The 113,532-nt window shown below is 50.4% G+C and overlaps 9 protein-coding genes across 28 annotated transcripts in view; 6 read left to right on the forward strand and 3 right to left on the reverse strand.

The window, feature by feature from the left end:
- Nucleotides 1-1,681, forward strand: part of INHBC (inhibin subunit beta C) — an 8,059-nt gene extending 6,378 nt beyond the window's left edge. Inside the window, exon 2 of the mRNA XM_039256189.1 lies at nt 933-1,681. Within this exon, the coding sequence (XP_039112120.1) occupies nt 933-1,681 (749 nt within the window). The remainder of the gene's footprint in view (nt 1-932) is intronic.
- Nucleotides 1,682-6,199: 4,518 nt separating this feature from the next.
- INHBE (inhibin subunit beta E) lies at nt 6,200-7,512 on the forward strand. Its single transcript, XM_039256188.1, has 2 exons — nt 6,200-6,497; nt 6,758-7,512. The coding sequence occupies exons 1-2, from the start codon at nt 6,200-6,202 to the stop codon at nt 7,510-7,512; spliced, it is 1,053 nt and encodes a 350-aa protein (XP_039112119.1).
- Nucleotides 7,513-13,783: 6,271 nt separating this feature from the next.
- On the forward strand, nt 13,784-21,342 carry GLI1 (GLI family zinc finger 1). Its single transcript, XM_039256186.1, has 11 exons — nt 13,784-13,880; nt 14,109-14,201; nt 14,442-14,637; nt 14,912-15,056; nt 15,405-15,494; nt 15,581-15,718; nt 16,040-16,189; nt 17,281-17,445; nt 17,926-18,156; nt 18,740-19,007; nt 19,407-21,342. Exons 1-11 carry the CDS (start codon nt 13,784-13,786, stop codon nt 21,149-21,151), a joined length of 3,318 nt encoding a protein of 1,105 aa, XP_039112117.1. The 3' UTR covers nt 21,152-21,342.
- Nucleotides 21,343-21,502: 160 nt separating this feature from the next.
- Nucleotides 21,503-29,135, reverse strand: ARHGAP9 (Rho GTPase activating protein 9). 6 transcript variants are annotated; one of them, XM_039256180.1, is made up of 18 exons: nt 29,031-29,132; nt 28,385-28,718; nt 27,863-28,086; nt 26,708-26,932; nt 26,411-26,524; nt 26,112-26,216; nt 25,789-25,850; nt 25,562-25,652; nt 25,282-25,377; nt 25,026-25,124; nt 24,632-24,773; nt 24,445-24,552; nt 24,001-24,099; nt 23,746-23,823; nt 23,546-23,599; nt 23,159-23,293; nt 22,367-22,472; nt 21,503-21,798 (listed from the first exon to the last, which is right to left on the reverse strand). In XM_039256180.1, exons 2-18 carry the CDS (start codon nt 28,698-28,700, stop codon nt 21,627-21,629), a joined length of 2,226 nt encoding a protein of 741 aa, XP_039112111.1. In that variant the 5' UTR covers nt 28,701-28,718; nt 29,031-29,132; the 3' UTR covers nt 21,503-21,626. The 6 variants fall into 6 exon arrangements, with proteins under 6 accessions (XP_039112111.1, XP_039112113.1, XP_039112112.1 ...); XM_039256182.1 differs by having other exon boundaries at nt 25,282-25,394; nt 25,618-25,652; nt 29,031-29,131; XM_039256181.1 differs by lacking the exon at nt 29,031-29,132 and having other exon boundaries at nt 28,385-28,851.
- Nucleotides 29,136-33,532: 4,397 nt separating this feature from the next.
- On the forward strand, nt 33,533-48,433 carry MARS1 (methionyl-tRNA synthetase 1). 2 transcript variants are annotated; one of them, XM_039256169.1, is made up of 22 exons: nt 33,533-33,677; nt 34,487-34,577; nt 34,739-34,817; nt 34,896-35,030; nt 35,374-35,449; nt 35,701-35,873; nt 36,044-36,150; nt 37,983-38,099; nt 38,236-38,439; nt 39,213-39,414; nt 41,391-41,465; nt 44,170-44,340; nt 44,511-44,606; nt 44,745-44,862; nt 45,229-45,442; nt 46,477-46,608; nt 46,717-46,821; nt 46,900-47,086; nt 47,694-47,765; nt 47,909-47,932; nt 48,021-48,113; nt 48,213-48,433. In XM_039256169.1, the coding sequence occupies exons 1-22, from the start codon at nt 33,569-33,571 to the stop codon at nt 48,357-48,359; spliced, it is 2,727 nt and encodes a 908-aa protein (XP_039112100.1). In that variant the 5' UTR covers nt 33,533-33,568; the 3' UTR covers nt 48,360-48,433. The 2 variants fall into 2 exon arrangements, with proteins under 2 accessions (XP_039112100.1, XP_039112101.1); XM_039256170.1 differs by lacking the exon at nt 47,909-47,932 and having other exon boundaries at nt 33,534-33,677.
- On the reverse strand, nt 48,374-52,348 carry DDIT3 (DNA damage inducible transcript 3). The gene is made up of 4 exons (XM_039256171.1): nt 52,236-52,348; nt 49,928-49,975; nt 49,055-49,212; nt 48,374-48,962 (listed from the first exon to the last, which is right to left on the reverse strand). The coding sequence occupies exons 3-4, from the start codon at nt 49,190-49,192 to the stop codon at nt 48,594-48,596; spliced, it is 507 nt and encodes a 168-aa protein (XP_039112102.1). The 5' UTR covers nt 49,193-49,212; nt 49,928-49,975; nt 52,236-52,348; the 3' UTR covers nt 48,374-48,593.
- Nucleotides 52,349-52,421: 73 nt separating this feature from the next.
- MBD6 (methyl-CpG binding domain protein 6) lies at nt 52,422-61,711 on the forward strand. 10 transcript variants are annotated; one of them, XR_005532465.1, is made up of 15 exons: nt 54,240-54,568; nt 55,617-55,680; nt 55,855-55,991; nt 56,290-56,392; nt 56,523-56,685; nt 56,915-57,967; nt 58,142-58,803; nt 59,091-59,244; nt 59,429-59,598; nt 59,739-60,152; nt 60,244-60,311; nt 60,520-60,589; nt 60,742-60,911; nt 61,176-61,239; nt 61,497-61,711. XR_005532465.1 is itself a non-coding variant. In XM_039256164.1 (13 exons), the coding sequence occupies exons 3-13, from the start codon at nt 55,879-55,881 to the stop codon at nt 60,814-60,816; spliced, it is 3,045 nt and encodes a 1,014-aa protein (XP_039112095.1). In that variant the 5' UTR covers nt 52,422-52,561; nt 55,617-55,680; nt 55,855-55,878; the 3' UTR covers nt 60,817-61,711. The 10 variants fall into 10 exon arrangements, 6 of the variants coding, with proteins under 6 accessions (XP_039112095.1, XP_039112098.1, XP_039112094.1 ...); XR_005532464.1 differs by having other exon boundaries at nt 60,742-61,239; XR_005532463.1 differs by having other exon boundaries at nt 61,176-61,711.
- A 154-nt stretch (nt 61,712-61,865) lies between these two features.
- DCTN2 (dynactin subunit 2) lies at nt 61,866-75,861 on the reverse strand. 2 transcript variants are annotated; one of them, XM_039256148.1, is made up of 15 exons: nt 75,669-75,861; nt 74,663-74,731; nt 68,814-68,819; nt 66,350-66,446; nt 66,111-66,172; nt 65,689-65,787; nt 65,052-65,212; nt 64,709-64,859; nt 64,389-64,454; nt 64,141-64,179; nt 63,882-63,959; nt 63,722-63,793; nt 63,388-63,490; nt 63,186-63,277; nt 61,866-62,327 (listed from the first exon to the last, which is right to left on the reverse strand). In XM_039256148.1, the coding sequence occupies exons 1-15, from the start codon at nt 75,702-75,704 to the stop codon at nt 62,241-62,243; spliced, it is 1,218 nt and encodes a 405-aa protein (XP_039112079.1). In that variant the 5' UTR covers nt 75,705-75,861; the 3' UTR covers nt 61,866-62,240. The 2 variants fall into 2 exon arrangements, with proteins under 2 accessions (XP_039112079.1, XP_039112080.1); XM_039256149.1 differs by lacking the exon at nt 68,814-68,819 and having other exon boundaries at nt 75,669-75,860.
- A 2,817-nt stretch (nt 75,862-78,678) lies between these two features.
- On the forward strand, nt 78,679-109,411 carry KIF5A (kinesin family member 5A). 4 transcript variants are annotated; one of them, XM_039256158.1, is made up of 31 exons: nt 78,679-79,028; nt 92,634-92,721; nt 92,816-92,889; nt 93,300-93,404; nt 93,637-93,685; nt 94,093-94,148; nt 94,378-94,465; nt 94,746-94,870; nt 95,590-95,694; nt 95,875-96,023; nt 96,126-96,274; nt 96,594-96,769; nt 98,427-98,495; nt 98,852-99,058; nt 99,346-99,492; nt 100,293-100,481; nt 100,847-100,964; nt 101,199-101,240; nt 101,341-101,405; nt 101,516-101,625; nt 102,010-102,111; nt 102,838-102,898; nt 103,132-103,203; nt 103,289-103,393; nt 103,936-103,956; nt 106,191-106,407; nt 106,648-106,801; nt 107,092-107,174; nt 107,585-107,612; nt 108,067-108,181; nt 109,239-109,411. In XM_039256158.1, exons 1-30 carry the CDS (start codon nt 78,900-78,902, stop codon nt 108,143-108,145), a joined length of 3,162 nt encoding a protein of 1,053 aa, XP_039112089.1. In that variant the 5' UTR covers nt 78,679-78,899; the 3' UTR covers nt 108,146-108,181; nt 109,239-109,411. The 4 variants fall into 4 exon arrangements, with proteins under 4 accessions (XP_039112089.1, XP_039112090.1, XP_039112086.1 ...); XM_039256155.1 differs by lacking the exon at nt 103,936-103,956 and having other exon boundaries at nt 78,821-79,028; XM_039256156.1 differs by lacking the exon at nt 101,199-101,240 and having other exon boundaries at nt 78,821-79,028.
- The last annotated feature ends 4,121 nt before the right edge of the window (nt 109,412-113,532 follow it).

The raw sequence follows: 113,532 nt of genomic DNA on the forward strand, positions 1-113,532 counted from the left end.
AGGGAATAGGAACCCAATTAAGGTGTTTCAGTAGGTCAGGCAAGGGATGAAGAGAGAAAATTGGACAAGAGTAACAGTGATAGGAAGAAATACCTAGAATCATTGTAGTGAGGGACTGGGTATGGGAGTGAGAGGGTGCTCATATGGTTTCTAGAGGTTGTAAGGAGGGGAGTGGTGCCACCAAATCTAAGAACAGAAAGAGGGGTATATAGGAAGGAAAAGAATGAGGTCCATTTGGGAAAAACATTATTTTAATGTGCTGCCAGGACATTCGTGTGGCAAAATTAAGCAGTTAGAAGTTTAAATCTGAAGCTTGTTGATTCCCCATTTTTTTTTGAGAGAGAGAGACAGAGACAGAGAAAGAGACAGAGAGAGAATGAGCAGGGGAGGGGCATAGAAAGAGGGGGGCAGAGGATCCAAAGCAGGCTCCACACTGACAGCAGAGAGCCTGATGCAGGGCTGAAACCCATGAACCATTAGATCATGACCTGAGCGAAAGTTGGACACTCAACTGACTAAAGCATCCAGGCACCCTGTTGATTCCCAGTTTCATATGTCCAGTCCAGAGGTGCGAAATAGTCTAGACTATACTTCCAGATATGAGAATCACCAGCATAAAAGTGGTGTTGGCTTACCATGAATGTGGGTAAGAACTCCTTTCAGTGTAGAGTAAAAGTAAATGAAGGTCAAAGACAAACTATGGAGAACTCTTGCATTGAACAGATGGTCAGAGAAAGAAAAGCCAGCAAAGAAAATCAAATCAAGGAAGAATCATAAGAGTTGTGTCATAGAAGCCAAGAGAGAAAAAATGTTCAAGAAAGAAGGGGTGGTCAACAATGCCAAGTGCTGCAGGGAGTTCGAGTATGCTGACAGTAAAGAGGTAGAATTGACACTCAGAAGACCACAGTGACTGGGGGTTCTTGTGTCCACAGGCCTTTCCAACATCAACCAGACTCGTCTTGATTTCCACTTCTCCTCTGATAGAACTGCTAGTGGCATGCAGATCCAGCAGGCCAGCCTCATGTTCTTTGTACAGCTCCCTCCCAATACCACCACCTTGCCTTTGAGGCTGAAGATCCTTGTGCTAGGCTCACATGACACCAACCTCACCTGGGCCACTCAGCAGCTGCTGGAGGTGGATGCCAGTGGCTGGCACCAGCTCTTCCTGGGGCCTGAAGCTCAGGCTGCCTTCAGCCAGGGGCACTTGACCCTGGAGCTAGTACTTGAAGGCCAAGGAGCCCAGAGCTCAATCATACTGGGTGGGGCTGCCCATAGGCCTTTTGTGGCAGCCAAGGTGAAAGTTGGGGGCAAACACCAGCTTCACCGGCGAGGCATCGACTGCCAGGGTGGGTCAAGGATGTGCTGCCGACGAGAGTTCTTTGTGGACTTCCGTGAGATTGGCTGGCACGACTGGATCATCCAGCCTGAGGGCTATGCAATGAACTTCTGCACAGGGCAGTGCCCACTACATGTGGCAGGCATGCCTGGCATTGCTGCCTCCTTCCACACTGCAGTGCTCAATCTTCTCAAGGCCAATACAGCTGCAGGCACTGCTGGAGGGGGCTCATGCTGTGTGCCCACGGCCCGGCGCCCCCTGTCTCTGCTCTACTATGACAGGGACAGCAACATTGTCAAGACTGACATACCTGACATGGTGGTAGAGGCCTGTGGGTGCAGTTAGTCCATGTGTCGTATGGACAGCCCAAGGTGGGGTAGGCAAACATGCCCTCACAGAAGTACCCTTCCTTATTAGGAAGGGATGACCCCATTACTGTCTCTGTCCAGAACGAGGGCTCCCTCTTCCTGAGCAACCTATGGAAATTATGCCAACTGTGACTTGAGGAGATCTTCATCCAAAGAGTCACTGTACCATCATCATGACCACCAGTCCCTCTCTTCAGGCTTAGTCTATCCAGGAAGCCCCACAGGCTCAACTGTCACCCCAAAGACTCTGATCCACCTGCAACCATGGGCAGTGCCATCTAGTTCCTAGGCAAAGATACCCGTAGCCCATCCCATAATCCACTATACTTTCCCACTCTTCCCACTTGATGGCTGTTACTCCAGGATGAGTTGACCCAGCCTCTTCCCCGATTTTCTGGATTACAAGAGAGCCCCTTCCTTGGATTCACTGGAGATTAAATCACTGTTTTCCAAAGTGAGGTTTACTCTTTGTATCTTGAGTATTTGCCTTGGTGGGCTGTTAACGCTCTCTTGCCACGTCCTTACCCATTCTTTGCCCTGTTCTATGACCTTAGGGGCTGACTCATCTGAGTTCCTTTGGCCTCAGGCTTCCTGCTGAATTTGACTAAGGGGAGACACAGGCAGGAGATCAGAGGATAGAAGGAGACAGAGGTCAGGGTATTTCTTATTCCTGTTCCCTCTTTCCGGTTGCCATGAAAATATATGACTGTGGCTGTGGCCTGTCCCTACAACTCCTATCTGGCTCTCCACTGGCTCCAGCTCTGCCTAGGTTCTGATATCACTGCTTCTGCACTAGGGGGTTGTAACAGCTTTCCACTCTTGCTAGTCCTTAAGAGCTTCAACATCCCTCCTTGACTCTATAAGTAAGTTCTTTATTAAGTCTCCTTAGGAATGCAAACACAGACAACTGAATGGTCCTTTTGTCTCCTGCTGGGACCCTGGCTGACACCAAGGATGACACAGAGTTTACCTGTCTTGTCCACCTCTACTCTGTCTCACACAGGCTCCTCAGGGCTGAGCTGTTGTGTCTATCCCATACTTCATGCCTCTTCCTTCCCTAGGCTTCCTCCTCTTTTTTCTTAGGCCCCCTCCTCCCCCGTCCCAGAACCATCTTTGCTGGCCTCAGTGCTAATAAAGACTTAGGTTTTACCTGCTCTTCTCCTCCCTCTAGCCTCACTCCACCAGATGAGACAGATCACTGCTCAGCCAGCAACCGGGCTGACAACCTGTGAGCAGTTGTGTGGTGGGAGGCAAAGGCACAGCCCAGAGCTGCCGGCCTTCCCTCACTGACCCCAAGGGCTCTGTCCAGGAGACGTGCCTAGAAGCTGGAACTGGCCGAGGGCCACTTGCATGAGACAGGGAGAAGAAAAGGAAGGCACTGAATGAGGAGAGAGAAGTGTTTGCTCTGAGATGGGATCTTCTCTAGACCTTTGCCCTTCTTTCCCCATCATCCCCTCCCTTTGGTTGGACAGCCCTAAACCATGGGGTCGATATTGTCTGCAGCCCAAGGCCGAGTTTGCGCAAAACCCATGTGTCCTTTGGGTAATGTGATGTCTGTGTTTGCTCAGCTTATAACCCCTCCTCCCAGGGTCTGAGGTCCCTGCAATAGGAGCCTTGAAGAGACAGTCTGAAAGGGACCTCCTTGGGGACTGCAAATCTGAGCTTTGGGGCTTCCTGAGCAACCCACGGAAGCTATGCCACCTTTGCCTTGAGGAGATCTCATCTAAGGAGAACATCTAAGGAAGTCTTCTGTGCCTCTTCCTCCCCCTACCACAGCATCTCCCCTCCCGACAAGCCACTGCGATCTAACCTCTCTCCCTCCATCTACAGCTTCAGTCTCCAGGGCCAAGACTGAGGTGACGTGAAATAAGGCACTCACATGGGGGGCAAAATTGTAAGGGGGTGCCAAGAAATTCATCAGTTAAGATAAGTAATATCTTAATGCAATATTTTTAAAACATCAAAGCGAATGCTAAAAAATCCATGATGAACAAAATAACAACTTTTAAAATAAACATGGAATCAGTATTACTCTCTTTCTTTTTTGCTCTGCCTTTTGTAAAAGGAGGAAAGGGTGGGTCTGTCTTCTTCCAAACCTTTTCTTCCAGAGCCTCTTGGCCCCTAACTCTAGACTGAGTTGGGGTTTTTCTCACTGGGGCAAGATAATCACTCTGGCTTCTCCTTTCTTACCCACCCCCAAGCCTGTCCCTCCCCCTCCCCAGCACCCAACCAGGTTGGTGGTAGGGCGGGCCTGCGAGGCAGATGGCTGGGGTATTTATAACCTGGGAGCACTTCTTGGGGAAAGTGACTAAGATGCTAAGAGCATATTTATAGCTGGGTTCTGACGTAAGTGTCAGTGGGGAGGTAGGGCCAGGCCAGGCACAGCAGCAAGACAGTAGGAAGAGCTGAAAATTGGGGGCACCTGGTAGAGAGGGTCAGGGCAAAGTAGGGTCAGCTATTCCTGCAGCCACTCTGTACTGCGTCCCTTGACTCTGTCTCCTGGCACCCACAGGTAAGCCCTCTGAGACACCAACCGTGGGCAGAATCTTCTTTGCACCTCCATGTTCCAGACCTTGGGGTAGAGGACTGTCACTCATCAGCCTCAACCAACAGAGAGGTTGCTGGGAGCTGGGGAGAGAACTGGACAGAGGGGTTTGAATATATTTTGACCCGGGGAGACATGTAGGGAGGAGAGGAGGGTCTAAGAGTCTCATCTCATTGTCCCTTCATCCCCCTCCCCACCACATAATGCCCTGAGTTTCTAGGAAGAGCCTAGCACCCATCACCAAGCTCCACTGCCACGTGTCAATATGACGAGGTCTAAAACCAAAGGTAGCAGTGACATGGGGCCTGACAACAGCTTCTGCTCTCTGGCAGTGGAGAAAGGGGAGAGCACAGGACCAGCTTCTCTGTCTGCTGTAGGAGAGACAGAGTCCCCAGAATGAGGGGCTGGGAAGCGATCTGCATCTCCCCACTTCTCAGAGCAGCCTATTCCCTGGGAAGCCCGTCAATGCTAAGCCAGCTGTGGTCCAGTGGCACTACACTGCCACATGGTGGACACCGGTGGTACTGAGGCCCAGCCCCCAAAGCACCACTTTTCTTCCCACGGTGTCAGCTCTAGTAGTCCCTTGACAGCCCCCACCGGCTAAATAGAGGGGAGATTAATAAAATGGAGTAGGGACACATTTCCAAATCACACTACTTTCCTAGCTTCTTGAAGAAACAGGGACATAAAGAGAAAGGCTAGCACAAAGTCAACCCTCATAAGTTCAAGGTGGCGGGGCCATGGCCCTTCCACTTAGTCAGTGAGGAAGTGTGGTAAGGAGGGTTGGGATTGGAACTGAGGTTGCTGCACTCATCTTGCTTTGCTCTGAAAAGTCCTTAAACCTCCCATTTCCTGTCCCCATTCACAGAGGCCTGGCACCACTTCCAGGATGCCCTAAATTTAGGCAACTCTCACCGTTCCCTTAAAGAGAACCAGCAGCTGGGTATGGGCCCTCCCAAGTCCCATGCCCTTCTGCCAGCTTTGGTGGACTCTGCCCTGCTCTAAGATTGCATCACCACCACCCCTACCTCTCTGGGTTCCTCAGACAGCACAGCAACGTGCCACCCCCACCCCCCGCCATGCTCCAGCCCTCCTCCACGTTGTGCTCCAGTCCAACTGGACTCTGGGCGGCCAGCATAGGCAGGGTCAAGAGGCAACTTACGTGCCCCGTGGCACTGCCACCTTGGCCTGGGCAGGAGGACTCCGTTCCTCTCCCACCCACAACCTCTCCCTGCTCCCAGCCCCATTGCTAGAAATAGAGATCAGAGCTCTCCTTCTGGCCCAGAGACCCTGGAGAAATAACCATTGGAACTCACAGCTGCCCCATGAAAACCACCGTGGCACAGGTGGCCAGGCAAGCTAGAAAGACTGGAGGTATGTGGAAAATGGCCCTCCCCACCTTGCTCATATGCAGTCCCTCCCCCGAGCCCCAGACCTTGGGGACTGAGCATGTGAAATCATTCTCTTTCTTGCATCATGCGTGTCCACATTGCCCACCCCCCACCCCCATACCCCACCTCAAACTCAGTGACCAGGGCCAGATGGTGAAACCTGAGCTGGGGCGGGGGGAACCTCCACACACCCCCCTTCAGGGACCTGATGGGCAGCACAGCTGGCCAATCCTGGGGCTCAGAGGGTAGGTCTGCTGGCTGCCCACTAAGTGAGGGAGCCCCAGGTTGCAGCTCTAAAGAGGCCCCAGTCAGTAACCAGCCACAGGCCATGAGGGTCAAACGGGCAGACTGCGCTAAACTCAGCTACCCATAGGACCATCTACATGCTGTCCTCCTGAGTCCCAGGAAGAAGACAGGTGGCTGTACCCTTGGCCAAGGGTAGGTGTGGCACTGCTGTCCGCTGCTGCTGTGCCCTTGTTGGCTTCCACGCAGTTGGATCAACAGAAGGAGCACTGCCATCCAAGGCTCCCAACCCAACCCAGGGCCACTCACCAGGAGCATGGGGCTCCCCGAAGTCCAGCGCCAGCTGGTGCTGCTGTGGGCCCTGGTGTGGGCACAGGGGGCAGGGTCTGCCTGTCCCTCCTGCGGAGGCCCCACACTGGCACCCCAAGCAGAACGAGCTCTGGTCCTGGAGCTAGCCAAGCAGCAGATCTTGGAGGGGCTACACCTGACCAGTCGTCCCAGAATAACTCACCCTCCACCCCAGGCAGCGCTGACCAGAGCCCTCCAGAGACTACAGCCGGGAAGTGTGGCTCCAGCGAATGGGGAGGAGGTCATCAGCTTTGCTACCATCACAGGTGGGTGGGGGAGAGAGAGGCAGAGAGCAGACCGGGAGAGGAAGGCGGCAGGGGAGACTGACAGAGAAGGCAGAAGGCGCAGGGTGTGGGAGGAGAAGTTGGGGCAGGGACTGTGTTGCAGAGGACAGGGGACACAAGGCAGTCCCGGTTTCCTCTAAAAGTGGGTGCTAGGGAGAGCCGTGGGCAGGGCTTGTGGGGGTCTCAGAGGAGAGCTTTGTCTCTGCTCACATTCCTTGGTCCCTTCTCCATCTCTCTGGCAGAGTCTTCCGCTTCAGCCTGCAGCTCCACACTTACCTTCCACCTGCCCACAGCTCGGTCCCAGCGCCTGTACCACGCCCGCCTCTGGCTGCACGTGCTCCCCACCTTTCCCGGGACTCTTTACTTGAGGACCTTCAGGTGGAACCCAGGGAGGCGGCGCCGCGGGGGGTCGCGCACCCTCCTGGCCCAGCACCAGACGACAACCCCAGGCTGGCACGCTCTGACTCTGCCCTCTAGTGGCTTGAGGGGGGAGGAGTCCGCTGTCCTGAATCTCCAGCTGGACTGCAGACTCCTAGGAGGCAACACCACTGCCGTCCCACAGTGGCTCCTGGACACAGCGGGAGAGGAGCGGCCCTTCCTGGAATTGAAGGTCCGGCCCAGTGGGCCTGGAGCAGGCCGTGCCAGGAGGAGGACCCCCACCTGTGAGCCCGAGACCCCCTTATGTTGCAGGCGAGACCATTATGTAGACTTCCAGGAACTGGGATGGCAGGACTGGATCCTGCAGCCAGAGGGGTACCAGCTAAATTACTGCAGTGGACAGTGCCCCCCTCACCTGGCAGGCAGCCCCGGCATTGCTGCCTCCTTCCATTCTGCTGTCTTCAGCCTCCTCAAGGCCAACAACCCTTGGCCCTTGGGTACTTCCTGCTGCGTCCCTACTGCCCGAAGACCCCTCTCTCTCCTCTACCTTGACCGTGACGGCAATGTGGTCAAGACAGATGTGCCAGATATGGTGGTGGAGGCCTGTGGCTGCAGCTAGCAAGAGGACCTGGGGGGGTGGAGTAAAGAGATCAGTTGGGGGTTCCCAGGCAAAGGGCATCTGTGGCTGGAGACACTAGATTCCTGATCCACAGCCCCACCCAACGGGTGGGGTGGCGGTATGACTGGGTTGCCCCCTAGGGGACCCAAGGGGGCACTTGCTCGTCCAGACTCTTGCCTATTCCAGGCTGGTTGATGTGTGGGGAGATGGGAAAAATGAGTTCTCTAAAAGAGTCTGCCCAGAAAGCATGGTTGCCTACCCTAACCCCTATGAAGAAATAGTAGACATGAGGGAGGGATGGAGGGAGGGAAGGAGAAGGCAGAGAAAAATTACTTCGTCTTTCTCAAGAAGAGAAAGTCCTCAAGTGAAGGAAGGAAGAAGCAGACCAAGGTCCCAGCAGGCTTGGGACTGGGGAAATAGACTTACCAAGGGTAGGGACTATGGAAGAGCTCTAAGGGAGGGTCAAGAAAGAGATGGGCAAGGGGCTAAGACGAGGTGTTTGGGAGAGCCCCGGAATTGGGAGTCAGGAGAGAGGGGTGCTGAGCCCTAGAAGTTCCCTGGGTTTTTTTTCCCCATGGGGGACAGGACACACTGGGGAGACAAATGTTTACACTTTCCTAATAAAAATGAGGGGGAAACCCAACAAGCATGAGTCATAAAGAAGGGCTGGGGTGATAGTCTAAAGGGTTAGGTTTTCAAGGTACAGTCTGGGGACCCCCGAAAGGTCCTTGAGACCCTTTCAGGAGTGTTCACAAGGTCAAAACTATTTTCATAATAATACTGATGTTATTTGCCTTTTTTATTTTCATTATCTCAAAAGTATACAGTGGAGTTTTCCAGAGGCTACGTGGCATGTGATTACATCATCTTTCTGACATCATTGTTAATAGGATATGTGCTTGTGTACTTTTGTGTTACAAACTTTTTTTTCAGTTTAATTTCTAATATAGTACATTGATATGAACCACATAAACAAAAATGCAATAAATGTTAAGAGTGTAAAGGGGGGTTGTCTGGCTCTCTCAGTGGGTAGAGCATGTGACTCTTAATCTCTAGGTCATGAATTCAAGCCCTACATGGGGCATGGAGCCTACTTTAAAAAAAAAAAAAGAGTGTATAGAGGTCTTGAAATCAAAATGTTTGAGAATCACTGAGCTAGAGACCTGGGTGAGGAGGAAAAAAAAGTGGTGGGCTCAAAAAAGTTTCCCTGAGAGGCGTCTGGGTAACTCAGTTGGTTGAGCATCTGACTTCAGCTCAGGTCATGATCTCGCAGTTCATGGGTTCAAGCCCCGCATCGGGCTCTGTGCTGACAGCTCAGAGCCTGGAGCTTGGATCCTGCTTCGGATTCTGTGTCTCCCTCTTTCTCTGCTCTTCCCCAGCTTCCACTCTGTCTCTGTCTCTCTCTCTCAGAAATAAATAAACATTAAAAAAAAAAAACACTTAAAAAAAAATGTTCCCTGAAAGAAAAGGCACATGGCTGGGACAGGAACATGTGTAGAGTGACCGATGGTCTTACCTTCTCCAGTGACCATTGGTCTTGCTTGCCCCCTGGGTGTAACTGATGTCTGGGCCAAATTCATATGGGGGAGGGAGGGTCCCACAGGACTCCTTCTATGTTCCACCACAGCTCCTACCTATATTTGTAGGGCCTCGGGCCTCTCCCTAGTTTCACCTTCTCCCCTTGACCCTCATTCTGAACAGTTAACCTACTAAGTCTCCAGGCCCAAGGAGGTGGTTCTTGGAAGCAGAGCTGGGATGTGGGAGGTCTGTCTGAGGGGTGACAGGAAAGGAAGAGACTCCTTTTCCTCACCATGTTTTCTCCCCTTTCTCATAAAGAAAGGTCAGAGAGACTAAAATAGCTGCCCCTTCCCCTGCATCCAGTCACCATGGCAACGCAAATCTAAAGGGACAGGGCACTCCCCTATCAGACACTACCGTTCTGTACAAGCAGCCTCTTCTAGTGTGCCTTTCCATTTCTTTGGGCTCATACAATCCCCTCCCTGGGCTCCTAACATAGGGCTTTGCTGGCAGGACTTGTCAAGCCTCCTTCTTCAGCTGCCCCAGTCTACTCTGATTCCAGACTCGAGAGTGTCATGCGCCAGAAGGGCCAGCAGAGGGAGCAGACAGCCTGGAAGCGCCGAAAGCCAACCGCACAGAGGTGCGGAGGTGCCCGCAGTCTCCAGAACTTCGAGAAGTAGGAGAGCGGGGGGCTCTCCGCGGAACGGTGCTTCCATCCCAGGTTCCTTAGAAACCTTGTGAACCGCATAGTCTGCACCCAGGTCCTCAGCCACTGCTTCTCTTGTTTATGCTCTATAGACCCCTCAATAACAAGCCAACGCTGTTTCAGTCCTGTTTGCACCAAACCCCAAATCTGTCCTAACCCCTTCACGTTCCATTGAAAGAGGCCGGCAGATGAAATACAGGATGGCATAATGCTCATTAGCACCGACCAAAGTCGACGACACTACCTCCGATATTATCTTTCTCGGACGGACTTTTTCGTCGCCTCCGCCCCCCCCCCTCCCCCTGCCATTCCCTAATATACTTCTCAGTTTTTTCAGGCTCTGGTTGGGGGCCTCTTCGTGGGCAGCCGATCCAAGAATCCATGCCGGGATTTATTGCCCACCACCAGCAGCGTGTTCAGCGCGGGGGGGGGGTAGGCAGTATAGGGTCCCTCAAGGGAGGGGGAGGATCCTGGGGGTCCTGGGGGTGCAATAAGCCCGGCACCCCCTCTCTTGCTTTTAGTTACCCCGCCTCATCTCCCAGAACTGCTAGAGGGAGGGAAGTAGAAGGGAGGTGAGAGGCGAGCGGGAAGAGCGGCGGCGCGCCAGCTGCTTGAGCGAGAAAAAGTTTTTGCAAAAGGGAAAAAAAAAGTTTGCGCTTCTCGCGGGTGGTCCCGGCTCGCGGCCCGGCGGGCTGGGCCGGCGGGAGGGCTGGCGGCCAGGTTAGGGGGGGTGGGGGTGGCACTGAGGCTGCGCTGCCGTGGCCCTGTCCGCCCCCCCTCCCCACCGCACACCCCCCAGCCCAGACTCTAGCCCTGGACCGCGCATCCCGAGCCCAGCGCCCAGAAGGAGGTGAGAAGGGGGGCAGGCGGGGGACCACCTGGGAGCAGTGGGGGAGGGGGCCCGAGGGGATGCCCTGCTTGCGAGGGACTCTGCCCAGCCAAGAGGGAGACATGGGGCACAGAGGCAAAACGGGGGTGGAAGAGCCTGGGGTGAGAAATAGAAAGTTTGAAGAATTTTTTCATTTGTATCTCCCTTTCTCTGTATCTTTTTTTTTCTTCTGACAGTCTCTGGGTCTCTGTCTCAGGCCACCGTGGATCTCTTTGTCTGTCTCCGCCTCTCCCACATATTAGAAACATCTCACTTTCATGAGGTTGGGATGAAGAGGCTGGAGGGACGGCTAGCTGGAGGTCTGCGTGGTAGACAGGGAACTCCAGGTGTGTCCCGAGCGCCGGCAGCAGGACGTCAGTGTTTCTGAAAGGAGGGAACAGCTAAGGAGAGAGCCCTAGGTGGGGTGGGGATGGGTGTGTGTGAGGCGACAAAACCAATGGGGGACGGCTAGGCTTGAACCCTGACCTGTCTTGTGACAGATGTGCTTGCTGGTGCATGTGTTATGGGGGAAAGGAGTGTCTTCTGGACTATGAAGGGGGCTGTAGGGGCCAGTGTCTAGTTTAGGCCCTAGAAAGACTCCCCAAGGAATTCCGACTCCTGAGTCCCAAGGGCTGTGGTCGGGGTGCTAAGGAGGAGTGGAGGAGACCTTGTCTTGACCCTCTGACCTCAGGACCACCGGGACAGCTGGGGCCAGGCGCAGGGAGACCCCTACTGGGACTGGGCGGGACCACTGGCCACTGCCTGCCTATGTATCCCCGTTGGACACCCCCCTCCCCAACGGGAGCTGGGGGCCCGAGGCCCCTCCTCTTGCTCAGACCACCCTGCCTGCCCTTGCTCCCCGCTCTGAAGCCTCTTTCAGGCCCGGTGACCCCGAAACAATCCGCCCTGGGCAGCTAGCTTTGGGGACAGGATTAGGGAAAGGGGATCCCATAGTGACTGGGGACTTAAGGTTTTGGGGGCTGGAGAACTGGGGTCTTCATAAGACAGGTCTTTACCGTCCGGTGGAAGGAGAAGGCGGGGCAATTTCCCGGGGGAGTTGTAAAGGGCCGGAATTAGGGTGGTTTTCCCTATGGGGGCGGGGCCCAGAGACACCCCCCCTCCCCAATTAGCTCCCCGGCTTCCCCAGCCGGGCGGTACAGACCCCGCCCTTGACGTCACTCAGGGGTTCCCGGGGGTCTGGAGGGGTTAACCCTTGGGAAGCCAGCTGTGATAATCAGGAACCCAAGGTGTCCTGACCCCTACCTTTCTCCATACACACCTTATTTTATTTACCCAGTCACTTTCTGTCCCTATAATTTCTGGATTCTTCTTTCTTTTCCACCCACTGGGACACCCACCCTCCAACAGTGCCCCCCACCCTGGGCGCCACTACCAGCTTTCTGGATGCACTAAGGGGAGGAGGGAAGAATGTGTCCCGCCTCTCAGCTCCCCCCGCCCTCCCTCCACCGCGGCTCGCTCGACTGGGCTCCCGGGGCGGGCGGGGGAAGCGGAGCTGTCTGCAGCCAGAGCCTGCGGCGGCGACTTGGGTGGGCCGAGGAGGCACGGGGGCGGGGAAGGCGGGACCGGGAGAAGGGGGGCGGGGCCTGCTCCTGGGACTTGGGGAGCGGGGGTGCGGGGGGGACCCTGGAAAATAGGGAGACACAGAAGATGATTCAGGGCTCCAGCAGGGGAACCCTAGAGTTCCCTGCCCCATCCTGCGCTTTCATCCACACCCCAGAAAAAACTTAACTGAAGCTGGAAAAGTTGGCGAAATTTTCCTGTCACTAGTTGAAGGGGAGACGTGGGTGGGCTGCGGCGTGCGTGGGCGAGGAGGGATGTCGCCCCATTTACATCACGACTCCCCTGCGGCTGGGCAGTGGCACTGAAAGGTGACTGAGTAGGCACGTTTTGGGGAGTCTCTAGTATTTGGGGGGTCGTTTGCAAGCCCCCGCCTCCTTCCCCTGGGTGAGTCATAGAGTTAGGAGGCGGGAGAAGTGTCCCCCCACCCAGCTGCCAGCCAGCTGTGCCCCCCCAACACACACACAGAGTGCCAAGGTCGAGTTGGGAGGTCTTGGATGCGGGATCCCGCTCTCCGCAGAGAAAGGAGGAGTTAGGAAGGGTACAGCCCAGGCTGCGGAGCTTGGGCTGGGTCATGGGGTCCGGGTTCCGCTCCCCATCTTACCCCGCCCTCACCCTAAATCCCAGCATCCCGGGATCACCCACCGCGCCGGCCGGCCCGCTCCCGGTCGTTCTCCACCCTACCCCGCCCCACCCCACCCTCAGTCCCGGGAGACCAGAAAACCCGGGGTGGAACACAAACTGGAGTTTGAGGAGAAAAGCGGACAGCAGCACCCTTTCCTCTCTCACAACTCTTCTCTAATGTATGATGACTTTGTTTTTTCATTCTCCCAAAGCTTTCTCTTACAGTCCCTATTCGGTTCCCGCAAAATACACCAAAAAGTTACATGGGTGCCCAGATTCAAACCACCCCAGAATAACACGTTTCCACTCTTTGTACTCAACAGAGCCAGGAGACTACCTCAGAAACCTTATCCCCTTCTGTACAGTTTCTGCCTTAGAGAGAAAAAGGCAGATCTTCCTTGCTCCCTCCGGGGCCCCATCAGCCGCTATGTCTGGGCTGTGGCGAGAGCTCCCTCTGCTGGACACTGGAGAAATTGTAGACGGGTTGTCCCTGGGCTGGAACAAATGAAGGAAAGGGAAAGGGGGCTTCGCGCTGCTTGAAGTTAGATGCTCAGCATGAGTTCCCCCATCCCACCCCTCAAAGCTGGCCCATTGTCAGAGCAAGAAGAAATAGAGGGCCCATGGCATAAAATTCCTTGAGACTCAGACTCATATAGGCTCAATTAGTTCATGATACCCCTCCCCCCCCCACGTACACACTTGTGCTCGCATAGACCATCCAGGCAAAGATCCCACTCAGTTCCCATAAAGATCCCCAAGAGTGCCTCTGGCTCTTCAGGACTTCTTTTCTTACCCTCGCCCTGTCTGAGTGATGTTCGATTCAATTTGATTTCCCATGGCAGTGGTCTTAGAGGGACTCTGCCCAGGGTTCTATACCTGAATTAGTTATCTAACCTTCCCCATTTCCCTCCTGCCTTTATAACTTGCAGATCTCCCTTCCCCTCCTGAAGTGTCCCCACACTCTCCTCTGAGACACCATGTTCAACTCGATGACCCCACCGCCAGTCAGTAGCTATGGCGAGCCCTGCTGTCTCCGGCCCCTCCCCAGTCAGGCCCCCAGCATGGGGACAGAAGGTCAGTGCAAATGCCAGTCTCCGGGGCTTGAGGACTGGCAGCTCTGTCAACCAGCCCCGGGGATCCCTCTTCCATTTCCTACCCCATGCCAGTTTCCAATCCACAAGAAGATTTGAGGCTTCGTGTCATATAGGCTCGGAATATGGGATCAGGCCTCTCATGGGGTTTCAAGGTGAGGCCTTATGTGTCCCCCATTCCTATTCCTCATTCTGGCTTTCTCTTTTCTAGGATTGCCTGGTCTGCCCTTCTGCCACCAGGCCAACTTCATGTCTGGCCCCCACAGTTATGGGCCAGCCAGGGAGACCAACAGCTGCACTGAGGGTGAGGCCTCAGGCAATATCTCTTCCTTTTCTGCCCCTCTAGGACTTGTAGTAAATGAGGTGGGGGTGGGCAGGTGATCTAACTTAGAAGAGGAAACGTTTGGAGATTGGAGTAAGGAGTCAGCATGATCAAAAAGTCACAGATGGGGTCAGTAGGGCAAAGCAGAGTCAGGACCCATGGGTGGGGTTTATGGAGTCGTGCCCTGTTTACTATAGCTCTCTTGCTTGTTTCCTGCCCCAGCCCCACTCTTTCCTCCTCCCCGAAGTGCGGTCAAGTTGACCAAGAAGCGGGCACTCTCCATCTCACCTCTGTCGGATGCCAGCCTGGATCTGCAGACAGTTATCCGCACCTCACCCAGCTCCCTTGTGGCCTTCATCAACTCACGCTGCGCATCTCCAGGGGGCTCCTATGGTCACCTCTCCATCGGCACTATGAGGTGCAGATAGCCTTGGGCTAAAAGGCCCCCCTAAAGACCCTACCAAACCCTACTAAAAGCCTCAAGCCCTCCAAAGCACTTGACCTTATTTTAATCCTTATCATTTCAAAGATGTTGAAGCCCTCCTCAACACTTCCCTGGGACTGCCTTAGCCACCTCCCATACCACCTTTCAGGAACACTTCAAATAGCCCAAGAGCTCCGGCAACTTTCTGAGATGATAGTCCTAAGTGACTGCCTCTTCTCCTCCTCCTCCTCCTCCTCCTTCTCCTCAGCCCATCTCTGGGATTCCCACCCCAGATGAATCACCAAAAAGGCACCTCGCCTTCCTTCGGGGTCCAGCCCTGTGGTCCCCATGACCCCACCCAGGGTGGGATGATGCCGCATCCTCAGTCCCGGGGACCCCTCCCAACTTGCCAGGTGAGAATCCTCATATTGCCACCCGATTTCCCTCAGCTCAGAGTGGTGGGTGGTGGTGGACTTTACGGGGCAAGGTGAAGGAAGGACAGGGGATATAAAAGTTTTCGGTACCAGACAAATGAAGGGGTGTTGTTGCCGGGGTTCACTGCTCGGGGCTGGATCAGACTCTTCCAAATGAGATCCCCCACCTTTTGCCCACCCCAGTGCAGTCTGAGGAGGAAGTCTCTTCTAAAACCAGGGGTGCCAGCGGCTTGGGTGGGGGCACGCAGGGCAGGAAAACCTGGCTGGGTTCCCTCTTCCTTCTGCCCACTTCTGCCTTCATCACCCTCACCTCTTCCCTTGGGGAAGCTGAAGTCTGAGCTGGACCTGCTGGTTAGCAAGTGCCCAGAGGAGCCCTTGGAGGGTGATATGTCCAGCCCCAACTCTACAGGCACACAGGTAAGAGGGGATGATTTTACCTCTGAAACCTGAGCGAAACAAAAGCTGTCACCCAAGTGACCCTAGGATTACCTCTTGTGCCCTAGGATCCCCTGCTGGGGATGCTGGATGGGCGGGAGGACCTGGAGAGAGAGGAAAAGCCTGAGCCTGAATCAGTGTATGAGACTGACTGCCGCTGGGATGGCTGTAGCCAGGAATTTGACTCCCAGGAGCAGCTGGTGCACGTGAGCCCCAGGGGGTAACAGGAATGCTGGCTGGATCTTGTAGGACATTCTGGTGGGACCTTGTGGAATTAGGCAGGAGGTCAGGATACTGAGGTCAGAGGTTGAGTGCCTCGTGGGGTAGGCAGAAACTCAGGAGCTATAGCTTTGTTTTAGAAACTTGGAAGGACTGAGACATGGGCTCTGATGTTCTTTCTGCCCCTTCTTTCCCGGTGAAGTGAAGCCTTGGGGGAATATGGTGGGATGGGGCGGTCAAGGGAAGGTCTGCTTTGGGTCTTGATGGCATAAGGGAACCTCAGAGAGCCTCTGTATCTCCTCTTTCAGCACATCAACAGTGAGCACATCCATGGAGAGCGGAAAGAGTTCGTGTGCCATTGGGGGGGCTGCTCCAGGGAGCTGAGGCCCTTCAAAGCCCAGTACATGCTGGTGGTCCACATGCGCAGACACACGGGCGAGAAGCCACACAAGTGCACGGTGAGGCACCCACTTCCCAAGCTCAGGGTCCCTTCCTAAATTGGGGCTCCCCACCAAGGCAGAGCTCATATGACTTTCACGGATCCTAGGCACTTTTGCCTTCATTGGCCACTTCCTCCATAAACAAATATTTAAAAATTGTATTTTATGACTGTATTAGTATAAAATTGAACCTATTGATATTGCATATTAATTTGGACACTTCCTTGGACCTAAAGGCTATTTCCCCCTTGCTTTTAAAAGAAATTAGAGATGGGGCGCTTGGGTGGCTTAGTCGGTTAAGCGTCCGACTTTTGCTTAGGTCATGATCTCGCGGTTCGTGGGTTCAAGCCCCGCATTGGGCTCTGTGCTGACTGCCAGCTCAGAGCCTAGAGCCTGTTTCAGTCTGTGACTCCCTCTCTCTCTGACCCTCCCCTGCTCACGCTGTCTCTCTCTCTCCTAGAAATAAATAAATCATAAAAAAATAAAATAAAATAAAATAAAATAAATTAGAGGTGCCTGGGTGGCTCAGGTGGTTGAGCATCCAACTCTTGACTTCAGCTCAGGTTATGGTCTCATGTCTCATGGTTGTGAGATTAAACCCCGCTGGGCATGGAGCCTGCTTAAGAGTCTCTCTCTCTCTCTGTCTCTCTCTCTCTGTCTCTCTCTCTCTGCCCCTTCGTGACAAGTGTGCACATACTCTCTCTCTTCCTCAAATAAATTAATTAATTAAAACATTTTGTGGGCCCCTGAAAGTACTCTGGGCCCTCGGCACTGTGCCTACTACTCTGCCTAACGGAGAAGGTCTGTGCAAAGAATGTAATACACTCCCAGAATGACCCCATCCTGAGGCAGCCTAAGAGCCTGGTACAGGAAGATCTGCTCCAGCTTGACCAGGGGATGCTCACTGCCTCATCTCCGTGTCCCTGCAGCCAGAGTGACTATAGCTTCATGTTTCCCCAGCTCTTGCCTGCCCTTATCCCTGAATTTTGGGAACTGCTCTCCCATCTTGAGTTCTATTCTCTGATGCACGTCCCTTTTGAGATTTACGGTTCTTCTAATCTCCATGTCCTTCTGTCTGAGAGCTATCTTTTGACCCCAACATCCCCTAGTTTGAAGGGTGCCGGAAGTCATACTCACGCCTTGAAAACCTGAAGACACACCTGCGGTCACACACGGGTGAGAAGCCATACATGTGTGAGCACGAGGGCTGCAGTAAAGCCTTCAGCAATGCCAGTGACCGAGCCAAGCACCAGAATCGGACCCACTCCAATGAGGTGAATGCCCTACCTAAGAGACCCTCCCCACTTGAGAAGCCAGCTACTGGGGAGATTCCCCCATAAGAAATCCCTTAGCCCAGCACCCATTCCACGGAGGTGAGTCACCCCCCCCCCACCGCCCACAACCTAATTCACCTGGATAAGTCCTTTCTGAAACCAAGAATTTCCACTTACCATCCCACCCCCTACCTCTAACCAGCCAAAGGGCCAACATAAATCGACCCATTCTAACTAGAGGAGACACCTGGTCCCTTCGACCCCTGACTTTAGGAGGCCTCACAGACCTGGGCTGTCAGTTTTCCTAATCTTCCCCTTGACCTGCTCATTTTTAACTCCAAGGGTCCCACCTCCTTAATTCCTTGGGTGCTGTGCATTTCTCTCCAACCCCCTTGTCTCCACTTGATGTCACCTTCCCAATCCTTCTGCACTCTCCCGCTTTGATTTCTTTACCTGCTGTCTTCCCTGTTCACTCAACAGAAGCCGTATGTGTGTAAGCTCCCTGGCTGCACCAAACGCTACACAGATCCCAGCTCACTGCGGAAACATGTCAAGACAGTGCACGGTCCTGATGCCCATGTGACCAAGCGGCACCGAGGAGACGGCCCCCTGCCCAGGGCACCATCCCTTTCCACAGTGGAGCCCAAGAGGGAGCGGGATGGAGGCCCCATCAGGGAAGAGGGCAGACTGACCGTGCCAGAGGGCACTATGGTGAGCTGGCCTGGGTTACCCTTGCCTCCATGCCCCATCTGCCCTGCCCACATTCTTCTAGTCCCTTCCAACTCTTCCATGTCCTCTGTAAATCACTCTTCTGTGGACAGCCCTCCAGTCTCATGCCAGTGGTGCTCCTTAGACTACCTCAAATTGAGAGATTTTAGTGTAATTAATTAATAGGTTTAACAAACTCTTTTATGGGGCTCAGTATATTACTCTAACTTATGCATGGCTTACATATATAATTAACATGTAATATGACTGTAATTTCATATACTTACAACTTCATGAAAAGGGGACTTACTCTCCGCATTTTCAGATGATGAAACTCAGGCATAGTTTCCAAAGTTCTGATTGTCCAAAGTCACAGAACTAAGCACGAATTTGAACCCAGGCAGTCTGTGCTCCAGTCTAGGCTCTTCTCATCAAAATCTCTCCAGTTTGCCCCTGACCCTCACCTGCTCAGCCTCCCTATATCTGTAAGCTTCCCCCCAGTCCAAGCAGGGGCTTTAGCCAAGTTTAGGCACCTCGGGGGAGGGGAGTGGAGAGGGGCCACACTCAGACCTCATTTTCCCCACAGAAGCCGCAGCCCAGCCCTGGAGCCCAATCGTCCTGCAGTAGCGACCACTCCCCAGCAGGCAGTGCAACTAATACAGATAGTGGTGTGGAAATGACTGGAAATGCAGGGGGCAGCACTGAGGACCTGTCCAGCTTGGATGAGGGGCCTTGCATTGCTGGCACTGGTCTATCCACTCTTCGCCGCCTTGAGAACCTCAGACTGGACCAGCTACATCAGCTTCGGCCAATAGGACCCCGGGGCCTCAAACTGCCCAGCCTGACCCATACTGGTGAGACCTGGGTGTGGGAATAGTTGCTGGGCTGAGATCTGGACCTCCTCTGAAGTTGGGAGGACTCCACCCTTCAGGGCTGCCCTATAGTACCTTTATACAATTAGGACAAGGACCCCTTTCCTCAAGACATTTCCATCTATCAGGTAACTGTGATATACAGTCTATAATGTGAATGCTGCCCCCTAGGGCTGTGCAGTGTGCAACCTATACAATTGTTCATGGTGGTCCTGAATCCCTGGTGACCCAGACAGAAAGGGCATGGGAGGAGACAGAACTGATTGGTCAGAGTTAAGGAGACTGTCCCTGGGATTCCGGGACAAGGCTGTCCCCATAGGGTGGTAGGGTGAGATGTAGGGGGTTCCCTGACCATCTTGCCTTTTTCCTTATCACTTGTAGGCACCCCTGTGTCCCGCCGTCTGGGCCCCCCAGTTTCTCTTGACCGCCGCAGTAGCAGCTCCAGCAGTGTCAGCTCAGCCTATACTGTCAGCCGCCGCTCCTCCCTGGCCTCCCCTTTCCCCCCTGGCTCCCCGCCAGAGAATGGGGCATCTTCTTTGCCCAGCCTCACCCCTGCCCAGCACTACCTGCTCCGGGCAAGATATGCTTCAGCCAGGGGAGGTGGTACCCCACCCACGGCAGCACCCAGCCTGGATCAGATGGGGAATCTTTCTGCGCCTTCCTGGAGAAGCCGAGCTGAGTATCCAGGATACAACCCCAATGTTGGGGTCACCCGGAGGGCCAGTGACCCAGCCCGGGCTGTTGACCGCCCTGCCCCAGCCAGAGTCCAGCGGTTCAAGAGCTTGGGTTGTGTCCACACGGCCCCCACTGTGGCAGGGGGAGGACGGAACTTCGATCCCCAACTCCCAACCACTGTCTACTCACCACAGCCCCCCAGCATCACTGAGAATATTGCCATGGACACCAGAGGGCTACGGGAAGAGCCGGAAGGTGGGAACTCCATGATAGGCAGTGGTCTGACCCCCTATATGGACTTCCCACCTACTGATGCTTTAGGATATGGGGGACCTGAGGGGGCAGTGGCTGAGCCTTATGGAGCTAGGGGTCCAGGCTCCCTGCCTCTTGGGCCTGGTCCACCCACCAACTATGGGCCAAACCCCTGTCCCCAGCAGGTCTCCTATCCTGAACCCACCCCTGAACCATGGGGTGAGTTCCCTTCCCACTCTGGGCTGTACCCAAGCCCCAAGGCTCCAGCTGGAGTCTACAACCAGTGTCCTCGTCTTGAACATTACGGACAAGTGCAGGTCAAGCCAGAACAGGGGTGTCCAGTGGGTTCTGACTCCACAGGACTGGCACCCTGCCTCAATGCCCACCCCAGCGAGGGGCCTCCTCGCCCACAGCCTCTGTTCTCCCACTACCCCCAGCCTCCGCCTCCTCAGTACCCTCAGTCAGGTGCCTATACCCAGCCACCCTCTGATTATCTTTCTTCAGAACCCAGGCCTGATCTGGATTTTGATTCCCCCGCTCACTCTGCAGGACAACTCAAGGCTCAGCTTGTGTGTAATTATGTTCAGTCTCAACAGGAACTGCTATGGGAGGGTGGGGGCAGGGGAGATCCCCCAGTCCAGGAACCTCTCTACCAGAGTCCCAAGTTTCTGGGGGGTTCCCAGGTTAGCCCAAGCCCTGCCAAGGCCCCATTGGCCACATATGGACCAGGCTTTGCACCTAACTTGCCCAGTCACAAGTCAGGCTCCTATCCCACCCCTCCACCATGCCATGAAAATTTTGCAGTGGGGGCAAACAAGGCTTCCCATAGGCCAGCAGCACCGCCCCGAATTCTGCCCCCACTGACCACTTGCTACGGGACCCTCAAGGCAGGGGGCACCAACCCCAGCTGTGGTCATCCCGAGGTGGGCAGGCTGGGAGGGGGTCCTGCCTTATACGCTCCTCCTGAAGGGCAGGTGTGCAACCCTCTGGACTCTCTTGACCTTGACAACACTCAGCTGGACTTTGTGGCTATTCTGGATGAGGCCCAGGGGCTGAGTCCTCCTCCTTCCCATGATCAGGGGGACAGCTCTGAACATACCCCACCTCCCTCTGGGCCCCCCAACATGGCTGTGGGCAACATGAGTATCTTACTAGGATCCCTGCCTGGGGAGACACAATTCCTCAACTCTAGTGCCTAAAGAGTAGGGAATCCCAGGAATCACAGATCCATTTCCTGAAGGGTTTCCATCCCCACAGAGAAGTTGGGAGGAGGAGCCATAGCCCCTGGGATGCCCCAGGGATGGGGGGTATGGGTTGGGGCTGTATACCTTCTGTATATGTTTGGGGGAGGAATTTGATAATGACACTGTTTCTGGATAATAAAGGAACTGCATCCGAAAGAGCCCAGCTTTCCATGTTACTCTCTTGGCCAGAGGGGTGATGAGAGGGAACAAGATGAGAAGCAGGGGTTAATCCGCCCACTTCCCTCTTTAGACAGGCTCCCTCACCCCATCCCAAATCCCTCAGGTCAGGCTCACAAAGACACTTACTCATATGGGAGACACAGGATTTAATGGGAAGTCCTCAAAACAGAACACCCACTATCCTCACCTCCACCAAAGGGTACCCAACAGAGATAAGGAGAAACACATTTTCTCTCCTTCCTTACACCAGTCAGGGGAAGAGGCTGGTGAAGTCAGTGAGCATGAGCTGGACTAGCTGCCCAGGGTAGAGAGCATGCGCTGCTGGGTCAGATGTCTCCTGTTCTGGGCGAAACAGCGTTGGCCCAAACACAATTCCCAGGTTGTGGGGGGTCATGCGGTTCTTATCTGAGTGCGCTATCACCCTGTGGGCAAAGGTCAAGAGAAGGGGCTATAAGGCAGCAGCTTCATCACTTCAAATAAATCTAGACCTTCAACGGTATGAGCAGGAAAGAGTTCGCCTCGGGACCTCTCCCTGTGGTGGCTGAAGGAAACCAAGCAGACCTCAAGGCCAATGGAGACAGGACCAGTAGAGAAACCTTTGGGATACAATTCAAAGATACAACCTAGGATATGTTTGCCTCTTCCCAGCTTCAGAGCCCGCCCCTACAGTCCTCTCTGCTCACAGACTGGGAGACTAATGCAAACGGCTATCCTCTTTCAGAAGTCACCACCCAGGCCCAGCTCAGTCAAATAAGCCACAACTGACCACCGTTCCAACAGGAGACAAAGAGGCAGAGCGAAGGGAGAGGTTAGATCTCCCTCATTTCTCTCAAATAAAAGAAATGGTCTTCTCTTGATCCCCATTTTTCCACTTGAGGCCCTGAACAGAGGTTGCCTGTTTCCTCCATCTGCCCACTAAACAGGTGAGGAAGGTAGGCTGCACGAATGCCCCACCCCACCCTCCCTCAGCATGCACAAAGACGTTCTGACCTGCATAAATGCTCCAAGAGGTACTGCAGTGTGTCACGGTTGGGCTTGGGCATTGAGCCTATTAATTCTCTTATTTGAGAGAGGCGCTGTTCTGATTCAGAGAGTCCTAGAAAGAGTGAAGGGAAAGGCATGGGGTGAGGCCAAGAAGATGCTTGGGCAGGTGGGTAAACTCGCTACTCTTTCCTTTGCCCATGGAAGACACTATTAATCTACCACTGCTTTCTTCTTCACTGAGCCCAACTGCAGCTTTATTTTTTCCCCCAAGATTTTATTTTTAAGTAATCTCTACACCCAACATGAGGCTCAAACTCTCACAAGCCTGAGATCAAGGGTTCCATGCTCTACTGACTGAGCCAGGCAGGCACCCCCCTCAACTACAGCTTTAGAATTCTTTTTAACTTAGTCCTCTAACCATTCACAAAAAAAAAAACACAACAGAGTTGGCATAGGAACTGAAAGTTATTGGGTGCCTGGGTGGCTCAGTCGGTTAAGCATCTGACTTCAGCTTAGATCATGATCTTGCCATTAACAAGTTCGAGCCGTGTCAGGCTCAGTGCTGACAGTTCAGAGCCTGGAGCTTTCTTGGGTTTCTGTGTCTCCCTCTCTCTGCCCTTTCCCCACTCATACTCTCTCTCTCTCAATAATAAAACATTATAAAAAATTTAAAAAAAAGAAAGTTATTTTCCATCTCTGTGCTCAGAATGGAATAGAAGGGTATAAGGGAACCCCTATTCTTTACCTCTCATGCCCCACCCTCACACTAAGATAGTACCCAACACTCTCATCCCTTACCAAGGGCAGCACGAAAATGGGGCAGCAGCAGTGGGGGCACCAGAGGCTGGGGTAGCTCCCTGAGAAAAAGCTTCAGTGCTCCCGTGACAACGTGAATATCATCCCATTCGGCACTGTCCAAATCTAGTCGGCCTTCTGGGAGGAGAAGAAGGTACAGAGGGGCTCAGGGCTTATGAAGGGCCAGAGAGAGCCAGACAGAGAGATCAAGAGTTTGGGAGAAGATCCAGGCAAGGCAGACCGCAGAATACCTAGTAGGCCCACAGAGGGGCAAGGCAGCAGAGGTGGGCTTGGGGACAACCCTCCCAGGAGCAGGACATGGAGAGATCCACAGGGAGCAGGGGAGATGTCAGATGTTTTAGGGGTCTGAGGAGCCTGCCACGTAAGTACCTTGTCCTGGCTGTTCTGGGAACACATACCTCCCATCGGAGGTGATCGCCCGCTCTGCAACATGGATGAGAAGAGATCAAGAGCTAAGTCATACAGTTCTAGCCAGATATCCCTGCTCTGCCAGCTCCCTCATTGAGAACCGCTTGTGGTTCTGAGGCATGAAATTCTTAGTACCACCACTTGCTCTTAAGTCTTCTCACCTCTGTCCACGAGGAAGCGAAGTTTCTGGACCACCGCCAGGTTCCCACTCACTCGGTAAATGCCATCGACATCTAGACCTAGGAGATGAGGCAGGGCGCACATAAGGATTCCTGCTCTAAATTGTATGTGGCGAGGACTGGTGAGAGATCCAAGGGTGGAGAGAAATGATGCAGAAGGAAGACTAGGGTGGGAGGGGGGGATCTTTAGGCCTTGGCCTGTTGGAAGGGGAGGTTGTGTGGTCTCTGGAAAGTGACCTCTCTTATCCACAGCAGCAACGCAGAGCCGCACGAAGCTGGGCACGGTGTCCCCTTCCCGCTGGCACAGTGATTCCAGCTGGCAGCCGAACACCTGGTCTGGAGAAGCACAGAGTTGAGTTGGGAAGCCGGTGGCGGCATCGCCCACGGAAACGCTGCTCTGCACGGGTTTTCACCCTAAAGTTGGGCTGGTCTTCTTGGCTGCCTTTTCTAGGCCTGTACCCTAGGAGGTACACCTCTCCCCCCAAAAAATAAGCAGTGGAGGGGATAGTAGTGGTCTCAGAAGACTGCTGACCTAGGTCTGGGAAGCTCTACTGTGAGCCTCACTGGAATTTCCTCATCCACAAAGTGGGCTGATGCCCAGATCGGGAATATAAAAGTGCTTGCAAATACATGACAGCAGCTACTAAGGAGAAGGGTGAGAGCCCGCCAGGCCCACCTCACCTCGGAGCAGGCCACGCTCCTGCAGGCTTTGCAAGGGTGGTCTCTTTGCGATAAGCCGCTTTAGTTTGTTCCGCACTCGGTTCTGTTCGTTTCCTTCAGGACATCGACCTGCAGGAGGCAGGTGGAATCAGCGCGAGAGGGACGCAGCCTGGACGAGCCGGGAGACGGGTCCCCGCGCCCCGCCCACCCGAGCTTCGGCGGCCGCCGATCCGCAGCAGCGGCCTGGACACCGGTTCCGACTCCTCTTCGTCGTCCTCCCCGCCGCTCAGCTCCTCCAGCTCTGCAGGTCCCGAACCTGACAGACGCAGCTCCAGGGGGTTCTCTCGATCCTAGACACGCCAAGGCGAGGAGGGGACGAGTCGGAGGTCGGAAGAGAGAAGAGGGAAGTCTGCACGCTCAGCTCGGACGAGACCTTAACGGGCTGCTGGGGTCCTGTGTCCCGCCCCCACCCCGGGGCACTACACTGAGACCGCCCAGCCCCCTACCACCCTAGCATCCCACTGTTTCTTCCCCACTCCCTCTGCCCCGCCCGGGCCGAGCCCCTCCCCGGGCTCCGTCCCACCAGCTCCCATCCTTCTCACCAGGCGTTCGATGACCGCCCGCAGCGCGCGGTGCCAGGCTCGCAGCTCGGTCTCCTGGTCTGACTGCAGCAGGAACTCGTGGCCAGGGACCGTGCGGATCTGAGGGCCCAGCAGAGAAGCGGCTTGAGTCAGGGGAAAGGGACGTAAAAAGCAGGGAGGTCGAGCGGGAGACCCGTGCGGGAAACCGGGGGCGCATTTTCAGGGGGCACATTTTCGGGTCGCATGGAGCTTCGGGGACGCGTGGAAGGACACTCACGTGCAGGACGTTCCGGCGGCTGGACAGGTGGCGGCCGTGGGCCAGGGCTGCCCCGCGCAGGTCCACGCTGCTTTCGGGCCGGCTACCCGCTGGTCCCTGGCAATTGGGAGAAACTGAGGCCACGGCTCATTGGCTCCCTGCCACCCTGGGGACGGCGAGGACGTGGGGGGCTGTGCTCTTTCCTTTATTCCCCCGTTCCCACCTCCGCCCCACAGTTCGAGGGCGTAGAAGAGCCCGAACGCCTCCTGCACTCCCCCTCCTCCCCCTCCCTCACACTCACCCAGATTGAGGAGGGCGCGGCGGGCGGTGGCTCGCGGTAGAACACCAAGCTGTTACCGGCTAATACCACCCAAGATGGGCTCCAGTTCTTCCTACAGGGGCGGAGGGGGCAGTGGGAGTGGTGCAAAGGTCATTTGGAATCGCGTGGGGAGGGCGCTGTCCCGCACTCAGCTCCACAATACAGAATCTAGTGGCCCAAGACCCAGCTGCATTCCCGGTGCCCGTCACCTGAGCTTGCGCCCCCCCTGGGCGATCTTGGTCACGTTGAGCAGGCCCGACTTTTCCACCTCCTGAGAAGTGGAGCGAGGGGTATCAATAAGGCACCCGGTGCCCCTCCCCCCACCCCAGCTGCCACACCGTTCCCGGGGGGGGGGGGGTGTCCCAGGAGTGAGGTCCTTTATAGTTGGGGGGGGTGGGGGGAGACTGGGTAAGAGAGGATACCCAGCGAACACTCAGCGAACACTCAGAAAGAGGAAGATGTTTCTAGAGGAGCAGGAATTGGGGGTAGGGCAGTGAGGATCTTGGCCTGCGCGAGGGAATGGGAGACTTACATGGGGGTCGTCCAACACCTGCGGCAGAGCTCGAGGGGGCTGTAAGGCTGACGGCTGCTCTGAGGGGTGGAGCTGGGAGGTATGCTGGCAGAGGGAGAGTGAACCCTGGGGGAGGGGATTGGAGGAACAACTGGAGTTAACTTCAACTTCGGAGTCCCTGGCTATAGGGGGAAGAAGGGTGCGGATGTGGGTGAGAGGCTGGGGTGTGATGGGTAACGAAGAAGAATGTCTTGCATAAAAGAGAGTTGTAAAAAGATGGCTTTTCCTGCATGTGATCAGGAGGAGGGGGGAAGTCTCACCTGGGGGCCGAGCAGTTCTCGGGTCCCTGTTTCAGATTCTGAGCCCTTTGCCTGAGGTTGCAGGACACCGTTGTCCCTATTCCCGGTGTGCGTCCCTTCCATGGAGCCAGGGTTCTGGGGGTGGGGGGGGGGGTGAGGGAGTGAAGCTACAACCAGATGCCACTTCAACCCGGTCTCAACACCCTTCTTACAAGTTTCTGATGGGAGACCAAGAGAGAAAACACACTACTTTGGGGTTCCGCGGGGAAAAGAAGGAGGTCGAGGGGACAAAGGAACAAGCTGGAGGGACAGTCTCACCATCTCTCGCATGCGAGTGCGGCGTGGGGGCTTCCAGGACTTGGAGCCAGTCAGCGAATTTATGTAGAAGCAGCGCCCGGAGTTAGGGTCCAAGTGCTGCTCCCAGGCGTCCAGCCTCTGCAGCGGGGGGCACGCAGGGCTTGGGGGAGGAGACCGGGGACAGCGGCGAAGGTCCACTAGGTTGCAGTACACGGGGTGCTCTGACATGAGGGGCTGGGGTCTTGCCTGTCAGCAAAGGGAGAAGAAAAAGGTAGTTATCCTGCCTGTGCTCCTCCCCAATCTTCTCTCCACCTAACTACCTCCTCCTCGCTCCCCCACTATTTTCTTACCCCCAGCTCCTGGCTGGGGTGACCCAGGTAATGGAGGAGAAACCCCAGTCCCCAGCTGGTTGGGTTTTTTTTTTTTTTTTTTTTTACTCCCTCCCCCTGTCTTCTTTGCTTTTCTCCTCACTTCCTGTTGCCAACTTCCCTCCTCCCCCACCCCGCCCCTACCCCAGGGCCTCAGGAAAGGGGAACCGGCTTTTTGTGTGTGGGGGGGGGATGGTTGAGGGGAGTGCCCCACCTTCACATACTACGGAGTGAAAGGGAAGAGAGGGAGAGGTGTCAGAGACCCCTGCTAGGGGAGTGTGAGAGAGGAAGGCCACTTTTCATCCACTAGCAAGTAAGAGAGAGGGGAGGAGCTGAGTCTTCAGGAAGAGCAAGGGAGTTAGATCTCTAAATGGGACTTGTTGGTGACCTGAGCTGGCAAAATGGGACACAGGAAAAACCCTGGGCCAGGGCCAGGAGTCAGGAGGAAGAGAGACCAACATAACTAGTCGGCTTTCTTACAGTCCCTCTATCACATGCCAGGTTCCAGTAACCTCAGGATCTTTGCTACTTGCAGTCCCTCAGCTAAATTCCTTCTCATTTCCTAGTTTGGTTCATGGCAGTCTCTTCCTCCTCATTCAGATTCAACTAAATGTCATTTCCTCAGAGATGCCTTCCCAGATCACCTCCATCACTTTGTACCATATTTATGCTTCTTGGTAGCACTTATCAATACCAACAGTTATTTGTTTGGGTGTTTGTCACCCCCATGGAAATCCCTTGAGGGCAGAGATTTTGTGTGCCCAGCAGTAAATAACTGCTTACTGAACTCAGAAGAGCTGTGACTCACCGTGTTGGCACTGGCCTCTGTCAGCAAGTTTTCCTGAGAGAGGGATCTTCCATTTGCCCCTTCCTGAAAGGGTTTCTGCAGGGTAGGCTTCAAATCGGTAACACTGACACTTCTACACATTTTGGGGGGCAGAGGGGAAGGCTGCTTAGAGGTGGCCTGGGCTCTGCCTGAGGGTTCCTGAGACAGATGCAGCTCCTCCAGAGAGCCAGGAAACAACTTTGGCCCTAGAAACAGAGAAATGGGAAGAGTGGGGAGCAGGTGATCAGAGGGGTGCTATTGGCTGCATCTGTCATCCCAGGGGTTCACGGAGAAGACAAGAGCAGGGGGAGGCTACAGAAAAGTACATGAGACCTAGAAAGCTCAAGACTAGGAAGAGGGACAATGGGGACACTGTGACGGGGATGAAAAGCAGGCTGACCAGAGGTAAATAAGAGAAGGAGGTCAGCGGGAGCTTTGAGGGAGGGAGATCCTTCCAATAATTCCTAGAAGCCAGGGAGGTAGGAAAGTGAAGGGAGTACTTACCAGGAATCCAGAGGGATTGGCTGGAGGTGATGGTGGTTGGGCTCTGGGAAGAGATCGATTCCTCTGCCACATAGGCAGCCGGGACAAAGATGGGTCGAGAAGTGGAGGGTGCTCCCAGGCGCCTTGCCAACCACCAGTCTGAGTTGGTCTTTCGAAGCAGTAGGAACCTGTCCCCTTCAGCCAGGGACACTTGCCGGCCATCTGCTCCAGTGTAAGTGAAGGCATAGAGCGCACAGAGCTGGGATCCCTGAGAAGGGTTTCGGGTTCCCAGCCCAAGGCTCCCCCAGGTACTTGGCCACCACCGGCCTGAAAGCATTGTGGTCAGTACTGTCACCTGTGGGAAAAAGAGGTGTTGGGGATCCAGAAAAAGACACAACTGGCTGCTTCCAAGCAGAGAGACATGGTTCTAAGAACAGTATTGGGGGAAAGGTAAGGATGGGAACCTCAGAAAGAGGGTTGAGAGTAAAGCAGAGAGCCTGGGTGGGCGGGCATCAGTGACAGGTTTGGGGGGCTGAGAACTCTTGGATGATGTAACGGGTGAGGAAGTATATAAGTAAGGTGAGAGAGGATGTGGTCAGCAGCTATGAGGCCAGCAAGGCAGGAAATCAGAGGAGAGAGGCTAGCCTCGTGATTTTCCTCCAAGTACCTTCTGAGGCCCATCAGCAAATCCACAGGCAGGAGGAGCTGGTCCTGAGTGGTGGTGGCAGGACTTTTGAGCTGGACACAGGAAGATGAGGAGAAAGAATCAAGTCTGAGACAGAACACAGGCAAAGAGACAGGAATTAATGACAAAGATAAAAAAAAAAAGTCTGTGACCTTTATTAAATTTACACAGGCACTAATGTTTCCGTTACCAGTAGCCTCAGACCTAAAGTTGCGTGCTTCCTGTGCAGACTCTGAGAGACAGACAGAGAAACAAAGCCGGAGCAATAATAAGACCAAAGTGGAGAGAAAGAGAAAGTGGCTGGGAGAAGTACAGAGGGGTCCCAAGTCAGAGGAAAAGGTGAAAATCCCACCATCCTCTCAATCCAGGATGTGTTTTGGGAGCTGAGAGGCCTGAGACAACCCTCTGTACAAAAGCCTCTTGGGCAGAGTCCTTGTTCAGTGTGTGAGTTCATTCATTCATGCTCTTAACAAGGATTGGCTGAGCACCTCCGGTTATGAAAGGAACAGTGTTGGGCACTGGGAATAAGAGAGAGGAAGGAGTGGACACAGCCCTTGCCCTCCTGTAGCTTAAGGACAGATCTTAACTGATGACAATAAATTTATTACAATTGAATCAAGGACTGTGGACAAGGTCATAGGGTGCTATGACAGCCTATGGGGGGGGGAGGGACAAAGGGTGGACTGATATCAGCCTTTCCTTGGTGGAAGGTGGGAATTGAATTCTGTCAATGCCAGAGCTTTAAAACATATACTTACGCTTCCTCCTTACCTAACCACTCTTGTTTTCCCCCCTCTCTGTTTCCCCACTGCACAACGTGAGGCTTTCTGTTTGGCTTTGGAGAGGTAGGGTAGGGAGTACACCTCCCCCTCGGTGACATCAGAGAGCCAGCTCTCCTCCCCTGACACACGATCTGAGGACTGGTTCCCGGGACTGGGGTTTGGCCTCAATGATCTTCCTCCTTAGTTTGCTCCACCTTCAAAATGCAGAGAACCCTACCCCTCAACTATTCCTTCCCACCTCCAAAATAGTGACCAACTTCATCCTGTTTATTCATTGTTCATTCATCTGGAGTTTACTAAGTGTTCCAATCTCATCTATCTTTTCTGCCATCTCTCTTGCACTTTATCCTCTCCTTTATGGACTCTTTCCCCTTAGCTTTTAAACATACTCAAGTGTCAGCCATCTTTAGACAAACCTCCCTTTACTATATTCTTTGGTTACCACCCTCTCTCTCTTCCTCCTTACAAACTTCTTTTTTTAAATTAAGTTAAAGTAAATTCTTTGTTTTTGAGAGAAAGTACAAGTGGAAGAGGGGCAGAAAGAGAGAGAGAGAGAGAGAGAGAGAATCCCGAGTAGGTTCCACATTGTGAGCGTGGAGCTTGACAGGGGGCTCGAACCCACAAACCATGAGATCATGACCTGAACCAAAGTTGGATGCTTAACCAACTGAGCCACACAGGTGCCCCAACAGTCAAACTTCTTGAAAGAATTACCTACATACAGGGTCTCCATTTCTCTCCTCTCACTCCCTCACCTCTGCAAGGTTCTTCCTCACTAGGGTCACCCCTGACTTTACAGGGACACTGCAGTTCTTATGTTGCTTGACATCTCAGCACCAGCCAACACAATTGACTATTCTCTCCTACAAACACTTCTGGTGTCCTTACCTTCTTAGCAGTTCCTTCTCTGTTGCATAAGGAAGGACTTTGCTTGTTCCTTAAACCCCAGAGTTCTGTCTGAGATATTATGCCCTTTGCACTCTCTATACACTCTTTGTGGTCTTATTCTCTCCCCAGCTTCAATGACCTCCATATGCTGCTGAGAACCCTGTCTCCAATCTGGATATTTCCTTGGAACTCCAGTTTAATCCATGGTCCACTGAAAAACTCCACTCGGATATTTCACAATGCCCAAAGTAGCACAAACATGATGTTTTTAAAACTGAATTTGTTAGCTCCTCTGCCTAGCCAAGCCTGTTTGTCCTCTAGTACCACTACTCAGTTAAATTTAAGTTCAATAAATATTGAATGCTTACTGCCACATGTGCCAGGCAGGAACTGTGTGCTAGGTATTGCCAATTAAGATAACAAACATGGCCCCTGCCTTCTCATAACACAATGCAGTGTGATCATCACTATGATAAGGAAAATACTATCTGTTGGGGCACATCTAGGGTGTACTTAATTGATCCATGCCAGAAACCTGGCAGCCAACCTTCATTTCTCTTTTTTTCTCACTATTCATATTTAACTGATTGCTAAACCTTTTCAATCTACCTACTTCCTTTAATCTCTACAACTATCATCCTCTTTAGCCTGGATGATAGAACCTCCTAACAATCTCCTTGCAAATAGTTCTGCTCACTTCCACTCCATTCCTGGCAAGCAGCCAGAGTGACCTTTCTTACTTATTTATTAAAAATTTTTTTTTCCAGAGTGACCTTTCTAAAGCACAAAAATGCCCTGCTACTCCTCTGACTTAACCTTTCAAAGGCTTCTCATTGTCCTCAGAGTATGGACCAAATTTTACAGTATGGTTCACAGAGACTTTCTCCCTTGAGTCTAGCCTTTTCATGCTCCCTAGCATGAACTCTATACTCTCACACTTATTCCTCACATTCCTGAAGTGCACTGAGATCTCTGGTCCTGTGCGCGCGCGTGTGCGCGTGAGCACACACACGTGTCTATGTATATATATATGTCTGTGTGTATGTATACATATACGTATATGTCTGTGTATGTGTATATGTGTATATATGTGTATATATACATAATTTTTTTTCCCTCTGCCTGAAACACTTCCTCTCCAACCCCACCAATCTCTACTGGCTAACTCTTACTTATCATTCTGGTCTCAGCTGAAAGGTCACTTGCACAAGAAAGCCTCTCTTAACCACTTAGAATTGGGTAGGGGCCCTAACTAGGAGCTCCCACAGCAAGTTTTACATGGCCCCTTATGACTTTCACAAAACTTTAGTTGTTTTTTTTAAGTTTACTTATTTATTTAAGTAATCTCTGCACCCAATGTGGGGCTTGAACTCATGACCCTGAGACCAAGAGTTGCTTGCTCTTCCAACGGAGTCAGCCAGGTGCCCTGACTTTCAGGAAACTTTAAAGATTATTTTCTGACTTCCGAGGAAGTCTGTGAGCTCTGCTAAGGCAGATGCCTGTATCTGTTTTGTTGATCATTGTACCTTCAATGCCTTGTATTGTGCCTGGCACAAAGTAACTTCTCTGTACCTCAGTTTCCTCACCTGTAAAACAAGAATGAGAGAACCGAACTCATTGTTTGCATTTTGTTAAATAACCATTTTCTTACAACTCACATTTTATGGAACAGAAATTTGGACAGGGCTCAGCTGGGCAAGTCTTCTATCCCATGTGGCATTGGCTAGGGTCACTTAGTGATAATTCAGTGGGCAGGTGAGGTGGACTGGTCTGGAGAGCTTCACTTGCATATCTGACGCCTTGATGGGGATGATTGAAATGCTGGGATCAGCTGGAGCTGTCAGCCAGAGTGTCAACACGAAACTTCTCAAGATAGTGAGACTTTTATGTGGCTGCTCAGAGCTACCAGAGTGTTCCAAAAAGCCTGAGCAGAAGTTGCAAGGCCTAGCTTCAAAACGTCCAGAATCTCCATAGGGTTTTTGAGAATTAATTAATAAATACGTAAAGTACTTAGAACAGCATCTAACTCATAAGTGCCATTAGGTATTAATTATTCTTTTTCAAAGTTTATTTAAGTAATCTCTACACCCAACCTGGGGCTGGACCTCATGACCTGGAGATCAACAGTCACATGCTCTCCGATTGAGCCAGTCAGGCACCCAGGTAGTAATACTTCTTAAAGGGATGCAGAAACGAATAAGAAGTATCCCTTTCTCAATGACTGATATGCACTTCCTCTCATAGTATATACTTGTTGCCAAACTCAGTCTTCTTACTTTCCTTCAATCTGACCTTTTCCCTACATATGCTCCCTCACCTTCAGTGAAACTGTCTAGCTCTAAGTGGCTGCAGACTTGTAGTATATCAATATTTAACAGTCACATTCCTTTTTTGTTAATAGGATATCTACATTAATTTCCACTATGTCACTAAAGTTCATCCTAACTCTCAATCGGGTAACTCCGCTTCTTGTGAACCCAAATCGAGAATCGAACTTTGCTGGTAGTCGCTGTCATGACAAGGCCACTTCAGCAAGACTAGAGGCGGCCTTCGTTTCCGTCACCGACTTCCAACTTCAGTAGAAAATCAAATCGCACTGGGCTCCACTCGTAAACTACTCATGCAGTCTCACCAAAAAAAGTGCCACTCTAGCACAGCCTCTGCTCCATCTCTATGATACTGTCCCTGTTTCCTGGTGTTGCATGATGGGAGAAATAGTCTACTTTCCGTGAGCGGTGCGCAGGGAATGGTGAAGGTCAGAACTTCATTTCCCGGCGTGCGTCGCGGCGGACGCTCAGCCCACAGGCCGGAGGCCGGTTCCGGTTACATCAGCGTGGGACTCACGGCGAAATGAGACTCTTCGTGAGCGAGGGCGCCCCGGGGAGCTTGCCGGTGCTGGCCGCCGCGGGCCGGGCCCAGGGCAGAGAGGAGCTGCTTATCAGTACCGTAGGCCCCGAAGGTAGTCGGGGTGGCTGGTGCTGGTGGGCGGTGGATGAGGGGGTCGGAACCGAAACACGCCCGACACCCCTCCAGCAGTTGTCTTCTCCAGACCTCCACCCCTCACCACGCGCTCCCGTCCACCTCCTGTCCCATTATCCTTGGCCAGCCCGTCCCTCTTCTCCCGGTCACATCTGTCATTAGTCACTTCCCTTAATTTCGGTATACTCCTTATCTCACCTCTAGTCTCCTCCCCCTTCATCTTCCAGTACCCAGTGCTCCTCAAGTGAACCTGTGCCCTATTCCAACTTTCTTCCACGCTTATCAGGCATCCCCCATCCCCGACACTCTCTAGTTACTCGCCACAACCCCCCAGGCACCCCTTTTTCGTTCTTAGGAAATCTTGCTCTTGTCTCCCAAAATACGCAGACAACACACGGACTCCTTCGGTTTACCTCCTCTTCCCAGCCATCTGTTTGGGCGACTCTTAAAAGCGGTTTTCTTGTCACTTCTCCCAGTTCTCTTAATTTTGTTCTTGCGCTTTTCTCTTAGATCGTTCTCACTTACTCTCCGTGGTTCCAGTGTTGGGCTAAAGCACTGTCCCAATACCACTACCCCTCTGCAATGCCCATCTGTTGCCTCCAGCTGGCGGTCCCAGCTGAACACCTGCTGGTCTGTCCAGCTCGTTCTGGACCCACCCCCTTTTAGTGGTCCTATCCAGAAATCTTTACCGTGCCTTTTTTCCTGAACAATGTGAAGTTGTCCATCTAAGTTGACCGAGGTTTTTGTTTGTTTCTTGTTTTTTCCTCTCATTTTCCTTTTCTGCATCAGAGTGTGTGGTCCCGTTCCTGACCCGGCCGAAGGTCCCTGTCTTACAACTGGATAGTGGCAACTACCTCTTCTCCACTAGTGCAATCTGCCGGTCAGTATTGGTCCTCAAGGCAGGGAGGTAGCTGAATAAAATCAGGGCTTACTGTCCCCTGTGTGACTTTATTTGCCACCACTGTTTCACTGTGGGGTGAGAAATGGGCTAGACAATTGGGCCTTTCTAGTTCTACCTTCCATTGCTCTCTCTCTGGGCAGATACTTCTTTTTGTTATCGGGCTGGGAGCAAGATGACCTCACCAACCAGTGGCTGGAATGGGAAGCTACAGAACTGCAGGTGGGACTGAGATATGGGGGGTGGCAGGCAGACGCTTGCTCTTCACGGCCATCCTGACCTGTGGCTCCCACATTTTAGCCAGCCTTGTCTGCGGCCCTGTACTATTTGGTGGTCCAAGGCAAGAAGGGGGAAGATGTTCTTGGTCCGATCCGGAGAGCCCTGACATACATCGACCACAACTTGAGCCGTCGGAGCTGTCCTTTCCTGGCTGGGGTGAGTTCAGCTTTGAGATAGGGATCAGGGAAAGCTGTAGGATGAAAGAACTAAGAAGGAAGGCTGTGTTCAGAGTGCAAAACCCAGCACTGCCACTTATTAGCAGCGTAACCTTGAAAAATCACCATACTCTCTAATCCTCAATTTTTTTCATCTTTGAAATGGGGTAATATTAGTAGCCACCTCAATGGATTATTGTGAGGATTAAGTGAGGTAGCTTAAAGTGCTTAACAGAGTGCTTGACGTGTAGTCACAAAGTGTTTAGGAAACATTAGACGTTATTGTATACGTTGGGAAGAAACTGAGTATTTTACCTGTGGCCTTTTTTCTTTTCTTGACAAAGGAGACAGAATCTCTAGCCGACATTGTTTTGTGGGGAGCGCTATACCCATTACTTCAAGACCCGGCCTACCTTCCTGGTGAGAACTGTGCATATCACTTCATGCCCAGGCCCAACCCAGGAAGTTGGTGTAGGGATTCCAGAATGGGCAATAAAATATTGAGGAACCACTTTGAGGCGTAGCTTGACAGGGCAGCCATGGCAGAAAGATGGCTGCGGGAACTGGGGAAGATAACTGGAGAACCTTCGTGAAGAGAGGGAGGGGGTCCACTCTTGCTTGCCCATTCCAGGTCATGCCGATGGATTCCCTTTTTTCTCCCATCCCCACAGAAGAGTTGGGTGCCCTGCACAGCTGGTTCCAGACACTGAGTTCTCAGGAACCATGTCAGAGAGCTGCGGAGATGGTGCTGAAGCAGCAGGGTGTTCTCGCCCTCCGGCCCTACCTCCAAAAGCAGCCCCACCCCAGCTCCTTTGAGGGGAGGGCTGTCAGCAATGAGCCTGAGGTTTGGAACAGAGCAATGGGGTCCCCACAGAGCCTCAGTACCTGGGGGTGGAGGTGGCTTGGAGAGGGACTTTGAGTATGGCTGTTACCTCTTGCAGTTGTTGGAGAGCAAGGAAAGAGTTTCTTTAGTCTTTGGGCCCTCTCAAGAGGGGTTGTATCCACTCTTCACAGGAGGAAGAACTGGCTACTCTGTCTGAGGAGGAGATCGCCATGGCTGTGAGTGCTTGGGAGCAGGGCCTGGGAAGCATACCCCCACTTCGGCCACAGCAGAATCCTGTGTGAGTAGGCACAGATGAGTGGGGCATGGTTTCTTTCTTACCTTTTTTTTTTAAATGTTTATTTTTGAGAGAGAGGGAGAGACAGTATGAGTGGCGGAGGGGCAGAGAGAGAAAGGGAGACACAGAATCTGAAGCAGGCTCCAGGCTCTGAGCTGTCAGCCCAGAGCCCGATGTGGGGCTCAAGCTCACGGACCACGAGATCATGACCTGAGCTGAAGTCTAGCGCTTAACCGACAGAGCCACCCAGGCACCCCTAGTGGGGCTTGGTTTCTTAAATGGAAATCATTAATAGAGCCACTATCTGCTTGCCAGGTCCCCTTTGCTGACTTCTTTAATGTTCGTCTTTTCCTTTAGTGTTTTGTACCTTTCACTGCACTGATCCAGTCACCAGTTACATAATAGAGTGCAACCCCCTGTCCCCCACCCCTGCCGAGGATAGAGCCACCGTCATACTTACCTGCATGTCTGCTACAGTAGTAAGCACACTCATAATGTGAGATAAGTCACACTGACACGGGAGGAGCAGCACACCGTGTGCTACAAAGTGCTTAGGGGCTAGGAATACAAGGATGACTGGGTGGAAGGCAATTGTCTTGAAGGAAGACTTCTCTGAAGGAGTTGATTTTAAGTGGAATTTCAGAGAAAATTATGGTATTCAGATAGGAAGCAAAGTCAATGACTGCAGGAGAAATCAGGGATCTTTTTTAAGGAAATGAGCTGTAAGATATTCTGGAAAGTAGTGGGAACCTCTAACTGGATGTGTATATCAGCAGCTGGGAAGAAAGTGTGAGGTTAACCAGAGGACTCATTTGAGTCTTTGTTAATATTAGAAACTATGGGAATCCTAGGGGCGCCTGGCTGGCTCAGTCAGTAGAGCATTCAACTCTTGATCTCAGGGTTGTGAGTTCAAGCCCCATGTTGGGCCTGGAGCCTACTTAAAAAAGAACAAAAAAAAAAAAAAAAAAAAGAAACCATGGAAATCCTGAGCTCTCAGGATGCCCAAGGTTGAAGGACACGGTAAAAGGTGGGAGCCAGGAAGTAATAGGTTGAGAATGGTTGGAAAGGTGAAAGGAGCCCTGGCAAGAGGTCGGTGCCGAGGAGGGGGTGGGTACAGGATGCGTGCAGCTGAGCTCTCAGGTGATGAAGCATAAAAAGGAAGAGTGGATTGAGTGACTTCAGACAGCAGATTAAGTACCGTGACTAGGCATGCGCCTGAGATCGTGGAGGGGGAGGGTGGCTGTGAAGAGGGTAGCTGATGCCTGCTGGTTTGAGTAGGGCCACAAGGAAATAACTGACATGGGTTAGGGAGGGGAGAGCCAGGGGTATAGGAGAACTTGGGAAGACATGAAGATGAGGTGGCAGTCCTGTGAGCATTTCAGGCAGTGACTAGAGGTAATGCTTCCATAACACCTGGGTAGAAGAGGAACGGGTAGTGCTGGGAGGGGATGCTTGGGTGGCATCGAAGTCTGAGGAGAGTGGTGGTTGACAGAGCCAGGAAGAGTTTTGTTAATACCCAGGAAGTTGGAGCCTGAGAATGAGCTGATGGAAGAGAAGCATTTACGACAGTAAAGGGGACAGAGGTCAGTAGGAATGCAGCTCCTTAAGAGCAGTGCCTGGGCTTGCTCACTGTGGCAGGGCCCTACTTGCAACTGTAGGGGGTCTTGTGGCTTTTGGGGGCATTCATGACCCTGTGGTTTCATGTGAAGAAAGACTTCAGGTGTACCTGAGTCTGTGACAATAGAACAGATGTGTGTGGGTGTTGCGTGCACTGTTGGTCTCTCTTGACCCTTGCTTCTCCCCCACGGACTGTTCTTTTCCTCTTTCCCTACCAGGTTGCCTGTGGCTGGGGAAAGGAATGTGCTCATCACCAGCGCCCTCCCTTATGTCAACAATGTCCCCCACCTTGGAAACATCATTGGTTGCGTGCTCAGTGCTGATGTCTTTGCCAGGTGGAGCCAGCTGCAGGGGAAGACTTCCTGAGGGAGCAGTGGCCCAAAGGAATAGAATGTCTCAAGGGTGGCGGGGATCCTGGGAACACGGGAGGGTCTGGCACGGGGCCCCTGTAATCACCATATCCCCTTCCAGGTACTCCCGCCTCCGCCAGTGGAACACTCTCTATCTGTGTGGGACAGATGAGTATGGTACAGCGACAGAGACCAAGGCTATGGAGGAGGGCCTGACCCCCCAGGAGATCTGTGACAAGTACCACGCCATCCATGCCAACATCTACCGCTGGTTTAATATCTCGTTTGATATTTTTGGACGTACCACCACTCCACAGCAGACCAAGTAAGTTTCCTGTAATCAGGCAGAAATAGCGGGTGGATACTGGGTTGGGGGAAATTAGAATATCCTGGAGATGGAAGGAACCAGAAGTGTTGGTTAGGCATCCTAATTAAACTCAGGATCTGAATATTGCCCTCAAATGTATCCCAAGCATGGGGATTCAGTGGTTGCAGAAGCCTGACCAGGGGCTGAAGAAGAAGCCAAAGATGGGAAGAGATAGGACTTAGGCTCAAAGGAAGTATTTGCCTTCCCGCTGCCGCCTCCCTGCTCTTCCCTGAGTGCTGTGGAGTTTTAGGACAGTCCCTCCCACTCCTGTGTTGATTTATAGCAAATACACGCATTCTTCCCCTGCCTGGTATTCATCCTTATAAAAACTGTATAGTAGCCTGACAGTTTGATAGCGTTCAGCAGTTTAATAGTTGGACCAATTAATTTTGATTTTAGGACATATTGAAAAAGAGTACAGTCCTGTCCTTTTAGAGATTTTTGTTAGCAAAGAGCACAGAACTGTTAAGTTTGTATTTGACAAACGTAAGTTCTAAGGTGTTGAGGGAAGGGATTGTGTGGAGAGTAAGGGATATGTATGAGGGGTCCGGGCTTATCCAGTAAAACTCCTAAAATTGACTAGATGGCCTTGGCCTTGAGGGGCCTTCTGCCTGATTTTTCGGCACTGGGACTGACTTGGGGTCTGGGTGCAGTTACAGGAGGGAGGGGTGCGCCACTTCCTCTGACTTCCTCTGATCCGGCCCTCCCCTGTCCCTGATTCACTTTGGCAGAATCACGCAGGACATCTTCCAGCGGTTGTTGACCCGAGGTTTTGTGTTCCAAGATACCATGGAGCAGCTGCGGTGTGAGCACTGCGCCCGCTTCCTGGCTGACCGCTTTGTGGAAGGTGTGTGTCCCTTCTGTGGCTATGAGGAGGCCCGGGGTGACCAGTGTGACAAGTGTGGCAAGCTCATCAATGCCATTGAACTCAAGGTGAGAGGAGGGTCTCGTGGAAGCGCAGAAGGAGACCATCTGTATTATTCAGGGACTCCCAGGCTTGTCCCATTCAGAATTGTTATTTTAGCATTCAGGACCTGTCACCAGTGTCTCTTTTTACCCTATCTCATTGTTTTGGTTCATTGGACATTTACTGAGCATTTACTGTGTGCTTAGCATTGTGCTAGGGAAGAGACAGGATGAGTGTTTGCTTCCGAACCTTTGCTCCTGCTTTACATCATCCAATCTGCATTCGTTTAGTTCTTTCTCTCTTCTGTAAACACATTTCTTTTTTTCCGTGTTTACTCATGTGTTAATTTATTCATTTATTTATACAACACCTGTGTTTTAAGCCCTTGTGATAGGGTGGTCCCTGGGAACCACTGCAGATGTAGCACTGAGTAAGACAGATCTTCATGTAGTGCAGGGAGGAGACCAGCCTTAAGGACAAGAATGTATGTACACGATAAACTGCCAGGAAGATGTGACAGTGGCCAGGTGATCAGAGAAGGCCTCTCAGAGAAGGGAACACTCCTGAACTGAGAGTTTGAAGAATGAGAAGGAGCAAGCTGGGCGATGAGGGGTTGAGAGTGGTCCAGGCAGAAGGAGCAGGAAATGCAAAGGCATAAGGCAGCAGGCAGCTGAAAAGGCAGAATGGAGAAGGCGAGTGTAGCTGTAGCACAGTGACAGGGACGGGCGATTGAGGGGAGGTCAGAGAGGTCAGCAGTGACCAGATTACCAGGGCCCGGTAAGCCATTGTGGGAGCTGAATGGTAGGCTGCCCTGTGGAAAACTGATGGGAGGGAAGCAAGAAAGAAAGTGGGGAGACCATTTGGGAGGCCAGAATGGTAGCTCAGAAACGAGATGATGGTAGATTGGTTTAGGTGAATAACAGCAGAAACGGGGAGAAGAAAAGGATTCAAGATAGGTTTTGGAGGTAGACTACTGGATAGATGAATTCCGGGTGAGGGGAAGTCAAGAAAACTATGACGTGTAAGCTTTTGGCTCAAGGCAGCTTGGGTAGACAGTAGTACCATCTACGGACGTGGGCAGGCTTGGTTGAAGGGCAGGGGTTCTGCTGTAGTGCAGTGATACTGTTGTGTGGGCTCAGTTTGCGGTGCCTGTTAGATGCCCACGCAGAGTGTTGGGTAGGCGGCTGGAGGTAGCCATGTAGAGCTCAGGACAGAGGTCCTGAGAAAGTTCCAATGGCTCACCTTCAGAAGCCCAGATCAGGGCGCTTAGCTGGCTCAGTTGGTAAAACATGCAAAGTCTCAGGGTCATGAGTTCAAGCCCCACGTTGGGAATGGAGCCTCCTCAGACAAGAAGAGATTGAAAAGCCCAGATCTAACCTCACGGGGAAGCTTTCATCGATTACTCCCACCTGACTAGTCCTCTAGTCATCACTCTCCACTGTTTGCATAGTTAGTTTGTGCCGTGAAAGTAAGTATCTTGACGTTTTGCTTCAGAGAGGTCTGTACTCCCTAACTTGATTGTAACTTCCTCAGGGAGAGAACTGTGTGTCTGTTCCCCTTCCTCCCCTCACACAGCTGCACACAGCACAGTGCTCTCTACCTAGCCTGTGCTCAGAGAATGTGTTTTTCTCTCTCTTTTTAAAAAGATCTTATTTTTAAATAATCTGTACACCCAATGTGGGGCTTGATCTCACAACCCTGAGATCAAGGGTTGCATGCTTTGCTGACTGAGCCAGGCAGGTGCCCCTGCTTTTTCCTGTTCTTTGGAGCGATAGGACAGAGTCGTGAAACTCTCAGTAACAAATGTTATGCTGTGGCTGTGTGGACTTGAGTCTTCAAGTTCTCAGAAGACCCAAGTAAGCATGGAGCTAAGCGAGATGGCAGACTGGGGAGCTCATCCCTCTGTGCCTCTCGCCTCGCCTGCACAGCTCCCCCTGGCCTGCAGCCCTGATCCTGGCTATTCCACCTTGTGTCACCCCTTCCCTTCACTTTCCCTTCACAGAAGCCTCAGTGTAAAGTCTGCCGGTCGTGCCCTGTGGTGAAATCCTCTCAGCACCTGTTCCTGGACCTGCCTAAGGTAAGTGGGCCTTTCCCTCAAGCTAGTCTGCACAGCGACTTCGGCCCCCTCGGCCTCAGCCACAAATCTGTACCAGACCACTCTCAAATGTTTTTTATTTTTTAAATTTTTTTTGTTTTTATTAAAAAAATTTTTTTAATGTTAATTTATTTGTGTGTGTGAGAGAGAGAGAGAGAAAGAAAACACAAGTGGGGAAGGGGCAGAGAGAGAGGAAGACACAGCATCTGAAGCAGGCTCCAGGCTCTGAGCGGTCAGCACAGAGCCCACTGCGAGGCTCACACTCACAAATTGTGAGATCGTGACCTGAGCTGAAATCGGATACTTAACCAACTGAGCCACCCAGTGCCCCACAAATGTTTTTAATTTCCATTTTAAAAATATATAAGCTTGGGGCACCTGAGTGGCCAGGGAGTCAAGCATCCAATTCTTGATTTTGGATCACATCATGATTTCATAGTTCATGAGATTGAGCCCCACTTTGGGTTCTGTGCTGCTTGGAGTTCTCTCTCTCCTTTTTTCTCTGTCCCTCCTCCATTTGGGCACACACGCTCTCTCAAAATAAATAAGTAAACTTAAAAAACAAATGTGTGGGGGTATTGTAAAGAGAATGTAACAGATTAAAGGGAACAAGGTGAAGGCCCAAGGCCCAGGCTCTTTGGCCAGAGGTACTGACTACGGCTCATTTTCCTTGGTGTCCGGAGATAGCGTATGCATGTGAAAGTATTTGCCTGTCTTTTTTTTCTTAATATAAATTAGGTCATGGCATTCATATTGTTCTACAGCCTGCTTTTTTTTTTTTTTTAACTTTGTGATGTGTCTTGACCAATTTTCCACATTAGATCTGCCTCCTTTTTTAACTTTGGAAGTAATTTCAATCTTGCAAAAAGAGCTTCAAGAATAAATAGTTGCTAGATAAAAAACCCAGGTACTCATATCCACGTTCACTAGTTTAAATTTTGCTCTATTTTAGCATATTCTCTCTCTCTACACATACACATACATACATGTATGTTCTTATTCTTAACTAATTGTGTTTCCTAAGAAAAGACAGTCTTGCCTAACCATAATAAACAACTTCAAGGAATTTAACATTGATATAGTTGTCTAATCTCCTATCCATATTTCAGTTTTGTCAGTTATCCCAATAATGTCCTTTATAGCATTATTTTTCCTTTAGTATGGAATCTAGCTCAGGATCATGTATTCCATTTAGGTTTTCTATGTCTTTGTTTTCCTTTCATCTAAAACAGCTCCTCAGCCTTGCATCTTTTATGACATTAACAGTTGTTCTTTTAAAAAAAATTTTAACGTTCTTTCAACATTTGAGAGGGAGAGAGAGAGTGTGAGCTGGGGAGGGGAAGAGAGAGAGAGCAGACACAGAATCCGAAAGAGGCTCCAGGCCCTGAGTTGTCAGCACAGAGCCAGACGCCGGACTTGAACCCACGAACCATGAGATCATGACCTGAGTTAAGGTCAGACACTTACCTGACTGAGCCACCCAGGCGCCCCTGACATTAACAGTTTTTAAGATTACAGTCTCTGATCACCCCCCACCCCAAATAGGCTATTCCTTATTTTTGGATTTGGCTATTTTGTCATGATTAAATAAATTCAGGTTCTGCGTCCTCAGTTGGAATACTACATAAATGATATTGTGTCCTTTCCAGAGGCACCTGATAGCCATTTCCCCCTTATTGGCAATGTTGATTTTTGTCTAGTCAAGGTGTTACTCAGTGTCTCCTCTGTACAATTAGCATTTTTCCCCTTGCAGCTTATAAGCAGTCTGTGGGAGTATACACAAAGTTGTTTTCCTTTTGCCTTCACTAGCAAAGTGTGTACCTATTTCCGCATAGCCTCACCAATAGAATGTATCGTCAGGCTTCAGAAGCTATGGTATTTATGTGGGTAAATTACATAAGCCATCCCCTCCAACAGATTTATCTCTCTCTTTCTGCTTATAAAAGTGAAGTAAGGGGCACCTGGGTGGCTCAGTCGGTTAAGTGTCTGACTTCGGCTCAGGTCACGATCTCATGTTTCGTGGGTTTGGGCCCCACATCGGGCTCTGTGCTGGATGGATCAGAGCCTGGAGCCTGTTTTGGATTCTATGTCTCTCTCTCTCACTGTCGCTCTGACTCTTTAAAAAAAAAAAAAAAAAGTGAAGTAAGCTTGATTCTAAAATTTCAGGTAGAAATATGGTACAAAACTAGATGTGTTCCCCGTAATTTCATCTGAGAATAAAACCACTGATACACATTTTCCTTCAGAATTTTGTCTGAGCTTCTGTATGTTGTTACTTATTTTTATTATGATAGGATTATATATTATCGTTTTGCGGTTTGCTTAATTTAATATATCTTAGAGATCTTTACACGTCAGCGTGTGCAGATCTAACTCACTCTTTAATGGCCTTATAAGTATTTCATTGTATTGATACACCATATTTCCATAACTCTACTGAACCATGGGTGTTAGTTTCAATTTTTTTTTGCTATGATGAACAGTTTACTTTTTTATATACATATCCATGCACTTATGTGTATTTCTATTGAAATAGTTCCTAGCAGTGGAATTGCTATGTCAAAGTCATGAGTCCTTTAATAGTATATTGCCGGACTACTCCAGAGAGGTTGTACGTGTTTATCCTCATGTGAACCATGTAGGAGACTGTCCTAAATCAGCCCTCTGACTTTCTCTGCCATCTCAGCTGGAAAAACGACTGGAGGAATGGTTGGGGAAGACATTGCCTGGTAGTGACTGGACACCCAATGCCCGGTTCATCATTCGTTCTTGGCTTCGAGATGGCCTCAAGCCCCGCTGCATAACTCGAGACCTCAAATGGGGAACCCCTGTACCCTTAGAAGGTTTTGAGGACAAGGTAACAACCCTGTGCTTTATTCATATGTCATATTATTCTGCCTTGGGGTTGAGACCCTGGGCTAGCAGAATAGACTGTTGATTATGTCTTGCTTCAGTCAGAGACTGGGTTCGTGAGGTTTTGCCAGTGTTCGTTCATCCTAGTGTATCTTTCTCCTCCTGGCCCTCCAGGTATTCTATGTTTGGTTTGATGCCACTATTGGCTACGTGTCCATCACAGCCAATTATACAGACCAGTGGGAGAGATGGTGGAAGAACCCAGAACAGGTGGGCAGCTCTTGGTTAGCCTGTCTATGGGGAGGGTGCGTGCATATGTGTGTTGAGGTGGTTAGGATTGGGTATGTGTTCTTTCTTGGGCCTTTGAAGACAGTCTCAGGAGGTTTGTCTCCCAACTATATTTTGTAGGTGAACCTGTATCAGTTCATGGCCAAAGACAATGTTCCCTTCCACGGCTTAGTCTTTCCTTGTTCAGCCTTGGGAGCTGAGGACAACTATACCTTGGTCAGCCACCTCATTGCTACAGGTACCCTGGAAAACTGAAGATGGGGAAGTTCCTAAGGAATGAGGACTGAGGCAGTATTTAGAAGAACATCTTGGAGAGGTGCTAGATCTTGAGTTAGGAGTTGAGATGAAATAGGAATAACTAGAACATGAGAACTCAACCCAGAAGAAAGCAGAAATCTAAAGCTAAAATTTTGTAGTGGGTAGAAGCAAAGGGGAAAAAGAGTAGAACGGAGAGGAAGAGATTCCCAAGTTCTGTGCAGGCCAGCTACTCAAGAAGTGTTACTGGTCACCCACAGTTGAGGTTGAAGGAGAGGGGAGAAGAGTTAGTGGGTCAGAGAGGGAAAGGTGTGATTTGAACAGATGGTTCTCATTCTCCTCTGTCCAGAGTACCTGAATTATGAGGATGGGAAGTTCTCCAAGAGCCGGGGTGTGGGAGTGTTTGGTGACATGGCCCAGGACACAGGGATCCCTGCTGACATCTGGCGCTTCTATCTGCTCTCCATTCGGCCTGAGGGCCAGGACAGTGCCTTCTCCTGGACCGACATGTTGCTCAAGAATAATTCTGAACTGCTTAACAACCTGGGCAACTTCATCAACAGGTGGGACTTAGTGGGGGGTGGTCAGAGTCAGATGAGCTGGGGATGGGGTGGGATGGTGGCTAGCTCTGCTCCACTAGGTAGGAGACATGGGAGAGATGAGGATGCAGGGAAGGCAGTCATGAATGAGCAGGAGCTGTGAAGGATGGGGAAGACAATGAAGAAAGTGGGTTTCTATTCATTGGGACCCGATCCTCCAAAATGGTAGGGTATGTATGCTTGGGTAAAGTCAGTTGTAGAGATGTGATTTAGCCAAGTTGGTCACAAAGTGAACTTTTACAAATTGTTTTCTCATTAATGTTTTTATAAAATTGGAAATGTGTTCTTTCCCAACAAAAAAGTTTACTTACAGACCATTGGAAAAGTTTGGCTGAAGAAGGGGGTTATTTTAGGGTAGGGGTAGGAGATGTTTACCGTACTCTTTGGGGGTTTTGTTACTTTAGGCTCACAGTCCGTTATTGGTCTCTGTCTCAGCTATTCTGCAATCTAAAGTATATTCTGTGGCTACACATCCTTTCAGAATTGGTTGTCAGCTGCATTTCACAGATAGCCTCTACTAGAGTATTGGATAGCAAGTAACATACTTCAACTTGATCATTCTCAATATTGATTTCTTAAAAAGAAAATGAAGTTGCTTGACTTTATCAGGTTTCTTATTCTTAGGGGAGAGAAGACAAGAAATGAATTTTTTTTTTCTTTGAGAGGGGGAGAGCATGAGCATGAGCAGGGGAGGGGCAGAAGGAGAGAGAGAATCTTAAGCAGTTTCCACATCGATCACAGACCCCAAAGTAGGGCTCGATCTCCCAACTGTGAGATTATGGCCTGGGTTGAAATCAAGAGATGGACACCTAATTGAGCCACCCAGGTACTCCAAGGAATGAATAAAATTAATGAATTAATTTTTTGCCTTCCAGCTTGAGAGAGTCAGGAGGTATCAATTCTGAGAGAATGGAGAATTAGGCAAATCAGGTCAAATTTCTATAAGGACACTGGCCAGTAATTCCCCTTTTCTCTTCCCCTTCTGTACTCCCATGAAGAGCTGGAATGTTTGTGTCTAAGTTTTTTGGGGGCTGTGTGCCTGAGATGGTGCTTACTTCTGATGACCAGCGCCTGCTGGCCCACGTCACCCTGGAGCTCCAGCACTATCACCAGCTGCTAGAGAAGGTTCGGTAAGTAACCTGCCCCTCTGTCTCAGCTCAGTCATCTACAGGCATGTTGAGAGTCCCATACTGGCTCCTCTGGGACTTTCCACTTCTGTTTGCCTCCTCCCTTCCCAGGATCCGGGAGGCCTTACGCAGTATCCTCACCATCTCTCGCCATGGCAACCAATATATTCAGGTGAATGAGCCTTGGAAGCGGATTAAAGGCAGCGAGGCTGACAGGTAAGTTTGGCTGCAGGAATAAAGTGGCAGTAGGCTGTGTCCTTCTGGAAATTCTGACTAATCTCTCTTCTTCCCTAGGCAGCGAGCAGGGACAGTGACAGGCTTGGCAGTGAACATAGCCGCCTTGCTGTCCGTCATGCTCCAGCCTTACATGCCCACGGTTAGTGCCACTATCCAGGCCCAGCTGCAGCTTCCAGCTCCAGCTTGCAGTGTCCTGCTCACAAGCTTCCCATGTACCTTACCCGCAGGACACCAGATTGGCACGGTAGGTCCCTCAGGGCTAGAGCCAGCCAGCCTCTTAAAACCCCTACCTTTGCTATACAGCCTTTGGGGAGACCTCAGAGAACTTTGGACATAGGACTCTCACAGCTGTTCTCCGAACCCCTTCCCCACTCCTCCCTACTCTGTACGCAGGTTTGTTTCTCATATAAAGTCCTTGGTATTAGCTCGCAAGCTCTGTGTTGTCTGTAGCCCATGTATCATCATTGTTCTTCATGCCAGAACCCAGTACTTGGCATGTAAAATTAATTGGTATATGGTAGATGTAATGAGATGTTTGAAGAAATGCCACGGTCACCTACTCTCCGCAGTGCTAACAGGCAGGGATAAAGTAAATTCACCTCTAAACCCTGTGTCAACCCAGCATCCTTAGTTTAAATACTCTTGGACCTTACTAATACTTTGGGCTTTCCTAGTGAATGCCAGTGCTGTTTCTGGATTCTTTACTGAAGTCAGCAAGTATATGCTCATTTGTTTCTTCTAAAAATTTAGAGTTCCTGAATGTCAGTGACTGGGATTAGAGAGGCCCCTCTCTCTAGTCTGGTAGAGTTTATATGTAATCAGTGAATGTTTATGGACCTCTTTCTTCACAGGTCAGTCCCTTATTCCAAAAATTGGAAAATGACCAGATTGAAAGTTTGAGGCAGCGCTTTGGCGGGGGCCAGGTGAGAAAGCTAAAGACTGTGCTGTCACCCATCAAGAGCCATGGTGTCCTCTCCTTGGTGTCCCCGAGTAATCCTCACTCGTTACTCTTTCCACCTTTTGGCCCTGCTGCTTCCTTACTTATAGTTTTTCTTTCCTGTCTTAGCTGGAAGAGTCCTTGGAGTTAAAGGTAATCCCATTCCCCCTGAGATATTCTATAAAGCTTGAGGTCGAGGGGTATTTATGGAGCAGGTGAGAGCTTTGTTGTTGTTCTCCAGGCAAAAGCAACCCCCACGCCAGTGGTTGTAGAGGCTACGGCAACAGCTGGACCACAGCAGATACAAGTGCTAATGGATGAAGTGACAAAACAGGTACATAGCCTAAACACTGCGGGAGACTGGACAAGCGGGATCCCAAATCGGTTCTTTCTGGCCTCACTGTTGTTCTTCCCTCACCTGCTCTGCTCTTAGGGCAACATTGTGCGAGAACTAAAAGCACAAAAAGCAGACAAGAACCAGGTTGCTGCAGAGGTGGCTAAACTCTTGGATCTGAAGAAGCAGTTGGCTCTAGCTGAGGGCAAACCCCTTGAAACCCCAAAAGGCAAGAAGAAAAAGTGAACGTGAGACCTGGCTCATAGGAAGTCACTTTAATGGATATGGACAGTAATAAATAAATGTACAATCTCTATATACATGCTGAGACCCTTTCCTGTTTTCTCCCCCAAGCTTTCCCCTTACTAAACAGATGGGGTCAAGGGTCACATCATTGGCACTGGTGAGAAGATGGTCAGCAGCCACTTCCCGAAAGGTAGGTAGTGGCTGGCCCAAGGGGGAAGTGATGGTCCCAACTGTTCATGTTTGGTGCAGATTAACCATTCGGTCAATCAGAGCTCGGCGAGTCGCCTCCACTTCCCTGGTCAGGCGCTCGATTTCCTGCTTGAGCCGTTCGTTCTCTTCAGCAAGCTGTGTCACTTTTCTCTCGTTCTCTTGTTCTTTCTCCTTCATGCGTTGCTTTCCAGCTCCAGCTGGGGACTGGCCACTCTGTTTCCGTTTCCTGGGTCGTCCTTGGTCTTCCTCTTCTTCCTCCTGAGCCAGGGAGCTCTGACTGGAATCCGGAGAGTGAGGGCTCTGGGAGGTGTTCGTGACCTCTGCTGGTCCTGGCTCCTCAGTCAGCCAAGCCAGAGAGGCAGGGTCAAGTGTGGTGAAAGTTTTTGATTCTTCCTTCAAGGGAATGAGGAAAGGTAGAGTAAATATTAGTTAAGATGGGAAGGGCAAGACCTCCCCCTCCTCAGCTTTAGGCCTGGCATTCTCACCTCCTTGTTTCCAGGGGGTAAAACGTAGGTACTCCCATTTTCATCTGAGGACAGCACCTCCTGCAGGTCCTCATACCAGGCTTCCAGCTCCCAGCTGGACAGTGTCCCGAAGGAAAAAGGCAGTGACTCTGCTGCCATCTCTGCAGTTCGATCAAGCTCTGGAAGAGTACAGATTCAGGATGTGGGGGTCAGGTGGGAGTGGGAGAAGCTCCACTTAGCAGTCAAACAGTCTATACCAGCCCCAGGCTGGCAAACTGGCTCGCTACCTGTTCTTGGAACCTAACTATATCCACTTATTTACATACTGTTATGGCTGTTTCTATGCTACAACAGTGGAAACCTCGACATTCAAAATATTTACTGTTTGGCCCTTTAAAATTTAGCAATTGGTCTATATACTAGCATTCCTTCCTTGCTTTTGCCCAGCATATGAAGAAGCCAAGGGTCTGGAGAATATATTCTTAGGTGATCCTAGTAAAAGTCCTCCACCTCCCTGAGGGAACTGGTTGGTAGTTTCCAGGGGCAATTATCAGACCATCTGTGTTCTTTTCTCCTCCTGTGTGGGGAGTCCTTTGGGTGAGTCTAACCTTGATGGGGACTGAGGTTTGGTAGGACAAACCAGTTCTCTTTGTTGGGACTGAATGCTCACTCAGCCAGCTTTCAATTAGGACATGCTCTAAGAATAGTGATTTGGTCACCTGGTTAGGGGAAGGCCAGGAGGATGGATTTAGCCTGTCAGCAAAAGTGCTCAGATTCAAACCCTTCTCTCCTGTCTTCTCTAGGTGCTTTCATAACTTGTTAGGGCTCCCAGTACAGTGACCCTAAGCAGCACCTCTTAAGAACTGGTTTTGGGATAGGATTGGTTAAGTTTACCTGCTCTCAGGTGTGGTGATGTATGAAGATACACTTCCTCCTGGAACACTGTAGGGATCAAAGACAGATGTTAGCCATTTTTTGGAAGGGAGAGAGGTAGCTTCTTTTATCTCCAGCCTCCTATTGGTCTTTCCTCACTTCTTATAGGGTATAATCAAAGGTCCCTGCAGCCATTCCAAGGACAGAAGAGAGCCGGGCCTTTATTTTTAGTGGCTGATGTTTGTAGTCCTGATTACATAATAGAAAAGTCATGGCCAACTCTACTTTGTCTAAATTCAAGGCAGGCCTCAAACCTCCCAGGGTAAGGACTGGACTACAGGGAAGGGAACAAATCAAGTGATATTTTCCTAGTTCCATTCCCACACTGACATCCTTCAAATGCACCTTTCCAGTCTGAACCTTTCCTGAGATCTCCAACTGTGCCATTTAACTGCTTACCTGAATCTCTGCTTTTGGATGTCTAAAAGACATCTCAGGCTTCCTATGTCCAAAGACAGATTCCTGCTTATTTTTTCCTTCCATGGTCTTCCCCATCTCAGTAAATGGCATCTCTACTTGCTTAAGCCAAAACCCTTAGAATTGTCCTTGATTCCTCTCTCACACCCCACAATTCAAACCACTGGTAAATTTTTTTTAAATCATTCTTCAAAAACCCAGAATCTAAATATTTCTCACCAACTCCATTGTTTCCAATCCAGATCAAGTTACTGTTATCTCTGTTGGATTACTGCAGGGCTCCCAGTTTCTGTTCTTGCGACCCCTCCCCAAGTCTGTTCACTACAGGCAGCCAGAGTGAACCCTTTAAAACTTAGGTCAGGTGCTGGGTTCTGCTCAAAACTCTCCAGTGACTTCCAATTTCATGACTATTAGCGGATAAGGTGCTTAAAAATGGCTTAAAAGGGCCCCCCCCCCCAATCTGTTCCTTCCCTGCCCTGGAGTTCTCATTGACCATTCTCCCTCTTGCTCACTCTAGTTCAGCCAGCTAACTTCTGTTCCACAAAGAGACTGCATCCTCCCATTTTAGGAAAAGCTCTCCTTCCACATATATATATGGCTTACTGCCTTGCCTCTTTTTAGATCTTAAATTTAAATATCACTTCAGTGAGAGAATCCCTAACCACCTAATGTAAAACTGTAACCCCTCCACCCTGAGCATTCTCTACCCTTCCATGCTTTACTTTTCTCATTGGCACGTAACATGTTTATGGTGTGCCTTTTCCCGCTGAAGTATCAGCTCTGAGAGAGCAGAGATTTTTTTTTTTCTTGTTCATGGGTATATCGGGGCACAAAATGCATGGTATGTAGTAGGTATGTGTTAAGTATTTGCTAGGAATGGATGGATACATTCTTCCCAATCTCTCTCAGAGGGAAGGGAGGAGGAAGCCCAGAGGCAGAACAGCAGCTGCCTATCCCTGGGGACTGGAGATGCAATATCACCCAGAGTGTTTCTCTTCAGGGCTGTCCTCCCTGGGGAACCCTCCTTGCCTTCCAGTGTGTGGGCTGCAGCTTTCATCAGCAGTGGAGCCCAGGCCAGAGGGCTGCAGAGCCAAACAGGGGGCTGGCCTGATGCAATGGTTACACAAAGATTAGTTGGAGACAGGACAGGAGAAAGAGGCAGGGACGAATCTCAGGGGAAAGACAGTACACTGGGGAGATCCCAAATGGCTTCCCACACTTAAGAGGTCCAGAATGCTCTCTTGTGCAGGAGGCCCAGAGACTTCTGGGGGACTGTGAAAACCCATCTCCAATCCCTGTCCATCAGCACCCCTCCTCCCAAAAGTGTTATCAGTTTCCTTAAGGTTCAGTTTTCTGTTAGGATGCGGAATGGCTGTCCTGTGGATCCAGGAGCGCCTGCTACCGACGCGGCCACTCTGGCCCTGAGACGCTGGGGCTGAGACGGGATTGGCGGTAGGGCAGGGGTAGTGCCGCTGACGGTAAGGCGGGAGGAGAAGCGTGAGCCATGGTCACCCAGGCGTCTCAGCGTGGGGGAGTGTCCTGCTGCCTCGCCTCCCACCGTACGGGCCTAACGAGGAGGCCTGGGGTCAGCAACCTAAGAGAATAAATCTCCCAAGGGCATCTGGACCCCTCCGCCCATCAGCATAGAGCAGGGCCCACGCTCCGGGCAGGGGTGGGGTGACGTTATATTCCGAAGAAAGAGAGGATTCTCCCTATCCCTTCCTCGGACTGTCACCAGCTTCATCGAGGAGGGGGTGGGGCCACATCCTGAAAGCAAATGTCTGACTTGGAGGGGACAAATGGTGTTTCCGAAGATCGAAGGATAAAAGGTAGGTAAGGGATCAGTACTCGCCTCTCTCCTCAGGTTCCGGCTCTGATTTTGGCTTTGCTGCTGCCACCCGCTCATCTTCAACATGGTCTGCTCTGTGCCTTAGACTCAAGCCTCTGACCTCGGTAGCTGGCAGCACTGATCTTTTAATAAAGCCTTGCCCTCCTCTCAGGGGCGGGTCCAGAAGCTTACCAATCAGGGCGCGGCACGCCGGCGCCGACCCCGCCTCATCCCTTACATCCGCCACTCAGAATCTCCCGCGGCTCCGCCCCCATCGCTCCCTCCTGCTTGGGGGTAGACGTTGTGTTGGACCCGGAAGTGGCTTTGGGTCACGAGGCTTCGCGGAGGAGGTGAGTGAGTCATGCGCGCGCGCGGAGGGGAGAACTGGAGGGGGAGGGGAGGAAAGGGGGGCGGGGATGATGCAATGTTTGGCAACCGGTGTCTTCGCGCGCACGCGCAGGGGACTACAAGGGTGGTGGGAGGTGCAGGGTAGGGGGGTGGTGTAGGGGAGAAGAGAGGGCGGGGCGCCAGCGCCCGGCTCCCAACGGCCCCAACGGCTACCAACCGTGGCTGCCCCCAGGCTGCCTGAGAAGGCTCACCGCAGCTTGTCTCCCTCAAGAGCTTTTATTCCACCCACCTGGCATTAGCCCCCGTTTCACCTTCTCCGTAAGAGACTCCCATTTTGCTTGGTCCCCTCAAGCAAATGGGCACAAGGCCTTTTAAACCAACCGCTTTTGAAAGTTTGCATCCAGCCACAGGACTGCCTAACGTCTTCTCGAGTATTCTTAAAAAGGTCTCTTTTAGCCCTCAACTCCCCCAGAAGAGGCCGAGGAACTTGAATACTTTAGCTTGTCATTTTCAGCTCTTTTCAGAAAAGCACCCTTAACTTTCATCTCTGTAGAGTTTCTGATGGGCCCCCCCGCATGCCCGGATTCGTGTCCTTTGACCAGTAGACCCAATTTTCACTGTTTTCCCCACTTATCATCCCCCCACGGTGCTCTGGTGCTCTTCACGAAAGCTGAAGACCCGCCCTTTTCACTGTACCAGATGTGCAAGTCCTGTGACTCCCTGCTGTGAGGAGCCTTGCACAAGCCTCCGTAGGTGCTTGGGCTGCGTTAGAGCCCTGTCGCCCAGGACACGCTCTTGAGCGCACCACTGCTTTGGATTGAGTTGTCAGCAGCCCAGATTCTAGCCTTAACTGCTCCTCACTTGTCCAGGGATCCTAGGCCAGTCACCTTAGTGTGTGCTTCAACCGTTCTTACTTGTAAATAAAAGATAACGAGTTGTGAGGGTAAAATGAGAGAACTCTGAACTTGGAAGAAGCTTGAACAAAAGTGAAAAGCACCATTTAAAATGCAAAGTATTTTTCTTGTGCCATTAGGTAGAAAAAGATGCCATGTGGCGGCCGGTTACATATACTGTCATACCCTCACTGGGGCAGCCAGAGTTCAGTAGAATCTGTCACAAGGTCGGTTGTGGCTGGAAGGCAGGTATCGGTGGTGGTGTGACAGTGACAGGTCCTTGGCCAGGCCTGCGCTGCGTTGCTCCAGACCTCCATTTCCCCTTCGGTAAATGGGAGTGCGGGGTGGCTCAGACCAGATGGTCTCTTCTGGCCCAAAGACATGACCAGGTTGTCAGTGACAGGCAAAGGTCATGTGACTTGACAGGCTGAGGTCGTGTTGTGACATGTTGACCTGGGGAGGCGGGTCAAGTCCCAGCACACTACCCGGGAAGCCTTTGGGGCGGGGCAGGGCAAGTCGCGACTTTCATCTTTTGGGGCTGGCCCCTCCCGGACCTGGCATTCCTGGCTCCCCCAACAGATTGTGGCTTTGGAAGGGGCCCCTCCCGGGGAGGGCTGGGATTGGCCACCAATGGCCTGGGAAGAGGCTCAGATCCTTCCGCGAAGGGCGGTGGGGGGGGCCGCGTGGGGTGTTTGTTCTCTTGGGGATTAATGGGGGGTTGTGGGGGAGGGGTAGGCGCGCTCCCGCATGCGCACTGCGGCCCCTCCTGTTGGCTCGTCGTTGTCCGCTGGGCGGGGGCCCGGCCCCGCCCCTCTCCCGTCCGGGCAGCGGCGGCGGCGGCGGCGGCTGCGGCGGTGGCGGCGGCAGCGACGGCGGCGGCGGCACCAGCCTGCGCGGTGCCTTCTGGGAACGGAATCCCCAGGGCTGCCCCTGGCCCCCATGGCGCATGCGCGGGAGGCCGCTCGGTGATCCGCGGCGGCGGCGGCGGCGCTTCCTGCTAGGACCGGCCGGGGCCGTACCGGAGGCTCGGGCTCCACCGACCCTCCTCCCACTCCCTCCCACTCACCCTCTGGGCCGCGACTGCGCAGGGCGGGGCCGGCCGAACCATGGGCCGCGGTGAGTGCAGGGCCCGGCCCCCCCATCCCGCCCCTCCCCCTCCCCTCCCCTCCAGTCTCTACCCTCTGCCCCCTCCGCGTCCTCTCGGCCCCTTTCCTTGGCCCCATCGCCACTTCCCCACCCTCACCTGCCCCCGCCGTTTCTCCGTCTCACTGCTTGACTCTTTGCCTTCTTCACCTCCCTCCCCTCAGTGCTTCGCCCACCCTCCGCCCGCCCTCTCCCCAAGTTCCTTCCTACTTCGTGCGCCTTCCCCTCCTCCCCAAGCTGAGGGAAGCAGGCTGGGTGACAGGGCGCCTTGTTATGAGAGGGAAAGTTTAGAAGCCGCCAGTGTGGGGTGGGAGCGATGGTGAGGTTGGAGAGGATACTTGCAGGGTTTTTTTTTTTGGGAGGGGGCGTCCCCACATATCAGAGGAGAATCCCTCTTAGAGCCAGTTTGAAGCCACTGGGGTAGGAGCTGCTGAATCCCCTTGCCTTAGGCTTGGGGGGAAATCAGGAGCTTCTCAGTATCTTGGGAGAAGACAGAGCTATGATTCCAGCCTTTCCTAAGAAGACCCAAATGAACTAGATCAGTGATTGTCTCCTGGAACAGGCATGGAGGGGTTCTGTTGGTACCACCCCAGTGGGCAGTTGGGCAATTGCCTGATGACCTGTGGGGCAATCTGTACTTTTTATATGATCTTCCTGGGGAGTAGGGAACAGCAGGAGGCCAGGCTCTCTGGGAAACTTCCTAGTGGCCTGGCATTATGGGAATTTGCCCACACTCCAGGATGAAGTCTTGTAGTTTCTGATGGGACAAAGGAGGCTTGCCCTTTATGTCTAGGGATTGGGTTCTGACTCCTTGGTCCCTGGGAGTGGAGGCTTTGATCCTCTGGTTCCTGCGGCCTGTACATGGAAAGGATGGTTGTTGACTCGGCCCCCAGACCCCTGAGATCTGTGTGGGCACTGACCTCATGTGGTTAAGGATCTTTCCCTTGGGAGCATCCTGAGCTTTGGTGCTCTTCTGAGTCGGGCAGATTCCCGACACTCCTTTCTCTTTCCTGTGTTGCAGGTGTGGGCTAAGCCGGAGGCCCCGGCTTTAGACTGGACCCCACAATGTTTGCAGAGATGTTCAGGTAGCCATGGCGGGATGGCAGAGTTTTCTTCATTTTCTCTCTCAGCTCTCTGAGGGTTTCTCCATACCCCTGAGTTCTCGGGTCACCCCACAGTCTTTGCCTTCCTGGAGTCCTCCCTCAGGTACCCAGCACAGTTTAATCCTCCCTAATGCCCACATGGATGTCTGTTCTCAGGCACGTGGGAGCTGATTACACACAATGAATGGGGGCAATGAGAGCAGTGGAGCAGACAGAGCTGGGGGCCCTGTGGCCACATCTGTCCCCATCGGCTGGCAGCGCTGTGTTCGAGAGGGTGCTGTGCTCTATATCAGGTAAGGCTCCTGACTGTTCCCACAGTCTTCTCCCCAAGCCGTTCAGGGCCTGAGCTGTCTTTCCCACCCCTCCTTTCGAATTCTAGATATCTGGTACCTACCCTGTTGCTCTTCTCTGTTCTTTCCTCAGCCTTTCTGCTCTGTGTATCTGGCCCTTTAAATCTGTTTCTTTCTCTTTCCACATCCCTTATCCTCTGTCCTTCCCAGGAAGGTCTTTGATTAAAGAACTGTCCTTTTAGGCATGTTTCCTGATTTGGTGTCTGCTAATTCTATACTCTCTGACCCTGTCCTCTCCCAGCCCAAGTGGCACAGAGCTGTCTTCCTTGGAGCAAACCCGGAGCTACCTCCTCAGCGATGGGACCTGCAAGTGTGGTCTGGAGTGTCCACTCAATGTCCCCAAGGTCAGAGTGGTGAGGGGTGCCAGAGATTACAGGGATAAGCCAAGTGACCTAATGCAAGTTACTGACCATGGTAGCTCTTCTCACAGATTCTGCTGTCTCAGGGTCCCTGTCCGTGACTCCTGCCTTACAGGTTTTCAACTTTGACCCTTTGGCCCCGGTGACCCCGGGTGGGGCTGGGGTGGGGCCCGCATCAGAGGAGGACATGACCAAGCTGTGCAACCACCGGCGGAAAGCTGTTGCCATGGCAACTCTGTACCGAAGCATGGAGACCACCTGCTCACACTCTTCTCCTGGTGAGTCTTCTCCACTTTACCCACAACTGAGAAAAACTTAAGGGCCTGGAAGAGGGATGGTGGGAGGAGCTCTATGAGAGGAAACAAGGAGAAGGGTGGAGTGGGGAGCTGCCCTGTGAGAGGCAGGTACAGGGAGGTTGGGGATTTATGGGAGATGGGATGGAGAAGACAAAACAAAGTTGTTGGAAGGGGAGCCACAGACTGACCCTTCATTTCTCATTTATTGCAGGAGAGGGAGCGAGCCCCCAAATGTTCCACACTGTGTCCCCAGGGCCCCCCTCTGCCCGTCCTCCCTGTCGAGTCCCTCCTACAACTCCACTTAATGGGGGCCCCGGCTCCCTTCCCCCAGAACCATCCTCAGTTCCACAGGCCTTTCCCCCTCTAGCAGGCCCTGGGGGGCTCTTCCCACCACCAAGGCTTCCAGACCCAGTCCCCTCTGGAGGCAGCAGCAGCCCCTGTTTCCTTCCAAGGGGCAACGCCCCCTCTCCAGCCCCACCTCCTCCACCTGCTATCAGCCTCAATGCTCCCTCCTACAACTGGGGAGCTGCCCTCCGATCCAGCCTGGTGCCCCCTGACCTGGGCTCCTCTCCAGCCCCCCATGCCTCCTCCTCGCCACCTTCAGACCCTTCTCTCTTCCACTGTAGTGATGCCTTAACACCCCCTCCTCTGCCCCCAAGCAATAATCTCCCTGGTCCCCCTGGCCCCCCTGGTCCTGCCACTCAGCCACCAGTGTCTTCAGCCACTATGCACCTGCCCCTGGTCTTGGGACCCCTGGGAGGGGCCCCCACGGTGGAGGGGCCTGGGGCACCCCCCTTCCTTGCTAGCAGCCTACTCTCCGCAGCGGCCAAGGCACAGCACCCCCCGCTCCCCCCTCCCAGCACTTTACAGGGCCGAAGGCCCCGTGCCCAGACACCCTCAGCTTCCCACTCCTCGTCACCCCGTCCCTCTCAGCGTCGTCCCCGCAGACCCCCAACGGTATTGCGATTGCTAGAAGGGGGAGGCCCTCAAGCCCCTAGGCGGAGCTGTCCTCGGGCCCCTGCTCCCGCCCCACAACCCTTTCCTCTCCCTGAGCCATCCCAACCTATTCTCCCTTCTGTGCTGTCCCTGCTGGGACTCCCCACCCCTGGCCCTTCCCACTCTGATGGAAGCTTTAACCTTTTGGGGTCAGATGCACACCTTCCTCCTCCTCCAGCCCTCTCCTCAGGGAGCCCTCCCCAGCCCAGGCACCCTATCCCGCCCTCCCTGCCTGGGACCACCAGTGGCAGCCTCAGCAGTGTGCCAGGTACGTGTGTGTGCCAGAGCCTTCCTCTCAGGTAGAAAAGGCAGCCAAGGTATTTAGGGGAGTTTAGAGAGCTCTTTGGTGGTTTTCTGGGTTGGAGGCGTGATGGTTGGGTTCTTTGGACGCTGGGAGGAAGAAAGGTCCTTTCTTGAGCTGAATTTTTCTTTTCCTTTGCAGGTGCCCCTGCCCCACCAGCTGCCTCCAAAGCCCCCCTGGTCCCCAGCCCTGTGCTTCAAAGCCCATCTGAAGGGCTTGGGATGGGGGCGGGCCCAGCCTGCCCTCTGCCTCCCCTGGCTGGTGGGGAGGCTTTCCCTTTCCCTAGTCCTGAGCAGGGCCTGGCGCTGAGTGGAGCCGGCTTCCCGGGGATGCTAGGGACCTTGCCTCTCCCACTGAGTTTGGGGCAACCTCCACCTTCTCCATTGCTCAGCCACAGTTTATTTGGCGTGCTGGCTGGGGGAGGGGGACAACCTCCCCCTGAGCCCTTGCTACCCCCACCAGGGGGACCTGGGCCTCCCCTAGCCCCAGGCGAACCTGAAGGGCCTTCGCTTTTGGTGGCTTCCCTGCTTCCACCACCCCCCTCAGACCTTCTTCCGCCCCCTTCTGCACCTCCTAGCAACCTCCTTGCCTCTTTCCTGCCCCTGTTGGCCCTGGGCCCCACAGCTGGGGATGGGGAAGGATCTGCAGAGGGAGCTGGGGGTCCAAGTGGGGAGACATTTTCAGGTCTGGGAGACCTGCCCCCCCTACTGTTCCCCCCACTCTCAGCCCCCCCCACCCTCATAGCTTTAAATTCTGCGCTGCTGGCTGCCAGCCTGGACCCCCCCTCGGGGACACCCCCCCAGGTGAGGATAGGGGATGAGTGGGTGGGACAGAGCAAGAGGTGGAATCAGAGGTGGGAGCTGCGAATCTAAGGCAAAGGCTTTCGGTTTCATGCCTGAGCTCTAGCTCTTCCTCGGGTCCTTTGGGGAGGGCTTAGTTCTTGGCTGGGGGTAGGATGGCTGCAAGAACTGGGTCTGTATTTAATAAGTGTGGCCTACTTCACGTGGGACTTCAGTGAGATTGTCTGTGTGACAGTACTAGACGTTTGTTAAATGCTTCACGCGCACAGCGTTATAACCATTCTCTTTAGCCCTGTGTCCTGAGTGCCCCCCAACCTGGACCACCTACCTCCAGTGTCACCACGGCAACTACTGACCCGGGGGCCTCCTCTCTGGGCAAGGCCCCCTCCAACTCAGGGAGACCCCCCCAACTCCTTAGCCCTCTGCTGAGTGCCAGCCTGCTGGGTGAGTCTGAGGGAAAACACTGATGTGAAAGAGAAGAAAGGAATCAGTAAAAAATTGGGAGTAGAGGCCAGATGAGTTGGGGAAGAGTCTTTGGCTCCCTGGGGTTAAGCCTAAGAGATTAATAGGGTCCGTTCAGCCTAACTGGTTTGTCTAGGGAGACTCCTGACCTTCTCATTCCTCACAGGTGATCTGTCTTCGCTGACCAGCAGCCCTGGAACCCTCCCCAGCCTGTTGCAGCCTCCTGGCCCTCTTCTCTCTGGCCAGCTGGGGCTGCAGCTCCTCCCTGGGGGGGGAGCTCCTCCACCCCTCTCAGAGGCTTCTAGTCCCCTCGCCTGCCTGCTACAGAGTCTCCAGGTGAGCGTGGGGGCATGTGTGTATCAGGGACAGCATTTTTTCCCTGAACTGGATATATAAGGTTTTCTTGAGTTACAGTAACAGAGCAACCATATTTGGGACTAAGATCTTATTATTTATTTATTTATTTATGCCTGCAGATTCCTCCAGAGCAGCCAGAAGCCCCTTGTCTGCCCCCTCAGAGCCCCACCTCAGCCCTGGAACCGGAGCCTGCCCGGCCTCCCCTCAGTGCCTTAGCCCCACCCCACAGTTCTCCCGAACCCCCAGTCCCTGAGCTGCTCACTGGGAGGGGGTCAGGGAAACGGGGCCGGAGGGGAGGAGGGGGACTTAGGGGCATTAATGGTGAGGCCAGGCCAGGCCGGGGCCGAAAGCCTGGTAGCCGGCGGGAGCCTGGCCGACTGGCCCTCAAGTGGGGGGCACGTGGTGGCTTCAATGGACAAATGGAACGGTCCCCAAGAAGGACCCATCACTGGCAGCATAATGGGGAGCTGGCTGAAGGGGGTGTTGAACCCAAGGATCCATCCCCTCCTGGACCCCATTCCGAGGACCTTAAGGTGAGTGCAGGGTGATGGAGGTCTGGGCTGAAGGGCTCTGAGGAAAGCCTGGGAACTTGGTTCCTTTTCCTAACTTTTCCTACACATACAGTCCGTGTTTTCCCAGGTGCCCCCAGGGGTAGTCAGAAAGTCTCGTCGTGGCCGAAGGAGAAAATACAAGTGAGTGTTGGGCCTACCGCCATGCTGGCCTTTTCCTACTTCTTGATGGGTCTGTAGAAATGTCTAGAGTGGCGTGGCTTTCAAAAAGGCACATATGAATAAGGATACTAGGCCCTTATTATCCAAAAGTGGAAAGCTTCCCACCCAAACTTTGAACTTCGCCCAGTGCTTGGGGAGGTGTTCCTGATCACCTGTGCCCTTATTGCAGCCCTGCTCGGAACAGCAATAGCTCCCGCCAGGATGTTACCTTGGACCCCAGTCCCACGACCCGAGTAAGTGTGTGTCAGGGTTGCAGGGTAGGGGGGTGAGGTTGTGGGGTTGTAAGGGCCGAGGCAGGAGGAGAAGAGGATTAGAGGGCATGGGGGGGAAATAAAAGACTTCCCAATACCTAGCCGTTTGCTCACTTCTTTCAACTTCCCCTCTTGTATAGGCGGCTGTCCCTCTGCCTCCCCGGGCCCGCCCTGGCCGTCCTGCCAAAAACAAGAGGAGGAAACTGGCCCCTTAGCAGCCATACCTGGAGCTGGATCTGACCCTGACAGGGGAGAGCTGAGTGCTGAGCCTTGGGAGCCCCTGCCAGCCACCTGCACCTGTGGACAGTGGGTGGGGGCACTACTCCCCACTCAGAGCACAAATGCAACCCCTTCCCCTACAATCCCATCCTGAGCCATTGCAGGGGGTAGGGAAGCTCACCCCCTCCCCCCCCAAAGCCATGTCACTGAAAAGGCCTGGGGGGGTGGTATATGGCCCTCTCCCCACCAGGCTAAGGGGAACACCCCCTTCCCCAGGTCTTTTATTTGTTTAAGTTATTTTTGCACAAATGACTCTTTTATATTTAATTCGACTTCATTGCCTCCCTTCTTGAAGCCAGCAGGCTCAGTTTACAAACCTGTGAGCTACTGTTGGCTGCTGCCCTCCTTCCCAGTGAAAGGTACAAAGCAATAAGCATCACACCTTCCCCCCTCACCCCTCCAACAGCCCTCTGCCTCTGGCTCAGGTTGCTCAAAGCACAGACCCCCTCTTACCCCGTCCCCAGGTTTGAAACACATAGCCTCATTTCAAGGTGTAGCCGGCTTCCCTTTACTTTCCTCTGGGATAGAAACGGGGGTAAGGGGGCACAGAGAGCCCTCGGGGCCTCTCCTCCCACACACACTACACTGCCCCTTCTCCCCCCACCGAAACGCTCAGAGACGTTGTGATGATGCGACTGAGGATTATGCACCGTGGTCCAACCGGAGCGGCCAGCACGACCCGCTGTCCAGGGGCTGCCTCCTGCCTTTTCTTTTGTAAAGACAAGACCCTTGGGAGTTTTAATTCTGTTTTGTACTTGCCCTGTGGGGCCTCCACTGCTTTTCTATGGGAGACACTCTTAATTTAACAGATGAGAATATTTTGAAACTCTGGCTCTGACTCTGTACTCATTTTTTCCTTAATTCTCTGGTAAGAACAGGTTCCAACTTAAATCCTCTTGTAGCGGAGAGTGGCTTAAACTGCCTGTTACACCATGAAGGTCTGTCTCAGTGCCGCCTCTTCCCCCAGGAAACACAGCAGGGATCATGCAGAGTACAACGGCATTTAATGGTCAGAAACAGTTGTACAGTATTACAGCCAGCCACGGGAGCTGTGCTGGAGGACAGGGCCCAATCCTTCCCCACCCCGGGAAAAGCAGTACTGGACAGGAGCTGGCATGTGGCTGGGCCCACATCCCTGGAGCCTGAGGGGAGACCACCATCTCATGCCCCCGCCCCCCAACCGCTACCAGTCTGTATTCATCAGAGGAGGGGTGTAAACCCCACATGCAAGAAGAACCCCTTGCCCCCAGTGTCAAATGGGATGGGGATGTAAGAGTTATGATTAAGGGGAAACCCTAAGTAAGCTGTTAACAGTTCGAAGGGGTAGGGATTACCCCTGTTCTGCATCTCCTAAAGGTGCTCACTTTCCTAGTTTCTTCATCCGTTCATCAATGTTGGCAAAATTCCCCTCAACCGTGGACAGGTTTTCACGCATGGTTGTCTGCACCTAGAAAGTAATAGAGCTGTTTTACTCTTCAACAGGCCCAGGTACTTACCTGGCTGAGGGCCTGGAGAAGTTCTCTCAGAGAAGACAAGAGAAACAGAAGACGAGCCAATGGGCCCTGGAGCAGGGAGGTAGAGCAGCAGTTTTCAAACCACCCTTGGAGTCCACTGGACCCAGCCCAGGGTCTGCCACGCAGGCAGGACTCCACCAGTACTATTCTTTGATCTGTTTACTGTGATGAGGGACATGTAAGATTTTGTTGAAATGAGGATTTTACGGACTTGAAACTTTAGAAAACTGCTGTACAGAGGAAAGACCTATTATACTTTATATATTTGTTCATTTATCTTGACAGTCCTAAGGTGGTTTCTCAGCTTTACTTCTGCCCCCAGCACTGAAAACAGTGCCTCGCAAGAGAAACCGAGGACTGTGTGCTGGGCACTGGTGAACGTGAAGGATGTGAGGCTCTGTCCAGTGTGCGAAAAGGAGTGGCAGAATTAGGTTGGAGCCTGGCTGTTGACTTCAAGTCCATGTTCCTCCCAACGTGCTGTGCTCTGGATACAGGAGCATTTGGATGAGGACAGAGTAGGTGTTATAGGAAAAACTGAAGTTCACTGGACTCCTAACGATTCAACCGTTGGTATTTCACCTAATCCGCACAACCCTGAGGTAGGTATAATTTTTCAGATGGTAAGATGGAGGTTCACACGTTAAATAGTTGTCATAGGTCCCACGACCACTGAAAAACAGTAGAGACTCAAAGCAAACCCCTGCCACAATAACAGGTTACTATATGGACCCAGGCAGACCCTACTAGTCTGTGCCAGGGAAGGGAGGCTGCAGACCAAGAGGGGCACACACCTGAGTCAAGAGGGTAGTGTTGTCCTTGAGGGAACTAGCAATCATCTGCTGTGTGGTATCCAAGTGTGTCAGGAGCTGACCAAACTGCATGGCTGCAAAAGAAGGTAAGAGACGATGAGGTTAGAATCCAAGACGAGAGGGAAGGAACACAGGCTGCCCACTTTCCAGTTCCTCCTAGTTCCCCTGGCAGCCGGCCTCCCACCTTGCTCATGCAGCTGCTTGATGGTGACAAGTCTCTGCACCAGCTCTGGAAGGGTGGAGGCGATGGGGCTCCAGCGCTGTATGGTCTCATATAGCTGGTGCACCTGGGGGGACATGGCAGGGCGCAGAGGGGGTGGCTGAGCAAAGTACACACGGATCGTTTCACTCAGGTGGGACAAGACTGACACGCTGCCCTGACTCTCAGCTGATCAGAGCTTATGAAGACAGCACCTGGGAGTCAATGCGCTCGCACTCTGGCAGGACCACCAGGAGGACTCCGAGAGCACGAGGGAGCAGGAAAGCGTGTAAAAATGAGGGAAAGGGCTCTTCCTGACCTTGCTTTGTGTATCTGCATCCTCTACAGAAGCTTTATGCTTGGCAATCTCATTCACCTTGCCCAGGACACTCTGAAAACACAGACTTAAGGTTGACAGGGCACCCAGGGCTTCCAAAGTCCCAAGATACCTGTAATCCAGTGCGCCCTCCACTTAGTACCTGTAGCCGAGCCTCCACTTGGTCCAAAACTGCAAGGTCCAGGGCGTTCACCTTTGCTTGCAACAGCTCCACAGTCTCCTGGGGGTGGGGGTTGGGACAAGCTTCACGAAGGAGAAAGGATCAGACTAGGAAGAGGCCCTCCCCCATTCCCCTGAAGGTAATTAAATGTAGAGCTACAGACCCAAAAACAGTTCTCCAAGAAAACCCACTCTCAGGATCACCTCTGTAATCCAAACACTCTGGCTCCTTTTACACTCACCATAAGACAGGCTCCCTGTAGACCTGCTGAAAGGGGATTCTGGTGGGGAAAAGGAGGAAAGAAATCAGTGGTTCTTATATCTCCATGCGATTGTTACCTTCTCCCATCCTTTCTAGCTGGCAACCCACTGGCTGGTCCAATAACCAAAGGCCTTCCCACTCTTTCCAGCGTTTTGTGGAATGCTATGGACATAAGGGGGAAGGGTGCGGGATCCAAGGGTCAGACTTAAGTACAGTAGAGCCCCTGACCTGAGCATCCTGGTCACAGCGGACTGTGGCTTCCAGCTCTGTCAGGCGCTTCTCAAGTTCTGCAACCTAGAGAGGAGAAAGGAGGTGTGAGTCGCCATGCGCCTCCCTGCTGCTGCAGTGGGCACTAAGATCCTGCTCTTCTCTGTTGCCCGCTCGCCATTCCCCTCTCCTCTCCACTCTGCCCAGGGTCTCTGTTCTCTGGAACATGTCCCTAAACGTTCCCAGCACCCTCTCCTCAGATCTGAGCCCTTAGAGAGAGGTAGGAAAGTCTTGAGGGCCACCTCGCCCCGGGCCCCCGACCACCCTACATACACACTTACTTTGGCAGCTTGAGAGAATCTGTCCTGTTCAGGCCGAGAATGTAGTTCGTAAGTGACAAGGCTACTATCTGCAGGGGTCCCACTGGTGGTCTTTCCTCCTGAACCAGCTCCTTTGCTGTTTTTTGTTGCTTCCAGCTGCAGCAGTAGGCGCCTGGGCCAGGAGACCAAGTCATAATATCAGGTCTTGAAGGATGTGGGCCAGCGCAGTCTCTCTCATTTCTGCCTCACGTTCAGCATTAAGGAACAACTGGGCTACCTCTCCCTGTAGTACCCTAGCCAGCACCTGGCTGAGTTCCCCTGTGCCCCAGTCGACAATGATTTCCCAACGAAGTAGGGCACCCACTTAGCCAGCGCCCCATCGGGGTCAGTGAGGTTGATCGCTGCATCTGGTCCCAGCAGCTTCTCCAGGTGGGACGCAACAAGCTGCTGCTTCAGGGCTGCTAGCTGTTTCGCCAATACCACAGGGGTGAGCTTCTCTTCAGTGGCTGACTCCTTCACTGTTGTCTGGTGTGAAGTAGACAACGGGGAGGGGGGGGAGCAAGTGTGAATCGAGTCCAAAAAAACAGGATCAAGACCCTTAAAAATAGCTGTGGCTGGGGGCACCTGGGTGGCTCAGTTGGTTAAACGTCCAATTGTTGATTTCGGCTCAGGTCATGATCTCAGTTTTGTGAGTTCGAGCCCCGCATCAGGCTCTGTGTTGAACTTGGGAGCCTGCTTGGGATTCTCCCTCTCTCTCTGTCCCTCTCACTCCTCCTCTCTCTCTCAAAATAAATAAATAAACTTAAAAAAATTTGCTGTGGCTGGAAGTCACTGGATGGTTTTTACCTATCCATGGCACTGAATGTAGATTTACATATATTCCTAAACCTAGGAACCTCAGCTCCCTTACCCAGGAGCTTAGGGAATGTTTCTCCTCCTGCTGTGAGGTCCTCCTCTGCTACGTAAGTCAGAGCAGTGAGTGGAGAGGAGAGTTTAGTTACCTTGATTTTCTCAACTTCAGTTGTCAGCTCCTGGACCTCATGCAGTAGTCGCTGGTACTTTTGCTGTGGGGTTTCCTTCACTCCCAGACCCTCTCCAAGCTAGAAAGCAGACACAGACAGGGAAGTTACCCCTCTTAATATAGGGAGCTTCAAGAATTTATCCGAACCCTGGACCCAAGTTATAAGCGTAACCTATCCAACTCAGAATCCACAACACCCCAGTACAGAAAAACTGGAGGTAGCTGGAGGCCCAGAGACTCTACACAGCAAACAGCAAGGGGACTAAGCATCCTCAACTGTATCCTGCTGGGCTCCTCAGGATCCCCAGTGAGAGAGAAACTCAGAAGCCGACTGTATCCCTTGAGTTCTCCCCTAAACAGGATCACCTGTACCATCCCCATCAACACACACACACAACAAACCATCTCATATTCTCCAGATTCATATCCTGTTCTCTTGGTTTTTCCAATACGATCTGAGAAATCTGCCAAGAAAAGAAGATGGAATTGAGGGCCTGACTGAGCCCCAGGGTAGTCATGGCCTCCCGTGACTTACTGTCAGGGCTACCATGAAAGATCTCCACCAATGACCCTTTCCCCAAAGCAAGTCACTTCGACCTGAGGATAGGCCTCCCCCCAACCAATTTCCAGCTTGGTCTCACCAAGTCCCTTTGTCCCCACTCTCTTGTCTTTGAACTTGTCATAGGCAGCATTGGGATTGACAATGATGTGCTCCACACTTGTGCTCGTCAGCTCCTCCTGCAGGAATAGGTAGTTTAGGCCAGAGGCAGATTCATTCTCCCCCTAGACTTTCCTGACCCCACAAAATCCCCAAACCATTAGAGGAGACTGGGCCCTACTTTCCCAAGGGAAAAGAAGGGCAGTTCCACTCCAAGCTGCTGAGCCCAGCTCAACCTAGGAAACGGAAGCTTCCCAGTAAATTTAGTCTCAGTTGTATAAATATTAACACCCTGATTCAAGTGAGGACAGAGGCAGCATAACCTCCCCACCCATTCTGTACATAAGCCTCCCATCCCCCGACCCCATCCAACTGGGCCCTCCCTCTTATGTGGCACACACCATGCACTCAGGGCAAGGAACCAACCTGACCTCTTTTAACCTCCCCCTCCCAAAAGTCAATTTCCTTGCTGCTGAGGAAGGCCATTTCAAGCTAATCTTCCATATTTGCTAGGGGGGGGTGGGCAGGAAAAGCAAGGATGGCAGACAATCAAGCCGCTAACTCCCGGGGTGAATGTGCTGCTGAAGGGAAGACACCAGCTCTTAGATACAAAAGGAAGGTTGGCAGAGGGCCTGCCGGGCAGCCCTGTTTCCAGGCTGCCACGAGGGTGGGGAATTCAGGGTACAGAGAAAAGAGGCCAGAGATCAATGTCTTCTTCTTCTTAAGGGACATCTTAGAAGTGATAAGCATATGTGCTATCTGCTTGCCCCAAGGACCTGTGGGTAAGGGCTGTGCCTATGTCCTGCCACAGAGGTGGCCCAGCATCTTTTCCAAGAGAAGCTGTAGCACCTAACTCTTCTCCCCAAGCCCTCTGTAGCATCTCAAGCACTAAGCTCTTCCATAAACAGGGAGTGCAGTAAAGAAAACAATAAAAGAGGATTTGCCCTAGGGACTGAAGCAGAGAGGTTCCCTCCTTACTAAGCATCGACTGGCTGTTCAGATTCCAATAACTACACCAAGCCCGGGCACTCCAGACTACCCTTCCAGGCCACCTGCCAGCAGTCCGACAGCTCTCTCTACAGTACTGAGGGAGCAGGGAGGAGGCTCAGAAGTCCTTTTCTGTTGGGGATGCCGTCTCCACCTTCTACAGGAGGCAGGCACAGTGAGTCTTTCCTGTTAACTACAACAGCGGTTCACAACCCTGCCGCACAGCTGTGTCACTTAGAAAATGTAAAAACAAATCAAAAAACAAAAAACAATTAAAATTAAAAAAAGAGGCCTGGGCTCTCCTCTGTAGAGTCTGACTGAATTGTTCTGGGGTAGGGCCAGGATAGTAGGCCAGTCGAAAAGCTACCCGGATGACTCTAATGTGCAGCCGGGACTGGACTGGGTCTCTGCTCATGTGTGGGTATCGCGGGTGGGAGTGAAGGACGATGAAGGAGAGACATCACGAAAAGCAGCAACATCTCTGGTCTCCTATTAGAGAAGGAATCAGCATGAGGAGCAACTTTAAAAATAAGGGAAGGGAGGGAGTAAGGAGAAAAAATCAACTTTGATCTTTACCTCTTCTTCAAGGAAATGCAGAGCAGAGGGGCAAGAGCTAAAGATTAAGGGAAAACAAAAGGGCTCAATGTCCCATTATGCAAGGGTGAGCAGACAACTGAGCTCCAAAGTATTAGCTCTTTAATCTTGTCTGAAAGGTATGGCTAGAGCACCCACAGGCCAAATAACTGAGTAGTCTCTGGCCTCTCTTGTCTGAGAAGGACTCCTGATCAGAAGAGACAGCCACCTTTTCTTAAGTTCATAATCAAGAGTATGCCATTCCGGCCTGTGAGTTCCCCAGTCAAGGTCAATGAAGTAGAAATCCATTAAAAAAAAAAAAAAAAAATCCTCCTAAAGAGAGAAATGAGAAGCACAGACTATAGACCAAGGAATGAAATTAATCACAGCTACCATTTGTTAAGCCTTATTATGGGCCAGGCACTATGCTGATGAGAACCTACTTTCTTACATACTTCCGAAATAGGGAAGGAGATGAGCAGAAAAGGATCAACACACAAAACCTGAGTCTCCGAGGTCCTGGACAGTGACAAAGATGAACAATGCTTTCATGTCACTATTCCCACTTAGGACCCTGTCCTGGATCAGGAGAGCTGCCCAACGCTGGCATCCTCTCAGAGCCTCTCCAAGGACGTGGCCCCAGAGACTCAGGTGGCCGACACCCTTCGGTCCTCCAATGGCACCCACCCCACCAGTGTCTCAGAGGTCTGGGGGCATGGGCTTGGGGCAGTATCATTACAGTGATTTGGAAGATGGGAAAAGGCTGTCAGCTGGGGGAGGGGCCGGATAGAGGGATTAAAGATTTAGTAGAGACAAAAGGACAGAGGAACAACTGCCCATCACAGCACAACCCCATTAAAAAGCAGATGAAAGGTCAGGCTTCTTACCAGCTCCTTGTGGTTTCCCCAGAGGTGAGAAAATCAAAAGAGTTAAAAGGAAAGGGAGTGGGGAAATCGGGGTGAGGGAGGGGGAAAAAAAAGACAAAATTGTTATTAGCAAATTGTCACATGCACTATATGATAGCTTCAAACACACTGCACCCTAGGGCCCAGGGGAGCCTAGCAAAATTTGGGGGCCAAGAAATTTCAGCTGGAGTCACTACATACCCCAAGAGAATGAAGAGCCTGGGACCCTTTCCTCTCTGGTGGGGAGACTGTCGTGAAACTTTGCCATTAGCAGCAATTTAAGATCCTCTGAGAACTAGTGAGATGTTGCAAGCTAGTGGCATGGAACAGGAAAGTGGGGGGAGATGAGGCTGAGATGAACAAGGCAGAATGCAAAGCAGAGGCGATGGAGATTCTGAGGACATGTAGCTGACTGAGGGCCTGTAATTCTCAAGGTGGGAGTTCATGGTTCAAGTCTCGCTGTCTCTTGGTTTCTCTAGTCTTGAAGAATTAAGACCTTTGGGTGGCAGAATCGGTCACAATGAGGGCGTCCATGTGGGTGGTTTGATGGGACTTTAGGTTAGGCAGAACAAAGTATGTCAGACGGTGAGTTTCAGGAGATACGAAGCCCCTAATTACAGCCCTGTTCTCATTCTCTGCTGTCAGTGGAGAGACAGGGCAAGTCCTGGTCCCTTGGATAGTCCAGTGTGTTTGTATCCATCTTGGTTAGAGCACTGAGGGAACCAGAGCAGCTCTGCCCTGATGTGCGAGCACAAAGAATCAGGAGGACATCAAGATTCACGGCTAGTAACACATGTGCAGAAAATGTTGCTTTGACCCTCTGTTCACAAGGTTCACAGAGGTTAGATGGTGGACAAGAGGGAAAGGTGAGAGTATTTTACAGAGGCCTTCTTTGAGTACAGCCACAAAGATAAGGTTCTTGCTTCTAAGCAAGATTGGTAAAGAAGTGCCAGGAGGGGAAATCTAGCTGTATGCCCTGCCTCTCCAGGAGCTCTATGATGGGCACACGGGATGGTGGAGGACTGGAGATGGTTATGTGTATATGAGGATGCATGGTGGGACAAAGACAAGTGCTTCCTGGCCCAGAGGATTTCAGCTAGATACACCTGAGCCTCAGCTCTCCGTCCTGTATGATGCCAGGCTCCAGCTAATCCAAGACTCCTGTTTCAGCTCAGGGTCGAGGCAGATCAGGCCCTGTGGTCTACACTGGGACGTCTCTGCACAGAGGGAGTGTAAGCACTCACAGGCACACGCATGCAAACACACGAGGGGAGGCGCACACACACACTACCTTTCTCTGACTTGCCCCACCAAGCTAAAACCAGCTTGGGAGAAACTCAAGGAGACCGAGCAAACATTGAGCTGGAAGTTCAAGTTCAAATCATGAGGAGCAAGCAGAATGGGGGAGGACAGGAAACCAAAGGGAAGGAAAAGTGGTATATTAGTTTGTAAACAGTATATACCAGCTCCAGGTCTGTCCCGCGGGTGCACTGTGGGATGATGAGTTTTTCCTCATCATAATTCCTATAACCTAGAGTAGTAACAGTCACCATGGAAACAGTACATCCCGCCACCTTCACTGGAAAATTTGAAGTGCCCTGAACTCAGGTACCAGCTTACCTGGTACATGACTCCCAGTCCCTCTCACTAATGGACCCCCTGACTCCCCAGGACTGTTTGGCTTAATGGCTGTGCCTCAGAGGGCAAGTCCTGAGGTTCTAGATCAGACAGGGAAAGAGGCCGCTGCTGCTCTCTGAGCTCTATGCCAACACTGCAGCTAGAGGAACTTCAGAACCACGATGACAAGGGAGTTGGAGAGTGCTGTAGAATAAAACTGTCCAGGACGGATCAACACGATGCTGACCAGTCATCCATTTCTAAAGGAGGGGTACAGAAACAGAAAGACTCACGAAAGCACAAGTAACCCGAATTATAACCTTAAAATTGCATAGAACATGCCTTTTCCATCCCATTTACCTTTGTCTAAAGGCTTAGCACGGGGAACATTAAAATGAGTTTTTCCCAGGAATAATCTACATCCAGCTAAGAAGTGAGGCCTGTGACTGTCCTCCTTGTTCTTCACCCTTGTCCAGAATGGCTAAGAGTCCTTCTTTTCTCTTAACTTCCTTTCACTCTGAGGAGGAGAAAGCCAACCCTCTTCTAACTCCAGCCTCTACATGCCTCACATCCAAAAGCATTCCTAGTCTCCATGTTTCTATTCCAGCCTCCATTGGACAGTTTTATTTTACAGACCTGATAAGGGAAAGAGACAATGATTCATGGACCATAGTTGTACTTCTAAACCTTGATTAATGATTTTTAAACACAAAGCCAGCGGGCCCCTTAGTGACCCAGCTAGGGACTCAATAGAATTTAAAACGATTAGCTACAACAATAGCACAGTGACAGCGTATTGCATGCAAGATGGCAGATGGAAAAAAAACCATGCAAAGAAGAAGCATCGAATGGTCTTACTTGTGCAAACTAGTGTCCAGGCAAGGTGGTGAGGAGGGAGGATGGGGGAAGCATTAGGAAAAACTCAGGTAAGTTCAAGAGCGCCAACAGTCAATGAACACAATCAAGCAAACTCTATGATATCTCAAACCGTAAGGAAGAGAACATACAGGTTCTCATCTCGGGTTGGGGGAGTCCCCTTCCACATGCCATTAGAGATGGATGAGGTATAAAGGGAGAAACTGTATCTTGTTTCTACTGAGCTTTCCTAAATTTACTTTCCTTGCTCCAGCAGTTCAAAAGCAGAATGCCTCGCAGACCCCAGGTAGGCTGCAGGCCCCACAGGGAGGGAATTCTAGTTGGGAATTAGCTTTCCTGATAAGACATTTTTTTAAAAGTCTCCAAACAAGCCATCACCCAATCAACCTAGGAGTGTCAGAAATACAGAGATGAGATTCTCCTAGATTGAAGAGGAAAGGGCTAGTCTGTGCAGCTGTCTAGCCCATTCATTTTAGAACATTTTACTTCCTGCTAAAATTGTTTTAAAGGGATAGAGGAAAATCAGGATCATCTTTAGCAGACCTAAAACCTTTTACGCTACTTTCCTCCCTCATCCTCCCTAATATGGGAACTGTAATACTTTTACGTAAGTTAAACTAGGACTTATAATCTTTAAGGGATGTTAGAGGACATTATCTCCTTCAGCAGCTCATTTTTTTTTTTTCCCACAGTGGAACAATCAGACGAAGGAGGTTAAAAGACAGTGAGGGCCAACACTTTGATTACTCCTTTAAATAAAAATCTGGAGATCCCCCAAAAGGTTCCATAAGAAGCTGGTCATATTGGCTGTCTTTGGAGAAGGGAACTGAGTGGTGGCAGGCAGGGGTAGGAAGAAACTTTTGCTCTGTGTGAATATATTGTCTATTTTAAAAACTAATAAAAGTAAGGTTGAAAATAATCTGGAGACTAAGGCAGAACATTCTGTTGCCGGGAGTTAAGAAGGGGACTGAAAACCTCATGGTTCAGCCACAACACTGGTGATGTGCACTGTCATCTGTGCTAGGTCTTGGGAAGGAGGGTGAAGAAGACACAGGCTGCTGGTGAGAATCCAGGCCTCACAGACATGAGGCTTCCGGACTAAGTACAACCCACCTCTCCTCAAGCTGCACATTTACATCAATATTAAGAGCAGTAACAGAACCATTACTCAGCTGACTTCCCGAAGGCTGCCCTCCCAAGGCCCACAGGGACACCCAGAGGCCAGAGAAATTAGCTGACACCAGTAAACATCTCCGCTTCCCGCCCCCACCTGGGCTCCTGAAGCACCGCACCCACTCCTGCCTAGTGATGAAGACTACTCAGCCGGGCTTTAGGTGATGCAGGCAACTCCCTGTATTTACCACCCAGCTCCTGTGCACTCCTACTCTGTCACTGCAGGCAATATGCTGCAGGGAGTGAACACTGGGTATCCTCTCCCTATCAGCCACCCCACTAGGTACTCCTGAAATACACTGCTCAGCAGGGAGAAACAGCCAATCACGGCTGCATATTCAGGTGCTTCCATGTCTGTCCTCTTCTTAAGAAACACTCCAGTACTTTCAAAAGGAAATCTACAGGGGCGCCTGGGTGGCTTAGTCGGTTGGGCGTCCGACTTTCGCTTAGGTCATGATCTCGCGGTTCGTGGGTTCGAGCCCCGTGTCGGGCTCTGTGCTGACTGCCAGCTCAGAGCCTGGAGCCTGTTTCAGTCTGNGCGGTTCGTGGGTTCGAGCCCCGTGTCGGGCTCTGTGCTGACTGCCAGCTCAGAGCCTGGAGCCTGTTTCAGTCTGTGACTCCCTCTCTCTCTGACCCTCCCCTGCTCACGCTGTCTCTCTCTCTCCTAGAAATAAATAAAAAAATATTTAAAAAAAAAAACAAACAAACAAAAGGAAATCTACAATGTATGGTTTGGGCTGGAAAGGGGGTTGCTGTGATACTGCCAGTGTGTATGATAGTTGGTGACAAATGGACAAACTTCCATCTATCGTCTCACCATGGAGACTTGGTACTTTATAGGCAGAGGCCTAGGCCAAAGTTGAACCATCTGTGAAACAGGACAGAGGACTGAGGCCCTCGGCTCATACACTCCTGCTCCGTGAGGTCAAAAATAGCTTCCTAATAAGGTGCATCTTGGAGTGACAGGTGCACACCCAGGTCCTTGAGCAATGACAACATCTGCATTATTCCAGATACTCAAGCTTGGGGGACAGACTGACATGCCAGCAAGTACAGAAGCCACAAGGAACACACCACTGAGAGAGGAGACCAGGAAGGTGTTCCCACAGAGTAGGAACCACTTCCACATGGGGAAAACCAATTAAGGAATAAGAGAGTACGCCAAGCCATACATTATAAGCCAGCAGCCAGCATTCTCCAGGATTAACCAGCCCCACAGACATAGCCACAGGACTTACAGACACACATACTGAGCCTGGTTCATCAATGTGATCCTAGCCCAGTTCGCTTTGGAATAGAACCTAAAACACATTTTGTAAGACATGCTTTGCTAATAGACCTTTGTTCCTTAACATACAAGTTTTTACTATGTTGATTTCCATCCAGTCAATTTTGTTTATTACATGTTGCTTATATGTTTCCTAACTCCTGTATTCATCTGGGGGGGAATCCTTGAGGGTAGGGACATTTAATCCTCTGCATTGCACAAAAACCAACACAGAATGCACACACTCAATAAACAATGCTAAGTGGTTTCCCTCATGGCTAAAATGTGTCCACAGCTAATTCCTTCCTCAGAGTTTATCTTAGATCTGAAAGTGCTAAGGGACCCTCCTTTGCTGATATGAAATATTTATGGTCTTTCTCATTTTTTTTTCCTTTGTTCTGACCATACCTGTTATCTTTCTAAAATCTCCACATCATTTTCTCACTCTTTGCTCCAAGGATACTGGGTATTCATGTAAAAGTGTATCCCTCTATACTTCAAAATCTAGCTCTTGGTAGGATACTAATGAACATGTACTGAGTGAAATATTATATGAAATCAAGGGCCTAGTTCCTAACCTCGAGTAGTTTGTACGTGCTCACACTTCATGACTCATTATCATGGATTAGCATCCAGGGGTCTACCAAAACCACTAGCGCCAAACTAAACTGTTTTGAGCTATTTCAACTTCATTTAAAAGACCCAGGGATCAGGACTTGTTAGTTGTGACTCCACTGACTTGACCCTCTTTCCTGGCATCATTCAGTGCAACCTACATACCTCCCAGGCTGGGTTGGCATACCCGCTTATTGCTGTGGCTCTCCAGAGAAGGGAAAGGGTCTGCCTGGGGGAGAGAGGTTAGGGTCCAGAGGGGTCCTGAAGCAGCACATGGTCTTACCGCATCAAACTCCGCTTGATCATCCTCAGGTAGGTCGCTGGTTTCATAAACATCTGGCTCGTTCCTGGCCTGCAGATAGAAGCAGTGACCACCCTACCTCATTACCGGCATTCACCAATATCCCTGAACCACTCCATGTGAATAAGCTAACAGAGAAGGCAGGCTGTGAGGCCAAGATTCTGTCCCTTTTCTTCCACCAGCCCAGTGAACTGTATGTCAGTTCCCAGTCTTAAAGGCGTTGGGATGGCAGCAGGGACAACTGGGACCTCATGGTAAGTGGCTGAGTGTAAGTGACTGAGCGTAAGTGATGACAAGGATGTTACCTGAATCAGAATGGGGGCGGGCCGTTGGCAATCATTATATCAGAAGTAGGAGAGGGCTATCTTCGAATTAGGCCACAGCCTGTACACCACTATCCTAGCACACTGGCACAAAGGTTTAGAGTGACTCAGGACCTTAGTACCCAAAGTCCTGTGACCCAACCCCCACCCTTGAAAATGCAGGCAGGGCAGCACAATAGGAGGGTAGAGGCTGGCGTGTGCGGGGGCTGGGGGGGTTGGCCGCAGGGCAGAATTTTCTATCTGCACAAGAAGGGTTCTGCCAGGGTAACCTCTTCTTTGGCAGGGTGGAGGCCATCACCAAGTGGCCTGGTACGTCTGTTTGGGGTGGGGATGGGGGGGGGCTCATGGGGAGATTTGGGGAGACACGGGTGGTGCTGACACCGCTGGAAGAACCACTCGGGCACAAGTGATAAGCGCTCAGAGACGATGTCTGGGCGGAGAAACCGGCCACTGCCGGAAAAGGGGCCTGGTAAGCCGTTCCGCGGCAGGGCCAAGTCGGGTCAGAAGAGTCCGGAGGGTGCTGCGGCCCGTCGGGGAGCCAGGGGCTGGAGCCCTGGGGCGGAGGAGGGGCTGCAGGCAGGAGGGGTCACGGGTTAGTGTCTGTTGGGGGTCCTTAGTAGGTCGGGGTTGAGGTCCTGGGGAGCCGAGGCTGGCCCTGTACTCACAATGCCGGGAAGATCGGCGTATTTAGGGTCCGCCATGGCGGCGGCGAGGCGGGGTTGGGGGACCGGGGCCTCGGTGAAGCCGGGCCGGTGTTCGGGTAAGGGAGAGGCTGGGTCCGGGTCCCGGGCTAAGGCGGCGGCAAAGGGAGCGGCGGAGGAGGTGGAGGAGCAGGAAGTCTCGCGACAGAAATCGCACGGGAGAGAGAAGGGTAAGGCAAAAGTCGCGAGAACAGGCTGCTACCACACCCCTGGAGAAGCCGGGATTGGCGTGAACGAGGGCAGGGAATGAGGTAATGGCGGGGAGGGGGGGGGGCGGGAAACGCAGCCTGGGATTGTGGGATATGTAGTCTTGGTAGTCTTGGCCGATAGGGGCTTGGACGGAGAATGACAATAAGGCGCCTTGGGAGTTATTTCACACAACTTCTTTTCTTTCATTTTTACATCAGGTCTATGAAACGTATTTTAGAATTCCTGTTTTTCAGATGATTCATTTGAGTTCCCAGAAATTAAATGACTGGATCAATCTGTCATGCTGTGGCACAGAAAGGGCTTCAAAAACAATAATAGCAAGTAAAATTTAGTAAAGTCTTAGTCGTATTACTAATAAAAATAATCTCAAGCTAGAGCTATCAGATAAAATACAGAACCCCTAGTCAAATTTGAATTTCAGATAAACAACTAATAGTTTTTAGTTTTTAGTATAAGTATACCCCACACCATTTTTGGGATTCTCTCTCTCTCTCTCTGTCTCTCTCTCTTTCTCTCATAGTTTTTAATCTGAAATTCAAATTTAACCGGGCATCCTGTTTTGTTTTTCCAATCTGGCAATCCTATCTCAAGTTCATAAATAGGTAAACGGTAGCTGTATGTCTGAACACCCTCTGTGCTCGTTTTTTAAAAATATTTTTAACTTATTTCGTATTTTTAGCATATATATATACACAGAGAGAGAGAGAGAGAGAGAGAGAGAGAGAGAGAGAATGAGTGGGGGAGGGGCAGAGAGAGAGGGAGACACAGAATCTGAACCAGGCTCCAGGCTTCCAAGCTCCTGGCTGTCAGCAAAGAGCTCAAGGCAGGGCTCCAACTCAGGAACCTGGAGATCCTGACCTGAGCTGAAGTCCAAAGCTTAACCGACTGAGGCACCCTCTGTGGGTGAGAGGTGCCCCATGAATACCCTCTGTGTTCTTAACCACTTCACTAATAGTTTTCCGACTTCTGAATTTTCACACTTCAGTAAAATTAAAATTAATTTTGCCATTACTGCTCTAAAACAAGAAACACTGTTTACTATAACCATCATTTCTTAGTAGAAAAGTAGGAAGGACATACTCTCAGAATGAAAGGCCATCCTTTAAAACTTAATAAATCTAGCATTATGTTAAACTTACTGCTTCTGTGTGGATGGGTTTTTTGGGGGGAGGGGTGCATACCCAGTAAATTTTTGTCCCTGACCCTCCAGAGACGAGCTGCTTTTTTTTCCTTTTTTTTTTCAAGACAAGCATTTTTTGAAACTCCACTAAGGCTGCCACTCTTGAGCCCCTGGGGACCTGAGTTTGGGATGTTTTCCAGAATGTTTCCTGAGCTTTCAGGATGCTGCAACACTTAGAAATAGCGCCAGACCAAGTGACTGGAGAGAAGCTGATGTTCCTGAGATTGGAACTCATTGTCATTCTGTGCATATTCTCCTGGCTCCTCCTCAAACCTCTACCCCTCTTCCATCCATCCATCCAGTTTCTTATGCTGGGCCTTTTTCCTTCAGTTTCCTTAAGATTCGAGGTGGGTGGAGGTTTAGGCCCAACAAGGGGAAGCCCTCAGCTGAGTTCTGAGAGGTTAGTTCTTGTCTGGCCAGGCCACCATTCTCTCACTCTTGCCTCATAATGTCCAAGTGACCTTAGACAATTGCTAGGCAGAACTTCCATCCCCTCCTCCCTTCTCCTGTCACCCCACTCCTCCCCCTGGCCTAGAGCCTCAACTCCTGCAATCCAACTCTCTGTTGGCCAGCAAGCCTTGTGACGTGGAGAAAAATCAATTTGGCCAGCTTCTAGGCGGTTCTGCCCAGGGGCTGCAGCAGGAGTCTGACCTGAGGGGAGGAAGGACAAAGAATCTCTAAGGCTTCCCCTTCCCCCCCTCCCCCCAGGAGAGGGGGAGAAACAAAGCAAGGCCCGAGAAAGGGGCTGGGGTGTTGGGACTCCGACCAGTGGTAACTTGGACAGGAAACATGGACACAGGTACCTAAACCTGCCTGAAACCTCTCAGAGCCCCGGTGGCCTTCCCCACCCTCATCATTACCCCTCCTTCACTGTTTTCTGACTCCCTTTCTCTTGCAAAAGCTTCTCCTGCCCACCTTCTGTCTGGCCCCAGCCTCTGAGGCAAAAATGAGAATTTTATCTGCCTTTAAATTCTGATAGCCCAGAATTAGAGTTTGTCTTCCTTCATACCGGGGACCTGGAGTGTATAGTCGGGGATGGGACTAGCCTCTCCCCTGACACTCCTGTCTGAAAAATGGGACCTGGACACCCTCCTCCACAGGGGTACGGGCAGCTGCCCTTGAAAGTTGAGTGGGTTGGGAATCTGCGTGAGGGGGCTGGGGATGAGGAACGAGGCGGGTGCTCTCCATTTGGAGAGAGGACAGTGACAGGGGCGGGGCGGGGGTGGGGGAGGAGGATGTCCCGGAATAAAAAGGGTGCAAGCGCTATTGACTCTCTTCCCTACCCAGGCGACAAGCCCACCTCGGCCCCCTTATCCATTCCAGAGGTGGAGTCCGAGGGAGGGCCAGGCGGGCCGGGGAGGTGGGGAGTTGGGATGCAGCGAGCGACTTGGGTGGGGAAGGGGTGAGGGCGAGGTTACCTAGGAGCTTCGGGGGTGGGGGAGGAGGCGAGAGGGGAGGCTGGGGTGGACGCCGAGCGGGAGGCCCCCAGCGAAGGAAGCCCCGCCCGCCCCGCCGCCGCCGCCGCCCCGCCCAGGCCCGCAGCGCGGCGCTGCAGCGCGAGGGGCGGAGAGGCAGAGAGCCGAGAGAGGACCAGACGCCCAGGTCGCCTGCATCCCTGTGCCGCAGGAGCGAGCAAGCGCGCCCCGGCCCTGCTCCCCAGCCTTCGCCCGGGCGCCCCGCCTGCTTTCTCGGTCCCAGAGACCGAGCACCTGTCCTCCGCGTCGGCCCCATCTGAGCCCCCCTCCTTCGGAGCGCACACCGCCCTCCTGCCCGAGAAGTGCCCCAGCCTGTCGCCGGCGACCACCATGGCGGAGACCAACAACGAATGTAGCATCAAGGTGCTCTGCCGATTTCGGCCCCTGAACCAGGCCGAGATTCTGCGGGGGGACAAGTTCATCCCCATTTTCCAAGGGGACGACAGCGTCGTTATTGGGGTGAGTGTCGCCCCGGGAGGGAAATTTGGGAAGATTCTCCCCCGTCCCCGCCGAGTCTTAGACCCTAGCTGTCACTCGGCGCCCCCTCCCCGCCGCTCAGCCTCCATCCTCTCCGCCGCAGCCCCTCCTCTCCCCTGCATTAGGATGACTGGGTGTGGCCTGGCCAGGCGGGTGGCCAAGTCCCCGCAGAGTGGGAGGGGGCTACTTCCACGCAGTCTGGGGACCCAACTCCCCTCTGCTGGTCGCTGCAGCGTCCTCACCCCTCAGAGCCGGTCCCGTGTTTTTCTGATGTTTTCCCTCTCCCCTAGAGAAAGCGCATCTTCCCTTTGTTATTGGCTCAGATCTCTACCCCCACCTCCCAGGAAGGGAGGGGGCAGACGAGTGAATGGTCTAGATGGGAGGCGGACAGTCCAAGGCTTCTGCGGGCGGAGGTATAAATGAGAGTGGGCTCTAGGACCAAGCCCTCCGTCAGCCCCTGAAGTAGCTGCAGCCTCGACTAGGGTGGAGGGCACAGATCTGATGAAGGTTTTTCTGAGAAATGCATTGATGCCACACCCAGTCGGGGAAGGGGGCTCTGGGGTCCTGAGGAAATGTCTGCCTTTCCCTCCCAGGTACAGTAGGAAGAGGATTTCAGACACCCCAGTTCCCCCCAACAAATAAAAATAACCAAATCCTGAGGTCTTAATAGGTACTTGCTTATTCATCCTTTCTCTCGATGATCCAGTGAAAAGTAGCAGATCGTTTCTACCTATTCATGACAGCCCTACCCATGAAGGAGATCTTACTAAGGAGAACTAATGTTTACTTGGGGTTTGTTACTTGACATGTATTCTTTAATCCTCAGAACAACACTCTGGAATAGGTATTAATATTTCCATTTTACAGATGAGGAAATTGAGGCCCAAAGAAGTTGAATGACTTTCTCAAGGTCACACTGTTAATTCATGGATCTGAACCTTAATCTGTAACTCCAAATCTCATAGCTGTTCCTCTGTATCACACGGCCTCTACAGATTTCTCTTCTGGACCTTTATCTGTGATGGCCCAAAGGGAATTCCTAGAGAATTCTTCACCCACCCCTCCTTCCCGAGGTTGGTAGGGATGTTAGACTATGGGGTGAAAGGATCTGGGGGTCGAATCCTGTAGGGCTTTGAGGGGTGCTGGGCCAGGAAACTGTAGCCAACTTGAGAAGGGAGAGGCACGTATGAGGACCGCCGTCAAGGTCAGGGGCACTGTTTATATTTGGTCCACAGTGCTTGGCACAAGGCATGCTTATTAAAGAAATTAAGATGGGTAGGGAGCATGAGCGTTCTGAATCAGTGAGAATGGGACTTTGAATAAACCTACTTTAAGAAGAGCCTGCTTATATGTCCTATCCCCTAAGGCCCCAGTCTGTCACCATGCTCAGCTCCCACCAACTGGACTCAAATGGGTGCTTCTGCCTTGTGTGTGTGCTTACACATGTGTGTTCACCACATAGAGAGGGCTCCTGTCTCTCTTTGCCTCCAGGGCCTTAGGCTTTACAGTCTGGTCAGTCTGGGGAATCAGCCTGGGGGCTCCTCTCCAAGTAGTCTGGACAGCAGGTATTAGCTGCGAGAGTTAGAGCTTGACGGTCCCCTGAGGTATGAAGGCTGAGAAACAGGAGGGAGGTGGTCATGAGAGAGCCCACCCACAAAAGGCTTCTACTGTGAAGCCTAGTTTCCTTGCTTTCGTTTTTTCAGGTAAGTCTGAACAAACTCCTTTAGGCTCTCAGGCCATCCTGGTGTGGCGGTCATGGGGCGTTGGGCATGGGGGAGAGGGTGTCAGGAGAAGGAGCAGAGGTATTGAGCTGTCCAGCTCGCTAAATAGGAAAGACACAGTAGAAGGTGGAGAAGGGGGAGAGACGAAGAGAGGCACAGGGCCCTCTGCCAATTCAGATTCTATCTTAGTGCCACAGCGGGTCCCTCCTTGTCTGTTTTGCCTGATATGTGCAGGGCTGCACCTTTGTCTCATTGTGTATCTTCCTTTGCCCAAGCCCTTCCTGTCAATCTTTCCGGCAGAGATAGATGCTATTGGGGGGCCATTTTGTCTCAGGCAGCGTCCTTGGAGCTTGCCTTCCCAGCCTGACTGTTCATTGCTCATTTGGGAGGAGGAAGCTATAGGAGAAGGGATTCTGAAATGACCCTTGAGTCCCACCAAAGGGAGGAAATCCCCTACCCCCTTTCCTCTTTCCTCTCGAGCTCCCTTTGGAGCCCAACATCTGAAGAATTAATGGAGGAAGCTGCTTCAGGAAGGTGAGGGAAGAGTGAAGGGGGAGACAATAATCTCTCCAAATGCAGCCCCTGCTCCTTCCTCTAATGGCTCTCCTCTCTGCCTCTGCGGCACTGCGGCTAGCTCTGGGCTTCAGAGTCCCTAGTGTTCGTGGGCTTTTTCTGCTTGGCAAAGGGTAGGAGAATAAGCTGGAAAGATAGCTCTTTCAGCCTTATCCCTCCCCCACTCCCCTGACTTCTCCCAGAAATCTGGGGGATGGGACTTAGCCAAAGTTAATGGCCTGAGTCATAGTAGACGGGTGTCTGGGTCACTGTCTGTGTGCTGTGGACCTTATTTTGCTCTCTGTGTCACTCAGAATCCAGTGTGACTTTTTCACTGGACCCATTTAAGTGTCTCTCTGCCTTGGTCTTGGTGGGCAAAGGGTCCTGGTGGCTGCTGTCTGGGCTGTTGCCTCTATACCAGACACGGGAAGGATGACAGTAAGAGAAGACAATGCACTCTCTCTCCCTCTCCCTGTAGCTGTCTCCCTCATTCATTCAAGTGTCCACTATATTTCCTCCCTTAGGTCTCCTAATGGGTTAGTGGGCAGGCAAAGTCCAGGACTATCAAGTACTTCAATTTGGAAAAGCAGGCAAAAATCCAGGACTATCAAGTGCCTTACTTGGAAAAGCTAGGTTGGAACCTGATGGATTATTGGATAAGAGTATTGTTTGGGATGGTCCAGGATTCCTCCGATATCTGAAGAAGAGGAGCAGGTCTCCCTTTAGCTTTGGGGGAGTCTCATAAAGGAAAACAGAGAGGGGAGGTAATGTTCACCGTGGCCAGTGTCTCTCCAACATTACCATGGCAACAATCCCCAGGGGCGTCACCATGGAAATCAGGCCTGGTGCTCAGAAGTTCAGCCTTTACCACGAGCTTTACTGAGGGTTGAAAAGGTTGGTCATCTTGGGACCCCTGATCTTAGGCCCTCCCATTAGCTTCAGTCAGCTCACATAATGGAAAACTACTGAAAGGTGCCAGGAGACACAAATGGACTAGGCGACAACAAGGAGGCTTGGGGTGGGGTTAGGGAGAACAGAGCCCTGGGCTGCAGGACCCTGAAGGGGGCTCTCTGGAGAAGGCTGTGAGGGATGCTTAGATTGCTGTGGGTAGAGGAGTGGATCTCAGGGGCATCCCTCAAAGGTGGGGAATCTTGCTAAGGGTTTCTAATGAAACCGGTCTTCCCTGTCTCTGATGCTGACTTGGTGAGGGAGGGTTCCTGGGAGAGGATGGGTTGGAGAATCACATACTTCTTCTTTTTTTTTTTTTTTAAATATTTTTATTTATTACTAGGAGAGAGAGAGAGAGAGACAGTGTGAGCAGGGGAGGGTCAGAGAGAGAGGGAGATACAGACTCTGAAACAGGCCCCAGGCTCTGAGCTGGCAGTCAGCACAGAGCCCGACGCGGGGCTCGAACCCACAAACTGCGAGATCATGACCTAAGCGAAAGTCGGACGCTTAACCGACTAAGCCACCCAGGCGCCCCGAGAATCACATACTTCTGAAGATGGGGTTGAGGTTGGAAAAAAAGGAGTGATGAAGCATCACTGTCTGTCTGGGAACATTTGGAGAAATGTCTAAATTGGGTGTGGGGGGTGGCATGTGGGGAAGGGGAAAGAAAAGCCATGATAAGGATCTGATGCAGTGTTCAGTGTTCAGGCACTTCAGTTTCTGAAATTTTGAGAGAGGTGGGGAGGAGGGAGGGGGAGAGAGGGAGGGAGGGGGAGAGGAGAGAACACAAGCCAGGGAGGGGCCCAGAGAAAGAGGGAGACACAGAATCCAAAGCAGGCTCCAAATCCTAAGCTGTGCTGACAGCTCAGAGCCTGACTCAGGGCTCGAACTTGAACTCACTAACTGAGATCATAACCTGAACCCAAGTTGGACGCTTAACCGACTGAGCCACCAGGTGCCCCGGGATTTTGGATCACTATGGCACTGGGAGTCTGTGTTCAGACTGCTTGGGTTTGAGACCGTGCTCTACCATTTCTCAGCTGTGTGACTGTGGGCAAGCTACCTTACTTCTCTGAACCTCAGTTTCCACATCTATAAAATGGAATAATAATTATACCTACCTTTTAGGATTGCTGTGAAAGAGATAATGCATATAAATTGCTTAGCACAGTGACAGACACGTAATAAACTCCTGATAAGAGTTAGGTGTTATTATTATTTTATATATGTTGTCTCCCCACAAGCTAGCCTTTGATATGTTAGGAAGTTAACATTTACCCTTCTTACTAGTTGTTTTATCCAAACATCCAGGTCTTTAGTATCTTTTTACTTTCTCCTCCATCGATATCTGTATTTACTCGACAAATATTTATGAAGAACATCCTGTGGGCCAAGGACTGTGCTTGATATTAGGGCTTTACAAAGAATCCCTGCCTTCAAGAAATTCTTGGTCTACGTGGTGATCCAGGCTGTGGAGTGGTCTGGGCAGAGGTCTGAGAGGGAGCATCAGAAATGACTTAGAAAACAGGGTGCCTGGGTGGCTAAGTCAGTTAAGCATCCGACTTAAACTAAGGTCATGATCACATGGTTAGTGGGTTAGAGCCCCGCATCGGGCTCTGTGCTGACAGCCAGCTCAGAGCCTGGAGCCTGTTTCAGTCTGTGACTCCCTCTCTCTCTGACCCTCCCCTGCTCACGCCGTCTCTCTCTCTCCTAGAAATAAATAAAACATAAAAAAAAATTTTTTTTAAAGAAATGACTTAGAAAAAGAAAAAGAAAGTAATGGCTTTTGCTAACTATACACACTCCCCCAGATTCTGATAAGAAACTCCCCACAACATACTACAATCCGACTCAAAGTAATTGTGTGTCATGAGAGACATAAATAATGGTGATGTTTCCCAGGTGAGTTGTCCAGAGGCAGAATAAGTAGAAAGCCATTGGTCTAATTATTCTCATAAAAATATCTGGCAAACATGGGGCACCTGGGTGGCTCAGTCAGTTAAGCATCCGACTTCGGCTCAGGTCATGATCACATGGTTAGTGGGTTCGAGCCCCGCGTCGGGCTCTGTGCTGACCACTAGCTCAGAGCCTGGAGCCTGCTTTAGATTCTGTATCTCCCTCTCTTTCTGACCCTCTCCTGCTCATGCTGTCTCTCTCTCTCTTTCAGAAATAAATTTAAAAACATTAAAAAAAAAAAGAAAGTTATAAAAAAAAATCTGGCAAACAAATTCATCTTGAGTTTAATCAATAGAAAATTTAAGAGACATTAACAATTTAACAGAAATAAAAATCTTAAGATAAAATGATGGACTAAACTTGGAATTTAAGGGCCAGCCAAGAGTAAAGAAGAGGTAGCAGACCTTTCCAGAAACCCTGAAATTATAATCTGTCTATGGCTTTCCCTGCTCACGAGTTTACTAAGTGGACCTATTTTTAGTTCTTAGATATCTTTTAGCCTCACAGTACTGAGAACACCACCCTTTTGCCCTCTGTGTTCTCTTCCTTCTTCTCGGCCTAGGCTCAAGAAAAGGGGTTCTCAGGCGATAATTTCCTTCAGCACTTGGAGAGCGCCCTCCATTTTAATGCATCCATAGCCTCCTCTGGAATCCTATAAATGAGAATGTTTATGAGAGAGAGGAGAGACAAAGGGAAGGGGGAGAATGAGCTGGTGCCCATTTTCCCAGAAGGGAAGAAGGGAGGGGCAAAGTTGGCTTCAGAGTTCTATTTAATCCCCTTTGGCTACATTCCTGGCTTCAAGAAGCATAGATAGCCATCACTGGTGGAGAAGAGGTGAAAGTCATTGGCTTGAGATAGACGTGTTTGTTTGTTTCTGTTTCTTGGCTGCTGGATAGGAGAAACACTGAGTTAGATTACAATTCAAGAATCAATTTTCAACAAAAAAGTTAATTTAAAAAGAGAGGCATTACCACTGAGGAGGACAAGTATCAATGCCACTTTAAATCTGTTTGTTGTAACACTGTATGATTTTCTTATATGTAATAAGAATTTTATTCTTTGTAATGAAATGTAATGATGAACTATTTGGATAAAAAGGATGCAAAATTCACAAAAGTCCTATGAACAATCCACAAACTCACTCACACCTTAAAAAAAAGAATTAAGGTATACTTTTTAAAAATAATATTAAACATAGTCTGATATGGTTACGTCACTCATATTTTAATTGTTGACAAAATTAAAAACAAAGAGAAGCATGTTGAAGAAACTAAAAATCACTCAAAATCCCACCACCCCAGGGGCGCTTGGGTGGCTCAGTCGGTTAAGCATCCGACTTCAGCTCAGGTCATGATTTCACGGTTCCTGGGTTCAAGCCCCGCCTTGGGCTCTGTGCTGACAGCAAGCTCAGAGCCTGGAGCCTGTCTTCAGATTCTGTGTCTCCCTCTCTCTCTGACCCTCCCCTACTCACGCTGTCTCTCTCTCTCTCTCAGAAATAAGTAAAACGTTTAAAAAAACTTAGAAAAAAAATCCCACCACCCCAAGAAGAACACTGTTAACAACTGAAGGTATTTGTTTCCAGTGAGTTTTTGCTGCATATATGCATATATTAATTTTCATAAAAGTGTATCATAAACTATATATTGTTTTGTAACCTAGTTTTTTCACTAACATAATACCATGACTACTACTTTACCACCATTAAATATTTTACATAATTTTATTTATTTTTTAAAATGTTCAATTTTTGCAGAAGTCTTAACATGCACAAGTGACAAAATTCAAATGATACAAAAAAGTAACAATGAAAAGTAAGGTCCTTCCTACCTCTCTTTTCTAGCCACCAGGTTCCCCTTTCAGGAGGCAACCTTGTTACTAGTTTTTTTATGGATCCTTCTAAAAACATACTATACATGTATAAGCAAATACATATATATATGCATATACTTTTTAAATTTTTTAAATTTATTTTAAGTAATCTCTATACCCAATATGGGGCTCAAACTCACAACCATGAGGTCAAAAGTCACATGCTGTACTGACTGAGCCACCCAGGTGCCCTTGCATATATATATATATGTGTGTGTGTGTGTGTATATATATATATATGTGTTGTGTGTGTGTGTATATGTGTGTGTGTGTGTGTGTGTGTGTATATATATATATATTTTTTTTTTTTTTTAAGAAGAATGGTAGCATAGTACACATACTATTCAGTACCTTGCTTTTTTTTTTTCCTTTTTGACTTAACAACGAGTCTAGGAGAGTCTTCCTTATCAGCACATAAAGCGACATCTCCTTCTTTTCAACAACTTTATAGTTTGTTGTAGGGATATGCCATAATTTACTTAACCAGGTCCCTATTGATAGACTTTTAGTGTTATCCTGTTAACTTGCGAATACAAACAACCGAATGACCTCTGTGTGTGTGTGTGTGTGGCTTATGTGCAGTGTGTCTGTATAGGATAAATTTTTAGAAGTTGAGGTCTTAAAGTATATATATGCACTTAAAAATTTAAGAACTGGTTCCAAATTGCCTCTCAGAGATTTGGCTCCAGGTTATATATGTCCTCTCCAATACAATCCATTGGCCACTTTGATAGGTTAAAATGGTATTTCATAGTCTTAATATGCATTTATCTTAATAATGAAGTTGTGTACCAATTCATTTTTAAGAACCATTATAATGTCATTTTATGATGTCATATTTTATAAGAGGTATATAATTTACATTCAGTGAGTGCACAAATCTTATGCAGTTTGATGAATTTTATAACATATTTGGACACTCATGTAACCACTACCCAAATTGAAATCTAGAGTATTTCTATTACCCCTCAAAGCTCTCTCTTGCCCCCTCCTGTCAATATCACCCCCAGGCATCTAGCTTGTATCACTAGCTAAGTTTTGTCTTTTCTTTAACATCATACTAAGGGAATTATACAGTATGTGCTGTTTTATTCTTTTATTAACACATTTTTGGGATTTATTGATGACAAATTTCTATTATGACATCATTTTTAAACAGCAACAAAGGATAAAAATATGCACATGCCATGATTTAATCAATCGATTATGTTAACCAGTCCCCTAAATGTTATTCCCTTTGGTTGTTTTCAATTTCTTATTATTATAAGCAGTGTGATAATAAGCGTTCTTTTTTTTTTTTTAACACTTATTCTTTTCTTTTTTTTTATTTATTTTTTTTAATTTTTTTTTAATGTTTTATTTATTTCTACGAGAGAGAGAGAGAGACAGCGTGAGCAGGGGAGGGTCAGAGAGAGAGGGAGTCACAGGCTGAAACAGGCTCCAGGCTCTGAGCTGGCAGTCAGCACAGAGCCCGACGCGGGGCTCGAACCCACGAACCGCGAGATCATGACCTGAGCGAAAGTCGGACGCTTAACCGACTAAGCCACCCGGGCGCTCCACACTTACTCTTTTCTTAAAATTTTTTTTTTTTTTTTTTTTTTGAGGGAGCGAGCTTGCACGTGGGATCAAGCCCGGGGGAGGGGCAGAGAGAGAGAGACACAGAATCTGAAGCAGGCTCCAGGCTCTGAGCTGTCAGCACGGAGGGGCTGGAACCCACCAACTGAGGTCATGACCTGAGCTGAATTTGAACACTTAACCAACTGAGCCACCCCCAGGCACCCCATGATAAAAAAACATTTTGTAGCTACATGTTTGCTACAAATATTTTCATAGTATGAATTAGAAGTAGATATGTACAGGTCAAGGATTTTGATTATGTATTTCTGAATTGCTCCCATAAAAGTTGAATGAATATACTGTCCTACCAGAAAAGGATGAAGGCACTCATTTCATGGAAATTATACCTACTTAAATCCTTACCTACACGGGTATTACAATTAAGTTTGTGATTTTCAATTTGATAAGTGAGTAACAATGTTACTGTTTTAGTTTGAAAACATTGAACATTAGGAGTGCCTGAAGGGCTCAGTTGGGTAAGCCTCTGATTTCCGCTCAGGTCATGATCTCAGGGTTTGTGAGTTCGAGCCCCATTGTGTCGGGCTCTGTACTGACTGCTCAGAGCCTGGAGCCTGCTTCCGATTCTATGTTTCCCTCTCTCTCTACCCCTCCCATAGTTATGCTCTCTCTTTCTCAAAAATAAATAAACATTGGGGCCCCTGGGTGGCTCAGTCGGTTAAATGTCCGACTTCAGCTCAGGTCATGATCTCGTGGTTTGTGAGTTTGAGCCCTGTGTCAGGCTCTGTGCTAACAGCTCAGAGCCTGGAGCCTGCTTTGAATTTTGTGTCTCCCTCTTTCTTTCTTTTTTTTTTTTTTTTTAGTTTTCTTTTTTTTTTTTGCATTTATTTATTTTTGAAAGACAGAGAGAGACAGAACACAAGTGGGGGAGGGACAGAGAGAGAAGGAGACACAGAATCCAAAGCAGGCTGACAGCTCAGAGCCTGACGCGGGGCTTGAACTCACGAACCATGAGATCATGACCTGAGTCGAAGTCGGATGCTTAACCGACTGAGCCACCCAGGTGCCCCTGTGTCTCCCTCTTTCTGCCCCTCCCCTGGTCTCCATCTCTGTCAAAAATAAATAAACATTTTTAAAAAATAAAAAATAAATAAGCATTAAAAAAAGAAAACATTGAACATCTGTATTTATTTTTCTGTTGTTACTACATAGCTCTTGTCCATTTTTTCCATTGAGTTTTATCTTTTTGTTACTAATTTATGAAACTTTATGTAGTAAGAATATTAATACCTTTGTTTGAAAAACTTAAAATTTTTTGGGGCGCCTGGGTGGCTTAGTCGGTTAAGCGTCCGACTTTCGCTCAGGTCATGATCTCGCGGTTTGTGGGTTCGGGCCCCGCGTCGGGCTCTGTGCTGACTGCCGGCTCAGAGCCTGGAGCCTGTTTCAGAGTCTGTCACTCCCTCTCTCTCTGACCTTCCCCTGCTCACGCTGTCTCTCTCTCTCTCCTAGAAATAAATAAAACATTAAAAAAAAAAATAAAAAAAAAGAAAAGAAAAACTTAAAATTTTCTTATTTAAAAATTATGGATTTTGGGACACCCAGCTGGCTCAGTCGGTTAAGCCACTGATTCTTGGGATTCTCCCTCTTCTTTCTCTCTGCCCGTCTGTCGCTCACACTCTTTCTCTTTCTTTCTCAAAATAAATAAAATAAACTTTAAATTTTTTAATGTTTCATTTATTTCTGAGAGGAGACAGCATGAGAAGTGGAGGGTCAGAGAGAGAGGGAGACACAGAATCTGAAACAAGCTCCAGGCTCTGAGCTGGCTGTCAGCACAGAGCCCTATGTGGGGCTCGAACCCACAAACCATTAGATCATGACCTGAGCCGAAGTCGGATACTTAACCGACTGAGCCACTCAGGCGCCCCTACTGCATACTATTTTAAAAACTACTTTCTTGCTTAACAGTACTTTGTGCATACCTTGTCACACATTTTTCTCTAACATCATCTGTAATATTTTACATTAGAATTTGTTGTTAATGTTTGTTTATTCTTGAGAGAGAGAGAGAGAGAGTGCGCGCATGAGTGGAGGAGGGGCAGAGAGAGAGAGAGAGAGACAGAATCCCAAGCAGGCTCCTGGCTCTGAGCTGTCAGCACAGACCAACCAAAGGACCAGGTGCCCCATAATATTTTACATTTTTAATTTAAAAGCAATATGTTGTCATTCTAAAACATTTAAATATCACAGAAAAAAATGTTGAATGCATAAGTTCCTGTTATTCGGCTCTCCAGGGATAACCAGTTAATAGTTCTGTATATAGTCTTCCAAGTCTTTTTTTCTAAGGCTATTCTGTCCATATGTTTTTTAAAATGTATAATCACATTACACATACTGTTTCTATTTTTCACTTTATTGAGCTTGGACATGTCATATATGTAAACCAACCTCACTCATTTTAGTGGGGGTAGGGTATGGAGTTACCATACCCAACATCTTGTTGATGGATGTTTGGATTGCTTCTAGTTTTACTTTAATACAAACTGCTACACTGAACATAAATTGCTACACCTTCTACATAAATCTTTAAGTGCTTAAGTAAGTGTTGTAAGATGAATTCCTAGCATTGGAATCACTAACATAGAGTACAAACAGTATGGACATTTAAATATTTAACAGAATTTGGGGCATCTAGGTGGTTCAGTCGATTAAGCGCCTGACTCTTGATTTTGGCTCAGGTCATGATCTTGCTATTCATGGGTTTGAGCCCCACGTCAGGCTCTGTGCTGATGGTGTGGAGCCTGCTTGGGATACTCTCTCTTCCCCTCTCTCTGCCCAGGATACAAAATGAAAAATAAAAGACTTATCTCTCCCCATAGTAACCATCGCCAATATTTTTGTATATTCCTTCTAGAAAAAAATTCTGTATAGATGCAATATTGTGAATATTCCCAGCACCACTATGTCTAGCTCTGGCCAAGTTTTATGACTTCCCTTTAATTAGTTAAGACATGTCTCCCAAACTCTGGTGACCGTAGACCTTGAGTTCTACATTTCAGTTGGATAAAGATGGGCTCTGTAGTAAAACAATTTGACAACTAAGTCCCATAGTCTCTCTCTCTTTCTTAAATGTTTTCTTTATTTTTGAGAGAGAGACCTAGTGTCAGAGAGGCAGAGAGGGGCCAGAGAGAGAGACACACACACACAGAATCTGAAGCAGGCTCCAGCCTATGAGCTTTCAGCACAGAGTCCAACGCAGGGCTCACACCCACAAACAGTGAGATCGTGTCCTGAGCCGAAGTTGGGTGCTTAACTGACTGAGCCATCCGGGTGCCCCAGTCATAGTCTCTCTCTCTTGTTTCTTAAAAATTAAAATTTTTTTTTTTAATTTTTGAGAGAAAGAGAGAGACAGAGAGCACAAGTGGGGGAGGGGCAGAGAGAAGGAAACATAGAATCCGAAGCAGGTTCCAGGCTCTGAGCTATCAGCACAGAGCCTGACTCGGGGCTCGAACTCATGAATCCATGAGGTCATTTCCTGAGCAGATGTTGGATACTTAACTGACTGAGCCACACAGGCACCCCAATCATAGTCTCTTTAAACTGAACGGCAGAAAAACATGACTGAAAAATTTGTTGCTTGTGGTAGAGAACATTGTCTCATTTAATATTATCAGAGATCTTTAGTATGATTAGATAGTGAATATATACTTGTTTGGCTCCCCAGGTTATAAGTATTGTGTATATCCTTAGCATTTTTCTTCTTTTCTTTTCGTTTCGTTTCGTTTCTTTTCTCTTCTCTTTTCCTTTCCTTTCTTCTTTCTTTCCTTCTTTCCTTCTTTCCTTCTTTCCTTCTTTCCTTCTTTCTTTCTTTCTTTCATAAAAAGAGAGAGTGTGAGCATGAGTGGGGGAAAGGAGCAGAGGAAGATAGAATCTCAAGCAGGCTTGATCCCATGACTGTGAGATCAGGACCCAAGATGAAACTAAGAGTCAGACATTCAACTGACTGAGCCGCCCAGGCACCCCTGTATCTTTAGCATTCTTACCAGCATACATGATTTTTTTTTTAATTTATTTTTTAAATGTTTTATTCATTTCTAGCAGAGAGAGAGACAGCGTGAGCAGGGGAGGGTCAGAGAGAGAGGGAGTCACAGACTGAAACAGGCTCCAGGCTCTGAGCTGGCAGTCAGCACAGAGCCCGACACGGGGCTCGAACCCACAAACCGCGAGATCATGACCTAAGCGAAAGTCGGACGCTCAACCGACTAAGCCACCCAGGCGCCCCATGATTTGTAACATATAATATGAATTAAGAACTTGCAGGTCAGTGAATTGTTTCACAGTTTCTCTTTACTTAAAGTTGATTCCTTAAAAGGAGGCCCATGTTTCTGATTCTATAGATTTCTTTAACAGAGAGAGAGCTTGGATTAATGTCTGCACAACAGCTCAGCAGCTGTGGTATATGTATATTTCATTTACACAATAGGGAACATACTATATATATGTCCCTAACTTTACATGTTTCACATAATGCATCTCAAAGATCCTTTCATATCAGGACATATGGATCTATTGAGGAAGATATTATTAAATCTAGAGGTAGATTTTTAGTGTTAATGAATTGTTCTTCACTCTCCACAGCCTGTGGCCCTGGTATCTTTTCCCATTTGGTCTCCCAGGGAGAGGCCTGGAGTGGTGGGGTACTGAATCATCACAGGAAAACCAAGATCCCCTCACATGATCTCATGGTGTGATGCTTCTCACTGACACTCCCTAGCCCAGGGGCACAATTCCTGGTGTCAGTACTAACTTTTGCTCCTCTTTCTTTAGTTTCTCTCATCCCCCCAAATCAGCTGCACCTATGGATGGTTGAAAGGCAGGTGCCTTCTCAGGCTAATGGAAGGAGGCTGAGGTATTTCTTCGCCCTCATACCCTGGCTGCTGATGTCTGCCACGTTCTATTTCCATTCTAGGGGAAGCCGTATGTCTTTGACCGCGTGTTCCCCCCAAACACAACCCAGGAGCAAGTTTATCATGCATGTGCCATGCAGATTGTTAAAGGTAATGGACTTATTTTTAGAATGTATGTTTTCAGGCTCCCCATCCCCTACCCCACTTCTTTCCACCAGTGCTCTTACTCTGCCATCTCTTTCAGATGTTCTTGCTGGCTACAATGGCACCATTTTTGCTTATGGACAGACATCCTCAGGGAAAACACATACTATGGAGGTGAGGGTCTGACTTCCATGAGGGGTGAAGAGCTGGGAGTGATAATGAGAGGCCAAGGGATCTCAGTGCAGGGCAAGATCTTGGAATCAAGGTTGCTTGGTCTGGAGGATGAAGTGAGGAGTATTATTATTGTGGAAGTTTAGTGGAATCCCTCCAGCTGGCTGCGGTTTTCCATCCTTTCCACTATTCCACTTTTCTTCTTTTGATCTGGAAAAGCAGCTGCAGTAAAAGTTAAAAGGGCTACTCAGTTGTCTCCGTGTTCCACTAAAAAGGTAGACGTGGCAGCGACTGCCTCCTACCTTAAGGTGGTCTTTCTATCAACTATTACCTTTGTGGTCACCTGCATCCCTCTTGAGTTGTCTTAGTCTTTCTGAGCCCCAGGCTCATTCTGGAATACCCTTCCTCCCCAGGGAAAGCTGCATGACCCTCAGCTGATGGGAATCATTCCTCGAATTGCCCGAGACATCTTCAACCACATTTACTCCATGGATGAGAACCTTGAGTTCCACATCAAGGTGATCGCAGCATGACAGCTGGGTGCCCTCAGATGGGGCCTGGGAGGGGAAGATCTAGTGTGAACCCACTGAGAACCCGGGCACCCCGACTCATTTTTCTTCTCTACTTATTTCTGCTAAGATATTCTTTTCTGCTCTTTCCCTCCTACTACCACCGTTTGAGCGAGTCACATTCACTTGAGATCCCTGTATCGGATTTAAGATAGGCCCTCTTCCCTTTCTCCCTAACCAGGTTTCTTACTTTGAGATTTACCTGGACAAAATTCGTGACCTTCTGGATGGTGAGTGGTGTTTAACCTCACTGGGTGGGTGAGGGTGTGAGGAGGGCAAGGAAAAGAAAGATCACATTGCTCTTGGGATTAGGTACTGTTTGGCCAGAGATGCAGAGGCCACACACACTCATACTCATGTCCCTTGCCTCCACGCACCAGAATTTCCAGAAACAGAAAGGGTCAAGAGATGAGCTTAGACACCCAGGGTGAGCTTGCTCACCCAGCTCAGCATAGAAATAGCCTGAGACCAGCTGGAACCTTGAGGATAGGATCCTGGAGGAGGAGAAACTGAGTTCTCAGTGTAAGCTTCTTTCTCCTTTTTGCACATAGAAGAAACCACCATCTAAGTGGACTACGGGGTGTGGGGTTGGGGGTGGAAGTGCTAACCCTGCCTGCCCTGCATTGTCTTGATTCAGTGACCAAGACAAATCTGTCTGTGCATGAGGACAAGAATCGGGTGCCCTTTGTCAAGGTGAGAGTGGGGACAGGGGCACCTGGGTGGGTGTGGGGGTGTGGGGGAAGGATGGACCAGAGACCCAGAAGTTGGAGGGCAGGGATCTTGGAGGAGCGAGAAGGGCCCAGGGACCTGGGACGGTCCGAGGGCTTGGAAAAGACAGTCTTGAAAGGTCACGTGATCAGTGTGCAGGTAATTTAGTTTGCAGATCAACATTTATGGGTCGCTGTCCATTTGTCCCCTGCAGGGTTGTACTGAACGCTTTGTGTCCAGTCCAGAGGAGATTTTAGATGTGATTGACGAGGGGAAATCAAATCGCCACGTGGCTGTCACCAGTGAGTGGGGATAAAAGGGGCTCTTGAGTCTGGGAGCCTGCTGCTTGTCTGTGTCCTCTGGGGCCGAGGGACTGGAAGTGAGCAAGGGAAGCTGTGTCCTCCGCAAGAAGAGGGTACCCTTGTGTGTGCGACCCAGCTGGCTGGGAGACACGGTGGCAGGGCTAGGCCCGGCAGGTTCCCTCTCTCTCCGGGTGGGCCAGCAGTCAGTGGAAGCCGGGGGGCCGAGGGCTGTGGCTCCACAGGCATTAGTACAGGAACCGTTCCTCCCTTGGTCCTGCAGACATGAATGAACACAGCTCTCGGAGCCACAGCATCTTCCTCATCAACATCAAGCAGGAGAACATGGAGACCGAGCAGAAGCTCAGTGGGAAGCTGTATCTAGTGGACCTGGCGGGGAGCGAGAAGGTTGGGGGCCGGGGCGTGGGGTGGGTACGGAAGGAGGTCGGGAGGAGCTTTTTTAAAATTGAAATAACTGGGGCGCCTGGGTGGCTTAGTCGGTTAAGCGTCCGACTTTCGCTTAGGTCATGATCTCGAGGATCGTGGGTTCGAGCCCCGCGTCGGGCTCTGTGCTGACTGCCGGCTCAGAGCCTGGAGCCTGTTTCAGTCTGTGACTCCCTCTCTCTCTGACCCTCCCCTGCTCACGCTGTCTCTCTCTCTCTCTCTCTCTCCTAGAAATAAATTAAAAAAAAAAAAAGTTAAAAAAAATTTAAAATTGAAATAACTCTTTAATTGAGATATAATGCAGATACCGTAAAGTTCATTGTTATGAAATACATAGTTCAGTGGGTTTTAGGATGGTTGGAAGCCTGTGCACTCATCACCACTAATTCTAGACCGTTTTCATCACCTGTTAGCCATCACTCCCTATGCTCCCTTCCCCCCACCCCTAGCAACCAGTAATCTACTTTTTTTTTCTCTGTGGATTTGCCTTTTCTGGACATTTTGTATAATACGTGGGTGGCTTTTAGCAAGAAAGTTTAGGGTAACAGAGGAAGGGCCTTTGCTGTTCTCTTTCCCCGACCCTGCCCCTGTTGGACCGGATCTGCCCCAGTGGAGAAAAGGCCCTGAGAGCCCTCCCCCTCAGCAGCTGCTCATGACACACTCATTCCTTACTTCTCGGGTAGGTCAGCAAGACCGGAGCAGAGGGAGCCGTGTTGGACGAAGCAAAAAATATCAACAAGTCACTGTCAGCCCTTGGGAACGTGATCTCCGCGCTGGCTGAGGGCACAGTGAGTGTTCCTCAGGCCCCCTGTTCCACAGCCTGCACCCCATCTTCCAGCTTCTCCTCCTGCTGCTGCCATCTCATCACGCCCAGTTCACAAGGTGTACGGTCCCTAGGCAGCACCACTGTCCTCTCTGATTCTCTCGTTGAGTATTGTCCTGATTCATAATCTCCCCCTCACCCCCAGAAAACCTACGTTCCATATCGTGACAGCAAAATGACACGGATTCTCCAGGACTCTCTGGGGGGAAACTGCCGGACAACTATGTTCATCTGCTGCTCACCGTCCAGCTACAACGATGCAGAGACCAAGTCCACCCTGATGTTTGGGCAGCGGTCAGTGGCAGAGCCCCTCGTCATCTATGCGGCCCCGGCAGCAGTCACCCCTCAGGGCCACGCAAGCCTTCGTGGGGGTCTCATCTTGGTCTCCTCATCCAGGGCAAAGACCATTAAGAACACTGCCTCGGTGAATCTGGAGTTGACTGCTGAGCAGTGGAAGAAGAAATACGAGAAGGAGAAGGAGAAGACAAAAGCTCAGAAGGAGACCATCGCAAAGCTGGAGGCTGAGCTGAGCCGGTGGCGCAATGGTTAGAGAGGGTTCCGGTGGGCGTAAGAGACCGAGGGAGGAGGAGGCCTGGGGGACCAAGGGGGCCCTGTCTGGGGCGGTGCTTAAGGTCAGGCAGACCTCCCAGGAGGGCCGTGTTTCTGGCGGGGTGCAGTAGAGTGGTCACGAGGGAGGGGGAGATGGGGCTGACCTCCCTCATCCCACCCCCCAGAAAAGGTTGAAGGTGCCCTTGGCAACAGAGATGGAGACCTGCCTGGAGGTCTTGAGGAGCGAGGGAGGAAGGACTCCTGGATGCAGCTCTGTCTTCTCCTGTCCCTCACCTTGTTCTGTCCCTTGGCCAGGAGAGAATGTGCCTGAGACGGAGCGCCTGGCTGGGGATGACGCAGCCCTGGGAGCTGAGCTCTGTGAGGAGACCCCTGTGAATGACAACTCGTCCATTGTGGTGCGCATCGCGCCTGAGGAGCGGCAGAAATACGAGGAAGAGATCCGCCGCCTCTATAAGCAACTGGATGACAAGGTGAGACACCCAGGGCACAGAGGCCAGGGGGATGGAAAGTGAGGGATTAAGGAATTAGCTTCTACTGCTCTTTTTTTTTTAATTTTAAGAGGGACAAATGCACATTATTGAAAATGTGGAAGATAGCACTGAGTAACATTTAGAATGGTTGAATTGCCGTATCATACATCTGAAACTAATATAACACTATATGTTACCTATACTGGAATTAAAATTTTAAAAATTAATAAGAATTATATTATTTAAAAAATTTAGGGGCACATGGGTGACTCAGTCGGTTAAGCATCTGACTTTGGCTCAGGTCGTGATCTCACGGTTCATGGGTTCAAGCCCTGCGTTGGGCTCTGTACTGACAGCTCAGAGCCTAGATCCTGCTTTGGATTCTGTGTCTTCCTCCCTCTTTCTGCCCCTCCCCCACTTATACTCTGTCTCTTTCTCTCTCAAAAATAAATAAACATTAAAAAAATTTAGAAGACAAATATAAATAAATAGAAGAAAATTTAAGTCTTCCATTATCACACCATTTGGAAATAACACTATTAACATTTTGCTTTTCTTCATACACAGAACTTGCAATTGAGGTGCACTGTGTGTGTAACTTTGCATCTGATTTCTTCATTCCATATTCTATAAGGAGCAATTTCCTACTTTTTTTTTTAATGTTTTATTTATTTCTAGGAGAGAGAGGGAGACAGCGTGAGCAGGGGAGAGTCAGAGAGAGAGGGAGTCACAGACTCTGAAACAGGCTCCAGGCTCTGAGCTGTCAGCACAGAGCCCGACGTGGGGCTCGAACCCACGAACCGCGAGATCATGACCTAAGCGAAAGTTGGACGCTTAACCGACTAAGCCACCCAGGCGCCCCAACAATTTCCTACTTTGTTAACAATTCTTTTAACTTAATTTAATTAGTTCTTTTAACTATTTTTTAATTAAAAATTTTTTTCCATAAAAGCATTTTTTTAAATGGCTGCCTGGGGCGCCTGGGTGGCTTAGTCGGTTAAGCGTCCGACTTTCGCTTAGGTCATGATCTCGCGGTTCGTGGGTTCGAGCCCCGCGTCGGGCTCTGTGCTGACTGCCGGCTCAGAGCCTGGAGCCGGTTTCAGTCTGTGACTCCCTCTCTCTGACCCTCCCCTGCTCACGCTGTCTCTCTCTCTCCTAGAAATAAATAAAAAAAATAAAATAAAATAAAAAAAATAAATGGCTGCCTAACAGTCCATTTATCAAATGTATTTAACCACTTGTTTACTACAGGGCTTCTAGTTTTCTTTGTTTTGGGTGGTTTGTTTTCACTCTTCTAAGTAACGCTGAAAGGTCTGTCTTTGCCTCTGATGCATAAGACTGTGCTTTTGAATGATTTGATTAGAATGGGGGACCAAAGTGGGAGTTCTAGGTTAGAGGATGTGTCCTTTAATCTAAAGGCTTTTGCTGGATATTGTCAAGGTTATATCATCTTCCAGGAAGAAGGAAATTTGAAAGTGAGGGTAGGAGTGAGGTGAGAGGCTGAGGGGAAAACCTCTTTTGAGGTTATGGGGTTTCTAACTCAAACCCTGAATGGTCTGGATTTTTGTCAGGATCCTACTTCTGCCCCCCACCCCATCCGTCTAGACTGGAAAGCGCTGTCTCCCTTCACTCCCTCTTTCCCCCTTGCCTCCAACAGGATGATGAGATCAACCAGCAGAGCCAGCTCATAGAGAAGCTTAAGCAGCAGATGCTGGACCAGGAAGAGGTAATGGGAAGGAGGACAAGACATGAGAGGAGAGCGGTGTGTTCCCTAAAGAGGGCTTAGTCTTCTGCTTAGGACTTAGTCACTCCCCAAAACTATAGAAATCTAGGGAGTCAACTGGGGCTTTGTGTAAACCACAGGTTTTGGAGTCCGGGTGCTTCTTCCTTCTGCTGTCCTGCTTCTAAGAAGCCTATAGCCCCCTTCCTCCTGACTTTCACTTTGGCCCTTGCTTCTCTCCCAGAGCTATGCACTCCAGGCTTCGGGTGCCAGAGGGGCCCTGTCTGGGGAAGTGCTCTCAGCTTCCCCAGACCAGGGGACCATAGAGGTGGTCCCTCACTTGCCTTACCTCTTTCTTACAGCTGCTGGTGTCCACCCGAGGGGACAATGAAAAGGTCCAGCGGGAGCTGAGCCACCTGCAGTCAGAGAATGACGCTGCTAAGGATGAAGTGAAGGAAGTGCTACAGGCCCTGGAGGAGCTGGCTGTGAACTACGACCAGAAGTCCCAGGAAGTGGAAGAGAAGAGCCAGCAGAACCAACTTCTGGTGGATGAGCTGTCTCAGAAAGTGGTGAGTGGCTGGCTGGGGTCCAAGAGCTGCCTGACCTCCGGAACGTCCCCCATGTCCAAAGGGACCTCTGCATCACGTTTGCACACTGCTGTGCGGTGTGTTGCGGGACCCCCTCCCACCTGTCACCACACTTTGCCCTCCTGACCTCTGTCCCTCCTAAACCCTTTTGCAGGGCCCATGTTCTCTTTGTAGCAGCCCTCAGGGTCACGTATGAGGGGGAGGCCTCTGCCTGGGCTAGGCAGGGAAGTAGGAAGATGGCAGTGGGATGACCTGAGGGCTGTCCCCAGGCCACCATGCTGTCCCTGGAGTCTGAACTGCAGCGGCTACAGGAGGTCAGTGGACACCAGCGAAAACGCATCGCTGAGGTGCTGAATGGGCTGATGAAGGATCTGAGTGAGTTCAGTGTCATCGTGGGCAATGGAGAGATTAAGCTGGTGAGTGGAGACAGAGGCAGTAGTCTTGTTCCGGTCCTTCTCATTCTGGGCACTGGTGGGAGATGCAGGGTGGGATAATCCAGGCCCTCAGGGATGCTGAGAAAGGTGGGCCAAAGATCTGGGAAACATGTCTTTAAACTAGATACAGGGGCACCTGGGTGGCTCAGCTGGTTGAGCATCCGACTTCAGCTCAGGTCATGATCTCATGGTTTGTGAGTTCGAGCCCCACCTAGGGCTCTCTGCTATCAGAGTCCGCGTCCGATCCTCTGTCTCTCTCTCTCTGCCCCTCTCCCGCTCATGCCTTTTCTCTCTCTCTCAAAAACTAAATAAAAACTAAAAAAAAAAAAAAAAAAAAAAACTAGATACAGGAAAACAAGTAGAATTTGCAGACTCAACTGTAAATACACCTTCTAAAGGGTGCTGAATAAAGAAGGAATGGAGATGTGCCTATAGCAGGCTTTTGAGATGAGGCACAGAGTTGAGAATGATATATGCAAATCTGTGGCAGTGACAATGACCCATCTGGACAATCAGGCAGAACAGTTTGACTATAAAAGAAAATCATATTGCTTTATAAGGTGGAAGAGAGAGACTGTCAGAATTGGATCTTTAAGTGCAGGTAGAAAGATTTAGTATGAAATGCCAGATGATGGCCAGTAAAAGTTGTCTGGAAAATACTTGTCCCACCCGAATCCCTGTGTGTGGGGGGGTGTGCATGGGGATAGGCAGAGTGGAAGGGAATGGGTAAAAGCCTCTCTGCAGCAGAGAAGCACCTCTTCCTGCCCTCTCCCACCCCGCAGCCGGTGGAGATCAGCGGAGCCATTGAGGAGGAGTTCACCGTGGCCCGGCTCTATATCAGCAAAATCAAATCGGAAGTCAAGTCTGTGGTCAAGCGCTGCCGGCAGCTTGAGAACCTGCAAGTCGAATGTCATCGCAAGATGGAAGTGACTGGGCGGGAGCTCTCCTCCTGTCAGCTCCTCATCTCCCAGGTGAGCACCGGGCACTGAGAGCCTTTGCATGCACTGGGAAGGAGGGCGATTCTGTGACTTAGGGGATAAAACTCCTAGCACCCACCTTCATGTCAAGGACTTAGGGTCAACCAAAGTCAAGGACAGAATAGCCTGAGGTGGCAGGGAAGGGTCCAGGCCAGGGAAGTGAAGGGTCAGAGGAGATACCACCCCCTGCGCTAATGGGGTCTAAAAGGAGGGTCCACAAAGAAGTGGCCTCTGGCCCTGTCTTCTGGCAGGCCCCACAGGAGGGGAGGGCCTGGGAGAGCTGTAGAGGTCTGTGCTGCCTGGAGTTGTGTTCTTGACTCTGCCCTTCTTCTTCCTCTCACCGCCCCTTCTCCCATTAGCACGAGGCCAAGATCCGCTCGCTTACAGAGTATATGCAGAGCGTGGAGCTAAAGAAGCGGCACCTGGAAGAGTCCTATGACTCCCTGAGTGATGAGCTGGCCAAGCTCCAGGCCCAGGGTGAGGCCTTCTTAAACCTCTAAACCACTTATCTTGCAATCTGAGATCCCAGAGGGGGCGGGGAGGAAAAGTGACAGACATCAAAAGAAACCACCTGACAGCACACTGATCCAATGCATTAGACTGACATCATGGCAGCCAACTCATATACTACTTAGCACGCTTATGCATGGCGCTTATTGTACGTGACCTATAAACCCTCCATTGATCTCTTTCCCTGCTGTATCCAATCAGACTGTCCTAACCCAGAAGAACATCACGGCGGGCCCATTCTGGGTAGATGTCCCCTGCCTTACCTGGAGCTCTGGTCACAAAATGGAAGCTCTTTCCCGAGGAGGTAGGTGTGAGGTAAGCTGTCTTTCCTTCTTTCCCTCAGAAACTGTGCATGAAGTGGCCCTGAAGGACAAGGAGCCAGACACACAGGATGCAGATGAAGTGAAGGTGAGTGGGGAAGGTGTAGGGGACTGCTGGGGCTTGGCAGGGCTGTGCTGGCCCTCTCCAAGCTGGTGTCAGGGAGGCTGGCCTTGAGCATGGGGTGGGGTTGTTTGCAGAAGGCCCTGGAGGTGCAGATGGAGAGTCACCGGGAGGCCCATCACCGGCAGCTGGCCCGGCTCCGGGATGAGATCAATGAGAAGCAGAAGACCATCGATGAGCTCAAAGAGTAAGAATCCCCCTGGACAACCCCGGCCTCCAACGATCCTTTCCCTTGCTATGCTCACACACGCTCCATCTTGGCCCAGCGTCTGATTTGCTCCCTTCCACATGCCCCTGCCACAGTGATGCCACAACTTTGTCGCCCAGCTCCCAAGAGGCATGGGAGTGAGAACTGGTCCCCTCTCCTTGAGCCCTTGTGACTGAATGGCTCAGGGTTCCTCACTCTGTGATGGAAACAGCGGCCGGCATCTGCCTCTGGTATCCGGAGGTAGACGCATCAGTCCAGACTGGACCCATTGGTACCAGAAGGAAGATGTTTGCAGAGCTGGTCTTCCCTTTCCTGGTCACTGACATCTCTCTGTCCTCTCCGATGCCTCCTTGCCCTGTGCAGCCTGAATCAGAAGCTCCAGTTAGAGCTAGAGAAGCTGCAGGCTGACTACGAGAAACTGAAGAACGAAGAGCATGAGAAGAGCAGCAAACTCCAGGAGCTGACGTGAGTAATGGGTATCTGCCTGCAAACCCGCCGCTGCACAGGTGCAGCTGCTACTCACACACACCTGCAGAGGCAGGGTGCGGTGCAGATGTGCAGATGGTGGCCATGAGAGTCATATGATGGGGTGGGGAAGGGGAAATGAGACTTTCAGAAATGACCTCTACTGAATATTAGCTGCCACGGATGTTTGTGATGTTCTCTTGAGTGTGAAAGGCAGGTTACAAAACGGTGTGAATGGTAGGGTCCCATAAAGTTTCTGTGGGATAGACATGCAGAGAAGTAAGAGTCTGGAGGGGGTGGGGCCGCCTGGGTGGCTCAGTGGGTTGAATGTCACACTCTTGATTCTGGCTGGGGTCATAATCTCACAGTTTGTGAGTTCAAGCCCCGTGAGCTGAGAGTGCAGAACCTGCTTGGGATTCTCTCCCTCCCCACCCCCAGCTGGTGCTCTCTCCCTTTCAAAATAAATAAATAAACTTAATAAAAGAAGAAGAAGAAGTAAGAGTCTGGAAAGACGGACACCAAAATGTTAATGGTGGTTTGATCTGTGAGTAGTAGAATTATGGGCTTTTTATGAAATTCATCTTACTTTTTTTTTCTAATATCTACACAGTGAGTGTGGGTAATTTGTATATAAATAATAATAAAGTATAGATCAAAGGAATGGAGAGAGAGGAGAAAGGGAGAAGGTACTGTTCTGAGAAACTTGTGTTTCCTTCTTCCCCCCAGATTTCTGTACGAGCGACATGAACAATCCAAGCAGGACCTCAAGGGTCTGGAAGAGACAGTTGTAAGTGGTTTCTCTGTACCAAATTAACAGGGTGAGGTGGGGACTTCATTTTTTTCTCCTGATTTCTTCATAACCCCATTCCTTATGCAATCAGTCTGTGGTATAATCAGGACACATCTTTTCCTAAAGGATGAGTGATTCACCTGACCAAATAGACTGAAGGTTCCAATAATTTTGAAGTGGAAAGGTTGACCTAGTATTTGGCTATCTCCAATTTTTCATTTTTTTTCCAGGCCCGGGAACTCCAGACCCTCCACAACCTTCGCAAACTGTTCGTTCAAGACGTCACGACTCGAGTCAAGAAAGTGAGTGCCTTCCCAGGACTTTTCACAGCCCCCATACTCTCCTCCTGTCCTCAGCTTTCTCTAACCCCCCACCGTCTTTCATCAGAGTGCAGAAATGGAGCCCGAGGACAGTGGGGGGATTCACTCCCAAAAGCAGAAGATTTCCTTTCTTGAGAACAACCTGGAACAGCTTACAAAAGTTCACAAACAGGTAAAAGAGGGGGCGGGGTGAAGAGAACTCCTGAGGCCAGGTGCCCAGGAGACCCAAATCCTCCGAGGTCCTTTGGATTTAGGAAAATCTACTTACATGTCTTCCTTACTTTTCTCTTTTACTTTTCCTACCAATCCCTTCTTTATAGCATGTTTGGTTCCACTTTTACCTTGTTCTTTGTTCCATGCCTGTTCTCCCTTCTCAGAGCTCCCAGCCTGCCTCTGCTCAGAGTGAAATTCCCCAGGCCTATGGACTTGGAGGGAGAGGTTGAAACTGCTAGAGGCTTCAGAGGCACGGGGCCATAGTGCCATACAAGGGATACTGGTCAGAGATAGGAAGCAATGAGACAAGACAGAAGCCAGGGAAACTGGGCTTTCTCTCATGGAGAGAAAGCCATCTGCCTAGGCCTGGGGCAGGCGTGCAGGGTAATTAAAGGATGTCCTCCAGATGGCCCAACCACCCCCTGGTCGGGGGCCGGTTGAAACTCCTGTGTATTAAGTTGCTGCCTCTCTGTCCCCCTCCTTGCTGCTGCGGTTCCTTAGGTGGATGACTGGGTTTCAAAGGTATGGGGTGGGGAGGCAGAGGAGGCAGTCCAGAGGAGTCAGGACAGGAAATGTTTGGTGCAGACAGAGCAGGAGCACCCTCCCTAGCGTCAAATATCTGAGCCTTGAAGGCAGGCGTGCAGTGTGTCAACTGGCTCTTCTAACTGATTCATAAAACTGATTCTAATCTATACTTCATTCCCTTCTTTCAATCCACCTTAACATCTGATTTAAACTCATATTCTCAGGGCACCTGGGTGGCTCAGTCAGTTAAGCATCCGATTTCCGCTCAGGTCATGATCTCACGGTTCCTGCAGTCCAGCCCCGCATCGGGCTCTTGTGCTGTCAGCGCAGAGCCTGCTTCGGATCCTCTGTCCCCCTTTCTCTCTGCCTCTCCCCAACTTGCACTCTCTCTCTCAAATTTAATGAAAATTTAAAAAAAACTCATATTCTCACTAAATTGGAGCTTAAATTTCTCAGTTCAGTGCCTAGAGTATTTAGCAAATATTCAGTACATCCTTTTTTTAAAAAACATATATAATGAAAGGAAAAATCCCAGAACTGTGGCCCAGTTTTATTTGGGCCTGCAGAGGGCTACACTATCATTTTCCCCCTTTGTTTATTATAAAGCAGTATAACAATGTAACAACATTACAGAAAAGTTGAAAGTCAAGGGAAGAAACATTTGTAATCAGTTCCACCATCCTATTTTCATGTCTGTGTGTTCGCTTTCCTTCTCTGTCCAAATGGATGTCCTATTGCTTATTTTTTCCCAAAATTTTTATTGTGGTGAAATACACATAAAGTTTCCCACCATAATTACTTTAGGGTCCGTGGTATTAAATGCATTCATATTCGTACTGTTGTGCAACATTACCACCATCCTTACCAATCCCTGTCTTCTTGCAAAACTGCACCTCTATACCTATTAATAACGGTAACTCCCATTTCCCCTGCCTCCCAGCCCCTGGCAACCATCATCCTTCTTCTTTCTGTCTCTATGATTTTGTCTCCTTTAAGTACCTCCTGTAAGTGGAATCACACTGGATTTGTGCTTTCGTCACTGGCTTATTACACTTCGCATAATGTCCTGTAGGCTAGCACATTGTGACATGTGTCAGGACACAGGCTGTTTCCTCTTTCCTCATTGAACCATCTGCCTCTGCTCTTACGTCCCAGAGACCAAAAACTACTCACCTGTAGAATGAAGGACTCCTCATAATGCCCTACCTCAGCAGACACAAGACTAGAAAGGAAAATGAGAGAGATGCAGAAACTTCTCAGCGAACAGAATCTTAATCTTAAGAACAGACTCTTAAATAGGCAGCGCTGCAGCCCTATTACTCATGAAGCTAAACTATTGCCACAGCAAAGCATTGTTTATAATCTTGAAATTGTCCAGAGTGAAAGAGGCACGGAAGTGTTCCCAGCTCTGCCCTTTCTCCCCGGGCTCCCTGCTATACTCGTTTACCTGGGATCTTCCAAGGCTGACTCCTGCAGTCTGTAGGGCCCCCTGTTATTGTCTGAAACCCTGTAAAAAGATCAGCAAGTCTCGTCTGGCTGCAAGGGGGTTGCCCCCACTCTCTAGCTTAATTTAAATAGGGGAGGGGCAGCCCAGGAAACCCTTGAACTCGAAGGTAATAGCACAAATGTTTGTGAGACCTCAAACATTTTCTTTCCTTCCTGTGGGGTGCTGTGTGTCTGTGTGGGGGCCGGCGGTGAGGTGGGGCTCCCATATTACAGCTTCTGCTCTTGCTCTGCACCGCACCTCCCCTGCGCTCAATGCCATATCCACCTTCCAGACTGCTTCTGTGCTCTTGCTGCCCCGCCCGCCGCATGCCTACAAAGCCATCTCTGGGAGACGGGTGTCTCATCCCCATGGTTGCCCTGGGGCTGTTGGTCTGGCACAAGCTGTGAGGTATTAGGGGGCGGATATCTAGGCCACGAAAAGACAGGACAGGGCACTGTCACAAGAGTCCTGGGCTACAGTGGGGTTGGCATGTTTTGCTGCTCAGAAAAGAATGTGAATTTTTAATGCCTGACCACTGTTTGCTCAGGGAGAAGGAAAGAACTGGCCAGAGGAGCAGTTAGGTAAAGGGAACGAGGACTTTCAAGGAGACAGTGTGGTCTCCGTCTTCTCTGACTTGATTTTTCTTTATTCTCTCTCCCCGCCCTGCATTCTCATGCTCCACTGCTGGCTCTCTTTTGGGTCACTGGCTTTGCCTCCGGCCCCTTCCCTTGGGCTTACCCCACAGCTGGTACGTGACAATGCAGATCTGCGTTGTGAGCTTCCTAAATTGGAAAAACGACTTAGGGCTACGGCTGAGAGAGTTAAGGCCCTGGAGGGTGCACTGAAGGAGGCCAAGGAGGGCGCCATGAAGGACAAGCGCCGGTACCAGCAAGAGGTGGACCGCATCAAGGAGGCCGTTCGGTATAAGAGCTCTGGCAAGCGGGGCCATTCTGCTCAGATTGGTGAGTGTCAGTGGGTGGCAGCCGATAGGGTGGGATTACCACTGGGGGAGATCAGCAAATTCCTAAGCGTTGAGCAACTAGATAGTTGCTTTTTACCCTACCCTCACACCATCCCCAAAATGTGTAACAGTGAATGTGAATTATGAACAACTCTGTTCAGCTCCAGCTAAATGACTTCAGGGACCAGGGCAGCTGCAGGGTGACAGCCTCCTCATGGTCATTTTCCTTCCCTTACCACAGCCAAACCTGTCCGGCCCGGCCACTACCCAGCATCTTCACCCACCAACCCCTACGGCACCCGGAGCCCTGAGTGCATCAGTTACACCAACAGCCTCTTCCAGAACTACCAGAATTTGTACCTGCAGGCTGCACCTAGCTCCACCTCCGACATGTAGTGAGTGGCCATGGGCATGGGTTGCAGTCCCAACCCAAGGCTCTCTGCACTCTGTAAGGCATAAGGTTGGGTCAATAGGGGGACACTTAATTCTTTTCCTAAGAATTAGGAAACCTTTCTCAATTCCACACCTATAGTTAGAAGGTGGGCATTGCCTTCTGAGCCAGTGGCCGTGTGGTTGTCCTCTGGTCTCTGGGGATGGGACGCTCCATCACTGAGGGGATTACTGGTCCTCTGAACAGTGGAGGAAGGGTGTCAGAGGCTGCATCTCTCTCCTCTGTTCCATCCAGCTTTGCAAACTCCTGTACCAGCAGTGGGGCCACATCTTCCGGAGGTCCCTTGGCTTCCTACCAGAAGGCCAACATGGACAATGGTGAGTGAAAAAGATGGGTGACCAGGTGACCTTTGGGATTCCCAGGGCAAGTTGAAAAGTGTGAGAAGTAAGTGACCCTGGACGTACAGCTTGAACACTGCCCATCACTTCAGGGTCTTGGACTCTTCGAAGTGGATTCTTCCTATTGCTGTGCCTGTCCCCACCCTCCCCTGCCTTTCCGCTCCTCCACTCCTTCAGGAGAGGTCAGGGAGATCTTTCTCAAACAAAATAATCATGCAGCTTGGGGTCATTGAGAATAGAGTGCCACAGACCCAGGTGGCTGCTATATTCCAAAGAGTCTTACTTTTTTCTCTAAGGGGTTAGGATGAGAGAGGGTTTGGGGAAACTGCTTCTAACACTCAGTCTCTTTTCTTCTCCTAATCCTGTGTTCTCAATGATGATCTCTTCAGGAAATGCCACAGATATCAATGACAACAGGTACACCAGTCCCCACTGCTGCTGAGTTCTCTAGGCGGGGCCAGAAGAAATGGTTGTTTCCCTCGTGCCCTACTTGGAGGTTCCCTAGAGCCTTCAGGGAAAGGAGGAGGAAATGAGAACCGTGTTATCCTGAAGATCTACTCATCCCCTGCCTCTTGGTGCAGAGAGCATATCCCCCGCCCAATCCCATCCGTGGCCCCTCCCCACTCCATTACGGGGGCGGTGGGGGGGGGGGAGTGCCATGGCCATCTGATGACCTGGGTTTCTCCCCTTCCTTTGGGAACTCTGTGACCTTGGGCGAGTCATCTCCATCTCTCTAGCCTTGATTTTCCTTGTATTCCTGTAACCCCCGAATAGTCCTTGCCTTTTGTTATCTCATAGGGATGCTAGGAGAGCAAAGTGACAGGAATGTTTTCCTTTATTGGAGCTGACCACGCTGGGTCTCTTCCTCCAGGAGTGACCTGCCATGCGGCTATGAGGCTGAGGACCAGGCCAAGCTGTTCCCTCTCCACCAAGAGACGGCAGCCAGCTAATCTCCCTCATGGACTGCCACATACCTGCACTTTCAGGTAGCTTCCCGCTGCTTTCTCTGACCAGCCTCGGGTTGCCTCCTGTCTTGCCCTCAGCCTCTTTGTTTCTCCTGCTTTTTTATCATCTCAAAACTTTTAATATATAGTTTTCCCTCAGCTCCTGCTTTCCCTTCGTAGGGGCTATAGGGGTGCTGGCCCACGGGCTGTGGACACTGACCTCCCCTCCTCCCTTAAGCTTTCCTTCTGGCTATAGTAATAACCACAGTACTGCATTTCTGCCACTAGGGGTCGCTGCCACATGTCAAAAACAGGGAGGGAGGCTGGTGCTCATCTAGAGCCATGCCCTGGTCAGGGAATGTAGTAGATATAAAAAGACCTTGAGAGATCATCTCAACTCCCTCTCTTCCTCCGCCTTGAAATAATTTTGGATGGATAGGTATCTTCTGAACTAAGACACCTCCAGTAAAGGAGATGTTTGCTTTATTCCTACACCTGTATCCCATACACCTCGTATCTGTTTATGTCACCAGTAAGCTTTAGGAAATGCCCCAGGAAGGCTAACTTTTTGTCTCTATACTGCAGTGTCGGCACTCCCCGCTCACCTTGCTCAGTGGAGGTAGAAAATAGCTGTGTTCCCCCTCTGAGCCCCCTTATTCTCCACCTCTGTCCCCAGGTCCTCTTTTCCAGCAGCTCAGGCACCTTCCTGGTTCCTGTGTGTCACCAGGCTTCTTACTTGCCTTAGGGCCCAGAACTGGACACTAGGAGCCTGCCTTACTGTCCTCTTTGGAGAACCAGAAACGAGACAATATGGCCAGTCTCTTACTGGGCTGCATCCAAGCCAAGCCCACTGCGGGGGCTTTCCAGGACAGGAAGCCAGGCACAGTCAGGCAGAAAGACATGAGGAGCAAAGAAGTAGGAATGGGGAAGAAGGATGAAGGTCTGGGGTAGAGGAGCGGGGGCTGGGAGAGTGCTGTCTGGTTGTTGGTGTTAAAGGGACAAGACTGTGAATCAAAGTTTGTACAAATGCCACTCTGTTCCTGTTGAGTGGTTGGGCTGCAAGGTAGTTCCTCACAACCTCTTTCTCTTTCTTCCCCAGTTTCTAAGAGGGACTGAGGCCTCTTCTCTCAGCATGCTGCAAACCTGTGGTCTCTGATACTAACAACTCCCTCCCCAGCCCTTGTTGTTTGACTGTACTGTTTGATGTCTACTCTTACTCTGTATCTCTTTGTACTCTGTATCTATATATCAAAAGCTGCTGCTATGTCTCTCCCTTCTGTCTTACTCTCTAAGTATCTAATGATGTATTTAGCAATTTCTAAGCATAGTATACCCTCCTCCTCGTTTGGGGTAATAGGGAGGAGGGTGGATGTTTTCTTCTCTCAAACACGCGTCTCTCACACTGAGTGGTGTTAGTCACGGAGATGGTAAAAGGAAAAATGGGAGCTAGAGGGCTGTGATCCTTCTCTCTCTCTCTTCTCTCTCTCTCTTTCTCTCTCTCTCACACACACATGCGCACACGCACGCACACAAAGCCTTAAGCAGAAGAATGTCTTAGCATCATAAGAAGATACAGAAATAGACTCTTCCTCCCTCCTCTTTCACATATAGCACAGAGGAGGGTAAAATGGAAGGCCTGCTAAATTACATGTAGGATTTTATTCATATCCCCCTCACCTGAACCGAGGGAGTCTGGGTGTGCAACTCTACCCTCCAAAGTGTACCTTTTGCCTCCCTCTTCCTTCCCCTGACCCCCCCTGCCCCGATGACTGAGGACATGGATTGTTCAAGGGACTATTTCCCTTTCTCCTCAAAACTCCTTTTGATATACTCTGCCCCAGAACTCATGAACAGAACCTAGAATTGCTTTAAAATATTTTGAAATTTTGAGGAGGCGTACTCTTCCCAACAGTCTATCAAATGGTTGCTCATCTGTTAGGTAATACTTATAGGCAAGCATAGCCAATGATTACTTCTTTGGGTTTGGGGGGGTGAACAGACTGGGAAACTCCAAGGTTTTTTTTTTTTTTTTGCCACAGTGATGAGCTGGATTCTTTTCTCTGTCCCATATTGGGCTGCCTGTTCTTCCCATCTCCACCTTTTGGTTTGGGACCTTCCAGTTCCTTGGCAAAATATCTTATCTCAAGATGCCTTCCTTTCAGGCTAGAGCCTCACTCCCCCACGATGCATCAAAACATTTTTCTTGACAGAATTCCTTTGATAATGTCCCCATCTGGTATTAAGTGCACTTTAAAGAAAGGGGCCGAGCAGACTGGGGGGAGGGTGGTTAGAGCGGAGTGCTCTTTCCCCAGCACCACCCCATATCATTGATAGTACTCTTATTTTAGTTTCCTTCCACATGGTGCTAGGGTGGTTTTCTAGGTAACTGCAGGGATGGAGACTGGCGGTCATAAGCCAGTGCAAATCAAGAAAGCAAGCCTGATGTCCAGATACCCAGTCTTACATCAAATGGAAAAACAGGACCCCCCAGCAAGGCTGGCATCACCTAGCTTCTAAGGCAGGAAAGAAAGCTTGGTGTGAGTGCCAGATGCTAAATATAGGCTGTATCGGCCTGTGACTCCTTCAAGGGAAAAAAAGTCCTTCCTCTGTTACCCGCTAGGCCCCTTTTTAGCAATTACGGAGACATGCAGGGACAAATATACCAGAAGGGTGTAGAGTAAATCCAAATCAGTGATATTCAAACATTTTTCAAAACAAATCTTACATGGAACTCCGATATAAAAAATAACAAAAAGTGATGCAGACCTGGACAGTTTCCATTTTCCTTATTTGGTGGAAAATGCTTCCTTAGTGGAGAAGCTCTTGAATAGTCCTAAGGGTTCTGTAAAGTAGTTTGAAAACCATTGTTCTGAAAGAAAGGGCTCAATCTGCCTCTCCTGCCCCAGGCCCATAACTTAGAGCAAAGGGGGAAAGTCCCAATGGGAAAAAAAGGAAGATACCTACACGCCTATAGACTTGAGCTAAGATTTGCCAGCAGGGTACCTCAGAACCCAATGGGCTTTATGTAATCTTGCCACCAAACGATCTTTTTAAAACACAGAAAATGTGAAGGTTTAGGGGAGATGAGGAGAGAGATGTAAGGGAAATGGAATTCACTTACATAAACAAGAACACACACACAGGGCCTTCACCAGAAGCTTCACTCTACATCCCGCCACCACAGCATCCCTTTCAGAGAGCGAGGGTCACCACAAGGGGCACCTGGCCTGCCCGCTCACATCTGCCAAATGTTGCATGCCAGCGTGGAGGACAAACCGAACCGCACAAACCCCAGTGTGTATTTACTTGATGTACATAGATACCTTGGAAATAAAATAAATTCAATGATGACTCTGTGGTGTTGTAAATCTTTATCCCTCCCCAGTCTCACTCCCTTACTTGCTTTTAATGGCATTTGATAGTGTGGTATATAGCCTTCCAGATATTCTTCTATAGATTTATACACATTTTTCCCCCCACTTGACAATATATTCTGGAGATCTTTTCATGTCATGATACATAGATTTAACCTCATTAAAATATAGATACAATTTTTCAAAAACTTATTCTATAATGTATTCAACCATTCCACTACTGGTGGATACCTACCTAGGTTGCTTATACTTTTTAACAAAAAATGGTATCCCATTCTCTTCTTTTTTTTTTTTAATTTTTTTTAATGTTTTATTTATTTCTAGGAGAGAGAGAGAGAGACAACATGCGCAGGGGAGGGTCAGAGAGAGAGGGAGTCACAGACTGAAACAGGCTCCAGGCTCTGAGCTGGCAGTCAGCACAGAGCCCGACGCGGGGCTCGAACCCACGAACCGCGAGATCATGACCTAAGCGAAAGTCGGTGCTTAACCGACTAAGCCACCCAGGCGCCCCCCATTCTCTTCATTTTTTCCCCACAGACCATCGCCTCAGTCCCAGTGTCAATTCTGTCCCTCTCTAGTGGTGCCTGGGTGACTCAGTCGGTTAAGCATCTGACTTTGGCTCAGGTCATGATCTCATGGTTCATGAGTTCAAGCCCCACATCGGGCTCGCTTCTGTCAGTATGTGGAGCCTGCTACAGATCTTTTGTTCCCTTCTCTCTCTGCCCCTCTCTGGCTCATGCTCATGCTCTCTCTCTCTCTCTCTCATTCATTCATTCATCAAGTAAGCTCTACACCCAACATAGGGCTTGAACTCACAACCCAGAGATCAAGAAGCATATGCTCTACTGACTGAGCCACCCAGATGTCCCCTACCCCCATTTCAGAGCATACCCCTACATGTCCTCTCTGCTTATGCCTTGGAGCTTCTGAGATGGATCGAGAAAACTGCAAGACCAAAACACTGGGGCAACCGAAAGCCTAGGAAGCTAACTGGCCCTTGGGTGCTGGTTACCACTTCTGTGTATCCCTAACCGGTTTCCTCCCCTGCCTCCCAGAGTCGCTGGTCAAAACTCCTCACCATCCTTTCTCACCTCCTCTCTTGGGCAACAATTAAGGCAACTGAGCATGAAATTCATCTCCTCTCCATACCTACATAGTACCAATATCTGCACTAATTCTTCTCTGGACTAAAGCAGATATCTTCTAGGTCCTTCATTCTTGAGATAGTTACATAGACCCAATATATACAATACCTAAAAGTGATGCAGATGGGCAATTTGCATCTTTTTTGTGATTTCTCCACTTCTCCTTGTAAGGTCTCCCTGAAAAGTGTTTCTTTAATTTTTTTAAGTACTCTCTACACGCAACGTGGGGCCCAAACTCATAATCCTGAGATCAAGAGTCACATGCTCTGTTGACTGAGCCAGCCAAGCACCCCGAAAAGTGTATTTTTACTGCGTCTCTACATGACTCCCCATTTTGTTTTCTTACAGCCAAATTTCCCGACAAAGTCTCAAGTCTCAAGTCCCCTCCCCACTTCCTCACCTCCCATTCATTCTTCACCCACCTCGAACTGGCTTTTGTTCTGCCAACACGGCTTTCCAAAGGTCACTGGTTGCCAAATATAACAGGCACTTCTTCATCGTTTTCTCCTTCACCCCTCCATGATATGTGACACTACACTCCTTCCTTCTGGAAACTCTACTCTCTGGTTTCTGTGACCCTGCTCTCCTGGCTCCTTTTATTTCTCAGTCTTCTCCCACTGGCAGCTTAAATGCTGGTCTATACCATGCTTTCTCTGGGAGGTGTCATCCCTGCCCACAGATTCTCAACTACTCAATCTGTATCCCCAGCCCAGACTATTCTGTTGAGCCTTGGCTCATATGTTCCATTGCCCTCAGGTACCTCAAGCACATTCCAAACTGAACGTTTCACCAAACTGCCCCCTTCCATGTCACCACCACCAGATCCCTTCAGGAGCCTGGGATTCATTCTTTTTTTTTTTTTTTTTTTCTTTTT

Source organism: Hyaena hyaena, unplaced genomic scaffold (genome assembly GCF_003009895.1).
Source record: "Hyaena hyaena isolate Hyena2069 unplaced genomic scaffold, ASM300989v1 scaffold_560, whole genome shotgun sequence".
NCBI classification, from domain to species: Eukaryota; Metazoa; Chordata; class Mammalia; order Carnivora; family Hyaenidae; genus Hyaena; species Hyaena hyaena.

Coding starts and splice junctions, on each gene's coding strand:
- KIF5A (XM_039256158.1), top strand. CDS start 78,900: ATGGCGGAGACCAACAACGAATGTAGCATCAAGGTGCTCTGCCGATTT. Junction 92,722..92,815: donor TGCCATGCAGATTGTTAAAG/GTAATGGACTTA, acceptor CATCTCTTTCAG/ATGTTCTTGCTGGCTACAAT. Junction 101,406..101,515: donor AGGATGCAGATGAAGTGAAG/GTGAGTGGGGAA, acceptor GGTTGTTTGCAG/AAGGCCCTGGAGGTGCAGAT.
- GLI1 (XM_039256186.1), top strand. CDS start 13,784: ATGTTCAACTCGATGACCCCACCGCCAGTCAGTAGCTATGGCGAGCCC. Junction 14,202..14,441: donor GACCAACAGCTGCACTGAGG/GTGAGGCCTCAG, acceptor TTCCTGCCCCAG/CCCCACTCTTTCCTCCTCCC. Junction 14,638..14,911: donor CTCTCCATCGGCACTATGAG/GTGCAGATAGCC, acceptor CCTTCTCCTCAG/CCCATCTCTGGGATTCCCAC.
- DCTN2 (XM_039256148.1), bottom strand. CDS start 75,704: ATGGCGGACCCTAAATACGCCGATCTTCCCGGCATT. Junction 66,173..66,349: donor AGTGGGGACAAAGGGACTTG/GTGAGACCAAGC, acceptor TTTTCTTGGCAG/ATTTCTCAGATCGTATTGGA. Junction 62,328..63,185: donor ACACTACCCTCTTGACTCAG/GTGTGTGCCCCT, acceptor ATTACTTTCTAG/GTGCAGACAACCATGCGTGA.
- MBD6 (XM_039256164.1), top strand. CDS start 55,879: ATGAATGGGGGCAATGAGAGCAGTGGAGCAGACAGAGCTGGGGGCCCT. Junction 56,393..56,522: donor GTCCACTCAATGTCCCCAAG/GTCAGAGTGGTG, acceptor CCTGCCTTACAG/GTTTTCAACTTTGACCCTTT. Junction 57,968..58,141: donor CAGCCTCAGCAGTGTGCCAG/GTACGTGTGTGT, acceptor TTTCCTTTGCAG/GTGCCCCTGCCCCACCAGCT.
- DDIT3 (XM_039256171.1), bottom strand. CDS start 49,192: ATGGCAGCAGAGTCACTGCCTTTTTCCTTCGGGACACTGTCCAGCTGG. Junction 48,963..49,054: donor TACCCCCTGGAAACAAGGAG/GTGAGAATGCCA, acceptor ATTCCCTTGAAG/GAAGAATCAAAAACTTTCAC.
- INHBE (XM_039256188.1), top strand. CDS start 6,200: ATGGGGCTCCCCGAAGTCCAGCGCCAGCTGGTGCTGCTGTGGGCCCTG. Junction 6,498..6,757: donor CAGCTTTGCTACCATCACAG/GTGGGTGGGGGA, acceptor TCTCTCTGGCAG/AGTCTTCCGCTTCAGCCTGC.
- ARHGAP9 (XM_039256180.1), bottom strand. CDS start 28,700: ATGCTTTCAGGCCGGTGGTGGCCAAGTACCTGGGGGAGCCTTGGGCTG. Junction 23,824..24,000: donor TGCTGCTGTGGATAAGAGAG/GTCACTTTCCAG, acceptor CTCATCTCCTAG/GTCTAGATGTCGATGGCATT. Junction 21,799..22,366: donor CTCTTGGAGCATTTATGCAG/GTCAGAACGTCT, acceptor CTTTGCCCACAG/GGTGATAGCGCACTCAGATA.
- MARS1 (XM_039256169.1), top strand. CDS start 33,569: ATGAGACTCTTCGTGAGCGAGGGCGCCCCGGGGAGCTTGCCGGTGCTG. Junction 35,450..35,700: donor AGACCCGGCCTACCTTCCTG/GTGAGAACTGTG, acceptor CCATCCCCACAG/AAGAGTTGGGTGCCCTGCAC. Junction 46,609..46,716: donor CAGCTGCTAGAGAAGGTTCG/GTAAGTAACCTG, acceptor CTCCCTTCCCAG/GATCCGGGAGGCCTTACGCA.